This window comes from Amblyraja radiata, chromosome 29, assembly GCF_010909765.2.
Source record: "Amblyraja radiata isolate CabotCenter1 chromosome 29, sAmbRad1.1.pri, whole genome shotgun sequence".
Lineage (NCBI taxonomy): Eukaryota > Metazoa > Chordata > Chondrichthyes > Rajiformes > Rajidae > Amblyraja > Amblyraja radiata.
In genome coordinates this window covers 32,017,868-32,147,867 of record NC_045984.1, presented here as the reverse complement: position 1 = coordinate 32,147,867, position 130,000 = coordinate 32,017,868, and the positions used below count along the sequence as shown (strand labels likewise).

Genomic DNA, 130,000 nt, shown 5'->3' with positions numbered 1-130,000 from the left:
AGCAAAACCCACGCAGGTCACGGGGAGAACGTGCAAACTCCGTACAGACAGCACCCGTAGTCAACTTTTCAGCTTAACAACATCTGAAGATGGGTTTTGGCCCGTAACGTTGCCTATTTCCTTCACTCCATAGATGCTGCCGCACCCGCTGAGTTTCTCCAGCACTTTTTGTCTACACCCGTAGTCAGGATCGGCCCACTTCTCTATATTAAACTCCATCAACCATTGCTCGCCAATCCTGCCCAGCCGACCGCGCTGGCTACCTGCGTTGTTATGTGGCAGCTCAGGCATCTTTCTGTAGTGGGGTGGTCATGTAAATAGTTTGCCTTTTACCTTCTCCTCACCTGGGCTGGGCTATCAGAATGTCTACATGGTGTTATTCAATTAAAGAAATACAAGCTTAAGCTTTAGGTGGCGCAGCGGTAGAGTTGCTGCCTCGCAGCGTTTGCAGCACCCGAGACCCGGGTTCCATCCCGACTACGGGTGCTGTCTGTGCCCAGTTTGTACGTTCTCCCCGTGACCTGCCTGGGTTTTCTCCGGGTGCTCCAGTTTCTTCCCACACTCCATAGACGTACTGGTTGTACTCGCTAGAATTTAGAAGATTGAGGGGGGATCATAGAAACTTACAAAATTCTTAAGGGGTTGGACAGGCTAGATGCAGGAAGATTGTTCCCGATGTTGAGGAAGTCCAGAACGAGGGGCCACAGTTTAAGGATAAGGGGGAAATCTTTTAGGACCGAGATGAGAAAAACATTTTTCACACAGAGAGTGGCGAATCCCTGGAATTCTCTGCCATAGAAGGTAGTTGAGGCCAGTTCATTGGCTATATTTAAGAGGGAGTTAGATGTGGCCCTTGTGGCTAAGGGGATCAGGGGGTATGGAGAGAAGGCAGGTACAGGATACTGAGTTGGATGATCAGCCATGATCGTATTGAATGGCGGTGCAGGCTCGAAGGGCCGAATGGCCTACTCCTGCACCTATTTTCTATGTTTCTATGTTTGTAGCTGCCCATTCCTTCTCGCCAGAGGTGCTGCCTGTCCCGTTGAGTTACTCCAGCTTTTTGAGTCTGCTATCAAAATCGAGTGCGTTTGCCATTTGAATGAAGAAGGGTCCCTTGGTAGCAAAAGCAGGAAGGCAGATTACTATCTAAATGCTGTCAAGTTAGGAAAAGGGGAAGTACAATGGGATCTAGGGATCCTTGTTCATCAGTCAATAAAAGTAAGCATGCAGGTACAGCAGGCAGTGAAGAAAGCGAATGGCATGTTGGCCTTTATAACAAGAGCAGTTGAGTATAGGAGCAAAAATGTCATTCTGCAGTTGTACAGGGCCCTGGTGAGACCACACCTGGAGCATTGTGTGCAGTTTTGGTCCCCTAATTTGAGGAAGGACGTTCTTGCTATTAAGGGAGTGCAGCGTAGGTTTACAAGGTTAATTCCCGGGATGGCGGGACTGTCATATGCTGAGAGAATGGAGCGGCTGGGCTTGTACACTCTGGAGTTTAGAAGGATGAGAGGGTATCTCATTGAAACATGTAAGATTATTAACGGTTTGGACAGGCTAGAGGCAGGAAACATGTTGCCGATGTTGGGGGAGTCCAGAAACAGGGGCCACAGTTTAAGAATAAAGGGTAAGCCATTTAGAACAGAGACGAGGAAACACTTTTTCACCTAGAGAGTTGTGAGTCTGTGGAATTCTCTGCCTCAGAGGGCGGTGGAGGCCGGTTCTGTGGATACTTTCAAGAGAGAGCTAGATAGGGCTCTTAAAAATAGCGGAGTCAGGGGATATGGGGAGAAGACAGGAACGGGGTACTGATTGGGGATGATCAGCCATGATCACATTGAATGGCGGTGCTGGCTCGAAGGGCCGAATGGCCTACTCCTGCACCTATTTTCTATTGTCTATTGACCCGAAACGTCGCCCATTCCTTCTCTCCAGAGATGCTGCCTGCCCCGCTGAGTTACTCCAGCATTTTGTGTCTATCTTTGGTTTAAACCAGCATCTGCAGTTCCTCCCTACACATTAATAGGAGGGACTTCTGTAAGGATCTACACTCTCTTGTAAAAGTCACTTGAACATTACTGGAAGACACACAGAGGCATTCTCCTATTTTATATCTCAACAAATAATAGATTATCTGTCCATTTATTTGACAAAGTCATCAAGTGATACAGCGCGGAAACAGGCCCTTCGGCCCAACTTGTCCACACCGACCAACATGCTCCATCCACACCAGTCCCACCTGCCTGCGTTTGCCCCATATCCCTCTAAACCTGTCATATCCATGTACCTGCCCAAATGTCTTTTAAATATAATGAAAGTCACTGCCTCAACTACCTCTCTGGCAGCTCGTTCCTTACACCCACCACCCTTTGTGTGAAAACAGTTGCCCCTCAGGTTCTTATTAAAGCTCCACCCCTCCACCTTAAACCTATGTCCTATGATTCTCGATTCCCCTACTCTGGGCAAGAGACTCTGTGCATCTACCCAATTTAATCCTCTCACAATCTTCTATACCTCCAAAAGATCAGTCCTCATCCTCTTGCGCTCCCTAGCCTGCTCAACCCCTCCCTAAAGATTGAAAAGACTAGGCTTGTATTCACTGGAGTTTCGAAGGATGAAGGAGCATCTTATAGAAACATATAAAATTATAAAAGGACTGGACAAGCTAGATGCAGGAAAAATGTTCCCAATGTTGGGCGAGTCCAGAACCAGGGGCCACAGTCTTAGAATAAAGGGGGGGTCATTTAAGACTGAGGTGAGAAAAAAACTTTTTCACCCAGAGAGTTGTGCATTATGTGGAATTCCCTGCCACAGAGGGCAGTGGAGGTCAAGTCACTGGATGGATTTAAGAGAGAGTTAGATAGTGCTCTAGGGGCTAGTGGAGTCAAGGGATATGGGGAGAAGGCAGGCACGGGTTATTGATAGGGGATGATCAGCCATGATCATAATGAATGGCGGTGCTGGCTTGAAGGGCCGAATGGCCTCCTCCTGCACCTATTTTCTATGTTTCTATGTATAGCTCAGGCCCTCGAATCTTGGCAACATCCTTATAAATCTCCCCTGCACCCTCTCCAGCCTGATAGATATTAATTAGACCTTACTGTGCTGAAACTAGTTGGCAGGTGTGCCGGCACCTTGCTAAAATGAGACAGAACGCACCTGTCCCCATTGCAAAGTGTGTGGGAAGGAACTGCAGATGCAGGTTTATAATAAAGATGAATGAATGAATAAGTTTATTGGCCAAGTATATTCACATACAAGGAATTTGCCTTGGTGCTCCGCTAAAGTGCCTGATACTCAGCAAAGATAGACACAAAAAGCTGGAGCAACTCAACGGATCAGACAGCATCTCGGGAGAAAAGGAATAGGCGACGTCTTGGTTCGAGACCCTTCTTCAAACAGGGGTCTCGACCGAAAACGTCACCCATACCTTCTCCCCAGGGATGCTGCCTGACCCGCTGAGTTACTCCAGCATTTTGTGTCTATCCTTGCTAAGTATCAGGCACTTCTGTCAGAGCAAGGCCGCAGTATGAATTCAATAGACAGTAGACAATAGACAATAGGTGCAGGAGTAGGCCATTCGGCCCTGCGAGTCAGCACCGCCATTCAATGTGATCATGGCTGATCATCCCCAATCAGTACACCTGTTCCTGCCTTCTCCCCATATCCCCTGACTCCACTATCTTTAAGAGCCTCTCTCTTGAAAGTACCCAGTGAACCGGCCTCCACCGCCCTCTGAGGCAGAGAAATCCACAGAATTCCACAATCGGTGCCGTTTCTGAATGGCAAGTCATATTCCACACAAGCAGAGACGCAGTGTAGACACAGATCACACTCTATTCTTCCCTCCTCGAATGATGTCGGCTGTGTTAAAGCCAGCATTCCCCTTAAGTGTATAAAAGAGACATGATCATGTAAGTGGATAGTCACTTCCACAACACAATACCGCTGCAGGAGATCGCCTGCAGAGATGCTATCAGTTGCTGTGATGTTACAACAACCCCCATTTAGTTACTGAATGTTCTTAATACTGTCCAGCGCAGGTCCTGTGTTGCCTGAAGCATCTCAGATGACTGCATGGCCCAATTTACTGATGCATCTGCACAGTGTGAGCTGTGGGTAAGTGAATGCACTTTAGTCTGCCTGTGACTGAGTGGGAACTAACGGGAGATTTGCTTTTTTCCCCCTTGAACATGTTCTGAAAAACATGTCCTGTTTGAAATGTGTGCGATCCCCGCACACGAACATTATCCTACACACACGAAGGGCGAGTTACAATTATACCCAGGCAGTTAGCTGACAAAAACCTGGAGTGTGGGAGAAAACCGGGGCACCTGGAGAAAACCCACAGAGGTACGGGGAGAACGTACAAACTCCGTACAGACAGCACCCGTAGTCGGGATCGAACCTGGGCAACTATATTGCTGAGCCACTGTGCCTCTAAAATCTAAAATTTAAAGTAAGAACATTGTGAGTTTAAAGTTAACTTTAAATATTAACCCATTAATAGGGTTAATGGTAACTTCATACAGAGTGTCGTTAGACCACGAAACGTCAATTCCGTAAATCTTGTTCAAATGTCTCTTAAATGTTCTAATGGTACCAGCCTCAACAACCTCCTCCGGCAGCTCGTTCCATACACTCGCCACCCTTTGCATCAAAAAAGTTACCCCTCTGGTTCCTATTACATTTTTACCCCCCTCACCTAAACCCATGTTGTCCAGTTCTCGATTCCCCTAGTCTGGGCAATTTTCCCGATCTATTCTTCTCACGATCTCTATTGGATCACCCCCTCCCTCATCCTCCTGCGCTCCAAGGAATAAAATCCTAGCCTGCCCAAACTCTCCCTCTAGCTCAGGCCCTCAACATCATCGTGAATCCTCTCTGCACCCTTCCCACCCCGACAACACTTGGGGAGTTTGGACTTGTGATGGAAATCAATGATTGTGGGGAAAGAGAAACAGTTGATGGTTCAGCTCTGTGACTTTTCCCCTGAAGAGGTTTTTACTTCTGATTTGGAATGGTGTCGACACAAGTTCCATGCCAAGCAGTTTAGGCAATGTAATGGGGTTGATGGGGGGAAAATAGATCAGCCATGATTGAACTCGATGCCCAACTGATGGCCTAATTCTGCTGTTGGATGGAGTGAGTTCGACACTGCTGGAGGTTCCCTCTTTTGGATAAAAAATGGAATTAATGGACAAATTGACATACACATAGTCACACGGTCACCATCGTATGATACAGCGTGGAAACAGGCCCATCTTGCCCACATCAGCCAATATGTCCCACCTACACTAGTCCCACCTGCCTGCACTTGGTCCATATCCCTCCAAACCTGTCCTATCCATGTACCTGTCTAAATGTTTTCTTAAACATTAGGATAGTCCCAGCCTCAACTACCTCCTCCAGCAGCTCGTTCCATACACCCACCACCCTTTGTGTGAAAAATTCCAGTTAAATCTTTACCCCTTCACCTTGAACCTATGTCCTCTGGTCCTCGATTCCCCTACTCTGGGCAAGAGGTTCAGTGCTATCTATTCCTCTCAAAAAGCAGAATTAGGGCATTCGGCCCATCGAGTCCGCTCCACCATTCAATCATGGCTGATCTATTTTCCCCTCATTACATTGCCCAAACTGGAACTTGTACCTCCACTGCCCTTCGTCAGAAATAACCAGATCCACGTGCTTTACAGGTCCCCTCTTTTGGAATAAGAAGTAAAACTATAAGACAACATGTCAATATTTTTGTTGAAGGGGGGGGGGGGAGGGAAATTCTCTCCAATACCTGGCCTGAGCCAATATATATCCATCAATTACAAGACTAAGATGGATTTAGTGGATATTATGACCATGCTCCGTGTTACTTCTTGCCATGCACAAATTGATTGCTCTATATTGGCAGTAAAAGCTTTTAATATGTGGACGATTTCAAAATGAGACTCCATCAATGATTTACAGCTTGTGCAGTGTGTACAAGTTTAAGTGGCCCAGAGGTGCAGGTCTTCCTTGGTTTGTCACCAAACCATTCATTTACATTCCAATCGACAGAAGGAGACGTGCAAAAAAGTTCACTGAAGCAAAACCATGTCGGACGTCAAAGCACAAGCTCCTCCAGGGATAGTATTTCTCTTTGGTGTCTGGATTTTAGAGATACAGCGCGGTAACAGGCCCTTCGGCCCATCGAGTCCGCGCCTACTAGCCCTCACCCCTGTGCTGAAACATATAAGATTGTTAAGGGTTTGGATACACTAGAGGCAGGAAACATGTTCCTGATGAAGAAGGGTTTTGACCTGAAACGTTGCCTATTTCCTTCGCTCCATAGATGCTGCTGCACCCGCTGAGTTTCTCCAGCATTTTTGTCTACCTTCGATTTTCCAGCATCTGCAGTTCCTTCTTAACCAACATGTTCCTGATGTTGGGGAGTCCAGAACCAGGGGCCACAGTTTAAAAATAAGGAATAAGCCATTTAGAACGGAGACGAGGAAACACTTTTTCACACAGAGAGTTGTGAGTCTGTGGAATTTTCTCCCTCAGAGGGCGATGGAGGCAGGTTCTCTGGATGGTTTCAAGAGAGAGCTAGATAGGGCTCTTAAAAATAGTGGAGTCAGGGGATATAGGGAGAAGGCAGGAACAGGGTACTAATTGGGGATGATCAGCCATGATCACAGTGAATGGCGGTGCTGGCTCGAAGGGCCGAATGGCCTCCTCCAGCACCCATTGTCTATTGTCTATTGCACAAGCACTATCCTACACACACTGGGGATAATTTACCTTTTTTTTTTAACCGAAGCCAATTAACCTACAAACCTGTACGCCTTCGGAGTGTGGGAGGAAACCGGAGCTGCCTGGAGAAAACCCACGCAGGTCACGGGGAGAACGTACAAACTCTGTACAGACAGGATCCGTAGTCAGGACCAAACCCGGGTCTCTGGCACTGTGAGGCAGTAACACTACCCGCTGCACCACCGTGCCACCCTTAATCTGGTGGATAGCAATCCAAAGACGTGCAGGTTTGTAGGTTAATTGGCTTCGGTGAAAATTGTAAATTGGCCCTAGTGTGTGTAGGATGGCGGTAGTGAGCGGGGATCGCTGGTGGGCGCGGACTCGGTGGGCCGAAGGGCCTGTTTTCACGCTGTATGAATGTCATAGCCACCACATTGCTGAATAATACTCTGGGGATTGATCAGTACGGGTGTCAGGGGTTACGGGGAGAAGGCAGGAGAATGGGGTTAGGAGAGAGAGACAGATCAGCCATGATTGAATGGCGGAATAGACTTGATGGGCCGAATGGCCTAATTCTGCTCCTATCACTTATGACATTATGAGTTTCAAGGTATTGATTCAATTCAAAGATTTTGAAGATGGGAGTCTGGGTCCCAGTAAAAGTGAGCGTGCAACTATTGTGGAAATCCAAGTGGTTTTCCAACAGAGAGGAGAATTTCTACGTTCAGTATCCAGTCTAGGCAACGACTGACTCCCGTGCCAACCCCTTTGGTTCTTTATTTAGCCAGTTATTTAGAAAAAAAAACAGACAGCAAACACCAGCTTTTTAAATGACCCATATGACTTAAGAAAGAATTTTAAAATACATTATGCTAATTAGTTTCTAAAGTGGATGTATATCTGACCCTACACACACAAAGCGACAATTTACAGAAGCCAATTCACCTACAAACCTGCACTAGCACTATCCTACACACAATTGGGACAATTTTACAGCTTACCAAAGCCAATCTCTGGTACCAACAAACCTGCACGTCTTTGGGGTGTGGGAGAAAATCGGAGCGCCTGGAGAAAACCCACGCGATCACAGGGAGAACGTACAAACTCCGTAGAGACAGCACCCGTACTTAGGATCGAACCGGGGTCTCTGGCGCTGTGAGGCAGCAACTCTACCTGTGCTTGCTTAATTCCTCTTCAGTTTGACTCTTTGACACCGAGCGTGCACTTCCATCAATGTGCTTGCCCCCTCGTTCATTTCTCGATTCAATCCTCACGGTTTAATTTGTCGAAGTTTCTAGCTTTAATTGATCCATTTGCTTCAGGTCGGGAACGAGAGGAGCAAGGATGCACTGTAGCCATTCGGAGAGCAAGATGGATAGTGTGTTGTGTAAAGTTTCAGCGCTGGTCACTGAGGTTCATAGTTTACATTGGTGATTCCGTCTCTGGAAGCAAAGGGACAACTTTGTGGGACATTTAGTACTGAGGAGGTTGGCAGCAAGTATCAGAAGGTCATTAAGAAGATGAAGCAGAAAGGACAATGAATCAGAAAATGAAGTTTAACGCAGATAAATTGGAGGTAGCACCTTTTGGTAGGGAGTGCACAGAGGTTGCGTAGATTGATTAGTAGGACTGGATGGTACAATCCCTAAGGTTTTTCACTAGAATTGACATTCTTGGGGGTGACCACTGGGTGATTTTGCTACCAATCAGACACATCTTCAGTTGTGTACCTCAACTTCACTGGGTGTTTTGGCCTTTTATCACAAGACATCCTCAGTCGAGGCAGGCCCACCGCAGGGTGATCAGCCCTGGGTGTGTGTCCTATTGTTAGCCTCTAGATGGTCACGTGGTAGCCCAGACAGCATCTATTATCTTCTAGAGAAAAGATACTAGTCTAGGTGGGGTATAAATCGATGGGGAAATCAAAGTACAAGGGGACAAGTCATTACCAATTGTACCACAGCCCAGCAAGGTCACAGGCAAGTAAACCAAGCATGTAGGTGACGTTTCAAGTCGAGACCTTTCTTCAGACTGAAGAAGGGTCTTGACCCGAAACGTCACCCATCCCTTCTCTCCAGAGATGCTGCCTGTCCCGCTGAGTTACTCCAGCATTTTATGTCTATCTTCGATGTAAACCAGCATCTGCAGTTCCTCCCTACACATTTGGGTTTATTTCTAGAGGGTTAGAATTGGAAACCAGTATCTATCCGGGGCTTAGACCACACATAAGAGTTCTGCTTACAATTCTGGTTACTTTTGTTAAAAGGGAGAGGGAGCAGAACAGATTTACAAATCTGATACCAGTGATACATGGGCAAAGAGATAACAATGAATTGGCAGATTGCGTCTCTTTATTTTGAGGGAATGCTAAGAAGGTATGAGCTAATGGAGATCCTTAAATTTATGAGGATAGGGGGGGGGGTTTATAGAATTACGGAGTGATACAGTGTGGAAACAGGCTCTTCAGCCCAACTTGCCCACACCAACCAACATATCCCATCTACACTTGCTCCACCTGCCTGTGTTTGGCCCATATCCCTCTAAACCTGTCCTATCCATGTACCTGTCCTAATGTCTTAAACATTGCGATAGTCCCAGCCTCAACTACCTCCGCTGGCAGCTCGTTCCATACACCCACCACCCTTTGTGTAAAAACATTGCCCCTCAGGTTCCTATTTAATCGCCTCACCTTAAACCTATGTCCACTGGTTCTCCATTCCCCTACTCTAGGCAAGAGACTCTATGCGTCTACCCAATCTATTCCTCTCATGATTCTACACACTTCTATAAGACCAGCCCACACCCCTAATATAGGGATATTTAAGGATAGACCTGGCAGGCACATGGAAGTCAGGGGTACAACGGATTCAGCTGATTGACTTGGATGAAGACAGACTAGAGTGGAGTATAAGTGTTGGTGTAGGATGTTTAGGCTGCATGGCCAGTTTCTCAGTCACCTGTGAAATATGTAATCCTTGGAGCTAATATAATCACACATTCTCACTCCCTCATTTCAGTGAAGGTAGTCAAAAATGCTGGAGAAACTCAGCGGGTGAGGTAGCGTCTATGGAGCGAAGGAATAGGCGACGTTTCATGTCGAGACCTTTCTTCAGACTGATGTGGGGGTGGGGGGGGGGGGGGCGGGAAGGAGAAAGGAAGAGGCGGAGACAGTGGGCTGTGGGAGAGCTGGGAAGGGGAGGGGAAGGAGGGAGAAAGCAAGGACTACCTGAAATTGGAGAAGTCAATGTTCACCGCTGGGGTGGAAACTACCCAAGCGTAATATGAGATGCCACCTCATTTCATCGATTCAGTTTTAGAGATACATCGTGGAAACAGGCTCATCGGCCCACCAATACCACCACGACCAACCACCACCCACACACTAATTCTATCCTACACACACTAGGGACAGTTTCCAGGAGCCAATTAACCTACAAACCAGTGCGTCTTTGGAGTTTGGGAGGAAACCGGAGCACCCGGAGAGAACCCACATGGTCACAGGGAGAACGTGCAAACTCCATACAGACAGCACCCGTAGTCAGGATCGCACCCGGGTCTCTGGCGCTGTGAGGCAGCAACATCACCGTGCCACCCGCCTCAAACTTTGGTTCCCTGACCCACTTGGCAGATAATTGAGGAATGCTTTGATTTTAAAATTCTAAGCAGCCTTCTTTTCAAAGCGTTCTATGGCCTGATTCCCCTCAGTCTCCATAACCTTGTCCTGTCCGCAATCCCTCAAGAACTACGCATTCCTCTAAATCTGGCATCTTCTACAGAAGGGTCTCGACCCGAAACATCACCCATTCCTTCTCTCCAGAGATGCTGCCTGTCCCGCTGAGTTACTCCAGCATTTTGTGTCTCTCTTACACAGAACCAATTGAAATATGCTGACGTATGTGCCTCAAGTTGCCAAGGCCTTAGACTTTAGAATTTACTGCCTAATGTTCCATCTCTTACTGTCCCCTTTTCATTGGACTTTAGAGATACAGCGCGGAAACAGGCCCTTCGGCCCACCGAGTCCGCGCCGACCAGCGATCACCGCTACACGGGCACTAACGTACACACTAGCGACAATTTCACAGTTTACCAAAGCCAATTAACCTACAAAACTGGAGGTCTTTGGGTTGTGGGAGGAGATACCCATGCAGGCCACGGGGAGAGAACGTGCAAACTCCATACAGACAGCACCCGTAGTCAGGATCTAACGCGGGTCTCTACGCTGTGAGGCAGCAAATCTACCGCTGTGCCACTGTGCCACCCACACTTTGAGATATATGTCGAGATCTATTTGACCAAGCATTTGGTATTTGGATATTTGTCCTTAAATCCGGACTTTTCCTGAAAGAATAATCCGATGGTTGGATTATTCTGATGTGCGGGATATTCGACTGCAACATTTGTGGTAGCGGCGAGCGTGTGTTGGCGCTGAAAAACGACTGCGTGGGCAGCCACAGTGGTGCAGCGGTAGAGTTGCTGCCTGACAGCGCTTGCAGCACCGGAGACCCGGGTTCGATCCCGACCAAAGATCCTATAGCGAGCAAGATAGATCACTCGACGAAAAAGACATAGTACGGTCATGGGCAGATTCATGGGTAATTTTCGGCCCCATTTCCGTAACCGGCTTCCGTCTCCGCACCAAAGATCCCGTAGGATACTAGTGCGGAGATGGAAGCCGGTTACGGAAACATCCTCCTAAAAATAAAAGTTATTTGGTAAAAAATCTTTTCCTCATTTTCCTCATTTTAATTTATTAACACAAACTGTTCCCCCGCAACGTTGATTACACTGCGAGTCGGGTCGGGTCCGGTTACGGAAATGGATGAAAAAAAGGCCCACGTTCCGCTCCGTTGCGTACTACACGTCAGCCCATTGCATTTAGCAGGAGTGGTCTATCTTGCTCCGCTATAGGGTCTTTGATCCCAACCAAGGGTGATGTCTGTACGGAGTTTGCACGTTCTCCCTCTGATGATGAGGTGCGATGATGAAAATTGGATTGTCTCTGGTTGCAGGAGGAGTGCTTTCATTCTTGTCGTGTGGGAGTGAGGTGTATGATGAGGCCAGTGGGGGTGGGGGTGGGGTGTGTGTAGATTGTGCCTGAAGGGATGAGAGGATGGATAGTTGGTGAGCTGAGTAACTCTTTCTGTCCTCTACCACAGGTGTCCATGTGGGCAAGGTCCTCAATGGATATTTCGCTTCAGTTTCTACTGCAGAGTACATATCTAGCCGTTTCTTAAACGTTGGGATAGTTCCTGCCTCAACTACCTCCTCTGGCATGAGGAAGACATTTAGCATGCAGGCCTTGAACAAGAGAATCGTTTGAAAGTTATAATGCAATGATACAAGATGTTGATGAAGTCACACTTGGGGTGCACAGTTCAAATGTACTCACCCTGCTAATGGAAAGATGCAACTAAATATTAAAGGCTGCAGAGAAGATTATTGATGATGTTGCCAGGATTCGAGGGCTTGAGCGATAGGAAGAGACAGAGCAGGCTGGGACTTTATTCCTTGGAGTACAGGAATCTAATCTTATAGAGTAGTATAAATTTATGAAGGCGACATGGTGGATCCGCAGTGCCTTTTACCCAGATTAGGGGAATCAAAAATCAGAAGGCACAGTTTTAAGTAAGTGCATTTATTGGCCAAGTATTCACATACAAGGAATTTGCCTTGGTGCTCCTCCCACAAGTAACATGACATACAGTGACAGTTATGAATGACTCAGAAAACACTAAACATTAATAATAATAAAACATTAATGATAAAACACCATTGATCCAGCATGTGAACCAACAAAATACCAGATCAAAGGGAGGCTACAGATTTTTGGCTGTTGAGTAGAGCAACTACTCGTGGATAAAAACTGTTTTTATGTCTGGCTGTGGCAGCTTTGACAGTTCGGAGTCGCCTTCCAGAGGGGAGTGATTCAAAGAGTTTGTGGCCAGGGTGAGAGGGGTCAGAGACGATCTTGCCCGCTCGCTTCCTGGCCCTTGCAGTGTACAGCTCATCAATGGGAGGGAAGGTTGCACCTTTAAGGTGAGAGACGGAAAGATGTAAAAGGAACCAGAGGGGTAACATTGTCACACAGAGGCTGACGGGTGTATGGTACAAGATGGCAGGTCGGGCAATAACATTTAGGAGGCATCTGAACAGGGATATGGATGGAAAAGGCTGAGAGGGATATGGGCCAAATGTGGCCAATGGGACTGCCTTAGACAAGGCCAAAGGTAAGCCTGAAGAAGAGTCTCGATCTGAAACGCCACCCATTCCTTCTCTCCATAGATGCTGCCTGTCCCACTGAGTTACTCCAGCATTTTTGTGTACTTTTGATTTTCCAGCATCTGCAGTTCCCTTCTTAAACATCTGCATCAGAAGGGTCAGTTTCTCATCACACTTAGGCAAGGCAACTTGGTCAGCATGGATGAGTCGGGCCGAAGGGCCAGTGTCTGTGCTCTGTCACCACGGAGGTTGGGCATGTAACATAGGACAGAGTGGAAGCTCTACACAATGTCTTGCTGTGTAGACCAAGCCTTGGGTGGGGGGGTGACCGTTGCCCTGCAAGCCAATGGGGATCTTATTAGACACATAAAATTCTTAAGCAATTGGACAGGCTAGATGCAGGAGAAATGTTCCCCATGTTGGGGGGAGTCCAGAACCAGGGGTCACACAGTTTAAGAATAAGGGGTCGGCCATTTAGAACTGAGATGAGGAAACACATCTTCACCCGGAGAGTTGTGAATCTGTGGAATTCTCTGCCACAGAAGGCAGTGGAGGCCAATTCACTGGATGTTTTCAAGAGAGAGTTAGATGTGGCTCTTAGGGCCAACGGAATCAAGGGATATGGGGAGACGTGTTTAAGAAGGAACTGCAGATGCTGGAAAATCGAAGGTAGACTCTCGCTGGAGAAACTCAGCGGGTGAAGGCAGGAACGGGGTACTGATTGTAGATGATCAGCCATGATCTGAATGCTGATTGAAGGGCCTACACTTGCGCCTATGTTTCTAAATCCACGAGTTCTGTCTCCTCGTTCACCCATTGATCTTCAAGCACCATTTTAGCCCCAGTGGGCGCGAGATGTGTTATTGGGATGTTGTGGCCCACCTGATCCACAATGGCAATGGAGCATAGGAAGCCGCCACCCGTGTGTGGACCTGATCCCGGGCTGGTGGCGCTGGGAGACGGCGGCTACAGGGGACAGGGAGCTCCCGTCTCTCCTCTCTCACTAGCTGTCAGCACGGCCCCGTGTCGCAGTCCTCACCCCACGCCGGGCGGGGTGTGTGTGTGTGTGTCTGTGTGTGGGTGTGTGTGTGTCTGTGTGTGTGTGTCTGTGTGTGTGTCTGTGTGTGTGTGTGTGTGTGTGTGTGAGTGTGTGTGTGTGTGGGTGTGTGTGTGTGGGTGTTGGTGTGTGTGTGCCTGTGTGTGTGTGTCTGTGTGTGTGGGTGGTTGGGTGTGTGTGTGTGTGGGTGTGTGTGTGTGTGTGTGGGGGTTTGGGTGTGTGGGGTTGGGGGTGTGTGTGTGTGTGTGTGTGTGTGTGTGTGTGTGTGTGTGTGTGTGTGTGTGTGTGTGGGTGAGTGCGTGTCTATGTGTGCGTGTGAGTGTGTGAGTGTATGGGTGTGTATGTGTGGGTGTGAGTGTGTGTGTGTGTGTCTATGTGTGTGTGTGAGTGTGTGTCTATGTGTGTATGTGTGTGTGTGAGTGTGTGTGGGTGTGGGTGGGTGGGTGTGTGGGTGTGTGTGTGTGTGTGTGTGTGTGTGTGTGTGTGTGTGGTGTGTATGTGTGTGGGTGTGTATGTGTGAGTGTGTGTGTGTGTGTGGGTGTGTGGGTGTGTATGTGTGTGTGAGTGTGTGTGTGTGTGTCTATGTGTGTGTGTGAGTGTGTGTCTATGTGTGTGTGTATGTGTGTGTGTGTGAGTGTGTGTGTGTGTATGTGTGTGTGTGTGAGTGTGTGGGTGGTGGTGGGGGGGGGGAGGGGGGGTGGTCGAAGCAGCTTCGCGCTCCAGTGAACTCTACTTCCCCGGGGCAGCTCCGGTCTGCGGTTCTGTGCCAGCTGCTTGTCCCAGAGTTGTGAAGCTGTGATTTAATGAGATTGCGGGTTAAATCATGTAATCCTGACACCCAACGTTTCATTCTATTGATTTTATTTTTTGCTGCATCTGTTTGAAGCCTCTCTCCCTCTCTCTCCCTCTCTTCCCCTCTCTCTCTCTCCCTCTTCCTCTTTCTCCCTCTCTCCCTCTCCCCTCTCTTCCTCTTCCTCTCTTCCCCTCCCTCTCTCCCCCTCTTTCTCCCCCTTTCCCCCTCTCCCTCTCTCGCTTTCTCCCCATCCCCTCTGCCCTCTCCTCTCCTCTCCGCTCTCCGTCTCTCGCCGGGCTAGGGGGGGGGGGGGGTAATACCGTGGTGGGGTGGGACAGGGGGGGTTGAGGTGATCCGGGGCTAGTTGGCAAATTTCCCCCCGGTTAACACTTTATTTTGGGGGGGTCGGGTTAGTTTCCGAGGTAACGTCATGCGGGTTGTTTTGGTCTGGGCGGCCAATGAGACCGACAGTCTGGGCCGTGCGAGCCCGCGAGTGGCGCAGGTCCCGGGCGCGCTGCAGTGCGCTGCCGGCGGAGGCATGGAGCACAGCGCCCAGCGCCCACACTCACACTCACACTCACACTCACAACAGCAGCAGCAGCAGCAGCAGCAGACCCAGCCACACCAGCACCACCAGCACCACCAGCCGCCGCAGCCACATCAACACCAACACTGCAACTGCCAACACAGGGGGCAGCAGGTACCGCACCGACACTGCTGGCACGGCAGCCAGACTCAGAGCCAGCCCGGAGAGTACCAGGTAAGGAGAGTCCAGACAGGCAGGGGGTGGGGGGGAGAGACGGGGGGAGAAAGAGGGGAAAGAGGGGAGAGAGGGGGAGAGAGGGGGAGGGAGAGAGGGGGAGAGGCAGTCAAATATATTGTCAAAGACAAGAGACAGTGAGAGGAAGATGATCAGGGGGAGCGAGAGGGGGAGATGGTCGGACATTCTCATAGACAGGGAGAGGGGGAAATTGTACAGATGTATAATCAGGGACAGAGAGAGAGGGGGGAGATGGTCAGATATACTCAGGGGTGGAGGGGGAAAACAGAGAGGGGGGGAGAGGTAGTCAGAGAGAGGGAGAAGGGATCAGAGTCACAAATAGAATGGAAAGGAAAAACGCATGCTGCGAGTGAGAGGGGGGGGGGGGGGGATAGACACACAGACAGGGAGAATGGGGTGGGGGAACTGGGTCACACAAACGGACAGAGAACCAGAGGGAGATGACAGGCAGAAGAGAAACAACCCTATAGATGTAGAAACACAGAAGACAGTGTGGATGGAGAGAGAGAGGGAGGCGCGCACACACGCACACAGAGAGACACACAGAGAGACACACCACTCACAGACACACACACGCACAGACACACACAGGCGTTCCAACAGGCTCACACACACACACAGAGGAGGAGAGAAAGACACACAAACACACACAGTGTTCTGATCTGTATTTTCTAACCGGCCATCTGAGTACATGTTTAGCCCGGGAGCTGCGACTGTTCCGCACAGCCCCGCGGGTCGATGGTGGGGACCCCTGGTACCGGCTCTGTGCGGCGAGGCTGGGCCGTGTACACCGCTCCTCGCCCACCAACTATGTACAGCAGCAGAGGCGGCGCGGATAAATCGCATTGCTGTGTGTGTGTGTGTGTGTGTGTGCGTGTGTGTGTGTGTGTGTGTGTGTGTGTGTGTGTGTGTGTGTGTGTGTTTTTTTTACACAGCTCCTTATGCAGGAGGTGTGCAAGAAGGAACTGCAGGTGCTGGTTTGCACCGAAGACAGATACAAAATGCTGGAGTTACTCAGCGGGACGGGCAGCATCTCTGGAGACCCTTACGGGTCTCGACCTGAAACGTCACCCATTCCTTTTCTCCAGAGATGCTGCCCGTCCCGCTGAGTTACTCCAGCATGTTGTGTTTATCTTCGGTGTAAACCGGCACCTGCAGTTCCTTGCCTTTCCCACTTGTATAAGATTGTGGGCCATTTATTTCCCGCTGGTGGAGAGCGGCATACGTGTAGGGCAGATGTTGTCAGTGGTCGAGGCGCAGTGTCTTCACGAGTTTCCAAGATTACATTTAGCTCTTGGGGCTAACGGAATCCGGGGATATGGGGAGAAGGCAGGAACGGGGTACTGATGGTGGATGATCAGCCATGATCACATTGAATGGCGGTGCTGGCTCGAAGGGCCGAATGGCCTACTCCTGCACCTGTTTTTCTATGTTTCGATGTCTTGCACGGTTTGGACACACACAGCGGTCACCCAGCGCCGGGTGTGTGTGTGTGTGGGTGTGGGGGGTGGGGGGGGGGGGGGGGGGGGGGGGTTAACAGGAGAGGGAGGGAGGGGGGCTTCTATCTAACTGCTCCAAGCAAGCGTCAGACTGTGTGTCCGGTGCCCTCAAAACCCTCACCTCCACACCAAAAGCTTCATCATGTTTCGTGTTATCCACCAGAGAGCCACGGTTAAGGTCGGGTGCTTACAGCGACCGTTCTCTGTCCAACACAGCGGCGAGTCCAGTTTATGGTCGAGATTTGAACCTCACTTTTGTTCATATATATATATATATTATATCACATTCTGTATTCACATTTTTATCTCAAACGTGCCCCGGGGGACTGCAACTGAGCGCGTCAATAATGACTGTAGATTTGTTCCACGTTGGGCCTCGGTTCAATATACATAATGAAACATTTATCACCATTATAGACTAGAGGACAGGTCCCTGACCGCCTGTTTTATATACTGTACATACATACAGTCGCCCTGATACTATCTGCGTCAGAAGGTAGACACAAAATGCTGGAGAAACTCAGCGGGTGAGGCAGCATCTATGGAGCGAAGGAATAGGCGACATTTCGGGTCGAGACCTTTCTTCAGACTGATGTCGAGGTGGGGACGGGACAGAGATAGAATGTGGGAGAACTGGGAAGGGGAAGGACAGTTTGTCTGTGGAATTCTCTGCCTCTGGAGGCCGGTTCTCTGGATGCTTTCAAGAGAGAGCTAGATAGGGCTCTTAAAGATAGCGGAGTCAGGGGATATGGGGAGAAGGCAGGAACGGGGTACTGATTGGGGATGATCAGCCATGATCACATTGAATGGCGGTGCTGGCTCGAAGGGCCGAATGGCCTACTCCTGCACCTATTGTCTATTGTCCCACTGAGTGACTCCAGCATTTTTTGTCTATCTTGGTATAAACCAGCATCTGCAGTTCCTTCCTACATATTTTGTACTGGATCACAAGCCAATGCTTGTGTTGAGTACTTGAGAGTGGCTATTGGTCAAACCGAACTCGGCTTATACCCCATCTAGAGTCACAGCTTCATATTTTAGGCTCAACAATGCTGGAGTAACTCAGCAGGTCAGGCAGCATCTCTGGAGAAAAAGGAGTAGGTGACGTTTCTCTAACTTCAAGTAACCCTTGCATTCCCTCTCTCGCCGTCCCTCCCCAACCCGAGTCATTGGACTAGTTTCGCTGTCATCCTGCTGAGTTTCACCGTGGTATCACTTTTTACCCCCTTCACAATGGAGCATTGTGGGCTCCACTTTTTCTTGATCATCGTTGCTTTTTGCATATCTTTCATTCATTTGCTCTGTGTATCATTCTACATGTTATGAATGTTTAATTTTTTATGTGTCATTCCTAACCGTCACTGTATGTCATGTTGTCACTTGCGGGCGGAGCACCAAGGCAAATTCCTTGTATGTGAATACTTGGCCAATAAATTTATTCATTCATCTCTCGTTTCCCTCTCCCTGAACTCTCAGTCTGAAGAAGGGTCTTGACCCGAAACATCACCCATTCCTTTTCTCCAGAGATGACAATAGACAATAGACAATAGGTGCAGGAGTAGGCCATTTGGCCCTTCGAGCCAGCTGTGATCATGGCTGATCATCCCCAATCAGTACCCCATTCCTGCCTTCTCCCCATATCCCCTGACTCTGCTATTTCTAAGAGCCCTATCTTGCTCTCTCTTGAAAGCATCCAGAGAACCTGCCCCCACCGCCCTCTGAGGCAGAGAATTCCACAGACTCACCATTCTCTGTGAGAAAAGGTGTTCGTTCTAAATAGCTTACTCCTTATTCTTACTACTTGCACAGCTTCATATTATAGCCGCTGTTCGTTAGGAAGCCTAGATTAGCCTTGGAGAGATGTCCTAAATATTCACCAGAATGGGAATAAAAATGAACTGCAGGTGACGGTTCATACTAAAGATAGACACAAAATGCTGGAGTAACTCAGCGGGTCAGGCAGCATCTCTGGAGAGAAGGCATGTACAGGTAATGCTTCAGGTCTTCAGGCATGGATCCAGTTTGATAGACACAAAAAGAAAGCTTATGCAGGAAGATTGTTCCCGATGTTGGGGAAGTCCAGAACAAGGAGTCACAGTTTAAGGATAAGGGGGAAGTCTTTTAGGACCGAGATGAGAATTTTTTTTTTCTCACACAGAGAGTGGTGAATCTGTGGAACTCTCTGCCACAGAAGGTAGTTGAGGCCAGTTCATTGGCTATATTTAAGAGGGAGTTAGACATGGCCCTTGTGGCTAAAGGGACCAGGGGGTATGGAGAGAAGGCAGGTACAGGATACTGAGTTGGATGATCAGCCATGATCATATTGAATGGCGGTGCAGGCTCGAAGGGCCGAATGGCCTACTCCTGCACCTATTTTCTATGTTTCTATGTCTATGTTTCTAAAAAGCTGGAGCAACTCAGCGGGTCGAGACTGGCCTTGACCCGAAGTGGGACAGGCAGCATCTCTGGAGAGAAGGAATGGGTGACGTTTCAGGTCGAGACCCTTACGAGTCTCGACATGAAACGCCACCCTTTCCTTCTCTCCAGAGATGCTGCCTGTCCCGCTAAGTTGGATCAGGGGTATGGAGGGAAGGCAGGTATGGGATACTGAGTTGGATGATCAGCCATGATCATATTGAATGGCGGTGCAGGCTCGAAGGGCCGAATGGCCTCTACTCCTGCACCTATTTTCTATGTTTCTATGTTTCTATGTTAAAGAGCGATCCAGTAGAACGTTTTCAGATGATCAATAGAGTTGATTGAATGAAGAGAAAGAGAACAGTTGTTTCTGTCGAAGAGTTTGTCCAGAACAACGAGACACAACGTTAAATAAGCACCAGGACATACTTCCCCACAGTGGGCAGTGGAATTCTGGAAGCCTCTCCCCCACAATAAACTGTTGAGGTTTGATGTTAAATGAAACGTTGGACATGAGAAGAGCAGTTATTTTTTTTCTTGGGTAAGGATGTTATCGGATGGAGAACCAAATCACTGCCCGGTCCATCGCCGGCTCTGACCCTCCCCACCATCGAAGGGATCTACAGCAGTCGCTGCCTCAAAAAGGCAGCCAGCATCATCAGAGACCCACACCACCCTGGCCACGCTCTCATTTCACCCCTGCCATCGGGAAGAAGGTACAGGAGCCTGAAAACTGTAACGTCCAGGTTCAGGAACAGCTGCTTCCCCACAGCCATCGAAGGTTAAACACAACAACCTCCAAATAGAATGACATAGACTTGGGGACATCACATTTGACTTTGCAATATGCTATCCATTTATTTGTCCATATATAAAATATATACACACACACACACACACACACACACACACACACACACACACACACACACACACACACACACACACACACACACACATATGTATGTATGTATGTATGTATGTATGTATGTATGTATGTACATGTGTATGTATATGTGTATGTATATATGTGTGTATATATATATACTAAACTGTCTTTGGTTTATTATGGGTTTTGCAGAGTTCTATGTTTCCATATACTTTGTGCTGCTGCAAGTAAGAATTTCATTGTTCCGTTTCGTGACATATGACAATAAGACCCTCTTGACGTTTGACCATGCCAGTGGGATTAAGATGGAATGTATCCTTCATCTGATTGATTTGGCATTGATACAGAGGAACGAGAGATCTATCCTGTCTCCAAATGTATCCCCCCTCTTGCCCCTGATCAAGCACCAACTTTATTTTTTAATTAAAATGCAACCTTTCCTGCCGATTGTACATGAACAGATTAAGTAGCTGCATGGATAGAAGGCCTTTGTTGACCTTTCCAAAACCAATAACCAGTCAACTCAGCAATCCGCTGTCATCGGTGAGCCTATGGTGTGTTGCCCACCAAGGTTTGTCGCTTGGGAAGACGATGGAGGATCTGTTCCTCCCACATCCTTCAGCCCACAAACTCTTTATTGGAAGATAGACACAAAATGCTGGAGTAACTCAGCGGGACAGGCAGCATCTCTGGAGAGAAGGAATGGGTGACGTTTCGGGTCGAGACCATTCCTCATGTCACCCATCCCTTCTCTCCAGAGATGCTGCCTGTCACACTGAGTTACACCAGCATTTTGTGTCTATCTTCAGTGTAAACCAGCACCTGCAGTTCCTTCCTACTCATCCCTGGAAGAATTTCGGGAACTAAGGAGTAAACTGTAATGTAATGGAATGTAATGTTAAAATTGTACAAGGCATTGGTGAGGCCAATTCTGGTGTACAATTTTGGTCGCCCAATTATAGGAAGGATGTCAACAAAATAGAGAGAGTACAGAGGAGATTTACTAGAATGTTGCCTGGGTTTCAACAACTAAGTTACAGAGAAAGGTTGAACAAGTTAGGTCTTTATTCTTTGGAGTGCAGAAGGTTAAGGGGGGACTTGATAGAGGTCTTTAAAATGATGAGAGGGATAGACAGAGTTGACGTGGATAAGCTTTTCCCATTGAGAGTAGGGAATATTCAAACACGAGGACATGACTTCAGAATTAAGGGACAGAAGTTTAGGGGTAACATGAGGGGGAACTTCTTTACTCAGAGAGTGGTAGCTGTGTGGAATGATCTTCCAGTGGAAGTGGTGGAGGCAGGTTCGATTTTATCATTTAAAAATATATTGGATAGGTATATGGATGGGAAAGGAATGGAGGGTTATGGTCTGAGTGCAGGTAGATGGGACTAGGGGAAAATAAGTGTTCGGCACGGACTTGTAGGGCCGAGATGGCCTGTTTCCATGCTGTAATTGTTATATGGTTATATGGTTATATATAAAAGGAAATGAGAAGGGCAAAAAGGGGCCAGTAGATAGCTCTGGCGGGTAGCATTAAGGACAATCCCAAGAGATTTTATAAATACATAAGGGGGAAGGGTAACTAGGGAGAGAGTGGTACCTTTCGGGAATCAAAGCAGTCACCTCTGTATGGAGCCACAGGAGAAGGGCAAGGTCCTCAATGAGTATTTCTTCTCTGTATTTACTGAGAAAGACAGTAGGACAGAGGAACTTGGGACAGTCAGTGGAAGTGTCTTGAGAGCAGTCAGGGTTACCGTCAAAGTACTGAAGGTACTGTGGTGTTTGAAGGTAGACAAATCTCCTGGGCCTGATCAGATATATCCAAGGGCATTGCGGGAAACTAGAGAGGAAATTGCGGGAGCCCTGGTTGAAATTTACGAGTCGTCCTTAAATACAGGAGAGGTGCCGGGAGACTGGAGGGTGGCAAATATTGTACCTCTTTTGGGGAAACATAAAAACATAGAAAATAGGTGCAGGAGTAGGCCATTCAATATGATCATGGCTGATCATCCAAAATCAGTATCACAGTTCCTGCTTCCCATTTCCCTTGATCCCGTTAGCTCTAGAGCTGAATCTAACTCTCTCTTGAAAACATCCGGTGAATTAGCCTCCACTGCCTTCGGTGGCAGAGAATTCCACAGATTCACAACTCTCTGGGTGAAAAAGTTTTTCCTCATCTCAGTCCTTAATGGCCGACCCCTTAAAATGTGTCCCCCAACATCGGGAACATGTTTCCTGCATCTAGCCTGTCCGAACCCTTAATAATTTTATATGTTTCTATCAGATCCCCTCTCATCCTTCTAAATCCCAGTGAATACAAGCCCAGTCGACCCATTCTTTCATCATATGTCGGTCTCGCCATCTCGTGAATTAACCAGGTGAACCTACACTGTACTCCCTCAATAGCAAGAATGTCCTTCCTTAAAACAAAATAATTTATTTGCCCTTGGGTACAGGTGACAATAAAGTACCGTGAACCGTTGAACAATTACTTTAGGGTTATTATTATTGCCCCGTGTACCGAGGTACAGTGAAAAGCTTTGCTTTGCAAGTTATCTAATCAGTACAGATAATACTATATATAAATACAATCAGGTCAAACTCAGGTCCAAGAGATAGAACCAAGGGGCAGGTACAAGGTGCAGGATATATGTGTAGGAAAGAACAGCATATGCTGGTTTAAATCAAAGGTAGACATAAAATGCTGGAGTAACTCGGCGGGACAGGCAGCATCTCTGGAGAGAAGGAATGGGTGACATGTGGGGTCGAGACCCTTCTTCAGACTGAAGAGGAGTCTCATCCCGAAATGTCACCCATTCCTTCTCTCCAGAGATGCTGCCTGTCCCGCTGAGTTACTCCAACTTTTTGTGTCTATCGTGTGTGTGTGTGTGTGTGTGTGTGTGTGTGTGTGTGTGTGTGTGTGTGTGTGTGTGTGTGTGTGTGTGTGTGTGTGTGTGTGTGTGTGTGTGTGTGTGTGTGTGTGTGGTGCGTGTGTGTGTGTGTATGCGTGCGTGTGTGTGTGGTGTCTGCGTGTGTTGGTGTGTGTGCGTGTTTGTGTGTGCGAGTATGTGTGTGTGTGTATGCGTGTGTTGGTGTGTGTGTGTATGCGTGAGTGTGTGTGTGTGTGTGTGTGTGTGTGTGTGCGCGTGCGCACGCGCGTGTGTGTGTGTGCGCGCGCGTGTGTGTGTGTGTGCGCGCGTGTGCGTGCGTGTGTGTGCGTGTGTGTGTGTGTGTGCGTGTGCGTGCGTGTGTGTGTGTGTGTGTGTGTGTGTGTCGTGCCATAGAGGGAGTACAGAGAAGGCTCACCAGACTGATTCCTGGGATGGCAGGACTTTCATTTGAAGAAAGACTGGATAGACTCGGCTTTTACTCGCTAGAATTTAGAAGATTGAGGGGGGATCTTATAGAAACTTACAAAATTCTTAAGGGGTTGGACAGGCTAGATGCAGGAAGATTGTTTCCAATGTTGGGGAAGTCCAGAACAAGGGGTCACAGTTTAAGGATAAGGGGGAAATCTTTTAGGACCGAGATGAGAAAAACATTTTTCACACAGAGAGTGGTGAATCTGTGGAATTCTCTACCACAGAAGGTAGTTGAGGCCACAGTTCATTGGCTATATTTAAGAGGGAGTTAGATGTGGCCCTTGTGGCTAAAGGGATCAGGGGGGTATGGAGAGAAGGCAGGTACAGGATACTGCGTTGGATGATCAGCCATGATCATATTGAATGGTGGTGCAGGCTCGAAGGGCCGAATGGCCTCTACTTCTGCACCTATTTTCTATGTTTCTATGTTTACACACACATACAAACAAGAATTTATTTGGAGGTTGTAATAGTGTTTAATAGCCTGATGCTGTTGGGGAAAGTCTGCTCCTGAACCTGGACGTCCCAATTCTCACAGTCCATTGATAAAATTGATCCATCCAGCTGTTCCGATACCATTATCCTGCACATCATTCCTCATCCCATTATCCTATTGCAATGGATCCAGAACACATTTCGAATCTTGCAACCCAATTCCTGGTGTCAAATGTCTGCCAGTGATTAGGCTAGCATTTCTTTCAAAAGGGCTAGAATACAAAAACAGGGATGTAACACCGGGCCAGTACTCGGTGGAGTTCAGAAGGATGAGACGATAGGCAATAGGTGCAGGAGTAGGCCATTCGGCCCTTCGAGCCAGCACCGCCATTCAATGTGATCATGGCTGATCATCCCCAATCAGTACCCCATGAGCTGGGTTGGGGGGGGACCTCATTGAAACATCGAATAGTGAAAGACTTGGATAGAGTGGATGTGGAGAGGATGTTTCCACTAGTGGGAGAGTCTAGGATTAGAAAATGTTGGAGTAACTCAGCGGGTCAGGCAACATTTCTGGAGAAAATGGATGGGTTAGATTTCAGGTTGGGACTTTTCCCGTACCAACATATCACCTGTCCATTTTCTCCTGAGATGTTGGCTGACCCGCTGAGTTACTCCATGCTTTTGTGTCTACTTTGGCATAAAGCAGCATCTGCAGTTCCGTATTACCAGGCTTTAGACTTTGGAGATACAGTGCGGAAACAGGCCCTGTGGCCCACTGAGTCCGTGCCGACCAGCGATCACCCCCGTACACTAACACCATCCTACATAATGTTCACAACTCACCAAAACCAATCAACCTACAAACCTAGTACGTGTTTGGAGTGTGGGAGGAAACCGGAGCACCTGGAGAAAACCCACGTGGTCACAGGGAGAACCTGCAAACTCCGTACAGACAGCGCCCATGGTCAGGATCGAACCTGGGTCACTGGCGCTGTGAGGCAGCAACTCTACCGCTGCGCCACCGTGCCATTCCACCCTTACATATTAAAATATACACGGGTGGGACTGGTGCAGATGGGACATGCTCAGTGCGGGCAAGTTGGGCCGAAGGACCTGTTTCCACACTATATGACTCTGTGACCAGAAAGCTAGTACAGGATCGATGGGGTGAATGGCCTCCTTTACTGCATTGGTTTAGAAAACCATTGTTGCTAATCGTGCATCATTTTGAATAGATTGTGCTTTTGAATAGATTAGCCCAAAGACAGAGCTGTTGTGTAACTATAGTCTGCATGTATGCCCTTCAACCTAAACTGAAGTGTTCACCTCTGGACAATAATCTGTCCAGTAAGCACTGCCTGCCACTATTGCTGTCTGCCTGGGCAGATTCAGTGACTGTAGAAAGAGCTGCTCAACCTCCTACTGCAGTGCCATGGTGAAATCTGTTCATATCTACAGCCCAGTTGCAGCTTGTGTGTATGTCTGTGTGTGTGTGCGTGTGTGTGTGTGTGTGTGTGTGTGTGTGGTGTCTGCGTGTGTGAGTGTGTGTTGGTGTGTGTGTACGAGTATGTGTGTGTGTGTTGGTGTGTGTGTGTGTGCGTGCGCACGCGTGTGTGTGTGTGTGCGTGTGTGTGTGTGTGCGCGCCTGTGTGTGTGTGTGCATGTGTGTGCGTGTGTGTGTGCATGTGTGTGTGTGCGCGCTTATGTGTGTGTGTGTGTGTGTGTGTGTGTGCAAGCGAGGCACTTGCGACTGACGAGTGTGTGTGTATGTGGTCGTGTGTTGTGTGTATGCGTGTGCCTGTGTGTGTGTGTGTGTGTGTGTGGTATGTGTGTACGTGGGTGTGTTGTGTGTGTGTGTGTATGTGGGTGTGGGTGTGTGGTGTATGCGTGTGGTGTGTGTGTGTGTCTGTGTGATGGTGTGTGTGCTGTGTGTGTGTGTGTGTGTGTCCCTGTGTGTGCGAGTGTGTTGTGTGTGCTGTGGTGTGCGAGTGTTGTTGTGGTGTGTGTGTGTGCGAGTGTGTGTGTGTGTCTGTGTGTGCGAGTGTGTGTGTGTGTGTGTGTGTGTGTCTGTGTGTGCGAGTGTGTGTGTGTGTGTGTGTGTGTGTGCGAGTGTGTGTGTGTGTCTGTGTGTGCGAGTGTGTGTGTGTGTGTGTGTGTGTATTTGTGTGTGGCACTGCCGTGCTGATGTGATATACAGTAGCGTGAGCTGTAATGAGAAACCTTGTTCAATATTGGGAGAGATTTACCAATCAGCATTTGTAGTGAGCGCATGAGCGACTATCAATATCCACAGCATAATTCAATAAATCTGAATAATATAATTTGAGGTGTATAACATTGGCATTCGGAGCTGAGCGGCACGGTGGCACAGCGGTAGAGTTGCTGCCTCACAGCGCCAGTGACCGGGGTTCAATCCTGACCTTGAGTGCTGTCTGTACGGAGTTTGCACGTTCACCCTAGGACCGTGTGGGTTTTCTCTGGCGGCTCCGGTTTCCTCCCACAATCCAAAGATATGTTGGTTTGTAGGATAATTGGCTTCTGTAAATTGTCCCTAGTGTGTGTGGGATACTGCTAGTGTACAGGGAGCGCTGGTCGGTACGGACTTGGTGGGCCGAAGGGTCTGTTTCCTCTTAGTTTACATACAGAGCGGTAACAGGCCCTTTGGCCCACTGGGTCCGGGCCGACCAGCGATCCTTGCACACAATAGCACTATCCTACACACACTAGGGACAATGTTACATTGATACCAAGCTAATTAACCTACAAAATGTGTCGGAAGGAACTGCAGGTGCTGGTTTACATTGATGGCAATATGTCATAATGTAAGGCTTGGATAGGGAGTCAAAGGTTATGGTGAGAAAGCAGGAGAATGGCGTTGAGAGGGAGGGATAGACCAGCTATGATTGAATGGTGGAGTAAACTTGATGGGCCGAATGGCCTAATTATGCTCCCATGGCATTAACTATTTATCATGGGGAATAGAGTAATATTGGGTTTAAGAAGGAACTGCAGATGCTGGAAATCGAAGGTAGACAAAAGTGCTGGAGAAACTCAACGGGTGCAGCAGCATCTATGGAGTGAAGGAAACAGGCAACGTTTTGGGCCGAAACCCTTCTTCAGACTGATGAGTACTATTTGGGGGCAGGTCAGCCATTGAGTTGCTTGTGGGAGACAGTCTAGTGGGTGCAGATCTATCTTGGTTTAACACAGGGGTTCAGCGTTGATGGGGTACAGGTTTGTCATTGAGTGAACCTCCTGTTATTCGTAGAAGTGCTTTCTCATGGAATCCTAGAGTGATACAGTGTGGAAACAGGCCCTTCGGCCCAACTGGCCCACACCGGCCAACATGTCCCAGCTGCACTAGTCCCACCTGCCTGCGTTTGGTCTATATCCCTCCCAAACATGTCCTATCCAATGTACCTGTCTAACTGTTTCTTAAAGGTTGGAATAGTCCCAGCCTCAACTACCTCCACTGGCAGCTCGTTCCATACACCCACCACACTTTGGGTGAAAAAATTACCCCTCAGATTCCTATTAAATCTTTTCCCCTTCATCTTAAGCCTCTGGTCCGCTATTCCCCTATTCTGGGCAAGAGACTCTACCCGATTTACTCCTCTCGATTTTAGACACCTCCGTGAGATCAGCCCATCAAGGGGGCCTGTCCCACTTACGTGATTTTTTCGGCGACTTGCCGGCACCCGTCATAGTCGCGGCAGGTGGGGGGAAATCTCCAACATGTTGAAAATCCAGCGGCGACCAGAAAAAGGTACGACTCTTTGGGCGACTACTCACGACCGTACAGGCGTCACCCCGCGACATGTCGCCTGTACGGCCGTGAGTAGTCACCCAAAGAGCCGTACCTTTTTCTGGTCGCCGCTGGATTTTCAACGTGTTGGAAATTTTCGGCAACCTGCTGCCACTATGACGGGTGCCGGCAAGTCACCAAAAAAAATCACGTAAGTGGGACAGGCCCCCTTGATCATCCTGCTCTCCAAGGGATAGAGTCCCAGTCCCCGCCTGCTCAACCTCTCCCGATAGCTTCAGTACTATTTCTGTACACTGCATTTTCGGGAGAACAGATTCAGCGACTGTATCTCTGATCGTTTCTCACGATCCCACTGTGCACAGTGTGAAGTGTTCACACCCATCCCTCCACCGCACTGCCAGTGATGACACTCGGTGCAGTGCTTGCCATTTAAAACAAACCTTGCGCTGCGCCGAGCTGCAATAATGAGCCTTGTCAAATCGCGTGTCTTGGTATTAAACCTTTGCTGTGCTGAATCAGGAAATGAGCGTAAACACAAATAAGGTGAAGACTATGTTGGAATTTGTTTACAGCAGTTGCAGTCGCTGGCGTTACTAACGCACTTTACGTCTCAATATGTGTTTTCCCGTTAAAGATCTGTGATGAGTCAAACATGGACTCACAGTTGCTGTTCCTGCTACAAATATTATTATGATGAGTGAGCAGAATGCGACGCAGAGCAAATGTTGATTCCAGATGGATTTTTCTAACCCGGAGGATGACTGGTTATGCATAACCTACCCCGTCTATATTAATATATCCACTTCTCTCTGCAATTATAAACCACATCTATCGGTTCCCATTTACATGTGGTGCCGGCATAGAAAATAATGTAGCAAGATTATTATGTTCTGTCTAAATCCAATGTGTATTCAGAGTGAGGGCCAGTTACCGTGTAGCTGTAAGATTCAAGGTTAGGACTCATGTATAACTTGTTGTCTAATCAGGGTGGGAGTCACTGCTTGTTACTGTACACTCACTTTTTATTTATACACGCACACACACACATGCACACGCGCACATGCACACACACGCACACATGCACACACACGCGCACATGCACACGCACACGCACACACACACGCGCACACACGCACATGCACACACAGACACACACGCGCACATGCACACGCACACGCACACACTCGCGCACACAAACATCTACATGTATTAACACACACACACACACACGCGCACGCACATACACGCACACGCACACACACAAATTCTCACATCCAATTACTCAGAGGTATGTGCAGAGGTTAATTGATATAAACTATCACACGTACACACACATACACAAGCACGCACGTACAAACGCCCACATGTACACAAGCACACATGTACACACACACACACACACACACATGTGCATACGCACACACAGGCGCCTACGTAATCACGCATGCTCACACATGTCCACATGCACAGCTAACATGTGTGGGTACACACACACACACACACACACACACACACACACACACACACACACACACACACACACGGCACAGACAGCACCCATAGTCAGGATCGAACCTGGGTCTCCGATGCCTAACACTGCGCCACCATGCCACCGTGTTGAAGACTACAATCGGTAGATGGTGGAGCTGCAGGAAAATGAAAGGGTTCTGCCTCCAGGAAACGATGGTGAAACGATGAGTCATGAACCTGCCAGATGACAGCAGAGGGCAGAAGGGCCGAACAGCCCGTTGTTGTCCTGGGAGTAGAAGCCTCTGAGGTTTGGACCAGTTGACCTTGATGTCATTGCCCGGGAGATATGGATATTGATTTTGTCCACTCCACGCTCCACACTGAAACAACGGCGCGCGGTTTAATTAATGGCCTTTAGTTGCCCAGTACCGGTAAAAAGCAGGACCTGCAGTTGCTTTCTGCACATAAGATAAAATGCGTTCCTGATTTTGCCTGAAGTAGGGTCTCGACCCATTCCTTCTCTCCAGAGATGCTGCCTGTCCCGCTGAGTCACTTCAGCATTTTGTGTCTATCTTCGGTTTAAAACCAGCATCTGCAGTTCCTCCTTACACTGACAAAATGCCTGGTAGACAAAAATGCTGGAGAAGCTCAGCGGGTGAGGCAGCATCTATGGAGCGAAGGAATAGGCGACGTTTCGGGTCGAGACCAGGAAGTATCTATGGAGCAAAGGAATCGTTGACGTTTCGGGTCGAGACCCGTAAGCATCTATGGAGCGAAGGAATGCTGCCTCACCCGGAAGGGTCTCAACCCGAAACGTCACCGTTTCCTTCGCTCCATAGATGCTGCCTCCATATAACCATATAACCATATAACAATTACAGCACGGAAACAGGCCATCTCGGCCTTACAAGTCTGTGCCAAACAACTTTTTTCCCTTAGTCCCACCTGCCTGCACTCATACCATAACCCTCCATTCCCTTCTCATCCATATGCCTATCCAATTTATTTTTAAATGATACCAACGAACCTGCCTCCACCACTTCCACTGGAAGCTCATTCCACACCGCTACCGCTCTCTGAGTAAAGAAGTTCCCCCTCATGCCTCACCTGCTGAGTTTCTCCAGCATTTTTGTCTACCTTCGATTTTCCAGCATCTGCAGGCCCTTCTTAAACAGATAAAATGCCTTCCTGATTTTCCACTAACATGTTACCCTGTCATGTACAGATGCGTAGGTGCGAAGCAATTGGCCAGCTACCTGCCAGATTCCCGATGGGCTCTAAATGTACTCACTAAATCGAGGGCTTTGCCATTAAGAAGCCGCCAGACACTGGGGAGGTTAGAGTAGAGGATATGAAGGGTTGTAGTCCAAAGCGATGAAAGACAGCAGCCAACTCTATCATAATCGACCCCACTGCCCCCGCTCTTCCTCAATGGGCTGCTCTGACATTAATGTCTTTTGCATTAAATTTTAAATACACTTTTACGATTACCGTCAGCCGAAGACAAATGAAATAGCCACTTACCTCGCCTGCCCTCAGAGAGGCCCAGACGCCAGCCTGCCAATTGTGGTTTAATGCGTTGAGAATACGTTGGTATTGTGTTGGTCTCCTAATCTGAGGAAAGACATTCTTGCCATAGAGGGAGTGCAGAGAAGGTTCGCCAAACTGATTCCTGGGATGGCAGGACTTTCATATGAAGAATAGACTGGATAGACTCGGCTTGTACTCGCTAGAATTTAGAAGATTGAGGGGGGATCTTATAGAAACTTACAAAATTCTTAAGGGGGTGGACAGGCTAGATGCAGGAAGATTGTTCCCGATGTTGGGGAAGTCCAGAGCAAGTGGTCACAGTTTAAGGATAAGGGGGAAATCTTTTAGGACCGAGATGAGGAACCCTTTTTCACACAGAGAGTGGTGAATCTGTGGAATTCTCTGCCACAGAAGGTAGTTGAGGCCAGTTCATTGGCTATATTTAAGAGGGAGTTAGATGTGGCCCTTGTGGCTAAAGGGACCAGGGGGTATGGAGGGAAGGCAGGGATGGGATACTGAGTTGGGTGATCAGCCATGATCATATTGAATGGCGGTGCAGGCTCGAAGGGCCAAATATCCTACTCCTGCACCTATTTTCTATGTTTCTATGTTTCTAATGGCATAATTCTCCTCCAATGACCTTTCTTCAGACTCAAGAAACTAGCATAAACCAGGATCTGCAGTTGCTTTCTGCACATAAGATAAAATGCGTTCCTGATTTGCCTGAAGAAGGGTCTCGACCCGAAATATCACCCATTCCTTCTCTCCAGAGATGCTGCCTGTCCCGCTGAGTCACTCCAGGACTCCAGTTTATAAAACCAGCATCTGCAGTTCCTTCTTAAACAGATAAAATGCCTTCCTGATTTCCCACTAACATGTTACCCTGTCATGGTGAAATGTAGTTTTGCACAAATCACTAACTGTTAGGGTCCCATTCATTTCTCCCACTCCTCCCCCCACCGTTTTGTCTCCTCTCTGTCTCATGTCTTTGTCCACCCATCTGCCGATCAACCCACCCCTCCCCCTCCCTCTCCTGTATCCACCTATCACTTACCAAGTTTGTCCCACCCCCCACCTCCTTCCCAGTTTACTCTCCCCACTGCAATCATTCTGAAGAAGAGTCCCAACCTGAAACGTTGCCTATCCACGTTCTCCAGAGATGCTGCCTGACCTGCCGAGATGGAGGCATGGAGCGATACAGCGTGGAAACAGGCTATTCGGCCCAACTTCCCCACACCGACCCAACATGCCCCATCTACCCAGGTCCCACCTACCTGAGTTTGGCCCATATCCCTCCAAACCTGCCCTAGCCATGTACCTGTCCCAATAGTTTCTGAAACGCTGCAATCGTCCCTGCCTCAAGAGAGAGCTAGATGGGGCTCTTAAAAGATAGCGGAGACAGGCGGTGCTGGCTCGAATGGCCTACTCCTGCACCTATTGTCTATTGTCTATTGAAACGCGGTGCTGGCTCGAAGGGCCGAATGGCCTACTCCTGCACCTATTGTCTATTGTCTGCCTCAACTACCTCCGCCGGCAGCTCGTTCCCCAGAGATACTCCAGTACTTTGTGTCCTTTTTTGTAAACCAGCGCCTGCAGTTCCTTGTGGCTACGAGTCACTAACTGTTATGTTTTTGTTCCCAGACCACCGATCACATCGACCAAGTGTCCACTCCACACAAAATAAATACAGTGCGCGGGTGTTTGTGTAGACAGCGAGCGTGATCGCTGGTACAAATTGCAGTGGGATCGCTCATGACAAAGCAGCAGGCTAGTGTTTGACATTTTACCTCCATATTTTCCAGACTTCAGAGCCAACACTGTATAATTTTGGGTTTGATAGCCGTGGATTTCAATCCCCTGAACTATAATTAGCTGCAATGCTCCAAGCGTTTTTCAGATCTCCAATAATTATTTTTTGACATGCGGCAGAGGAGCTGAAACATCGTTGGTCGACACGTTGCAGACATCTGCGTTTGTGACGATCGCTTTGTGAGTTGTAATTAGCCACACAATGCACCATGTCAGTCTCGGCCACTGGAAACCTATTCCCTACCCATTTTAAACAGTGGGGCGCAGCTCCTGCATTCGATGCCCTGCTCCCCCTCTGGTTCATCCTTGCCAAGCTTCTCGGTAACAGGAGTTGCCTTTGCCGAAATCAATAGACAATAGACAATAGGTGCAGGAGTAGGCCATTCGGCCCTTTCAGCCATTCAATGTGATCATGGCTGATCATTCACAATCAGTACCCCGTTCCTGCCTTCTCCCCATATCCCCTGACTCCGCTATTTTTAAGAGCCCTATCTAGCTCTCTCCTGAAAGCATCCAGAGAACCTGCCTCCACCGCCCTCTGAGGCAGAGAATTCCACAGACTCACCACTCTCTGTGAGAAAAAGTGTTTCCTCGTCTCCGTTCTAAATGGCTTACTCCTTATTCCTAACTGTGGCCCTTGGTTCTGGACTCCCCCAACATCGGGAACATGTTTCCTGTCTCTAGCGTGTCCAAGCCCTTAACAATCTTATGTTTCATTGAGATATCCTCTCCTCCTTCTAAACTCCAGAGTGTACAAGCCCAGCCGCTCCATTCTCTCAGCATATGACAGTCCCGCCATCCCGGGAATTAACCTTGTAAACCTACGCTGCATTCCCTCAATAGCAAGAATGTCCTTCCTCAAATTAGGGGACCAAAACTGCACACAATACTCCAGTATATATGTCATAAGCGATTGGAGTAGAATTAGGCCATTCGGCCCATCAAGTCTACTCCACCATTCAATCGTGGCTGATCTATCTCTCCCTCCTAACCCCATTCACCTGCCTTCTCCCCATAACCCCTGACACCTGTACCAATCGAGAATCAATCTATCTCTGCCTTAAATATATCCACTAACTTGGCCTCCACTGCTGTCTGCGGCAATGAATTCCACAGATTCACCACCCTTTGACTATAAAGATATTCCTCCTCATCTCCTTCCTAAAAGAACGTCCTTTTATTCTGAGGCTGTGACCTCTAGTCCTAGACTCTCCCACTAGTGGAAACATCCTCTCCACATCCACTCTATCCAGGACTTTCACTATTCTGTGCATTCCTAAATCCAGAGATGCTGCCTGTCCCGCTGAGTTACTCCAGCATTTTGTGTCTGTCCCTCCCCCTCGTATTTCTAAACTCCAGCGGGTACAGGCCCGGTGCCGACACACGCTCATCATATGATGTCACCCATCTAGGAGCAAGTGATAGCGTTGGCCTCATCTATTGTCCCACACAAGAAGTTACTAATGTAAATGAGAAGCGCGGTGCCTTCTCATCTCATTCATCTGCCCAGCTTTACTTAGAGTCGCTGCCTCACAGCGCCAGAGGCCCCGGGTTCGATCCTGACCACGGGTGCTGTCTGTACGCAGTTTGTACACTCTCCCTGTGACCGCGTGGGTTTTCGCCGGGTGCTCCGGTTTCCTCCCGCACTCCAAAGACGTGCAGGTTTTGTAGGCTCGCAAACATGTGCGGAAACGCCAAATCTCTCGCAAGTCCCTTGAATCGTTGGCCGAATGTTGTCCAAAGATGGGCACAAAGTGCTGGAGTAACTCAGCGGGTCAGGCAGCGTCTCTGGAGAGAAGGAATGGGCGACAGACTGAGGGACAATTTACAATTTTACCAAAGCCAATTAACCTGCAAATCAGCACGTCTTTGAGAGTGGGAGGAAACCGGAGCTCCTGGAGAAAACCCACCCAGGTCACGAGGAGAAGGTACAAACTCCGTACAGACGACACACGTAGTCAGGATGGAACCCGGGACAATAGGTGCAGGAGTTGGCCATTCGGCCCTTCGAGCCAGCACCGCCATTCAATGTGATCATGGCTGATCATCCCCAATCAGTACCCCGTTCCTGCCTTCACCCCATATCCCCTGACTACGCTATTTTTAAGAGCCCTATCTGGCTCTCTATTGAAAGCATCCAGAGAACCAGCCTCCACCGCCCTCTGAGGCAGAGAATTCCACAGACTCAGTGAGAAAAAGTGTCGTCTCCGTTCTAAATGGCGTACCCCTTATTCTTAAATATGTTTCCTTGGGACACGAAGGTGTTTGTATTGGCAGCTGCCTGTTTGAGTTGATATTTCACACCTTGTTGCCGTGGTTCACAGTGCCTGTGGACCTCAACACAGCGGGGATACAAGTGCCATCTCTGTTGACATTTATCCCTGGTGGGTGGGGTGAGATTAGATAGCTCTTTCTCGACAGATACTGATCCAATGGACATCCACAGTGCCTCCTACATCACTGTCTATTGCCTGTGATCCAGAGATGTGAGCTTGTGCCCAGCAAAAGTTCAAGTTCAAGTTCAAGTGAGTTTATTGTCATGTGTCCCTGTATAGGACAATGAAATTCTTGCTTTGCTTCAGCACACAGAACATAGTAGACATTTACTACAAAACAGATCAGTGTGTCCATATACCATAATATAAATATATACACACATGAATAAATAAACTGATAAAGTGCAAATAACAGATAATGGGTTATTAATAATCAGGGTTTTATCCGAGCCAGGTTTAATAGCCTGATGACTGTGGGGAAGTAGCTATTCCTGAACCTGGTTATTGCAGTCTTCAGGCTCCTGTACCTTCTACCTGAATGTAGCAGGGAGATGAGTGTGTGGCCAGGATGGTGTGGGTCTTTGATGATACTGCCAGCCTTTTTGAAGCAGCGACTGCGATAAATCCCCTCGATGGAAGGAAGGTCAGAGCCGATGATGGACTGGGCTGTGTTATATAGGGACAATAGTGGGAGGCAACCACTCAATGGAGACACACAGAGATGTCAAGAATGTTTTAGACAATAGACTATAGACAATAGGTGCAGGAATAGGCCATTCGACCCTGCGAGCCAGCACCGCCTTGATGGGCCGAATGGCCTAATTCTGCTCCTGGAATGTATGACGTTATGTTGAGACTCAAACCTTTTTTTGCTTTGCTCTGTCCACAGGTGAACACTAGTGATCTCCAACGACTGCACCATGCTGGATCCAAGAACAGCTTCAGCGAGAGCAACCCTTTCACCGAGATAGCCATGACCAGCTGCAAGTATAACGGAGGGGTGGTCAGACCCCTGAGTAGCCTGGGCACCTCGCACAGAAACCTCCACGACCTGGACTCTGAGACCCAGCCCCTGCACACCAACTCCGGTCTGGAGGTGGTAGTCTCCAAACCCGACCAGAACCACGTGTCGAGCGACAGCTTGGTGAAAGAGGGCAGGGAATTGCCCAAGAAGTCCCCGAACATCGGGCACAAGCTCGGCCACCGACGAGCCCTGTTCGAGAAGAGGAAGAGGCTCAGCGATTACGCACTGATATTTGGGATGTTCGGGATTGTTGTCATGGTGACAGAGACGGAATTGTCCTGGGGAGTTTACACTAAGGTAAGCCTCCATTTCCTCCCCCCCCCCCGTATGTTCACAAGTGATAGGAGCAGAATTAGGCCATTCGGCCCATCAAGTATCTATAGTCAAGGGATATGGGGAGAAGGCAGGCACGGGTTATTGATAGTGGACGATCAGCCATGATCACAATGAATGGCGGTGCTGGCTCGAAGGGCCGAATGGCCTCCTCCTGCACCTATTTTCTATGTTTCTATGTTAAGTCTACTCCACCATTCAATCATGGCTGATCTATCTTTCTCTCTCTCAACCCAATGCTCCTGCCTTCAACCTCATAACCCCTGAAACACGTACTAATCAAGAACCTTATCTATCTCTAACTTAAAAGTATCCAGTGACGTGGCCTCCACAGCCTTCTGTGGCAAAGAATTCCACAGATTCACCACCCTCTGACTAAAGAAATTCCTCCTCATCTCCTTCCGAAAGGAACGTCCTTTTATTCTGATTCCTCTCAATGTCTGAAGAAGGGTCTCGACCATAGGGTGTTCGCTCCATAGATGCTGCTGCACCCACTGAGTTTCTCCAGCATTTTTGTCTACCTTCGATTGTCCAGCATCTGCAGTTCCTTCTTAAACCTCTCAATGACATGGTACCTAAAGGAGATGAGGAGGAATTTCCCAGTCTGAGGTTTCAGAGTACGCCAAATTGCTGAACAAAACAGGTCCCTTATGCACATAGTCCTAGGCATGTGTTAAAAACGCGGGGCCCTTGAACAGGCCTAAGTTTCCCTGTTAAATTAAGTTCAATATATATGGGGTAGGCCCAAAATGCTGGAGTAACTCAGCGGGACAGGCAGCATCTCTGGAGAGAAGGAATGGGTGACGTTTCGGGGCGAGACCTTTCTTCAGATCCAATGGGTGACGTTTCGGGGCGAGACCTTTCTTCAGACATCCTCTCTCCCTCAATATGTACGGGAATTGTTGGCAACCAAAGGAGAAATAACCACAAAACCACGTTTGTGAAAAACGCAACTTGTTGAGAAACGACCTTGAAGGATGGGAGTCAACAAGTCATTAATCGTCACATGTAATGTTGTTGATGTTTGATGTCGTTGGGGTTGGCAGGAACGTAGAATGTATCCCAGTCTTCAACATCTCTTCCTGATTCTCAAGAGGTTTGTTCACCCAGACTTGGAACCTTCCAAAGTGGAAGTTCAAAATCAACACGCCAGGTAAATAGACAATAGGTGCCCTTCGAGCCAGCACCGCCATTCAATGTGATCATGGCTGATCATCCCCAATCAGTACCCCATTCCTGCCTTCTCCCCATATCCCCTGACTCCACTATCTGTAAGAGCCATATCAAATAGTGAGAGTTCTGGATAGAGTGCATGTGGAGAGGATGTTTCCATTAGTGGGAGAGTCTAGGACCAGAGGGTACAGCTTCAGAATAAAAGGAATATCTTTAGAAAGATGAGGAGGAATTTCTTTAGTTAGAAGGTGGTGAATCAGTGGAATTCTTTGACACAGAAGGCTGTGGAGGCCAAGTCAGTGGATATTTTTAAGGGTGAGATAGATAAGGTTCTTGATTAGTACGGGTGTCAGGGGTTCCGGGGAGAAGGCAGGAGAATGGGGTTGAGAAAAAAAGATAGATCAGCCATGATTGAATGGCAGAGCAGACTTGATGGGCCGAATGGCCTATTTCTGCTCCTACGACATGAACTTTTGGCCAATAGCTGTCATGTTGACAATAGGTCCACGTATTTCTCATTTTGTGCTTAGATGCCAGACTTGGAGAAATTCTTGGTTATCAATTCTTAAACCATTAAACCCAACGAAGTCAAAGCTTCCTGGAGTGAACCGCCCAATCTCCCCTTCAGCTCAGGTTCTTTATTTATTTTTTGCCTGTTAGTCTGTTGGGAATACTAGCCAGGCAGTGGAGGAGGGAAGGGCAACAAGGAACTTGATACCGCAGTGATCAACTGCACCAGGGCGCAGATGCGATTGAAGGATCAAGAAGGTGATGGAAGAAAAGGAGAAATAGAGAGATAGTAGTCGTCACTTAGACACGCCAGAGGCAGGAAACATGTTCCCCATGTTGGGGGAGTCCAGAACCAGGGGCCACAGTTTAAGAATAAGGAGTAAGCCATTTAGAACGGAGACGAGGAAACACTTTTTCTCGCAGAGAGTTGTGAGTCTGTGGGATTCTCTGCCTCAGAGGGCGGTGGAGGCAGGTTCTCTGGATGCTTTCAAGAGAGAGCTAGATAGGGCTCTTAAAGATAGCGGAGTCAGGGGATTATGGGGAGAAGGCAGGAACGGGGTACTGATTGGGGATGATCAGCCATGATCACATTGAATGGCGGTGCTGGCTGGAAGGGCCGAATGGCCTCCTCCTGCACCCATTGTCTATTGTCAGAAAGAGAGGGTGTAGTGGAGTCAAACCAATTGAAGTGAGGGATGAACTGAGAGATACGAAAATCTGAAACGTTTGGAAAATCTCACGCAAGAGTTCATTCATCATAGGAATGGGATCGACCCATTAAAATATCTCCCTATGTGGCGTATGATCACGGTGGCGCAGCGGTAGAGTTGCTGCCTCACGGCGCCAGAGACCCGGGTTCCATCCTGACCACGTGTGCTGTCTGTACGGAGTTTGTACCTTCTCCCCGTGACTGGATGATTCCACTAGTGGGAGAGTTCAGGATTAGAGGGTACAGCCACAGAATAAAAGGAGGTACCTTCAGAAAGATGAGGAGGAATTCCTTTAGTCGGAGGGCGGTGAAACTGAGGAATTCAATGCCACAGCTGGCTGTAGAGGCCAAATCATTGGGTATTTTTTTTAAGGCTGAAATGGACAGATTCTTAACTAGAGCGGGTGACAGAGGCTATGGGGAGAAGGCAGGAGAATGGGGTTGAGAGGGGAAGATAGATCAGCCATGATTGAATGGCGGAGTGGACTCGATGGGCCGAATGGCCTAGTTATGCTCCTTTGACATATGAACATAAAATACATCTGGATAGGTACATGGATAGTAAAGGGATATGGGCCAAAACACGGGTTGATGGGGCTAGCGTGGATGGTCGGCGTGAGCAAGAAGGGCTGAAGGGCCTGTTTCCGTGCCGTACGACTCTATGTCAGCTATGGGCTAGTATTCCTACGACCAGATTAAGAGGCCTGCAGAGACTCGATGGTTCCCAGTACAGAGAGGATGTTGTACTGTCAGGAGTTGTAATCTTGAGGAGGAGGCAATAAACGGAGGCTTCCCCAGCCCATTTGGGGAAACCATTTCAGTGAAAGAGTGTTCCCCGAGGAGCCCTTGCCGATATTTACAACACAAATCACATCACTAAAATCGTACCGTTATTATTGTGTGGGGAGCTAGTGGGACTGTCTTGTCTAGAGATACGGTGCGGAAACAGGCCCTTCGGCCCACCGAGTCCGTGCCGACCAGCGATCCCCGCACACTAACACTATCCTACACACACTAGGGACAATTTACACTTATAGCAAGACAATTAACTTACAAACCTGTACGTCTTTGGAGTGTGGAAGGAAACCGGAGATCTCGAAGAAAACCCACGCAGGCCACGGGGAGGAGGGCGAAACTGCGTAATGACAGCACCCGTAGTCGGGATGGAACCCGGGTCTCCGGTGCTGCAAGCGCTGTAAGGCAGCAACTCTACCGCTGCGCCACAGTGAGCGCCCGTGTTCCTGTACTGCCTGCCCTGCTCCTTACATGAAACGGTTCAGAGAGTACTGTGTGGGGTGTTGGTTCATCTCATTGGGGGGGAAAGAACTACACGCTTATATGTTTTTACGATGCTAGATATGTTGCATCAATCTACTGCATCCAAACAAGAATAAGTTGCTGTTAACGGCCAACTTTGGTGATTCAGGTTGAAGCCAAATCTGAAGGGAGTCCGTTTTATTTTGTTCCACAGGTCAGCCATGGTTGAATGGCGGAGTAGACTCGATGGTCTGAATGGCCTAAGTCTGACTTATGAACTTATAAAATATGTTTGGACAGGTACATGGATAGGAAAGGTTTGGAGGGGTGTGGGCCAAATGCAGGCAGATGGGACCAGTGTAGATGGGGCTTCATGGCCCTGACGGGGTACTGATTGGGGACGATCAGCCAGGATCACATTGAATGGCGGTGCTGGCTCGAAGGGCCGAATGGCCTACTCCTGCACGTATTGTCTATTGTCTGCTGGTCGGCAAGTAGGTGAAGTTGAAGACCATTTGGCTCTCCAAGCCGGTCCATTTAACAATTATTTTCAACTCCATAGACATCCCTTTGTTCCAGCACGTCTAAACACTCACCACCCTCTGTGTAAGAGAGTTCAGCTACGTTGTTCAACCTCTCACCTTGAAGCCCTGTCCTTCAATGAACTTTAACATAAGAAGAGTAGGATGAAGAGCTTTGGTAAATAGTGAAAAGCAGTGGAGTGTCCAAGATAATTTAGACTTTAGAGATACAACTTAGAAAGTGGCCCTTCAGCCCACCAAGACCGTACTGAAGGACCACCCCAACTATGAATATCAGTCACTCAAATCACTTAACCGAGGACAGACAATAAACAGATACCTGTTCTGTTTAGTTTATTGTTGCGTGTACCGAGGTAACATAGAAACATAGACAATAGGTGCAGGAGTAGAGGCCATTCGGCCCTTCGAGCCTGCACCGCCATTCGACATGATCATGGGTGATCATCCAACTCAGTATCCCATCCCTGCCTTCTCTCCATACCCCCTGATCCCTTTAGCCACAAGGGCCACATCTAACTCCCTCTTAAATATAGCCAGTGAACTGTGGCCTCAACTACCTTTTGTAGCAGAGAATTCCACAGATTCACCACTGTGTAAAAAATGATTTTCTCATCTTGGTCCTAAAAGGCCTCCCTCTTATCCTTAAACTGTGACCCCTAGTTCTGGACTTCCCCAACATCGGGAATAATCTTCCTGCATCTAGCCTGTCCAACCCCTTAAGAATTTTGTAAGTTTCTATAAGATCCCCCCTCAATCTTCAGTGGTACAGAGGTACAGTGAAAAGCTTCTGTTGCGTGCTAACCAGTCAGCAGACAGACAGCACATGATTACAATCGATACATTTACACTGTACAGATACATGAAAAGGGGATAACGTTTAGTGCAAGGTGAAGCCAGCAACGTCCAATCATGGATAGTCCGATGGTCACCAAAGAGGTAGATAGGAGTTCAGGTAGACAAAAATGCTGGAGAAACTCAGCGGGTGAGGCAGCATCTATGGGGCGAAGGAAATAGGCAACATTTTGGGTCGAAACCCTTCTTCAGACTGAGGAAGGGTCTCGACCCGAAATATCACCCATTCCTTCTCTTCCAGAGATGCTGCCTGTCCCACCGAGTTACGCCGGCATTTTGTTTGAAAATAAGGGCTTGGGTTTGAGCAGCGATGTTCAGAAACACTTTGACAAACTCAACCCCGGGGAGATGTAGAACAAATGACCATTGATTCTGGGTCAATTGTTACATTTTAATCTGGATCTCAAAGATTTATTTTATCCCAAAGCTATTAAGACCTATGGGGAATGCGCAGACATATGAATATAGATTAGCAATTGGCCATGATCTTATTAAGCCATTTTTTATCACAGATAATGTATCATTGAAGAAGTGGATGCAAACTGGTTTGTAGGTTAATTGGCCTCTATAAACTGCCCCCAACGTGGGATAACATAGAACTAATGTAATGTTGGCCTTCATAACAAGAGGATGTCAGTATAGGAGTAAAGAGGTTCTTCTGCAGTTGTATGGGGCTCTGGTGAGACCATATATAGAGTATTGTGTACAGTTTTGGTCTCCTAATTTGAGGAAGGACATCCTTGTGATTGAGGCAGTGCAGCGTAGGTTCACGAGATTGATCCCTGGGATGGCGGGACTGTCATATGAGGAAAGATTTAAAAGACTAGGCTTGTATTCACTGGAGTTTAGAAGGATGAGGGGCGAATCTTATAGAACCATATAAAATTATAAAAGGACTGGACAAGCTAGATGCAGGAAAAATGTTCCCACTGTTGGGCGAGTCCAGAACCAGGGGCCACAGTCTTAAAATAAAGGGGGTGTCATTTAAGACTGAGGTGAGAAAAAACCTTTTCACCCAGAGAGTTGTGAATTTATGGAATTCCCTGCCACAGAGGGCAGTGGAGGCCAAGTCACTGGATGGATTTAAGAGAGAGTTAGATAGAGCTATGGGGCTAGTGGAGTCATGGGATATGGGGAGAAGGCAGGCACGGGTTAATGATAGGGGATGATCAGCCTTGACCACAATGAATGGCGGTGCTGGCTCGAAGGGCTGAATGGCCTCCTCCTGCACCTATTTTCTATGTTTCTATGTAACTAGTGTGAACGGCTGATTAATGATCAAAGTGGACTGAAGGGTCTGTCTCCATGCTGTGTCTTTAAATCAATCAATTAATCAATCAACAATATCTATTTAACTTGACCAGCAGTTCACTTAATTAATTCGAGTGTTATCAATATCAGTCTTTGGAGATGCAGCGTGGAAACAGGCCCTCCCTCTGGCCCATCAAAAAGGCCAGGGCTGGTACAAAAAAAAGGTTACATCTAGAATAGAGCTCCCCTGGGATGGACATGTTGATGCCTCCGAGTCCGCTCCGACCATCGATCACCCCACACACCAGCACTATCCTACACACTAGGGACAATTTACAATTGTACCAAAGCCAATTTACCTACAAACCTGCACGTCTTTGGAGTGTGGGAGGAAACCGGAGATCCCGGAGAAAACCCACGCAGGTCACGGGGAGAATGTACAAACTCCATACAGACAGCACCAGTAGTCAGGATCGAACCCGGGTCTCTGGCGCTGTGAGGCAGCAACTCTACCGCTGCGCCACCGCGCTGCCCAATAAGGCCAGGGCAGGTACAAAAATAATGGTTAAATCTAGAATAGAGCTCCCTTGGGATGGATATGTTTGTTCCTCAGTTTAATCCAGTGGTTTTCACAGTACAGACTATTAATAATGTAAAATGTTTCCTGTTTGGCTCTGGCCCTGCTGCCATGCTGAAGCAGTAATGTTATAGAGCGGCACTGGGTTGGATTGGTGCCGAGCTGAGGAAGCTGACAGGATTATCAACAACGTTAGATGGGCGGCACGGTGGCGCAGCGGTAGAGTTGCTGCCTCACAGCGCCAGGGACCCGGGTTCCATCCTGACTACAGGTGCTGTCTGTATGGAGTTTGCACGTTCTCCTCGTGACCTGTGTAAGTTTTCTCCGAGATCTACGGTTTCCTCCCACACCCCAAAGACGTGCAGGTTTGTAGGTTGATTGGCCTTGTATAAATGTAAACATTGGGCCGACTGTGTAGGATTGTCACAGAGTCTTAGTGATACATAGTGGAATCAGGTCCTTCGGCCCAACATGCCCCATCTATATTAGTCCCACCTGCCCACATTAGGTCCAACTCCCTCCAAACTTGTCCTATCCATGCACCTGTAGACTTGCCAGTGTACGGGAATTGCTTGTCAGTGCGGACTCGGTGTAACTCAGCAGGTCAGGCAGCATATCTGGAGAAAAAGGGTAGACGGTGCAGGAGTACGGCCATTCGGCCCTTCGAGCCAGCACCGCCATTCAATGTGATCATGGCTGATCATCCCCAATCGGTACCCCGTTCCTGCCTTCTCCCCATATCCCCTGACTCCGCTATCTTCAAGAGCCCTATCTAGCTCTCTCTTGAAAGCATCCAGAGAACCGGCCTCCACCGCCCTCTGAGGCAGAGAATTCCACAGATAGCATCATGGGTCGGGACGGAGGGAGATGGGGAAAGTACGGAGGGATTTGCGGGCCAAATGGCCAAACGAGTCTGAAATGGTTCCCAGGCGAGTCATCCGAAAGCTTCTGTGGCCAAGAAAGTGGAGAAGAATCAGTTGAAAAGCAGCAAATTTGATTAGTGCGGGTGTCAGGGGTTATGGGGAGAAGGCGGGAGAATGTGGTGGAGAGGGAAAGGTCGATCGGCCAGGATTGAATGGCGGAGTAGACTGGATGGGCCGAATGGCCTAATTCTGCTCCTAGACCTTATGAACTTATGATTCTGTACTGCACGTACAAACTCCGTACAGGTAAAAGCGTACATGTTTGTAGGTTGATTAGCGGTAAAATTGTAACTTGTCCCTGGTGTTGAGGATGGTGCTAGTGTGCGGGAGGATCGGAGGTCGGCATGGGCTCGGTGGGCCGAAGGGCCTGTTTCTCCGCTGTATCTCTGAAATCTAAAAATCTAAAGAGTGTTTGATGGGACAGTGTAAAGGGAACTTGAAATTGCTTTTCTTCTTATTCTTCACCTTCTCGGCGATCAGAAGCTTGAGGATGACTTGCCCCCGCACCATTCCTGCGGGTTCTGGGGTGGATGAAGTGGTCTTACACAGATGGGGCAGTGGCTACTTAGCACGTGGGTTGGCGAGTGAGAAGGCAGGTAGTTGATTAGTACGGGTGTCAGGGGTTATGGGGAGAAGGCAGGAGAATGGGGTTGAGAGGGAAAGATAGATCAGCCATGATTGAATGGCGGAGTAGACTTGGTGGGTTGGGTGGCCTAATTCTGCTCCTAGACCTTCTGAACTTGGGTGGGTTGTGTGGGACATTGTGCTCGCTTACACTAGATGATGGGTTCCCTCTGCTATTGTAGACGGATGCTCCTGCATTGTTAAAGTCAAGGAGTGCGATGAGTCTCATGCGAAGGTTACAGGATTTTTCAAGGGAGGCTTTGAGGACATCGTGAATTGTTATCTCCATCTTGTTAAAAATCGCTTGCTCTGAGGGATTGTGTTGTTGGCTCACCCAACGCACGCACTCCCTTGCTTGTCGCAACCCTCCTCCAGGATAAAGCTTCACAACACTTTTCTGGATGATAGACACCAAGTGCTGGAGTAACTCAGTGAGACAGGCAACATCTCTGGAGAAACAGGATGGGCGGCGTTTCGGGTCGAGACCCTTCTATCATGACGGTCCCGGGGAAATGTGAATTCTTGATCAGAGGTGATGGAGAGAAGGCAGGAGAATGGGGTTTGGAAGGAGAGATAGACCAGCCATGATTGAATTACGGAGCAGACTTGATGGGCCGAATGGCCTAATTCTGCTCCTATTCTGTGACGAATAAAATTGACTTTGACTTTGATCACTTATGACCTTATGACCATGTTTGAGCGGAAGTCTTATCTTGCATCTTCGGAGGTCACTGGACGTTGGTGTTGAGTTGTCGGGAATGTTCATCCATCGTGTCGGATACTGGCGGTGAGAGGAGGACCTCTCTTTCCTCGCATCCTCCTGCGTCAGTGTGTCCGGGTTGCAGTAACACAGATACTGCCGTCGCCACTGATGGCGTCAGCGTTTCACAGCAACTTGTGGTCCTCGCCGGAGAGACTTGTTCCGATGAGATCATCAAAGCATATCGCAGAGATGTTGGAAATGTGAAAGTGAAGACAGGACTGCTGCAAACACTGAACAGATCAGAGGGAGTCTGTGCCAGGGGTCAGGGAGAGGGAGAGAGAGAGAGAGAGAGAGAGATGGCACTCAGGCCTGCGATGCTTCATCACCACTGAAGCTGGAGATGAGCAGGTTTTGCTAAATGCAGTCACAGTTGGGGCTTAAGGGCCTGTCCCACTTGCGTGTCCTTGGCACGCAAGTTACATATAACATATAACATATAACAATTACAGCACGGAAACAGGCCATCTCGGCCCTACAAGTCCGTGCCGAACAATTATTTTCCCTTAGTCCCACCTGCCTGCACTCAGACCATAACCCTCCATTCCCTTCTCATCCATATACCTATCCAATTTATTTTTAAATGATACCAATGAACCTACCTCCACCACTTCCACTGGAAGCTCATTCCACACCGCTACCACTCTCTGAGTAAAGAAGTTCCCCCTCATGTTACCCCTAAACTTCTGTCCCTTAATTCTGAAGTCATGTCCTCTTGTTTGAATCTTCCCTATTCTCAAAGGGAAAAGCTTATCCACGTCAACTCTGTCTATCCCTCTCATCATTTTAAAGACCTCTATCAAGTCCCCCCTTAACCTTCTGTGCTCCAGAGAATAAAGACCTAACTTATTCAACCTATCTCTGTAACTTAGTTGTTGAAACCCAGGCAACATTCTAGTAAATCTCCTCTGTACTCTCTCTATTTTGTTGACATCCTTCCTATAATTGGGCGACCAAAATTGTACACCATACTCCAGATTTGGTCTCACCAATGCCTTGTACAATTTTAACATTACATCCCAGCTTCTATACTCAATGCTCTGATTTATAAAGGCTAGCATACCAAAAGCTTTCTTTACCACCCTATCTATATGAGATTCCACCTTCAAGGAACTATGCACGGTTATTCCCAAATCCCTCTGTTCAACTGTATTCTTCAATTCCCTACCATTTACCATGTACGTCCTATTTTGATTTGTCCTGCCAAGGTGTAGCACCTCACATTTATCAGCATTAAACTCCATCTGCCATCTTTCAGCCCATTCTTCCAAATGGCCTAAATCACTCTGTAGACTTTGGAAATCCTCTTCATTATCCACCTCGTGGTCGCGTTGAGGCGCACGGGCATCGTGTGGCCGCGCGGGGCCGATCCCACTGAGAAGCGCGGAGGGGTATGGAGTTGTGCGCGACATTGCGCGGGGCTCCGAAATTTTTGTGGCAAACTAAATCTTCGTGCGCCAATGGTCTGTCGCGGAACTGACGGCCAAAGTGGGACAGGCCCAAGACCCTGGTGTGACGCAACGTCTCACCTACAACAGCAGCAGATGCAGGCAAACGATCGCCAAGCTCGGCCTGGGGCTCACGGCCGTTGCGGTCCGGATCCGCCGCCACATCTACTCCCAGAGCGGGGCCAAGAAAATTGAAGATAGACACAAAATGTTTTGGGTCAAGACCCTTCTTTCAGACTGAAGAAGAGTCTCGACCCGAAACATCACCCGTTGCTTCTCTCCAGAGATGCTGTCGGTCCCGCTGAGTTACTCCAGCTGTGTGTCCATCTTCAAATGACGTCACGCGCTCCAGACGGCTGTGCGTACGCATGTAATCGCGCGCGACCTTCGCGGGACCGTCGCGCCTCAATGCGACCACGAGGTCGCGTAATTAGCGTGCCAAGGACACGCAAGTGGGACAGGGGCTTTAGGGAAAGGAGGATTCAAGGAAAGTTCTGTGAAATGGTGGAGACCTAACGAGAGTGAATAGTGACAAGGAATCAGATCAGATCAGAATAAATTTATTGGCCAAGTATGTATACATACAAGGAATTTGACTTGTGTAAGAAGGAACTGCAGATGCTGGAAAAATCGAAGGTGGACAAAAATGTTGGAGAAACTCAGCGGGTGAGGCAGCATCTATGGAGCGAAGGAATAGGTGACGTTTCGGGTCGAGACCCTTCCGGGTCTCGACCCGAAACGTCACCTATTCCTTCGCTCCATAGATGCTGCCTCACCCTTAAGGGTCTCGACCCGAAACGTCTCCTATTCCTTCGCTCCATAGATGCTGCTGGTCCCGCTGAGTTTCTCCACCATTTTTTGTCTACCTAGGAATTTGACTTGCTGCCTTGCTCACAGAAGTCCTCGTTTGTTGGGCGCAGAAGTGTCCACTTTGTTGTTACGAGGACATAGATTTGCAAGGAATATACACCTTGAACGGTGTGCGCGCGTACGTGATCCCGGTCGCGGGACGAGTGCTCCAGAGCGCTTTCCCCCCGGGTCCTCCCACGTCCCACGCATCTGCAGTTCTTTGTTAAACAAGTCAATTTCCTTGTATGTTTACATACGTGGCCAATAAATGTATTCTGATCTGATCTTGGACACTAAGGACAATTTTTACACTATACTGAGCCAATTAAACCTACAAACCTGCACGTCTTTGGAGTGTGGGAGGAAACTGAAAATCTCGGGAGAAAACCCACCCAGGTCACAACGTACAAACCCCGTACAGACAGCACCCATTTTTTTTTTTGCATGACTGTAAGGGAAAAATAATTTTGTTGTCACTTCATTGTAGACAATGACAATAAATTAAATTAAATTTAAAAATAAATAAATAAGTAAATTGAGTTAAGACCCATAACCATATAACAATGGTCATGGGCTTTAATTTTAATTATTTATCCATTTAATATTTAATTAAAATTTAATTAAAATTAAATTAAATTAAATTAAAACCCATAGTCGGGATCGAACCCTGGTCTCCGGCGCTGCAAGTGCTGTAAGGCAGCAACTCTACCGCTGCGGCAACGGTGGCGCCCTCTACTGAACGGCATCTCATCTTCTATCTGAACGCATTGTATGGCCTGTAGACAAAAATGCTGGAGAAACTCAGCGGGTGCAGCAGCATCTATGGAGCGAAGGAAATAGGCGACGTTTCGGGCCGAAACCCTTCTTCATTCTATGGCCTCCAAGATTCAACCTTGAATTCAACAATCTCAGATAATTGTTCTGCTTTCCCCCATTTGTGCCTCTTCCAGTCGGACTTGTGAATCTTTACCTGTGGCTCTGCCGCCCTCTGTCACCGTACACTGTTCAACCTCTCCTGCCTTCCACCCGGCTTCAACCCCTCCCTTCTGCTCCCTGCACGTCACAGCTGCTTCCCAACTCTAACCTCTTTCTCGTTCTGATGAAAGGGCCAATGTCCTGCCAGAGTACTTAAGGAAGTAGCTCCAGAAATAGTGGATGCATTAGTAATAATCTTTCAAAATTCTTTAGATTCTGGAGTAGTTCCTGAGGATTGGCGGGTAGCAAACGTAACCCCACTTTTTAAGAAGGGAGGGAGAGAGAAAACGGGGAATTACAGACCAGTTAGTCTAACATCGGTAGTGGGGAAACTGCTAGAGTCAGTTATTAAAGATGGGATAGCAGCACATTTGGAAAGTGGTGAAATCATTGGACAAAGTCAGCATGGATTTACAAAAGGTAAATCATGTCTGACGAATCTTATAGAATTTTTCGAGGATGTAACTAGTAGCGTGGATAGGGGAGAACCAGTGGATGTGGTGTATCTGGACTTCCAGAAGGCTTTCGACAAGGTCCCACATAAGAGATTAGTATACAAACTTAAAGCACATGGCATTGGGGGTTCAGTATTGATGTGGATAGAGAACTGGCTGGCAAACAGGAAGCAAAGAGTAGGAGTAAACGGGTCCTTTTCACAATGGCAGGCAGTGACTAGTGGGGTACCGCAAGGCTCAGTGCTGGGACCCCAGCTATTTACAATATATATTAATGATCTGGATGAGGGAATTGAAGGCAATATCTCCAAGTTTGCGGATGACACTAAGCTGGGGGGCAGTGTTAGCTGTGAGGAGGATGCTAGGAGACTGCAAGGTGACTTGGATAGGCTGGGTGAGTGGGCAAATGTTTGGCAGATGCAGTATAATGTGGATAAATGTGAGGTTATCCATTTTGGTGGCAAAAACAGGAAAGCAGACTATTATCTAAATGGTGGCCGACTAGGAAAAGGGGAGATGCAGCGAGACCTGGGTGTCATGGTACACCAGTCATTGAAAGTGGGCATGCAGGTGCAGCAGGCAGTGAAGAAAGCGAATGGTATGTTAGCTTTCATAGCAAAAGGATTTGAGTATAGGAGCAGGGAGGTTCTACTGCAGGGTCTTGGTGAGACCACACCTGGAGTATTGCGTACAGTTTTGGTCTCCAAATCTGAGAAAGGACATTATTGCCCTAGAGGGAGTGCTGAGAAGGTTCACCAGACTGATTCCTGGGATGTCAGGACCGTCTTATGAAGAAAGACTGGATAGACTTGGTTTATACTCTCTAGAATTTAGGAGGGGATCTTATAGAAACTTATAAAATTCTTAAGGGGTTGGACAGGCTAGATGCAGGAAGATTGCTCCCGATGTTGGGGAAGTCCAGGACAAGGGGTCACAGCTTAAGGATAAGGGGGAAATCCTTTAAAACCGAGATGAGAAGAACTTTTTTCACACAGAGAGTGGTGAATCTCTGGAACTCTCTGCCACAGAGGGTAGTCGAGGCCAGTTCATTGGCTATATTTAAGAGGGAGTTAGATGTGGCCCTTGTGGCTAAGGGGATCAGAGGGTATGGAGAGAAGGCAGGTACGGGATACTGAGTTGGATGATCAGCCATGATCATATTGAATGGCGGTGCAGGCTCGAAGGGCCGAATGGCCTACTCCTGCACCTAATTTCTATGTTTCTATGTTTCTATGTCCTGCAGCGTTAACTGTCCTTCTCTCTCTCCGCACACTCTTCCCAGCATTTTCACAAACTCTCTCCCGCTATGATGAGTGTTTGTCGGCTCCTGCACCCGCTGAGTTTCTCCGGCACTTTTGTCTACCTAGCTCAGGACACTTCCAGTTCCCAGCCCTGCGACGTGGACACTTCTGCTATGGGACATGTGCAAAAATAAAATGGCTCCTCTACTTGACTCCTCCAACACTTGTCTGCGCTCCAGAAGAGCTCAATTGATGTGCGATGTTGCTAAGACTGGGAAATCCCATACCAGGAAACTGTGCTAAGTGTGTCAGGCCTGATGCCGCAGTTAGCTGATCAGCTACAATTCTCACATTTGTGTCACAGGGATATTCCAGACACTATTTCTCACTCATTCATCTGCTCAGCTGAAAGAAGCCACGCTCCCTTTCTCTTGCCTTTGTTAAGCAATGGCTCATAGATGCCTCGGGGCCTGCTCGTCTTTCTAAAGGACAAATTCGCAGCTGCAGAACGCCCAAGCGAGCATTAAAACTGATGAATTACAGCAGCCATCAATCCCTGTGACACGGAGGCTAATTTCTGAGCCGCACCAACCATTAACTGCGGAGCTGAATGACCCGATAATGTGTTTTAAGATAAAATGGATAAAAATGCTGGAGAAACTCAGCAGGTGAGGCAGCATCTATGGAGCGAAGGAATAGGTGACGTTTCGGGTCGAGACCCTTCTTCAGACTGATGTGGGGGTGGAGGTGGGGGGGGGGGGAAGAAGAAAGGAAGGGGTGGGGACAGTGGGCTGTGGGAGAGCTGGGAAGATGAGGGGAAGGAGGGAGAAAGTAAGGACTTTCCCACTGCAAGTTGGAGGAGGAGCAGCACCTCATATTTCACTTGGGTAGCTTACACCCCAGATATAGATTAAGATAAAGGAAATATTGATATTTTCTGCCAAAAGGCATGCTCATTAAAAGATGCTCGGGTTGTTTGCGAGAGACTTTCGACTTTGGAGATGCAGCACAGAAACAGGCCCTTCTGCCCACCGAGTCCATGCCGAACAAGACTAGTTCTTTCCTACACACACTAGGGACAATTTACAACTATACCAAGCCAATTAATCTACAAACCTGTACGTCTTTGGAGTGTGGGAGGGAACCGGAGCACCCGGAGAAAACCCACGCAGGTCACGGGGAGAACGTGCAAACTCTGTACAGACAGCGCCCGTAGTCAGGGTCGAACCCGGGTCTCTGGCGCCGTGAGGCAGCAACTCTACCGCTGTGCCACCGTGCCACCCCTGCACGAGGGAGGGAGAGAGAAAGAGAGAGAGAGATAGATAGATAGAGAGAAAGACAGAGAGGCTTAGGAAGTTTGACATGTTCCCAACAACCACCTCCAACTTCTGCAGATGCACCGTAGAACGCATTTTATTGGGACGCATCATTCATGGTTTTGGTAACAGACTGCAAGAAATTGCAGAGTGATATAGACAATAGACAAAAGGTGCAGGAGTAGGCCATTCGGCCCTTCGAGCCAGCACCACAATTCAATGGCTGACCATCCCCAATCAGTACCCAGATCCTGCCTTCTCCCCATATCCCCTGACTCCTCTATCTGGATGTAGCCCAGACCATCACACAAACCAACCTCCCTTCCATTGAAGGTACACAAAAAAGCTGGAGAAACTCAGCGGGTGCAGCAGCATCTATGGAGCGAAGGAAATAGGCAACGTTTCAGGCCGAAACCCTTCTTCAGACTCCCTTCCATTGACTCCATCTACAACCCATGCTGCCTCGGCAAGGCCAGCAGCATCATCAAGGACTAGTCTCACCTCAGGTCACTCCCTCTTCTCCCCTCTCCCATCAGGCAAGAGGTACAGAAGTGTGAAAACGAACACACACCTCCAGATTTAGGGACAGTGTCTTCCCAGCTGTTATCAGGCAACTGAACCATCCTACCACCAACTAGAGAGCGGTCCTGACCTCCCATCTACCTCATTGGAGACCCTCGGACTATCTTTAATCGGGCTTTACCTTGCACTAAACGTTATTCCCTTTATCCTGTATCTGTACACTGTGGACGGCTCGATTGTAATCATGTGTTGTCTCTTGTTTGACTGGATAGCGCGCAACAAAAAGCTATTCAATGTATCTCAGTACAGGTGAAAATAATAAATGAAACTAGTTTAGTTTAGTTTAGAGATACAGCATGGAAACAGGCCCTTCGGCCCACCGAGTCCGGACCGACCAGCCATTGCCGCACATTAACACTATCCCACACACACTAGGGATAATTTACAATTTTACCGAAGCCAATTAACCTACAAACCTGTACGTCTTTGGACCGTGAGAGACAGAAGACACAAAGCCAACTGAGGAATGAATAAGCGGAACAGACTGAGCAGGGACAGGGGGAACGGTATGATGATCATAACATATGATGAGCGTTTGTCGGCACTCGCTGGAGTTTAGATGAATGAGGGAGGACCTCATTGAAACGTACAGAATAGTGAAAGGCCTGGATGTGGAGGGGATGTTTCCACTAGTAATGTTAAACTAGTAATGTTTCCACTGTAATGTTAAAATTGTACAAGGCATTGGTGAGACCAAATCTGGAGTATGGTATACAATTTTGGTCGCCCAATTATAGGAAGGATGTCAACAAAATAGAGAGAGTACAGAGGAGATTTACTAGAATGTTGCCTGGGTTTCAACAGCTAAGTTACAGAGATAGGTTGAATGTTAGGTCTTTATTCTCTGGAGCGCTGAAGGTTAAGGGGGGACTTGATAGAGGTCTTTAAAATGATGAGAGGGATAGACAGAGTTGATGTGATCAAGCTTTTCCCTTTGAGAATAGGGAAGATTCAAACAAGAGGACATGACTTCAGAATTAAGGGACAGAAGTTTAGGGGTAACATGAGGGGGAACTTCTTTACTCAGAGAGTGGTAGCGGTGTGGAATGAGCTTCCAGTGGAAGTGGTGGCGGCAGGTTCATTGGTATCATTTAAAAATAAATTGGATAGGCATATGGATGAGAAGGGAATGGAGGGTTATGGTATGAGTGCAGGCAGGTGGGACTAAGGGAAAAAAGTTGTTCGGCACGGACTTGTAGGGCCGAGATGGCCTGTTTCCGTGCTGTAATTGTTATATGGTTATATGGTTATATGATAGTGGGAGAGTCTAGGACCAGAGGTCACAGCCTCAGAATTAAAGGACGTTCTTTTAGGAAGGAGATGAGGAGGAATTTCTTTAGTTAGAGGGTGGTGAATCTGTGGGATTTTTTGCCACAGAAGACTGTGGAGGCCAAATTTTAATTTGTGGATATTTTAATTTTCTTGATTATTACGGGTATCAGGGGTTATGGGGAGAAGGCAGGAGAATGGGGTTCGGAGGAAGAGATGGAATGGCCGGGTAGACATGATGGGCCGAATGGTCTAAGTCTGCTCCTATCACTTATGATCTTATGAGAGTGACAGACAGATAAACGCAGGGATACAAACAGCAGCACATAATCAGAAGTTGAGACGGAGAGACAGACAGGCGGAGACAACACAGGGCCTAATTGGGAACCAAACACTTGTCTAGGGTGTAGAGTTTCCTTGTGGTTAGTTAATGGTTGGATGAGGTGTCAGGAGGACTGGTGCGGTGACATGGAGGGCCGTTATCAGACACCTAGTACATCCTGTACCTCTGACAAGGGAACAACAGAGGAGGGCTTTGTGTGAGGAGCTAAAGAATAGCTCGTCAGCCGGAACCTGCCTTACAGTCGCTTTACCTGAGTTGCTGCCTTACAGCGCCGGAGACCCGGGTTCGATCCCGACTACGGGTGCTGTCTGTACGGAGTTTGTACCTTCTCCCCGTGACCTGCGTGGGTTTTCTCCAGGATCTTCGGTTTCCTCCCACACTCCAGGTTTGTAGGTTAATTAGCTTTGGTAAAAATTGTAAAATTGGCCCTTGTGTGTGTGTAGGATAGTGTTAGTGTGCGCGGGGATCGCTGGTCGGCGTGGACTCGGGCTGAAGGGTCTGTTTCCGCACTGTATCTCTAAAGTCTAAAGATTGACGAGGTCGTGATTAATAAGGGTTTCAAAGGTTATGAGGAGAAGGCAGGAGAACACGGTTGACAGGGAAAGATAGATCAGCCATGATCGAATGGCGGAGTAGGGCCAAATGGCTTAATTCTGCTCCTATGTCTTATGAACATAGGAAGTATGATTAAGAGAAGGGATTCCTGATACTGGGGCTGAGAGAATGGATCAGCTGGGCTTGTACACTCTGGAGTTTAGAAGGATGAGAGGATATCTCATTGAAACGTACAAGATTGTTAAGGGTTTGGACATGCTAGACTCAATGGGCCGAATGGCCTAATTCTGCTCCTGTGACTTATGAACCTATGAGAGGAGGCACACTACACCAGAGCTGATGGCTGCGTCTGGTCGTATTCTTGTGCGCTACGCTCCAACGTGAAGATAAACAGCTTCGAGCCGTTTGTTACCTGAAGCAAGATGGCGGATATGGTGGAAGCTGATTCAATGGGTGCACTTGAAAGAGAATTGGATAAATACTTCAAAGGGATACTTGCACGGCTTCGAGGGAAAGCGTAGGGGGAGTTCGTTCGCTCGTGTGTCAGAAGACGTGTAGCTCGCCGTTGGCTTCCGTCGGCGTCCAACACGTTGGCGGAACTGGTCGCCCGCCGCGCGCGACAGAGTGCATCGTGTCGTCGCTTCTGGGGATCGCCACGAGGAGGAGGCTTCTGTCATGATCCCCTCAAGGGCCTGTCCCACTTACGCGATTTTTTCGGCGACTGCCGGTGATAGTCGCAGCAGGTGGCCGAAAATGTCCAACATGTTGAAAACCCAGCGGCGACCAGAAAAAGGTACGACTCTTTGGGCGACTACTCGTGACCGTACTGGCGTCACGTGTCGACATGGTCGCCTGTGTGGTCGTGAGTAGTCATTTAGCCATTTTGAACGGAGACGAGGAAAGACTTTTTCTCACAGAGAGTTGTGAGTCTGTGGAATTCTCTGCCTCAGAGGGTGGTGGAGGCAGGTTCTCTGGATACTTTCAACAGAGAGCTAGATAGGGCTCTTAAAGATAGCGGAGTCAGGTGATATGGGGAGAAGGCAGGAACGGGGTACTGATTGGAGATGATCAGCCATGATCACATTGAATGGCGGTGCTGGCTCGAAGGGCCGAATGGCCTACTCCTGCACCTATTGTCTATTGTCTATTGTCTATGGTCGCCCAAAGAGTTGTGCCCTTTTCTGGTCGCCATTCAACACGCTGAGGATTTTCGGAGACCTGCTGCGACTATCGCCGGCAGTCGCCGAAAAAAATCACGTAAGTGGGACAGGCCCCTTTAAGGGCGAGTGAGACCACACATGCGACCAACGCCATTGGTTTCCTGTCCATCTCCTGAGCTGGGAGACGCGAGGTGCTAGTCTGGTTGTTAATTTAGATATGCAGCATGGAAACAGGCCCTTCGGCCCACTGAGCCGGGGCTGCCCTGACTGTACATTGGTTCTATCCGACACACTAGGGACAATTTACAACAGCCAATTAACCTACAAAATCTTTGCACTGCGGGAGGAAACCGGAGAAAACCCATGCGGCCTTTTGCGTACAATGTGAACCAATAGACCTTGCAAGGAATAGATTGGATAAATGCACTGAGTCTCTTGCCCAGAGTTGGGGAATTGGGAACCAGAGGACATGTTGTCCTTCAGGTTCCTGTTAAATCTTTCCCCCCTCACCCTTTCCCCCCTCATCCTCTGCGTGTGGGCTATATGTATGTACTTAATCTATGAACCAATGTTGTATAACGTTAGTACCTCCACCAATGTAAAGCACTTTGTTCAAGTTCAAGTGAGTTTATTGTCATGTGGCCCTGATAGGACAATGAAATTCTTGCTTTGCTTCAGCACACAGAACATAGTAGGCATTGACTACAAAACAGATCAGTGTGTCCATATACCATCATGGCCAACGAGAGTTGTTTTTTAAATGTGCTATAGAAATAAAAGTGACTTGACTTGACATAAAACTACATCCTCTGGTTCTCGATTTCCCTACTCTGGGTAAACGACTCTGTGCACACATTCTATCTATTCCCTATAATGTTCAGTGATTACGGAGAGTCGGATTGTCAAGGAAGACTCTCTCTAACTTCTACAGGTGCACAGTCGAGAACATGCTGACCGGTTGCATCGTGGCTTGGTTCGGCAATTTGAGCGCCCTGGAGAGGAAAAGATTACAAAAAGTAGTAAACACTGCCCAGTCCATCATCGGCTCTGACCTTCCTTCCATCGAGGGGATTAATCGCAGTCGCTGCCTCAAAAAGGCTGGCATTATCATCAAAGACCCACACCATCCTGGCCACACACTCATCTCCCTGCTACCTTCAGGTAGAAGGTACAGGAGCCTGAAGACTGCAACAACCAGGTTCAGGAATAGCTACTTCCCCTCAGCCATCAGGCTATTAAACCTGGCTCGGACAAAACTCTGATTATTAGCAACCACTTTCTGTTATTTGCACTACCAGTTTATTTATTCATGTGTGTATATATTTATATCATGGTATATGGACACATTTATCTGTTTTGTAGTAAATGCCTACTATTTTCTGTGTGCTTAAGCAAAGCAAGAATTTCATTGTCCTATACAGGGACACATGACAATAAACTCACTTGAACTTGAACTTGATTCTATACAAGGAAACAGTAGGGTGAGAATATCTTCGTATCTTGTATTACAATCTCCCCCGACAGTCCGATCCCCCTGACCGAGTCTACTCATGGGATTTAGAAGGATGAGAGGATCTCGTAGAAACATATAAGATTCTTCAGGGATTGGACAGGCCAGATGCAGGAAAAAAAATTCCCGATGTTGGCGGGGGGGGGGGGGAGTCCAGAACCAGGGGTCACACAGTTTAAGAATAAGGGGTCGGCCATTTAGGACTGAGATGAGGACGGCAGTAGAGGCCAATTCACTGGATGTTTTCAAGAGAGAGTTATGGGCCTGTCCCACTTACGCAGCTTTTTCGGCGACTGCCGGCACCCGTCATAGGTCGTTGCCCGAAAATCCCCTATTCCTTCGCTCCATAGATGCTGCCTCACACGCTGAGTTTCTCCAGCATTTTTGTCTACCTAAGCATTTGTTCTGTTGTGTTTGAGCACATAGAAACTTAGAAACATAGAAACATAGACAATAGGTGCAGGAGTAGGCCATTCGGCCCTTCGAGCCTGCACCGCCATTCAATATGATCATGGCTGTTCATCCAACTCAGTATCCCATCCCTGCCTTCTCTCCATACCCCCTGATCCCTTTAGCCACAAGGGCCACATGTAACTCCCTCTTAAATATAGCCAATGAACTGGCCTCAACTACCATCTGTGGCAGAGAATTCAACAGTTTCACCACTCTCTGTGTAAAAAATGATTTTCTCATCTCGGTCCTAAAAGACTTCCCTCTTATCCTTAAACTGTGACCCCTAGTTCTGGACTTCCCCAACATCGGGAATAATCTTCCTGCATCTAGCCTGTCCAACCCCTTAATAATTTTGTAAGTTTCTATAAGATCCCCCCTCAATCTTCTAAATTCTAGCGAGTACAAGCCGAGTCTATCCAGTCTTTCTTCATTATTCAGTGGGAGACGAGAAGTGATCACTGCCCTGAGACATTTAACCAGGGGGGATAGGATGGAGTCAATGTCATCAGTCTGAAGAAGGGTTTCGGGCCCGAAACGTTGCCTATTTCCTTCGCTCCTTAGATGCTGCTGCACCCGCTGAGTTTCTCCAGCACTTTTGACTGCCCTGAGACAGTCGGTTAGCGTTGAAGAATCCATCCCAATAGATTCCTCGACGGCACCGTGCATCGTGGAATCCAGCGTCACTAACTGAAATAATGCCTGTGAAATATGACACAAAGTTGGGTGAAGGCCAACACAAACTGCCTGCTCCACTTTCACCCGAGATGTGGAATCCCCGGCAGAATCCCAACGGAAACAGGAGACGCAAACGTAAAAAACGCTGGGAGCGCTCAGTATTGTTAGGTAGCATCTGCGGAAAGAAAGGGAGTTGATGCTTCAGAGCGACATGGGCCAAACGCAGGCAAATGGGACCCTCTTAGATGGGGGAATCCACGATAGAAGGTAGACACAAATGCTGGAGAAACTCAGCGGGTGCGGCAGCACCTATGGAGCGAAGGAAATAGGCAACGTTTCGGGCCTGAAACCCTGAAGGAAATAGGCAACGTTTCGGGCTGAAACCCTGAAGGAAATAGGCAACGTTTCGGGCCGAAACCCTTCTTCAGACTGATGACATTGACTCCATCCTATCCCGTTGCCTGTTTCCTTCGCTCCATAGATGCTGCTGCACCCGCTGAGTTTCTCCAGCACTTTTGTCTACCTCCGATTTTCCAGCATCTGCAGTTCCTTCTTAAACAGTTTATCGTTAGAGTCAGATGTGATTGAGGCAGTGCAGCGGAACTCTTCTTTAGAGGAATCGACGAGTTGGTCTGAAGGACCTGGTTCCCTGCAAAATGGTTTTGTCACAACAGGGAAATAGTGTAAACAAGTTAGGTTTAAGGTGCAGAGGGGGGGGAGAAATTTAGTTTAGTTTAGCTGTGAGATACAGCGTGGAAACAGGCCCATCGGCCCACCGTGTCTGCGTCGACCAGCCATCACCCCGTACACTAGAACTATCTTACACACTAGGGACAATGAGCCATTTTCCCCCGAAGCCAATTAACCTACAAACCTAAGACAGACAGAATCATACTTGATTCGCTAAGTATGTTTTGCAACATACGAGGAATTTCACTGGCCAGGTCATTCATACAATTAAAAGTAATAGATCACTCAAAATCATACATTTTAACATCAACATCCACCACAGTGACTCCTCCACATTCCTCACTGTGATGGAAGGCGAAATAAAGTTCAAGTCTCTTCCCTTAGTTCTTCTTCGGTCGTGGGCCTCGAGCCCTCCGTTGACGGGACGATCTTGACTCCCATGGCCAGCGGCGGTCAGGCCCTCAGTGTCGAGGCGGTCAAGCTCCCGCATCGGGGGGGATGTCAGCTCCCCCGTGCTGGGCGATCGAACCTCGCGTCGGGGCTGGTCGAACCTTTCGCGACGTTGGAGCTCCCGACTCGGCCTCACCCGAGACTGCGAGCCCTTGATATTGATTCCGAGGTGGTCGCGGTGGGAGCGATCCCAAGCAAGGGATCCGCTCCGATGTTAAGTCCGCTCCCCGCGGTGGGGCTCACGACAGTCCGAGGCGGCTTCCAGCTCCGTCGATGGTAGGCCGCAGAGCCCGGAGAATGTGATCCGAAAATTGATAGCATCTCCGGGAAGGTAAGAACTTTCCCCCGATCCCCTCCCCCCACACAAAAAGATGGAGCAACTCAGCGGGTTACAGAGCATCTCTGGAGAAAAGGCATAGGAGACGTTTTGGGTCGAGACCCTTCTACAAACCTGTAGGTCGTTGGAGCGGGGGGAGGATACGGGAAAACCCAGAGAAAGCCCCCCACGGTCACAGGGAGAAACGTACAAACTCTGGACGGACAGCAGCCGTAGTCAGGATCGAACCCGGGTCTCTGGCGCGGTGAGGCAGCAACTCTACCGCTGAGCCGCTCTTCTTCATCTTTTAATGAAGCGGTCTCCTGGAATGTTAACTTTTTTCGGAAGTTGATAGGTCGCAGGAGCAGAATTAGGCCATTCAGCCCGTCGAGTCTACCCTGCCATTCAGTCGTGGCCGATCTATCTCTCCCCCTCAACCCCATTCTCCTGCCTTCTCCCCATAACCGCTGATACCTTTTTTTCTATCTTCTGCAGATGCTGCCTGACCTGCTGATTGTATCTTTAAGAAGGAACTGCAGATGCTGGAAAATCGAAGGTGGGCAAAAATGCTGGAGAAACTCAGCGGGTGAGGCAGCATCTATGGAGCGAAGGAAATAGGCGTCGCCTATTTCCTTCGCTCCATAGATGCTGCCTCACCCGCTGAGTTTCTCCAGCATTTTTGTCTACCTGGTGATTATATCGAGCATTTTCTCTTTTGATTTCAGATTTGGAGCAACTACTGACATTTCTATGTCCCTGTCAAGTGATGTCGTAGCATTCCTCTAGTCCTCAAAGTACTTCCTAAGACAACTGTGTGTAACTGTATCTGGGGCCCCATATCTGAGGAAGGATGTGCTGGCTCTGGAGAGGGTCCAGAGGAGGTTTACAAGAACGATCCCAGTGATGTGTGGGTTTACCTATGATGAACGCTGGGCCTGTACTCGCTGGAGTTTAGAAGAATGGGGGGCGGTGGGGGGGAACCTCATTGAATCTTACCAAATAGTGAAAGACTTGGATAGAGTGGATGTGGAGAGGATGTTTCCACTAGTGAGACCAAATCTGGAGTATGGTGTACAATTTTGGTCGCCCAATTATAGGAAGGATGTCAACAAAATAGAGAGAGTACAGAGGAGATTTACTAGAATGTTGCCTGGGTTTCAGCAACTAAGTTACAGAGATAGGTTGAATAAGTTAGGTCTTTATTCTCTCGAGCGCAGAAGGTTAAGGGGGGACTTGATAGAGGTCTTTAAAATGATGAGAGGGATAGACAGAGTTGACGTGATCAAGCTTTTCCCTTTGAGAATAGGGAAGATTCAAACAAGAGGACATGACTTCAGAATTAAGGGACAGAAGTTTAGGGGTAACATGAGGGGGAACTTCTTTACTCAGAGAGTGGTAGCGGTGTGGAATGAGCTTCCAGTGGAAGTGGTGGCGGCAGGTTCGTTGGTATCATTTAAAAATAAATTGGATAGGCATATGGATGAGAAGGGAATGGAGGGTTATGGTATGAGTGCAGGCAGGTGGGACTAAGGGAAAAAAGTTGTTCGGCACGGACTTGTAGGGCCGAGATGGCCTGTTTCCGTGCTGTAATTGTTATATGGTTGTTATATATGGTTAGTTGGAGAATCTAGGACCGGAGGTCAGAGCCACAGAATTAAAGGACGTTCCTTTAGGAAGATGAGAAAGGATTTATTTAGAGGTTGGTGAATGTGTGGAATTCTCTGCCACAGAAGGTAGTTGAGGCCAGTTCATTGGCTATATTTTAAGAGGGAGTTAGATGTGGCCCTGGTGGCTAAAGGGATCAGGGGGTATGGAGAGAAGGCAGGTACAGGATACTGAGTTGGATGATCAGCCATGATCACATTGAATGGCGGTGCAGGCTCGAAGGGCTGAATGGCCTACTCCTGCACCTATTTTCTATGTTTCTGTTCTTTGCTACAGTCGGTTGTGGAGGCCAAGTCAATTGATATTTTTAAAGAAGAGATGGATTAGTGTGGGTGTCAAGGTGTTATGTGGAGAAAGCAGGAGCATGGGGTTACGAGGGAGAGATAGATCAGCCATGACTGAATGGCGGAGTAGACTCGATGGGCCGAATGGCCTAATTCTGCTCCTGTCACTTATGACCTTATGACTTTACCTGGCTCAGAATCCATGCTGTTACAAGGGTTTGATTCCATCCAAGACCACAAGAAAATTGCGTTGAATTGTGGACGCAGCCCAGACCATCATACAAACCAACCTCCCTTCCACTGACTCCATCTACACCTCACGCTGCCTCGGCAAGGCCAGCAGCATCATCAAGGACCAGTCACACCCATCTCCCATCAGGCAAAAGGTACAGAAGTGTGAAAACGCACACCTCCAGATTCAGGGACAGTTTCTTCCCAGCTGTTATCAGGCAACTGAACCATCCTACCACAACCAGAGAGCGGTGCTGAACTACTATCCACCTCATTGGTGACCCTCGGACTATTCTTGTTTAAGAAGCAACTGCAGAAGCTGTAAAATGGAAAGTAGACAAGAATGCTGGAGAAACTCAGCGGGTGCGGCAGCATCTATGGAGCGAAGGAAATAGGCAACGTTTTGGGTCGAGACCCTTCTTCAGACTTCAACCCGAAATGTTGCCTATTCCTGTGCTCCATAGATGCTGCCTCACCCGCTGAGTTTCTCCAGCATTTTTGTCTACCTTCGATTGTCCAGCATCTGCAGTTCTTTCTTAAACATGATAAGGGAATATCCTTTAGTGTCACATCAAGTCCAGTAAAGTGTTCAAAAATAGTTTGAGGCTCTCCAATGAGGTAGATAGTAGTTCAGGACCGCTCTCTAGTTGGTGATAGGATGGTTCAGTTGCCTGATAACAGCTGGGAAGAAACTGTCCCTGAATCTGGAGGTGTGCGATCGTTTTCACACTTCTGTACCTCTTGCCCGATGGGAGAGGGGAGAAGAGGGAGTGACCAGGGGGTGAGACTGGTCCTTGATGATGCTGCTGGCCTTGCCGAGGCAGCGTGAGGTGTAGATGGAGTCGATGGAAGGGAGGTTGGTTTGTGTGATGGTCTGGGCTGCGTCCACAATTCTCTGCAATTTCCTGCGGTCTTGGGCGGAGCTGTTCCCAAACCGTGCTGTGAAATGCTTTCTACGGCTCATCTGTAGAGATGGCTGGAGTTTTTCCAGCCAGAGGTTGTGCACACAAAATGTGCAAAGGGTGTTATGAAGGAAGGGTGGCGCGGCTGGTGGAGCTGCCGCCTACCAGCGCCAGAGACCCAGGTTCAATCCTGACATCGGGTGCTGCCGGTGTGGAGTTTGCACGTTTGTTGTAGTAATGCAGTGAAAGCTACACCTTACTGAGATTAAATCGACATCAGCCTTTGATCACTGATATTTTGTGATATTGCCGTAGGTTTAGAGTCATAGTTATAGATGTCATAGAGTCTTACAGTGTGGGAACAGACCCTTCGGCCCAACTTGCCCATGTCGACCAACATGTCCCATCTACACTAGTCCCACTTGCCTGAGTTTTGCCCATAACCCTCTAAATCTATGCTATCCACGCACCTGTCTATATGTTTCTCAAAAGTTGTGATAGTCCCTGCATCAACTACCTCCTGTAAACAGCTCATTCCATAATTCTACTGCGTTGGTGTAAATAAACGTTGCCCCTCAGGTTCCTACTAGAACTTTACCCCTCACCTTAAACCCATGTCCTCTGGCTCTCGATTCCCCTACTCCGGGCCAAAGGCTCTCTGCGTCTACCCGATCTATTACCCTCATGATTCTGTACGCCTCTATAAGATCAACCCTCGTCCCCCTGCGTATCAGGGTGCCACGGTGGTGCAGCGGTAGAGTTGCTGCCTCACGGCGCCAGAGACCCGGGTTCGATCCTGACGACGGGTGCTGTCTGGACGGAGTTTGTACGTTCTCTCTGTGACCTTGTGGGTTTTCTCTGGGTGCTCCGGTTTCCTCCCACACTCCAAAGACATAGGTTAATTGGCTTAGTATCATCGAAAATTGTCCCTAGACTGTGTAGAACAGCGTTAGTATGTGGCGATCGCTGGTCGGCATGGACTTGGTGGGCCGAAGGGCCTGTTTCCTCAACGTATCTCCAAACTAAACCAAACGTACAAGTTTGTAGGTTAATTGGCTTCGGTAAATTTGTAAATTGTCCCTAGTGTTGGATAGTGTTAGTGTGCGGCGATCGCTGGTCGGCATGGACTCGGTGGGCCGAAGGGCCTGTTTCCGCGCTGTATCTCTAAAGTCTAAAAGGAAGTGTCAATCAAGTTTCAGGGAATAATGTCCCAAGCCTGCTCAACCTCTCCCTATAGCTCAAGCCCTGGAGACATAATCCAGCAGGTTCCAGACTGATAGAATCGCGCGTCTACCAACTAGACTGATTACAGTCGTACATCTAAACACTGCAGACTTGACCTCCCGGTTGCCAAACACTTCAACTCCCCCTCCCATTCCCAATCTGTCCTTTCTGTCCTGGGCCTCCTCCATTGTCAGAGTGAGGCCCAGCGCAAATTGTAGGAACAACACCTCATATTTCGCTTGGGCATCTTACACCCCAGCGGTATGAACATTGACTTCTCTAACTTCAAGTAACCCTTGCTTTCCCTCTCTCTCCATCCCTCCCCCTTCCCAGTTCTCCAACCAGTCTGACTGTCCCCCTAATTACATTTTATGTGTTTCCCCTTTGGATCGTTTTCACACCTTACACCTCCTTATCTCCGTATCTCCCTCTCCCCTGACTCCCAGTCTGAAGAAGGGTCTCAACCCGAAATGTCACCCATCCCTTCTCTCCAGAGATGCTGCCTGAGTTACTCCAGCATTTTGTCAGACTGCAGTCGATGTTCTGGGTTCACTCAGCTGTTTTATGGGAGTATGTCACAGCAGATCGAACAGCAGCAGCTGCTGCACAGTTCGTGAGTAGGATACAAATTCCTGACTCTCAAAGGTTTTGGCTGCGGGGAGCCCAAAGTGCCCGGGGATGAGTGTGCCGTAAGGCACCGCAGTTGTTCGTTAACACCGAAGATAGACACAAAATGCCGGAGTATGGAACTCAACTAATTTTGATCAGTACGGGTGTCAGAGGGTGTGGTGAGAAGAGATAGGTATATGGACGGGAAAGGAATGGAGGGTTATGGTCTGAGTGCAGGTAGATGGGACCAGGTGAGAATAAGTGTTAGGCACGGACTAGAAGGGCCGAGATGGCCTGTTTCCGTGCTGTAATTGTTATTTGGTTATCAGGCAGGAGAATGGGGTTGGGAGGGAGAGATAGATCAGCCATGATTGAATGGCGGAGTAGACTTGATGGGCCGAATGGCCTAATTCTGCTCCTATCCCTTATGACCTTATGAACTCAGCGGGACCGGCAGCATCTCTGGAGAGAAGGAACGGGTGACGTTTCGGTTCGAGCCCCTTCTTCAGACGTCTGATGGGTGCTAGTAATCTTTTGGCCCCTCACCCTCACTGCAGTCCCAAGCCCAAAGATTAATCTTTAAACTTAGATCTATTTATTATTGCAGCCCCCCCCACACCCCCACCCAATGTGTCACTGCAGAAAATGAACCTGAAATGGCGCCATATACCTGAACGATTCCTTTTTTCCCTCCTGTTTCTTCCCAGTCTGAAGAAGGGTCTCGACCCAAAACGTCACCCATTCCTTCTCTCCAGAGATGCTGCCTGTCCAGCTGAGTCACTCCAGCATTTTGTGTCTATCTTTGGTGTAAATCAGCACCAGCAGTTCCTCCCTACACTTTTTTTTTCTTTCCCCCCGCAGGTTATGGAGTCTTTTGCACAAACTGGGGGGGGGCACATTAGTTCCCTGTTTTTTCGGTGTCAATTTACAAATCGGAGACAGGTCCGCAACTGACAAACGCGCTGTGAATTCACGACTGACGCGAACTGTGATATTTTTGCAGCTTGAAGGAACTGCAGATGCTGGAAAATCGAAGGTGGACAAAAAATACTGGAGGAACTCGGCGGGTGAGACAGCGAAGGAAAAAGGCGACACCTTTAAGGGTGAGGCAGCGTCTATGGAGCGAAGGAATAGGTGACGTTTCGGGTCGAGACCCTTCCGGGTCTCGACCCGAAACGTCACCTATTCCTTCGCACCATAGACGCTGCCTCACCCTTAAGGGTCTCGGCCCGAAACGTTACCCATTCCTTCGCTCCATAGACGCTGCCTCACCCGCTGAGTTCCTCCAGCATTTTTTGTCCCCCTGTGATATTTTTAGTGTGTGTGTTCTCAGTCCGTTTTCCTTTTAACTGTTTTATCCGTGCTGTTGTATTTTTTCTCGGTCTCTATCTTCTACGTTGCTGTCTCCATGCCCCCTTGTTTTCTCATTTTTCTTCTTATTCCAAAGTGCTTGAAACTCTCCATTCTGCCGCCCAACAGTGTACTGAAGTGTGTGTCTGAGGTTAGTGTTCTGGCTGTTTTAACGTGTGCCCTATGCTTGGTACTGTTGTGTCTGAGTCTGAGACCTGCCACCATGGTCAACACACTGACTGCCCCCCACCACCTCCCCACCCCCCAGTGTGTCAGGTCGAGTGTGCCTTTCAAGTTAAGGGCCTGTCCCACTTACGCCAAATTTTTCCGGCACCCGTCAATAGTCGCAGCAGGTTGCCGAAAATTTTCAACGTGTTGAAAATCCAGCGGCGACCAGAAAAAGGTACGACTGCTCGCGACCATAAAGGCGTCACGGTCGACATGATCAAAGAGCCGTTCCTTTTTCCTGATTTTCAACACGTTGAACATATTCGGCAACCTGCTGCGACTATGACGGGTGCAGGCAAGTCGCAGAAAAAAATCACGTAAGTGGGACAGGCCGTTCAGCGTCTGAGGTTAGCGTCCCAGAGGGTCGGAGTTTCCCCACCGGTTTTTTTTTTGAGCCAGGGTTTATCGTTGTACCTTGCGAGCTGCCGCAAGTCCAAGGTTTACTCGAGTGTGTCTGTGTGTGTCTGAGACTCGCATCTGCCCCCGCCGTGTGCCAGTGATTAATACTTGCCCCGTTGAGTCAATTAAGTAATTGTCCTCCGATGTGTGGCTGAGATTTGCTCCTCTGACATTAATGTCCTGATTGTTCGCGACGCGAGTCTGGGGGTTAGATGCTGTCGGCTCCGGTTATTGTCTGCTCTGTGGTGGGTATGAGAGGCGTCGTGTTGCCGCTCCTGTGTGAGTGTGAGTGTGGCTGCCTAGCTTAGCCTAGCATAGCCTAGCATAGCCTAGCATAGCCTAGCTTAGCCTAGCATAGCCTAGCATAGCCTAGCATAGCCTAGTTTAGCCTAGCATAGCATAGCTTAGCCTAGCATAGCATAGTGGCAAGTGTCCTGACTGCACCAGCTTGTCATTGGGGTTATAGTGCTGTCCAAATAGCCTGTTTCTGTGCTGTAAATACTATGCATGTTAATGAAGATGAAGCTAAACATTGTTTAGAGACAAGAGAGATGTGTGGTGGGGGTGAGGGTATGGGAGGGGGGGGGTGAGGGGGGAGTGGGGATGGGAGGGGGGGGTGAGGTGGGGGGGGGGGGGGTGGGGGAAGGGGGGAGTGGGGGGGATTGGGGGGAGGGGGGACAGGATGGTGAAAGGATGGTTGTCCAAACATGGTTGCCTGCATTGGCCTAAAATTCTGACGAACCCAAGATGGATTTTGGGGTAAAACTCAACCACAAATGGCCACAGCCGTGACAATCTCTGTCACCTCAAGGCTGTGGAGGCCAAGTCAGTGGATATTTTGAAGGCAGAGATAGATAGATAGATTCTTGATCAGTACGGGTGTCGGGTTATGGGGAGAAGGCAGGAAAATGGGGTTAGGATGGAGAGATCGATCAGCCATGATTGAATGGCAGAGAAGACTTGATGGGCCGAATGGCCTAATTCTGCTCCTATCACATGAACTGATGAATCTCGCCTATGAGTGGAATGGAAACTCTCATTCCAGAGACATGTACAGATAACCCAGGCAGACTATGCAGTGCAGTATTAAAGGGCCACTGCACTGCTGGAGATATGGCCCCTGAACCATAGAGTTGTACAGCCTAGAAACAGGCCTTTCGGCCCATCGTGTCTATGCCGGCCTTCATGCCCTCATATTAATCCTACATGCCTCCATTAATTCCATATCCACCCATGTCTTACTCATTCAAGCACCAGTCCCCAATGCCTCCTCAATGTGATGTTCCTACCTCACCACCTCCTCTGGCAGCTCATTTCAAACAACAAATACATTTTGTGTCAAAAATTAAACCAAACTAAACTAAACCAGACCAGACCAAAAATATCCACTGACTTGGCCTCCACAGCCTTCATTGGCAAAGAATTCCACAGATCCACCACCCTCCAGCTTAAGAAAGACCACCTTGGCTCCTTTCTAAAGGTACGTCCTTTAATTCTGAGGCTGTGCCCTCTGGTCCTAGACTCTCCCACTAGTGGAAACATTCTCTCCACATCCACTCTATCCAGGCCTTTCACTATTCGGTAAGTTTCAATGAGGTCCCCCCCCCCCCATCAATTTTGTTGTCACCTGCAGATGTACTAATCATGGCACCTATACTCTCATACAAGCCACTTGTACATGCGAAGAGTGTCAGAGGACAGGGCATCGACCCCTATGGTAAAACACTGGTCACAGGCCTCCAATGTGAAAAGCAACCCTCCACTATCACCCTCTGCCTCCTACCACCAAGCCAGTTCTACATCCAGTCTGAAGAAGGGTCTCGACCCCGAAACGTCACCTAGTCCTTCGTTCCACAGATGCTGCCTCACCCGCTGAGTTCCTCCAGCATTTTTGTCTACCTTATATTTAGGGAAAGTGTGAATGGATGGCCCGGCACGGTGGTGCAGCGGGTAGAGCTGCTGCCGCACAGCGCCGGAGACCCGGGTTCAATCCTGACTGCAGGTGCTGTCTGTACGGAGTTTGCACGCTCTCCCCGTGACCTGCGTGGGTTTTCTCTGGGTGCTCCGGTTTCCGCCCACACTCCAAAGACACATGCGGGTGTGCAGGCTAATCGGCTTCAGTAAATTGTCCACATTGTGTGTTTAGGGTGGAACTAGTGTGTATTCCTTTAGCCAAAGCATAATCATCAACCAAGCCATCCTGAAAATCAATTCTGATTGATTTTGTTGATCGTGGGTCGGCACGGACTCGGTGGGCCGAAGGGCCTGTTTCCACTGTTTCTCTAAACTAAACCAAACTAAAATAAATTTAGTAACCCTGAGTTTAACAGATTGTTTGGTGGGGGTGGGGAAATATAGTAATTTAATAACCTTTGAATAGTCAGGGGAAGAGCGCAAACGCGATGCGAGAGAGAGAGAAATAGTGGAGTGGTGAGGTGGGACTTTGGTAGAGAGTGAATTAACAGGAGCAAGGTTTGGTGCAAAGATCCTATAGCGAGCAAGATAGACCACTCGACGATTCATGGGTAATTTTCGGCCCCATTTCCGTAACCGGCTTCCGTCTCCGCACCAAAGATCCCGTAGCGGAGCAAAGATACTAGTGCGGAGACGGAAGCCGGTTACGGAAACATCCTTGTAATAAATAAAAAGTTATTTGGTAAAAATCTTCTCCTCATTTTCAGAATTTTAATTTATTAACACAAACTGTTCCCCCGCAACGTTGATTACACTGCGAGTCGGGTCGGGTCCGGTTACGGAAATGGATGAAAAAAAGGCCCACGTTCCGCTATGTTGCGTACTACACGTCAGCCCCTTGCATGTAGCAGGAGTGGTCTAACTTGCTCCGCTATAGGGTCTTTGGTTTGGTGGGCAGGAGGGTAGGTGGGGTGCAGCGATGTTTAACTTTGGTGGGGCGCATTGCTCCTGAAGTTTTCTCTCTGTTTGAACTTCCTTGCTAGAGAGACAGTGGCTGAGATATTCCAGCAGTACCTGTGGAGTTGTGTGTTTGTGTCTAACCACCTCTCTCCGTTGCATTCCAGGCTTCTCTGTACTCCCTCGCACTCAAATGCCTTATCAGCCTCTCCACTGTAATATTACTGGGTCTCATTATTGTCTATCATGCTCGTGAGATTCAGGTAAGGCATCAACCTTCCTTTCCGAGTCTTCCCCCCCCACCCCTTGTCTTCTCCTCCTTCCCCATAACCGGCTCAGGTAGCGACTGATACAGTGAGGGGGCAGTGGTCACGGGGTCACAGACAAGAATCAACCCGCGTCTTGCCTCGCCTGCCCCCCCGCGTTCAACTCTCAACTCTGCCGCACGCTCTAAACCATTGGGTGTGTGTGGGGGCTTTTTTTGCAACCAATTTTTTTCCAGGGCTGTAGTATCCGACAAAGGTGACAATTTATTTCCCATTGCCCTTGAGAAGGTGTGACTGATCAGCCGTCTTGAACCACTGCGGTGGGCTTGAGATGAATCTGTTCCTACATTGACATTGCATCAAGGGTCTCGAAAGTCCTAGATGGCTTGATCGTAATCATGTATGAATCGTTCCGCTGACTGGATAGCACGCTATCAAAAAAAAGCTTTAATAGACAATAGATAATAGGTACAGGAGTAGGCCAGTCGGCCCTTCGAGCCAGCACCGCCATTCAATGTGATCATGGCTGATCATCCCCAATCAGTACCCCGTTCCTGCCTTCTCCCCATATCCCCTGATTCCTATCTAGCTCTCTCTTGAAAGCCCTATCTAGCTCTCTCTTGAAAGCATCCAGAGAACCGGCCTCCACCGCCCTCTGAGGCAGAGAATTCCACAGACTCACCACCCTCTGTGAGAAAAAGTGTTTCCTCGCCTCTGTTCTAAATGGCTTACCCCTTATTCTTAAACTGTGGCTTTTCATAAAAAAGAGCCATGATAACTTTTCACCTTACCTCGTGACATTAATAAACAGAACTAGACCAACCTAATCTTAAATTCAAGGATGCTTAGATGTATAGATTTAGAGATATAGCACAGAAGCAACGCCTTTGACCCACAGTGGTGTCAGGGTGATTGGTGGTAGGTGCGGACTCGATGGGCCGAAGGACCTGTTTCCATGCTGTATCTAAACTAAACTAAACTGAACATTTTACACTAGGACAATGCATGGCAGAGAGTGGAGGGTCATAAGGTCATAAGTGACAGGAGCGGAGTTAGGCCGTTCGGCCCATCGAGCCTACTCCGCTATTCAATTGTGGCTGATCTACCTCTTCCTCCTAACCCCATTCTCCTGCCTTCTCCCCATCACCCCTGACACCCGTACTAATCAAGAATCTATCTATCTCTGCCTAAAATATATCCACTGACTTGGCCTCCACAGCCGTCTGTGGCAAAGAATTCCACAGATTCACCACCCTCTGACTAAAGAAATTCCCCCTGATCTCCTTCCTAAAGGAACGTCCTTTAATTTTGAGGCTGTGACCTCTAATCCTATTCATAGAGGGCGATGAGTGGAGTGGAATGATGTGGGTCACGGCACAGATAATCAGAGTGTTAAACGACCTCCAGAGAGATCAGTGGGTACAAGGTGAGAGGATGGTCTAGGGAGCGATACAGTGTGGAAACAGGCCCTTCGGCCCAACTTGCCCACACTGCCCAACAATTCCCATCTACACTAATCCCACCTACCTACATTTGGTCCATATCCCTCCAAACCTGTCCTATCCATGTACCTGTTCAACTCTTACTTAAACATTGGAATAGTCCCAGCCTCGACTACCTCCTCTGGTAGCTCGTTCCATACACCCACCACCCTTTGTGTGTAAAAGTTACCCCTCAGATTCCTATTAAATCTCTTCCCCTTCACCTTAAACCTATGTCCTCTGGTCTCGATTCCCCTACTCTGGGCAAGAGACTCTGTGCATCTACCCGATCTATTCCCCTCATGATTTTATACACGAGTGACGCATCCTTGGTGGAGAATATTTATCTAATAGTCCTGCCCAAAGTAGCCGTTTCCTTCTGAATTTCAGTGGGGCCCCCATTATCAATTCTCAATCCTCTTCACCCCCCCCCAAAGAATATTTTTCTGTCTCCTCGCCTCAGCCAGCTTCAACCGATCCATAAAAACATCCTCTTTCAAGCCAAGGTAGACAAAAATGCTGGAGAAACTCAGCGGGTGCAGCAGCATCTATGGAGCGAAGGAAATAGGCAAAGTTTCGGGCCGAAACCCTGAAGGAAATAGGCAACGTTTCGGGCTGAAACCCTTCTTCAGACCCTCTTTCATGCCAAATTGGGCTGCACAGTGGCGCAGCGGAAGAGTTGCTGCCTCACAGCCCCAGAGACCCGGGTTCGGTCCCGAATACACATGCTGTCTGTACGGAGTTTGCACGTTCTCCCCGTGACGTGCGTGGGTTTTCTCGGAGATCTTCGTTTTCCTCCCGCACTCCAAAGACGTGCAGGTTTGAAGGTTAATTGGCTTGGTGTAAAATGTGTGTAAATTGTCCCTGGTGTGTGTTTGCAGGATAGTGTTAGTGTGCGAGGATCGCTGGTCGGCACGGACTCGGTGGGCCGAAGGGCCTGTTTCCGCGCTGTATGTCTGAACTATACCACACCGAGTGTTGATCCCAGCACTCAGTTGCGAGATGTGAAAGTTAACATCACTGAAATAATGCGTAAAACATGTTAATATATGCAGTGAAACATCTTGTTGAAGATTAATGTCTAAACATTCATGTTAATTGAAAAACATTCCCATTAAAATAATTCCCGGCCAATCTCCTTGACAGGTCTATCACTTGCATTTCCTGTTTCAGTGCTCACCGTGTTAAATATTTATCTCCCTGTATATTAGATGTCAGCTGTGTCTGAGAGGCTATCACTTTCACCATTAGCGCAGGAGGATGTTCCTGTCCCGAGAGCCGAGACCTTAATCCAAGATGATTCTCCTGGTATGATTTTCCACAAAATGCTGGAGTAACTCAGCGGGACGGGCAGCATCTCTGGAGAGGAGGAACGGGTGGCGTTTCGGGACTAGACCCTTCTTCAGACTGGTTAGGGATAAGTAAGGGAATCGAGAGGCAGAGACGGTGATGTGGAGAAATAAAGAATAATGAATGAAAGATGTACGATAAAGTATCGATGATAAATGAAAGTGAGTCCCACCGCAAATTGGATGAACAGCACCTCATATTTCACTTGAGTAGTTTACACCCCAGCGGTATGAACATTGACTTCTCCAATTTCAGGTAGTCCCTGCTTTCTCCCTCCTTCCCCTCCCCTTCCCAGCTCCCCCACAGCCCACCGTTTCCGTCTCTTCCTTTCTTCTTCCCGCCCCCCCCCCCCCCACCATCCCCTCATCAGTCTCGACCCGAAACGTCACCCATTCCTTCGCTCCGTAGATGCTGCCTCACCCGCTGAGTTTCTCCAGCATTTTTGTCTACCTTCGATTGTTCCAGCATCTGCAGTTCCTTCTTAAACATGGTAAAGGACATAAGCTGTTTGTAAGGTGAATGTGAGAAGCTAGTGCGACTTGGGTGGGGGAGGGATGGAGAGAGAGAGGGGCTACCTGAAGTCAGACAAAGCAATATTCATACCACTGGGCTGTAAGCTGCCCAGGCAAAATATCAGATGCTGTTCCCCACACCCAAGCCCCTCATCATCGTTACTTTATTTGCATATCTTTCATTCATGCTGCCTGTCCTGCTGAGTTACTCCGGCTTTTTGTGGGTGTATCTCTGGTTTAAACCAGCATCTGCAGTTCCTTCCCACACATGATTGTCCTGGAGCCAGGTTCAAATGACAGACCCTCAACAAGAGGGATCACCTGCTCAATTGTTTCACTGCTGTTGACAAGAGTTTACAGTTAACACATTAATTGCGGTGTTTCTAACGTTGCAACATCTGCGGGATCTACGCGCGGCGGCCTTGCCTTGTGCAACCATCCTCTCTCTTTCCCGCAACCCTATCCCGTCTTCCTCTCTCTCCATGCCCCCCCCCCCCCATCCTCCGACTAGTTTGACTGCCCTCCTGATTACATTTTACTTTGCGTGCCTCGTTGTCAGCTTCCCCTTAGCTGACAATTACCTATTCTATTCCTTAACTTTCATCCCCTTTGATCTCTTGTCTTCACACCTTACACTTCCACATCTCCCCTTTCCCCCTCCCCCGACTCTCAGTGTGAAGAAGGGTCTCGACCCGAAAAATACCACTACCACCCATTCCTTCTCCCCAGAGATGCTGCCTGTCCCGCTGAGTTACTCCAGCATTTGTTCAAGAAGGAACTGCAGATGCTGGAAAAATCGAAGGTAGACAAAAATGCTGGAGAAACTCAGCGGGTGCAGCAGCATCTATGGAGCGAAGGAAATAGGCAACGTTTCGGGCCGAAACCCTTCCGGGTTTCGTCCCGAAACGTTGCCTATTTCCTTCATGGGTTTCGTCCTGAAACGTTGCCTATTTCCTTCGCTCCATAGATGCTGCTGCACCCGCTGAGTTACTCCAGCATTTTGTGTCTGTCTTCCGTTTCCATTGGCCCAGTCCTTCAGAGAGGGAGTCTTCCCCCTTGCTTGGACTTGCAAGGTGAGGCAGTGGCACAAGGGCAGCACGGTGGTGCAGCAGGAGAGTTGTTGCCTCTCAGCGCCAGAGACCCGGGTTCGATCCTGACTACTGGTGCTGCCTGTACGGAGTTTGCACGTTCTCCCCGTGACCTGCGTGGGTTTTCTCCGGGTGCTCCGGCTTCCTCCCACATCCCGAGTGTGTGTAGGATAGCATTCACGTGCGGGGATCGCTGGTCGGTGTGGTCTCGGTGGGCCAAAGGGCCTGTTTCCACACTGTCTCCCTAAACTAAACCAAACGTTACCCATTCCATCACTCGTTCTGAAATCTCAGCGACGACTCTTGCAATTTCTGTTCTAGTTTCTCACAGAGTCCTCGGATATATCATTGGGGAAGCACGGTGGCACAGTGTAGAGTTGCTGCCTCTCAGCGCCAGAGACCTGGGTTCATTCCTGACGACAGATGCTGTCGGCGTGGAGTTTGCACGTTCTCCCTGTGACCGGGGGGGTTTTTTCTCGTGGCGCTCCGGTTACCTCCCACATCCCAAAGACGTGTGTGTGTGTGCTTGCAGGTTAAGTGGCCCTCTGTAAATTGCCCCCCTAGTGTGTAGGATAGAACAAGTGTGAACGGCTGATCGCTGGTCGGCACGGACTCGTTGGGCCGAAGGGTCTGTTTCCACGCTGTATCTCTAAACTAAACTGAACTAAATATTAAAACAAATGTTAGAAGCTCAGACCTAGTCTGTCTATTGGCGTGGAAACGTATGCGCGCCTGGACCAGTCGCACGGCAATAAATCAATTTGCTTTCACTTCTATTGTCAGAAACCCCTGACCCCAGATTAAAACTCACCGCCATTGTTCCCCGTCACAAGCAATGTTCTCAATTATTTAACTGCAGCCCAGTCACTGAATGGACGACAGTCTTGACTCCAACATTCCCTGACACGCTTTTACAAAGCTGAGAGATCTCATTGTTGTCTCTAGAATATCTTGCAGTATCATATATCCACACACACACACGCACACACACACATGCACACGCACACGCACACGCACACACGCCCACGCTCACGCGCACACACGCACACACGCACACACACACACACACACAAACATGCACTCACACACACACACACGCACACACACACACATGCACACACACATGCACACACACACACACACACACACACATACACACGTACACACACACGTACACACACACACACACACACACACACATAGATACACACACACACACACATGCAGACACACACACACACACACATGCACACCCATACACACACACACATACACACATATATATATACACACATACACATACACACACACACACACACACACACACACACACACACACACACACACACACACACACACACACACACACACACACACACACACACACACACACACACACACATCTCTGCCCCCACCACCCCAGTCTCTCAGGGCTGCTTGATGCAGCATCCATCCCGTGCTGGGCTGACTCTGCAGATAATGTGATGTCAGTCCAGAGAGATTTTGCTGCAGTGCTTCAGAAACACGTTACTCTTGCACTGAGGGCAGTGCGGAAACGTCGCCTTCCACTCTTGTCAATCAAAGTTGAAAACCTCATTTGAAAAACAGAAAGGAGATGGAGGAACAAATATTTAAAAGACTCCTTGCGTCTGAAGAAGGGTCTCGACCAGAAACGTCACCTATTCCTTCTCTCCAGAGATGCTGTCTTTCCCGCTGAGATACTCCAGCATTTTGTGTCTATCTTCGGTGTAAACCTTCTTACACTCTTTAAAAGACAAATTACAATTTGCAGTAGAAAACTAACCTGCAAACCCACACGTCTTTGGATAGTGGGAGGTTTGTGGGTTAATTGGCTTCTAGAAATGTAGTTTAATTTAGTGTAGTATAGAGATACAGCGCGGAAACAGGCCATTCGGCCCATCGAGTCAGAGCTGGCAAGCGATCACCCTGTACATTACCCCACACACCGTCTTCCTCTCTCTCCATGCCCCCCCCCCCCCCCATTCACCGAAGCCAATTAACCTACAAACTTGTACGTCTTTTGAATGTGGGAGGAAACCGGAACACCCGGAGAAAACCCACGCGGGTCACAGGGAGAACGTGCAAACTCCGTATGGACAGCGCCTGTAGTTCGGATCGAACGGGTGCAGTGGAGTGATTGCGAGTGGGGGGAGAGGGAGGGGGGGAAGAGGACCCCTTTATTGTCACGTGTACCGAGGTACAGTGAAAAGCTTTTGTTGCGTGCCAACCACCATTGCCCAAGTTTCCCTTTGATGCCTGAGGAAGGACATCATCCCATTTGACCCGACACATAGTCATAGAGTCACACAGTGTGGAAACAGGCCCTTCAGCCCATCTTGCCCACGCCAATAAAACCATGCCCCATCTACACTAGTCCCACCTGCCTGCGTTTGGCCCATATCCCTCTAAACCTTGTCCTATCCACGTACCTGACCAAATGTTTCTACAATGCTGTGATCATACCTGCCTTAACTACCTCCTCTGGCAGCTCGTTCCATAAACCTATCACCCATTGTGTAAAAAGAAAGTTGTATCTCAGGTTCCTGTTAAATCTTTTCCTGCTCACCTTAAACCTATGTCCTCTGCTTCTCGACTCCCCCACACTGGGTTAAAGACGGTGCATTTACCCATTTTATTCCTTTCATGATCTTGTACATCTCTACAAGATCACTAATAATAATAATAATAATAATAATATATTTTATTGTCATTGCACACAAGAGCAACGAGATTTGGTGCCATAACATAATAACTAATAATATTTAGATTTAGATATCCCCGACAACATGGTTTGTAAAAGAACAGTAAAATAGTCAAAACAGTTCAAACAGACTAAAGTGCAGATGTGTCTGTGTGACGTGACCATCCGAGGGAGACAGTCCGTGAGGGGATGGGGGGCACTCAGCAGGGCCGGTTCAGAGCCGCTATAGCTCTGGGAATGAAACTGTTCCTGAGTCTGGAGGTTTGGGGGTAGAAGGCCTCGTAACGTCTGCTCATCCTCCTGCGCTCCAAGGAAAAAGTCCTCGCCGGCTCAACCCCCTCCCAGTAGCTCAGGCCCACGAGTCCTGGCAACGACCTTGTAAATCTTCTGTGTGCCCTTTCCAGCTTAACGAATCTTACCCTACAACAGGGTGACTATGTGGCAGGAAATGTGGCCTCACCCAATGTCCTGTGCGATTGACCAGTGACATGACGTCCCAAGATAGAGTCTGAAGAAGGGGTTCGGCCCGAAACGTTGCCTATTTCCTTCAAGGGTTTCAGCCCGAAACGTTGCCTATTTCCTTCTCTCCTTAGATGCTGCTGCACCCGCTGAGTTTCTCCAGCATTTTTTGTCTACCTTTGATTTTCCACCATCTGCAGTTCCTTCTTAAACACTCTGACCTACCAACTTCTGTATGTAATATGTTTAAGAAGGAACTGCAGATGCTGGATAATCGAAGGTAGACAAAAGTGCTGGAGAAACTCAGCGGGTGCAGCAGCATCTATGGAGCGAAGGAAATAGGCGACGTTTCGGGCCGAAACCCTTCTTCAGACTGATAGTCCGAGGTTCGTGTAGGATAGCGTAAGTGTGCGGGGTGATCGCTGGTCGGCGCGACTCAGTGGATCGATGGGCCTGTTTTCCACGCTGTATCTCTAAACTAAGGTGAACTAATATCAGGTGCGTAGACAAAAATGCTGGAGAAACTCAGCGGGTGCAGCAGCATCTATGGAGCGAAGGAAATAGGCAACGTTTCGGGACGAAACCCTTCCGGGTTTCGTCCCGAAACGTTGCCTATTTCCCTCAAGGGTTTCGTCCCGAAACGTTGCCTATTTCCTTCGCTCCATAGATGCTGCTGCACCCGCTGAGTTTCTCCAGCATTTTTGTCTACCCTCACACTAGCTCTTTACACACTAGGGACAATTTACATTTTACAGAAGCCAATAAACCTACAAACCCGCACTCTCTTTGGGATGTGGGAGGAAACCAGAGCACCCGGAGAAAACCCACGCGGTCACAGGGAGAACGTACAAACTCCACACAGACAGCACCTGTAAGGCAGCAACTCTACCGCTGCACCACCATGCCGCCCTTTATTTTAATCTTTCTTTCTTTCTTTATTTCTTTATTTATTTATATTAGAAGTCATGTACAGTCGTATAAACCATGGCATATAACATAACACATTTCGTGTACAACTTCTTGTTTTAAATATAACAATAGAAAAATAATAGCTGCAAGAAAAGAAGAAAGAAGAAGAGATTAAGTAAGATAGTGATGTGTAGGCCCCAAAAGTTAACAATTGGTAGTTTGTGGATAGATAGAGAGAAAGAGCCCATAGAGATGTAGAAACAAAAGATAAGCCCAGAAATGAAACGTTGCCTATTTCCTTCAAGGGTTTCGTCCCGAAACGTTGCCTATTTCCTTCGCTCCATAGATGCTGCTGCACCGGCTGAGTTTCTCCAGCACTTTTGTCTACCTCCTGTATGTAATACTCTGACTGAGCAAGGCCTTCTTGACCACCCCATCTACCTGTGCCGCCACTTTCAAGGACGCCACTGAGGTCGACTCTCCTGACGGCAGGAGTAATACCCAGTCGAATGCCCCCATTGATTACAACTAGAATCACTGTTCACTCAAGATACAGATGAGTTTCGATTGCTACGCCGTGAATAACATCGGAGCAATCTACTTTCCATCCCTGCATCAGTCCACGCCTCCTCTGCTTAATGAACTAGTAACAGAATAACGATGTTACCATCAACTTAATGGGAAGTGGGCTCTGAGGTGCAGGAATGCATGCGCGGCTGCTCAGGCTAACTGCGTGATCATCGTCGCATCTGTGCCTCGCTCTTTGTTTCCAAAACTCAATCCACCTGACGTCAATGACACCAAATTTCGGCCGCAAAATTCAAGTCACATACTCTCCAAAACAGACATGAATTTCATCTCCTTGACTCGATTCCGTCCCCCCCCCCCCAATAGAAACATGGAAAAATGGGTGCAGGGGTAGGCCATTCGGCCCTTCGAGCCAGTACCACCAATCAAAATGATCATGGCTGATCATCCAAAATCAGTACCCCGTTCCTGCTTTTTCCACATATCCCTTGATTCCTTAATGTTATGTAACACAGACAGATCTTTATCCTAAAGGGCGGCATGGACAAGTATAATATGGTGCAACATAACTCTGGTAATTAACCGTTTCAGAACTGGGTGTGGGGTATGGAAACTTATGAAGTAGGTATCTCCCTTTTATTTCCTGTTCTGTTTCTTCTTTTCCCTTTTTTCTTCTTTTCTCTCTTTTTTTTGTTTGATTTTTAAAAAAATATTATTTATTTATTTTTTTTGCTTGTTTCTTTTCATTTCTGGGCTTATCTTTTCTTTCTACATCTCTATGGGCTCTTTCTCTCTATCTATCTATCTATCTATCTATCTATCTATCTATCTATCTATCTATCTATCTATCTATCTATCTATCTATTACCAATTGTTAACTTTTGGGGCCTACACATCACTATCTTCCTTAATCTCTTCTTCTTTCTTCTTTTCTTGCAGCTATTATTTTTCTATTGTTATATTTAAAACAAGAAGTTGTACACGAAATGTGTTATGTTATATACCATGGTTTATACGACTGTACATGACCTTCTAATATAAATAAATAAGGAAATAAAGAAAGAAAGAAAGATTAAAATAAAGGGCGGCATGGTGGTGCAGCGGTAGAGTTGCTGCCTTACAGGTGCTGTCTGTGTGGAGTTTGTACGTTCTCCCTGTGACCGCGTGGGTTTTCTCCGGGTGCTCTGGTTTCCTCCCACATCCCAAAGACGTGCGGGTTTGTAGGTTTATTGGCTTCTGTAAATTGTAAATTGTCCCTAGTGTGTAAAGAGCTAGTGTGAGGGTAGACAAAAATGCTGGAGAAACTCAGCGGGTGCAGCAGCATCTATGGAGCGAAGGAAATAGGCAACGTTTCGGGCCGAAACCCTTCCGGGTTTCGGCCCGAAACGTTGCCTATTTCCTTCTGGGTTTCGGCCCGAAACGTTGCCTATTTCCTTCGCTCCATAGATGCTGCCGCACCCGCTGAGTTTCTCCAGCATTTTTGTCTACCTTCGATTTTCCAGCATCTGCAGTTCCTTCTTGAACACTAGTGTGGGGGTGTTCGTTGGTCGGCCTGGATTTGGTGGGCCGAAGGGCCTGTTGCCCTGCTGTATCTCTAAAAAAACCCGAAACTATCTCGGTTTAGCAGCAAATTGTATTCTTTCCTTGAGGGTTCCAATCACACAAATACAATTATAAAGATGTCAGCTGATTTACATCGGGGAGACTAAGCGTAGGCTGGGCGATCGTTTCGCCGAACACCTCCGCTCAGTCCGCAATAACCTACCTGAACTCCCGGTGGCTCAGCACTTCAACTCCCCCTCCCATTCCCAATCCGACCTCTCTGTCCTGGGTCTCCTCCATTGCCAGAGTGAGCAACAGTGGAAATTGGAGGAACAGCACCTCATATTCCATCTGGGGACCTTGCGTCCGGATGGCATTAACATTGAATTCTCCCAATTTTGCTAGCCCTTGCTGTCTCCTCCCCTTCCTTAACCCTCTAGCTGTCTCCTCCCACCCTACCATCCGCCCGCCCTCAGGCTCCTCCTCCTCCTGCCCTTTTCCTTCCTTCTCCCCCCCCCCCACCCCCCATCAGTCTGAAGAAGGGTTTCGGCCCGAAACGTCGCCTATTTCCTTCGCTCCATAGATGCTGCTGCACCCGCTGAGTTTCCCCAGCAATTTTGTGTACCTACAATTATAAAGATGTAAGGATTGGGGGAGGGGGGGTGGGTGGGATTGGGTGGATTTTGTGCAAAATAAGTTATGAATAGTCATGGAAAGGGTGCTGTAAAGATGCAAGAGAAATGACTGGAGTGGTGAACTAAACTTGTCCCACTAGTACGATAAACGAAGGAAGAGATACAGCACAGAAACAGGCCCTTCAGCCCACCGAGTCCGCACCGACCAGCGATCCCCGCACACTAACACACACTACACACACTAGGGACAATTTTACATTCATACCAAGCCAATTAACCTGCAAACCTGTACGTCTTTGGAGTGTGGGAGGAAACCGAAGATCTCGGAGAAAACCCACGTGGTCACGGGGAGAACGTGCGAACTCCGCACAGACAGCACTCGGGGTCGGGATGGAACCCGGGTCTCCGGCGCTGCAAGCGCTGCAAGGCAGCAACTCTACCGCTGCGCCAGCGTGCTGCCGGGGAACCAGGAGCAGTGGCAACACTTGGTGGTGTCCACAGAAGGGGTGAGGAAGGGGTGAGCGAGGCTTCAACAACGGCCTTGCCTCAGAACAAGATGGTGTTTGAGATCTAACGATACACGGGGAAGAATCAGAGCAAAGGAGAAAATCTCCGTTGATTATTTTTGTCGTTTAACCGCTGTGGCTCTCCACTGTTCCATTTTGCAATTGAATTGAGATGTCCAAGATGATTAAAGGAGCTGGTGGAATTGATGTACAGATAACACATGCCCGCAGTAAGGTTAATCACAATCTTAAGCGATAGGAGCGGAATTAGGCCGTTCGGCCCATCGAGTCTACTCCGCCATTCAATCGTGGCCGATCTATCTCTCCCTCCTCCTAACCCCATTCTCCTGCCTTCTCCCCATAACCTCTGACACCCGTACTAATCAAGAATCTATCTATCCCTGCCTTAAATATATCCACTGACTTGGCCTCCACAGCCCTCTGTGGCAAAGAATTCCACAGATTCACCAGCCTCTGACTAAAGAAATTCCTCCTCATCTTCCTCAAGCTCGAGTGGTCTCGAGTGGTCTGTTGAGGAGCGGTCAGTTGGTTCAGCTTATTGTCACGTGTACCGAGGTACAGTGAAAAGATTTTTGTTGCGTGCTATCCAGTTAGCGGAAAGACAACACATGATTACAACCAAACCGTCCACAGTGTAGACATACAGGATAAAGGAAATATCATCTAGTGCAAAATAAAATCCGATTAAAGACAGTTCAAAGGATCTCCAATGAGGTAGATGGGAGGTCAGGACTGCTCCCTAGTTGGTGAGAGGACGGTTCAGTCACCTGATAACAGCCGGGAAGAAACTGTCCCTGAATCTGGAGGTGTGCGTTCATTTTCACACTTCTGTACCTCATGCCCGATGGGAGAGGGGAGAAGAGGGAGTGACCGGGGGCGACACTGGTCCTTGATGATGCTGCTGGCCTTGCCGAGGCAGCGTGAGGTGTAGATGGAGTCAATGGAAGGGAGGTTGGTTTGTGTGATGGTCTGGGCTGCGTCCACAATTCTCTGCAATTTGTTGGTGCCTTGGATGGAGCTGTTCCCAAACCGTGCTGTGATGCATCACCGATAAAAGGCTTTCTACCCACAGTGGGAAACTAAAGCACGAAATATCCACTGACGTGGCCTCCACAGCCTTCTGTGGCAAAGAATTCCACAGATTCACCACCCTCTGACTAAAGAAATTCCTCCTCATCTCCTTCCTAAAAGAACATCCTTTAATTCTGAGTCTGTGCCCTCTGGTCCTAGACTCTCCCACTAGTGGAAACATCCTCTCCACATCCACTCTATCCAGGCCTTTCATCATTCGGTACGTTTCAATGAGGTCGCCCCTCATTATTCTAAACTGTCGCGAGTACAGGCCCAGTGTCGCCAAACGCTCATCAAAGGTGCAGGAGTAGGCCATTCGGCCCTTCGAGCCAGCACCGCCATTCAATGTGATCATGGCTGATCATCCCCAATCAGTACCCCGTTCCTGCCTTCTCCCCATATCCCCTGACTCCGCTATCTTTAAGAGCCCTATCTAGCTCTCTCTGGAAAGCATCCAGAGAACCGGCCTCCACCGCCCTCTGAGGCAGAGAATTCCACAGACTCACCACTCTCTGTGAGAAAAAGTGTTTCCTCGTCTCCATTCTAAATGGCTTACCCCTTATTCTTAAACTGTGTGTGGCCCCTGGTTCTGGACTCTCCCAACACTGGGAACATGTTTCCTGCCTCCAGCGTGTCCAAGCCCTTAACAAGTTTCATGTTATGATGTTTGATGTTATAGGTTACGGTGAGTAGACTAATGGGGATAGTTGGTCGGCACGTCCACATGTTTGGGTTTTGGAAAGGTCTTTCCGTGCCAAGTTCATGATCAAACGGTGAACATCAATGTAGGACAATTGGTGGCAAGAACCAGTGGCCACACAACGGGGAACAGGGAGTTGCCGTGGAGATGAATGCCTAGCGCTAAATTCCACCCTCTGCTTCTTCTTTGCTCCCAGCTGTTCATGGTGGACAACGGAGCAGATGACTGGAGAATAGCCATGACCTACGAGAGGATATTCTTCATCTGTTTGGAGCTGCTGGTGTGTGCGATCCACCCCATCCCCGGACAGTACATCTTCACATGGACCGCCCGCCTGGCCTTCAGCTACACCACGTCAATGGCCAACGCAGACGTGGACATCATACTCTCCATCCCCATGTTCCTGCGCCTCTATCTCATTGCCCGGGTCATGTTGCTTCACAGTAAGCTCTTTACCGACGCCTCGTCCAGAAGCATCGGGGCGCTCAACAAGATCAACTTCAACACCCGCTTTGTTATGAAAACTCTGATGACCATTTGCCCGGGGACAGTGCTCCTGGTCTTCAGCATCTCCTCCTGGATTATAGCTGCCTGGACCGTACGCGTGTGTGAAAGGTGAGGCTCACCGTTAACTGTTGGAGTTTAGAGATACAGCGCGGAAACGGGTCCGTCAGCGGGTCCACCGACTAGCGATCACTCCGTACACTAACGCTCACACACATACACGCACTCGCACCACACACACCACACACACACACACACACATACACGCACTCGCACGCACTCGCACCACACACACCACACACCACACACCACACACACACACACACACACACACACACACACACCACACACACACACACACACACACACACACACACACACACACACACACACCACACACACACACGCAATTTACAGAAGCCAATTATAACCTACAAACCTGTACGCCTTTGGAGTGTGGGAGGAAACCAGAGCACCTGGAGAAAACCCATGCAGGTCACAGGGAGAACGGACAAAACTCCGTACAGACAGCGCCCGTAGTCAGGATCGAACCGGGGCCTCTGACGCTGTGAGGCAGCAACTCTATTGGGGATAGGTCCTCACATTGGGGATAGGTCCTTGAATGTTTTGCCTTAACACTGGGTGATGGATCTACAAATATGTGAAGGAAGGAACTGCAGATGCTGGTTTACACTGAAGATAGACGCAAAATGTAGGAGTAACTCAGCGGGTCAGGCAGCATCTCGGGAGAAAATGAAAAGGTGACGTTCCGGGTTGGGTCTGAAGAAAGGTCCCGACCCAAAGCGTCACCTGTCCATGTTCTCCAGAGATGCGGAATGACTTTAGTTTACAGATAAAGCATGGAAACAGGCCCTTCAGCCCATCGAGTCACCATCGACCATCGATCATCCATACACTAATACTATCCCACACACTAGGGACGATTTACAGAAGCCAAATAATCTACAAAGCTGCATCTCTTTATTGACACGTGTACTGAGGTACAGTGAAAAGCTTTTGTTACGTGCTAACCAGTCAGCTGAAAGACAAGACATGATTACAATCGAGCCATTCGCAGTGTACAGATACAGGATAAAGGGAATAACGTTTAGTGCAAGGGTAAGTCCAGTAAAATCCGATTAAAGATAGTCCGAGGGTCACCAATGAGGTAAATGGGAGGTCAGGACCGCTCTCTAGTTGGTGATAGGATGGTTCAGTTGTCTGATAACAGCTGGGAAGAAACTGCCCCTGAATCTGGAGGTGTGCGCTTTCATGCTTCTGTGCCTCGTACCTTTTGGGAAAGGGGAGAAGAGGGAGTGACTTTGGAGTGTGGGAGGAAACGGAGACCCGGAGAAAACCCACGCAGGTCACGGGGAGAACGTACAAACTCTGTACAGACAGCGCCCGTAGTCAGGATCGAACCTGGGTCTCTGGCGCTGTGAGGCAGAAACTCTACCGCTGCACCCCCTGTAAGAGGTGTTTGCAAGGTGGAGCTGAATTCACACGTTCACAAGTTATAGGAGTAGAATTAGGCCATTCGGCCCATCGATCTCTGCCTCCCAACCCCATTCTCCTGCCTTCTCCCCATAACCCTCGACACCCGCTCTAATCAAGAATCTATCTATCTCTGCCTTAATAATATCCACTGACTTGGCCTCCACAGCCTTCTGTAGCAATGAATTCCCAGATTCACCAGCCTCTGACTAAAGAAATTCCTCCTCACCTCTTTTCTAAAAGAACGCCCTTTAATCCTGAGGCTGTGACCTCTAGTCCTAGACTCTCCCACCAGTGGAAACATCCTCTCCACATCCACTCTATCTATGCCTTTTATTATTCTGTAAGTTTCAATGAGGTCCCCCCTCGACCTTCTAAACTCCAGCGAGTACAGGCCCAGTGCCGACAAACGCTCATCATAGGCTAACCTACTCATTCCTGGGATCATTCTTATAAACCTCCTCTGGATCCTCTCCAGAGCCAGCACATCCTTCCTCAGATATGGGGCCCAGATTTGCTCACAGTTCTCCAAATGCGGCCTGACCAGCACCTTATAGAGCCTCAGCATTACATCCCTGTTTTTGTATGCCAGTCCTCTTAATAGAAATCCTCGCATTGAATTTGCGTTCCTTACTACCAATTCGACTTGCAAAGTAACTTTTTTGGAGTCTTGCACCGACACTCCCAAGTCCCTTTGCACCTCCGATTTCTAGATTCTCTCTCCATTTGGAATAATCTACGCCTTTATTCTTATTCCCAAAATGTACACCTTTGCACTTTGCTACACGGGATTTATTTTCCTGGATTAGATCTCCAACACCGAGCTTGCAGGAGTCAGCTGCTCTACATCGGTGAGACCAAGTGTAGGCTTGGCGATCGCTTCGCCCAACTCCTCCGCTCAGCTCGCAATAACCAACCCGATCTCCCGGTGGCCCAGCACTTCGACTCCCCCTCCCATTCCGAATCAGACCTTTCTGTCCTGGGCCTCCTCCATGGCCTGAGTGAGTCCCACCGCAAATTAGAGGAGCAGCACCTCATATTTCGCTTGGGTAGTTTACACCCCAGCGGTATGAACATTGACTTCTCCAATTTCAGGTAGTCCCTGCTTTCTCCTCACCTTCCCCTCCCCTCCCCAGCTCTTCCACAGTCTCCGCCTCTTCCTTTCTTTCTTCCCCCCCCCCCCCACCCCCACATCAGTCTGAAGAAGGGTCTCGACCCGAAACGTCTCCTATTCCTTTGCTCCATAGATGATGCCTCACCCGCTGAGTTTCTCCAGCATTCTTGTCTACCTTCGATTAACAGAAGTCAGACTAATTTTGACATTCGATGCGTGTGTCCAAATCACTCAATATCCACCTGACAGTGCTCGGTCGGTCAAAAGTGATTTTATTAAGTTTCCTGTGCATCAATAAGTATGTTCAAAGAGTCAACTGCCTAGAAATGACATCAAAGACCTTGAAGCCTGAATCTGGGTTTAATTATCTGGAAAACAGGCAATTCCCTTTTCAAGAAGAATAACAAAAATATTCATTATCAAACCAAGCTCAGAAGAATAATGAGTAATAGTGATCATTAAAGCAGAGGGCACCTGGAGGTCAATCTGCCGTTAACAACCTCAGTTAGACTGGAATCCAATACTTGGAACCCTAATAGTTACAGCCTGACTTGTTCTTTCATTCAGTTTAGTTTAGTTTAGAGATATCGGCCCTTCGGCCCATCGAGTCCCTGCTGACCAGCGATCGCCCTGTACACTAGCGCTATCCGACGCGCTAGGAACAATTTTACCAAATCCAAGTAACCTATATACCTGAGATAGACACAAAATGCTGGAGTAACTCAGCGGGACAAGGAAGCATCTCTGGAGAGAAGGAATCTGAATCTGAATCTGAAGTCTGTAGAAGGGTCTCGACATGAAACGTCACCCATTCCTTCTCTCCAGAGTTGCTGCCTGTCCCACTGAGTTACTCCTGCACTTTGTGTCTGGAATGTAAACCAGCATCTGCAGTTCCTTCCTATGCAACCTATAAACCTGTACGTCCGTGGAGTGTGGAAGGAAACCTGAGCACCCGGGGTAAACCCACGCGGTCACGGGGAGAACGTACAAACTCCGTACAGACAGCACCCGTAGTCAGGATCGCAGAGTCTCTGGCACTGTGAGGCAGCAACTCTACCGCTGCGCCCCCTTCTGTTCTAGTCTGTAACCTATTCTGCAGTAATATGACTTTTAGAATGAATTCTGTACAACGGTGTTATACAGAATTAAACTTCATCAGTCTTGTCCAAAAAGTCAAAAAGGGCAGATTGATACAGTGTGAAAACAGGCCCTCAGCCCAAGATGCCCACACTGACCAACATGTCCCATCTATATGAGTCCCACCCGCCTGCGTTTGGCCCATATCCCTCAGCCTGCCCTATCCATGGACTTGTCCAAGTGTTTCTTAAACATTGCGATAGTACCTGCCTCACATATCTCTTCAGCAGTTTGATCCACAACCCTTTCTGTATAGAGGCTACCCTCGTGCCCAAGGACACAACGACAGTATGCACTCCAAGCGGGATTCGAACCAGCTACCTTCCGGTTGCCAGCCGAACACTTAGCCCATTGTGCCATCTGCCGTCCCAATGAATGGCGGTGTGGCTTGAAGGGCCGAATGGCCTCCTCCTGCAAGTGGTAAACGCCAAGGAGGATAGGAGTTATTACTGGGATGAGATTAGTAAACTCATGGAATAGGCAAGTAATTGAGAAACTAAACTCAAGTCAGAAATCTCATTCGGACAGGAGGAACCTCAACTACCTCCTCTGGCAGATAGAGCTCTAGGGGCTAGTGAGGTCAAAGGATATGGGGAGAAGGCAGGCACGGGTTATTGATAGGGGACGATCAGCCAGGATCACGATGAATGGCGGGCCGAATGGCCTCCTCCTGCACCTATTTTCTATGTTTCAATGTTTCTATGTAACTGAGAGGTCCCTTATTTTACTTGGATAGCCGGGCCAAGGGTGAATAATACACACCAAGGACATTAAGGCCGCATGCAGCCTAGCGATGAATAGCCCTAGTACACAGCGCACAAAAGCTGAATAGTACTGATAAGGAACAAAGGAATCTCTCATGAATAGTTGCGACAAAGGTTAACAAGGCCTTGAAAAAGCTAAACCAAGCACTTGCATTTAGTTTCAGTGAGAATTTTAGAGATACAGCGTGGAAACAGGTCCACAACGACCAGCGATCCCCGCACACTAACACTACCCTACACACACGAGGTTCAATATTCACATTTTACACCAAGCCAATCAGCCGACAAACCTGTATGACTTTGGAGTGTGGGAGGAAACCGAAGATCTCGGAGAAAACCCACGCAAGTCACGGGGAGAACGTGCAAACTCCGTACAGACAGCACCCGTACTCGGGATCTGGCGCTGTGAGGCAGTAGCTCTACCGCTGTGCCACCGTGCCGCCCCATTTACAGAGGAATGTAAAGGAAGGAAATGATACGAAACCTGGATTAAGTCTCAATTAGACCCTTGAGTGATACAGCGTGGAAACAGGCCCTTCGGACCAACTTGCCCACACCGACCAACAATGTCCCAGCTACACTAGTCCCACCTGCCTGCGCTTGGTCCATATCACTCCAAACCTGTCCTATCCATGTTACACAAAAATGCTGGAGAAACTCAGCGGGTGCAGCAGCATCTATGGGGCGAAGGAAATAGGCAACGTTTCGGGTCGAAACCCAAAGGAAATAGGCAACGTTTCGGGTCGAAACCCGAAGGCCTATTTCCTTCGCTCCATAGCTGCTGCTGCGCCCGCTGAGTTTCTCCAGCATTTTTGTGTACCTTCGATTTACCAGCATCTGCAGTTCCTTCTTAAACACCCTCCTACCCATGTTCCTGTCTAACTGTCTCTTAAACGTTGGGATAGTCCCAGCCTCAACTACCTCCTCTGGCAGCTCGTTCCATACATCCACCACCCTTTGTGCTAAATAGTCCGAGAATCTCCAATGAGGTACATGGTAGGTCCAGACCGCTCTCTAGTTGGTGAGAGGATGGTTCAGTTGCCTGATAACACAGTTGGGAAGAAGTTACACCTCAGATTCCTATTAAATCTTTCCCCCTTCTCCTTAAACCTTTGTCCTCTGGTTCGCGATTCCCCTGCTCTGGGCAAGGTGAAGAGCAGCATGAGAGGATTGGGTACGATATATTATATTAATAACAAGCACAGGAGTGGTGCAGAAAAGATTTAAAGCAATGATCCCAAAGCTGTGAGTGTTGGGATTTCAGGAATGTATCGGATGGGAGATTGTAACCTTCACGTGGTCCGCCCTGTTTCCACAAATGCAATCAACCCGGCGTGCACCATCAAATAAGATCAAATAGATGTGTTTGAGAAGGAACTGCAGATGCTGGAAAATCGAAGGTACACAAAAATGCTGGAGAAACTCAGCGGGTGCAGCAGCATCTATGGAGCGAAGGAAATAGGCAATGTTTCGGTTTCGGCCCGAAACGTTGCCTATTTCCTTCAAGGGTTTCGGCCCAAAACGTTGCCTATTTCCTTCAAGGGTTTCGGCCCGAAACGTTGCCTATTTCCTTCAAGGGTTTCGGCCCGAAACGTTGCCTATTTCCTTCGCTCCATAGATGCTGCTGCACCCGCTGAGTTTCTCCAGCATTTTTGTGTACCTAAGATCAAATAGAACAAGTTGTCCTACAACTTTAGGCTGTGCACGCCATACACAAGAAGAAGAAGGAATGCATCACTGTGATTTTATCCGTAGTTCAAAGGTATATCAGGGGATATGGGGAGAAGGCAGGAACGGGGTACTGATTGGGGATGATCAGCCATGATCACATGGCTCGAAGGGCCGAATGGCCTACACCTGCACCTATTGTCTATTTTATTGTCTTGTTTTGTTTAGTTTAGTTTATTATCACTTTACCTCGGCAAGGCCAGCAGCATCATCAAGGACCAGTCTCAACCCGGTCACTCCCTCTTCTCCCCTTTCCCATCGGGCAACAGGTACAGAAGTGTGAAAAAGCTCACCTCCAGATTCAGGGACAGTTTCTTCCCAGCTGTTATCAGACAACTGAACCGTCCTCTCACCAACTAGAGAGTGGTCCTGACCTCCCATCTATCTCATTGGACATTCTCGGACTATCTTTAATCAAAATGTACTGAACTTTATGTTGCATGAAACATTATTCCCTTTATATATCCTGTATCTGTACACTGTGGACGGCTCGATAGTAATCATGTATAGTCTTTCCGCTGACTGGATAGCGCGCAACAAAAAGCTTTACACTGTACCTTGGTACACGTGACACGCTTGTCGCTTAATTGGCTTCGGTAAAAATTGTAAATGTGTAGGATAGTGTTAGTGAATGGGGTGATCGCTGGTCGGCACGGACTCCGTGGGCCGAAGGGCCTGTTTCCGCGCTGTATCTCTATACTAAACTAAACTCAGTGCTTTGTTGCGTGGGTCAGCGATCCGTGACGCGTTGCTCTGAGGGTTGTTCAGTCTTAATGTACTTTACGCTGGGCATTTCTGCCTTGGTGTATTGGCCCAAGTCTAGTATAGTTGGTGTGGGCAAGTTGGGCTGAAGGGCCTGTTTACACACTGTATCACTCTCTGACACTAGTCTTGTTTAGTTTAGAGATACAGCGCAGAAACAGGCCCTTCGGCCCACACCGACCAGCGATCCCCGCACGCTAACACCATCCTACACACGCTAGGGACAATTTACACTTATACCAAGCAAATTAACCTGCAAACCTGCACGTCTTTGGAGTGTGGGAGGTAACCGAAGATCTCGGAGCGAACCCACGCAGGTCACGGGGAGAACGTACAAACTCCGTACAGACAGCACCCGTAGTCGGGATCGAACGCGGGTCTCCGGCGCTGCAAGCGCTGTAAGGCAGCAACTCTACCGCTGCGCCACCATGGCCACTCTAATCTATTTTTTAACAAAATTTAATTTTATCAATTATTGCAATAATATATTCAATACAAAACAAACCCAGCACCATAATACAAGATCACCCAATTATCTGAACTAATATTCTTATATACCATTCTCATATACTTATAACTAAATATATTATTACACAACTATATTACAATCCATGTCAAGGATGCATTGCACCCCCTGCGGAGCCCAGCGGTCTCGGAAACCCTCTCGGGCGCCCGTGGAATGTCTACTTATCTTTGGTGTGTGGTATTATAGGCTGTTCATGCATAGTTCTTGTTTGTTAAACTGATTGTGGGCTTTCCACTGAGTTTGAGTTGAGTTTATTGTCACGTGTACCGAGGTACAGTGAAAAGCTTTTGTTGCGTGCAAGCCAGTCGGCGGAAAGACAATACATGATTACAATCGAGCCGTCCACAGGGTACAGATACATGATGAAGGGAATAATGTTCAATAATGTTGCAATATAAAATCAAGTAAAGTCCAATCAAAGATAGACCGAGGGTCTCCAATGAGGTAGATGGGAGGTCAGGACTGCTCTCTAGTTGGTGGTAGGATAGAAACATAGAAAATAGGTGCAGGAGTAGGCCATTCGGCCCTTCGAGCCTGCACCGCCATTCAATGTGATCATGGCTGATCATCCAACTCAGTATCCTGTACCTGCCTTCTCTCCATAACCCCTGATCCCTTTAGCCACAAGGGCCACATCTAACTCCCTCTTAAATATAGCCAATGAACTGGCCTCAACTACCTTCTGTGGCAGAAAATTCCACAGATTCACCACCATCTGTGTGAAAAATGGTTCAGGATGGTTCAGTTGCCCGATAACAGTTGGGAAGAAACTGTCCCTGAATCTGGAGGTGTGCGTTTTCACACTTCTGTACCTCTGATGGGAGAGGGGAGAAGAGGGAGTGGCCGGGGTGAGACTTTGGACACCCTGTGTTGGGGAGAGGGTGGGGCTGAAGATGTCCTGGTTGTGTTGCTCCTTGGCCTGGCCAAGCTGGCCCATCCGCGAGTCACGGCGGCAGGCGGTGGAGGGCTCTGCCCGAGCCGGCTGCCCGCCCCTTTTCCGGGGTTACGTCCGTGGCCAGGTGGGGTTAGAGAGGGACTACACCCTGTCCACAGGCACCCTGGGGGAGTTCCGGGACTGCTGGGCTCCACGGAGGGTTGAAGTCATCCTGGACAAGGATTGTAACATAGTTGTATAATAATTTATTTAGGATATATGTTTGAATTGTATTATGGTGGTGGGTTCTGCTTTGTTTTATTGTAATGTAAATATTATTTTTTAATAATTGAATAAAATTTTTGATTAAAAAATATTTTATTGGTGTTTAAGAAGGAACTGCAGATGCTGGAAAATCGAAGGTAGACAAAAGTGCTGGAGAAACTCAGCGGGTGAGGCAGCATCTATGGAGCGAAGGAAATGGGTGACGTTTTGGGCCGATCAGCCTGAAGAAGGGTTTCGACCCGAAACGTTGCCTATTTCCTTCGCTCCATCGATGCTGCTGCACCCGCTGAGTTTCTCCAGCACTTTTGTCTACCAATAAATGATTGGTGTTCACGGATGATGCCGCTGGCCTGTCGTCTTGGGCACGAGATTGAACAGCATTCTAGCCCTGTTTGTAGGTTATTCACTTGGACCGACATCTCCGACACCTCCCTCCCCTTTCTTGATCTCGCCACCTCCGTCACGGGAGATAGACGATCGACTGAGGTCCATTATATTTAATGTTTTAGAAGGAACTGCAAATGCTGGAAAAATCGAAGGTAGACAAAAATGCTGGAGAAACTCAGCAGGTGAGGCAGCATCTATGGAGCGAAGGAATAGGCGACGTTTCGGGTCGAGACCCAAAAGGGTCTCGACTTGAAACGTCACCTATTCCTTCGCTCCATAGATGCTGCCTCACCCTTTAGGGTCTTGACCCGAAACATCACCTATTCCTTCGCTCCATAGATGCTGCTGCACCCGCTGAGTTTCTCCAGCATTTTTGTCTACCTTTTATACTTTCACTAAAACCCTCATCCAGTTTGCGTTGTTTTTAAATCTGCGTAAAAACGGTACCCTATATCGCTAGTATATTTCGCCACCTTACTCACCGTTCTCCTCTGCTCCAAGCGCACCAGGTCTTGTTCCGATCGGTGGAATATTACAAAAGTCATGAAGGTTTAAAACATCGTGAGGTCAGCAGCAGATTGATCTTCTCGGCTGCCATTATATTTAGAATCTCCGGAGACGCTGTCCGACCCGCTGAGTTACGCCGGATTTGTTTGCGTCCATGTTCGCACTCTAACCCTCCCTTCTCTTCTACTCCAAACAGGTACCATGACAAACAGGAGGTCACCAGCAACTTTTTGGGAGCAATGTGGCTCATTTCAATCACATTTTTGTCGATTGGATATGGAGACATGGTGCCCCACACATACTGCGGGAAGGGAGTCTGCCTTCTAACGGGCATTATGGTAAGAGTTTACGATGAAACGGCAGTGAATTGTTTCCGCACACTGGGTCATGAGCAACGGAAGGGAGGCGCTGCGATGGGCTTGGGTGGCAGCGGCGGACACGGCGCCAGAGTCCCGGGTTCGTTCCCGACCACGGGGGAGGGGGCTGCCCCGTACGGAGTTTGTACCCTTCTCCCCGTGACCTGCGTGGGTTTTCTCCGGGATCGCCAGTTTCCTCCCCACACTCCAGGTTTGCAGGTTAATTGGCTTGGTAATATCGTAAATGGTCCCTAGCGTGCGTAGGATGGCGTTAGTGTGCGGGGTGATGGCTGGTCGGCGCGGACTCGATGGGCCGAAGGGCCTGTTTCAGCGCTACATCTCTAAACTAAACCAAAAAGTACAACTGAGGAATATTGGAGGTGGAAGGACAATAAGATGTGGGCTGTGGGGAAGATGCTGGAGCAACGGCTTTGTTGGATGGGTGGGACCAGAGCTCATGGGAAGATGGCTGCGTGGGAATTGGGAATGATAGATTCATTGGGAATATGAGAACCATCTATTAGGTTTGATCTGTGAAAAATCTGGGGATAAAGGGACATTTGGAGTATTGTGAACAGTTTTGGGCCCCATATCTGAGGAAGGATGTGCCCGTACGGAGTTGGGGAGGGTCCTGAGGAGGTTTATTTCAAAGTTTCAAAGTAAACTTTATTGTCAATTCAAATAATGCAACAAGTAGTTACACAGAGGATTGAAATTGCGTTTCCCCATACTCCAAATGTGCAAGTAATATTTATAACACAGACAGACAATATACCAATAAAGATAGACAATGGACATATACATTATATTAAATATTCACAGTGTGCCAGAGTGTAGTAACATTTGGAGGTATGTTATTAAGGTGCAATAATAAAAGGTGCAATATAGAAAAGTGCAAATAGCATACTGCAGACATTGAGTTAAAGTTAATTTGACAGTCAGTTGGTCTTTGTTTGTGTAATGTTCATGGAATTTTCTTGAGTGTGTTTACGGGAATGATCCCTGGGATGAGTGGGTTAACATATGATGAGCGTTTGACGGCACTGGGCCTGTGCTTGCTGGAGTCTAGAAGCATGAAGGGGAACCTCATTGAAACTTACTCAATAGTGAAAGGCTGTGTGACTATGACTCACCCACAACTGGAAACACCCTCTCCACATCGACGCTATCGAGGCTTTTCATTATTCAGTCGATTTCCCCCCCCCCCCCCTATTAAACTCCAGCGAGTACAGGCCCAGGGCCTTCTAACCCTGCCAATGCAGTGAAAAAAGTCTGGTAAAGGGTTTCGGCCCGAAACGTTGCCTATTTCCTTCGCTCCATAGATGCTGCTGCACCCGCTGAGTTTCTCCAGCATTTTAATCTACCTAGGAACAAACATCTATTTGGAGATAGACACAGAATGCTGGAGTAACTCAGCGGGTCAGGCAGCATCTCTGGAGAACATGGACAGGTACAAAGTGCTGGAGTAACTCAGCGGGCCAGGCAGCATCTCTGGAGAACATGGACAGGTACAAAGTGCTGGAGTAACTCAGCGGGTCAGGCAGCATCCCAGGAGAGAAGGAATTGGTGACGTTTCGGGTCGAGACCCTTCTTCAGACTAGTCAGGGGAACGGGAAACGAGAGATTATAGACAGTGATATAGAGAGATATAGAACAGGATATGCAAAATAGTAGCAATGATAAAGGAAACAGACCATTGTCTGCTGTTTGCTAGGTGAGAACGAGAAGCTGGTGCGACTTGGGTGGGGAGGGATGGAGGGGCCGGGGTTACTTGAAGTTAGAGAAATCAATGTCACACCACTGGGTTGTAAGCTGCCCAAGTGAAATATGAGGTGGTGTTATGCCCCTGTCCCACTTACGAAACCTGAACGGAAACCTCTGGAGACTTTGCGCCCCACCCAAGGTTTCCGTGCAGTCGCTGGAGGTTGCCGGAGGTTGCCGGAGGTTGCAGGTGGTTGCCGGAGGTTGCAGGTGGTTGCCGGAGGTTGCAGGTAGTGGAAGCAGGTAGGGAGACTGACAAAAACCTCCGGGAGCCGCATAGGAAACCTTGGGTGGGGCGCAAAGTCTGCAGAGGTTTCCGTTCAGGTTTCCTAAGTGGGACAGGGGCATTACTCGAACGTGGGTGAGGGAGGGGGGAGGAGGGGTTGCAGTGTAGAGGGAGGGAGAGCGATGTCGTACCAACCAACACATAAACAACACAACCCATAAAGGCATTTAGTTTAGTATTCCACTTCTTAGTGTGCTTTCTTTTTCAAGAATACCCAGTCATCGTAAAGAACTGTAATATAGAACTAAATCTTTAAGCGTTTTCTATTTGTGGTTATATATCAAAAGAAGATGTAATCCCTTTTAAAGACAGCACGGCAGCGGTAGAGTTGCTGCCTCACAGCGCCAGAGACCCAGGTTCGATCCCGACTACGGGTGCTGTCTGTACGGAGTTTGCACGTTCTCCCCGTGACCTGCGTGGGCTTTCTCCAGGTGCTCCGGGTTTCCTCCCGCACTCCAATGACGTGCAGGTTTGTTGGTTAATTTGTTTAGTTTAGTTTAGAGATACAACACGGAAACAGTCCGTGCCGACCAGCGATCCCCGCACACAAACGCTGTCCTGCAATTGGCTTGGTATAATTGTAAATTGTCCTTAGTGTGTGTAGGATAGTGCGAGTGTAGGCGCGATCACTGGTCAGCACGGGCTCGGTGGGCCGAAGGGCCTGTGTCCACGCTGTATCTCCAAACTAAACTCAACTAAACCAGCATGATAATCTAGACAATTCCCTGCGTTGGGATATTGCTGGGGCTGCAGGATCATCTTGCATGGTCTCCGGTGCCGGTGAGATGGGACGTGGAGTCTGTCTGTGTTCTTGTATATTTGTGTATTGTGCTTTTGATTCTTTTGAAGGGAGCGGGCTGCACAGCACTGGTGGTGGCAGTAGTTGCACGCAAACTAGAACTCACCAAAGCAGAGAAGCACGTGCACAACTTCATGATGGACACACAGCTAACAAAGCGGGTGAGTACGCATAGACCCACGCACCAGCTCACACCCAGCTCACACCCAGCTCACACCCAGCTCACTCCCAGCTCACACCCAGCTCACGTCAGCTCACACCAGCTCACACCCAGCTCACACCCAGCTCACACCCAGCTCACACCCAGCTCACACCCAGCTCACACCCAGCTCACATCCATATCACACCCAGCTCACATCCAGCTCACACCCAGCTCACACACAGCTCACACACAGCTCACACCAGCTCACACCCAGCTCACACCCAGCTCACACCCAGCTCACACCCAGCTCACACCCAGCTCACACCCATATCACACCCAGCTCACATCCAGCTCACACCAGCTCACACCCAGCTCACACCCATATCACACCCAACTCACACTCAGCTCATACCCAGCTCACACTCAGCTCACACCCAGCTCACACCCGCTCACACCCAGCTCACACTCATCTCATACCCAGCTCACACCCATATCACATCCAGCTAACGCCCAGCTCACACCCATATCACACCAGCTCACGCCCAGCTCACACCCATATCACATCCAGCTAACACCCAGCTCACACTTATCTCACGCCCAGCTCACACCAGCTCACACTCATATCACACCCATATCACACTCATCTCACGCCATCTCACACCCAGCTCACACCACCTCACACCGAGCTCACACCCATATCAGACAAGCTCACACCCAGCTCACACCCAGCTTACACTCAGCTCATACCCAGCTCACACTCAGCTCACACCAGCTCACATTCATCTCACTCAGCTCACACCCAGCTCACTCTCAGCTCATGCCCAGCTCACGCCCAGCTCACACGAACTCACATAAATCTCACAACCATATCACACTCCATCTCACACCCATCTCACACCCATCTCACACCCATCTCATCCTAATCACACCTTCATAAGTCATTGGAATTGTACATACTCAGCCCTTGGATCCGTACACACACACATGCACAAACACACACACACATGCACAGGCATGCATACACACACACACACACGCACAAACATCCACACACATGCACAGGCATGCATACACACACACACAGACGCATAAACATCCACACACATGCACAGGCATGCATACACACACACACACACATGCACAAACATCCACACCCACATACATGCACCCACACACACACACGCCCTCACACACACACACTCTTACACACACAAAGATGTACTCACTCCCACACACGTTCATGTACACACACCACAACATGTACACACCCACACATGTACACACCCACACATGTACACACCCGCACATGTACACACCCACACATGTACACACACACACATGTACACACCCACACATGTACACACACACACACATGTACACACCCACACATGTACACACCCACACATGTACACACACACACACACATGTACACACCCACACATGTACACACACACACATGTACACACCCACACATGTACACACACCCACACATGTACACACACACAAATACATCTGATTGTAATCATACATTCATAGGGGGGGGTGGGGAGGGGGGCAAACATGATGCTGAACAAGGTCGCTGAGAGGAGAGGGACGCCGGTTCGCGGGAACGTCGAGCGCGGGGGCCGTCCGGACTTTGGTCTTTTGGAAACGGCGCCAAAAAAGCATGGCGGTGCCCGCACGCATGATAGATGGCAAAAAAGAATGTCACCGTGCAGTTCCATCGGAAGAGCTGGACAGGAGGAGGTGGTGACGTCGATATCATCTGTCGGTACTGACTATCTCGCTCTGCGCTGCTTCACTTGCAGGTAAAAAACACAGCTGCCAATGTTCTCAGGGAAACATGGCTGATTTACAAACACACCAAACTGGTGAAGAAGATCGATCACGCCAAAGTACGCAAACACCAGCGGAAGTTTCTACAAGCCATTCACCAGTGAGTAGCACCGCCCACTCTGCCCCACTTACGAGGATGTTGCCGGGACTAGAGGGTCTGAGCTACAGGGATACGTCGGGGGAAGGCTGGGTCTCTATTCCCTTGGAGGCAGGAGGATGAGGGGGTGATCTTATAGAGATGTATAAAATCATGAGAAGAATAGATCGGGTAGTGTCTCTTGCCCAGAGTAGGTGAATCGAGGCCCACAGGACATAGTCAAGTCAAGTCAAGTCGAGTCACATTTATTTATATAGCACATTTAAAAAAACAACTCTCGTTGGCCAAAGTGTTTTACATTTGTTATAAGAATAGTATAAACAAACAAACTACATACATATATACATAAAGCCCTCGTTCTGTGGACGTCAGGAAAGGCTTGGGAGTACAGATACGTTTTTAGTCTAGACTTAAAGGAGTGGATGGATGGGGCAGTTCTGGTGGGAAGAGGGATGCTGTTCCACAGTCTAGGAGCTGCAACCGCAAAGGCGCGGTCGGTCGCCCCTGAGCTTATGCCTAGACCACGGGATATTCAGCAGCCCCAAGTCGGCCGATCTGAGGGACCTGGAGGTGGAGTGGTGGGTGAGAAGACTTTTTATGTAGGAGGGGGCAAGCCCATTGAGGGCTTTGTAGACATGGAGGAGGGTCTTGAAATGTATACGGAACCGCACAGGGAGCCAGTGGAGAGAGGCCAGGATGTGGTCCCTTTTTCGGGTGCCCGTCAGGAGTCTCGCTGCGGCGTTTTGGACCAGTTGCAGGCGGGACAGTGAAGATTGGCTGATGCCAGTGTAAAGGGAGTTGCAGAAATCTAGGCAGGAGGAGATAAATGTGTGGATGATCTTTTCGAGGTCATCAAAGTGGAGGAATTGTTTTATTTTAGCTATCGTCCGAAGCTGAAAGAAGCTAGCTTTTACCACGGCATTGACTTGTTTGTCAAATTTCAGTGCTGAGTCAAATATCACGCCTAGGTTTTTGACGTGAGGTTTGAGTAGTGGGGTAAGGCTTCCAAGGCTGCCTGCTATCATTTTGATTTGATTTGATAGTGGAGGCCAATTCTCTTGATGCTTTCAAGAGAGAGCTAGGTAGGGCTCTTAAAGATAGCGGAGTCAGGGGATATGGGGATAAGGCAGGAACGGGGTACTGATTGGGGATGATCAGCCATGATCACATTGAATGGCGGTGCTGGCTCGAAGGGCCGAATGGCCTACTCCTGCACCTATTGTCTAACATTTTCACACAAAGGGTGGTGGGTGTATGGAACGAGCTGCCAGAGGAGGTAGTTGAGGCTGGGACTATCCCAACGTTTAAGAAACAATTGGACAGGTACATTGATAGGACAGGTTTGGAGTGATATGGACCAAACGCTGGCAGGTGGGACTAGTGTAGCTGGGACATACTTGCCGGTGGGAGTGCCGGAGTAACTCAGCGGGTCAGGCAGCATCTGTGGACAACATGGATAGGTGACGTTTCAGGTCGGGACTCTTCTTCAGACTGATTGCAGGAGCAGGAAGAAAGGAGGGCAGAAGAGCAGAGAGGCAGGACACAGGCCACAGGTGGACACAGGGCCAGGGGTGGACACAGGGCCAGGGGTGGGCTTGATAGGTGGATGGTTGGACAGAGATGAACATCCACAAAAGGATTTGTGAGTTGTGAATTGTGCAATTGGAGGTTTGTCATAGTCATAGAGTGATACAGTGAGGAAACAGGCCCTTCGGCCCAACTTGCCCATACCGGCCAACATGTCCCATCTACACTAGTCCCACCTGCCCATGTTTGGTCCATGTCCCTCCAAACCTGTCCTATCCATGTAGATGTCTAACTGTTTCTTAAACTCTGGGATAGTCCCCGCCTCAACTACCTCCTCCGGCAGCTCGTTCCATACACCCACCACCCTCTGTGTGAAAAAGTTACCCCTCAGATTCATTTTAAATCTTTTCCCACCACACCTTGAACCTATGTCCTCTGGTCCACAATTCCCCTACTCTGGGCAAGAGACTGTGTGCATCTACCCAATCTATTCCTCTCATAATTTTATGCACATGTTTAGTTTAGTTTATTTAGGAGATACAGTGGGGAAACAGGCCCTTCGGCCCACCGGGTCCGTGCCGACCAGCGATCCCCGCACACTAACGCTATCCTGCACACACTAGGGACAATTTGCAATTTGACCAAGCCAATTAAGCTACAAACCTACATATCTTTGGAGTGTGGGGGGAATCCGGAGCTCCCGGAGAAAACCCACGCAGGTCACGGGGAGAACGTGCAAACTCCGTACAGACAGCACCTGTAGTCAGGATCGAACCCGGGTCTCTGGCGCTGTGAGGCAGCAACTCTACCGCTGCACCTCCGTAGCGTCCCCTGATGACTGGTCATCTCCTCAACCACCCCCTTCCCGCCCGATTCCAGTTCAAGCCACCAGGAGATCCATGGTTGTGAAGACACCAGCAGGGAGTCATCACCTGCATGCTCGATATTCCTCTACCCTGATTCACTGGAATTCAGAAGGATGAGAGGGATTCTTATAGAGACATATAAAATTCTTAACGGATTGGACAGGCTAGATGCAGGAAAAATGTTCCCCATGTTGGGGAAGTCCAGAACCAGGGGTCACACAGTTTAAGAATAAGGGGTCGGCCATTTAGGACCGAGATGAGGAAACACATCTTCACCCAGAGAGTTGTGAATCTGTGGAATTCTCTGCCACAGAAGGCAGTGGAGGCCAATTCACTGGAGGTTTTCAAGAGAGAGTTAGATTTAGCTCTTAGGGCCAACGGAATCAAGGGATATGGGGAGAAAGCAGGAACGGGGTACTGATTGTGGATGATCAGCCATGATCATGTTGAATGGTGGTGCTGGCTCGAAGGGCCGAATGGCCTACTCCACCACCTATATTCTATGTTTCCATGTTTCTATGTGTCCTGTCTTATTAATCCTGTGATGTGATTTTTGTCATTTTGTTTCTTTTCTGTTTTTGCTAACTCAATGCAGAGGTCAGAAGTAAGTTGTGTTTCATTTCCTTACCTTACCGTGATTTCCTTTTGCACGTTGAATTGGGGTGCTGTGGTCACAAGCGTGTGCGTGTGCGTGTGCGTGTGTGTGTGTGTATGTTTGATGCAACACGTGTAGTTGCCATGTGAACGGGGTGCGCCTGGCCTCCCGGTCCCTGACCTGACCGGCTAGATCGCGGGGCCGAATCTGCCCTGCTTGCTCATCTTCAGCAGCTCTTCCCTCACCGATGTCCCTGAAGAAACCTGAAAAGACTCAACGTTAAAGGGGCCTGTCCCACTTACGCGATTTGTTCGGCGCCCGTCATAGTCGCAGCAGGTGGCCGAAAATTTTCAGCACGTTGAAAATCCAGCGGTGACCAGAAAAAGGTACGACTCTTTGGGCGACTACTCACGACATGTCGCCTGTATGGTCGTGAGTCGTCTCCCCAGTCGCCCAATGAGCCGTAGCGTCTCTCTGGTAGCCGCTGGATTTTCAAAATTATCGGTGACGTGCACCGGCAGTCGCCGAAAAAGTGGCGTGAGTGGGACAGACCCTTTGGTTTGACCTGGTTTCAAACTTTTGGGGAGAGTTTGGCAAGATGTTGGAGCTACGACCCTGAGTGGGAGTGAAGAGAGGGCATAAATACAGCATGGACCCAATGGGCCGAATGGCCTGTTTTAGTTCATTAAAGTGGCCCACCAGTCGACGTTGCCTATCTGAGATGAGCAGTCGTTCATAAGGTCACAGGTTCTAGGAGTAGAATTAGGCCATTCGGCCCATCAAGTCTACTCCGCCATTCAATCATGGCTGATCTATCTCTCCCTCCCAACCCCATTCTCCTGCCTTCTCCCCATAACCCCTGACACCCGCACTAATCAAGAATCTATATAAGCACTGACTTGGCCTCCGCAGCCTTCTGTGGCAAAGAATTCCACAGATTCACCACCCTCTGACTAAAGAAATTCCTCCTCGTCTCCATCCTAAAGGAACGTCCTTTAATGCTGAGGCTGTGCCCTCTAGTCCTAGACTCTCCCACTAGTGGAAACATCCTCTCCACATCCGCTCTATCCAGGCCTTTCACTATTCGGTGTTCCTCTATCCACGTTACACTAGATGTCTGCTTACAAGAAGCCGCTGGTGGTGGGAAGGGTGTCAATCTTAAACAAAGTGAGAGTCTACTGACTTGATATGATCCAACGGATCTACATCCCGACCAACACGACCCACCTCCACAACCTTCTCTCCTCAGTGATCTCAGAGTGGTGAGCCTCCAACTCTTGTTAACGTTGAGCATCAAGCATGGAAAGGGTTAATCCACCAATCGATCAGGCACAAGCTGTGCTATTAAGTCATGTCACGGATCGGTCCTTGGCTGGTTGCTTCAGTGCAAATCCTTCCCATCGGCCCCAGCATGGTGCAGTCGGAAATATTCGGCTTAAAATTAAAATTAAAATTAACGCCTTGTTTTTCCCCTCCCCCCCACACAGATTAAGAGGTGTTAAAATGGAGCAGAGAAAGGTGAATGACCAAGCAAACACACTGGTGGATCTGGCCAAGGTTGGTAAAACCATGTGCGCAGGAAGCAACTGCAGATGCTAGCTCACACCGAAGAGAGACACGTAATGCTGGGGTAACTCAGCGGGGCAGGCAGCATCACTGGAGAGAAGGAATGGGTGACATAGAAACATAGACAATATGTGCAGGAGTAGGCCATTCGACCGTTCGAGCCAGCACCGCCATTCAATAGACAATAGACAATAATAGGTGCAGGAGTAGGCCATTCAGCCCTTCGAGTCAGTACCGCCATTCAATGTGATCATGGCTGATCATCCCCAATCAGTACCCCGTTCGGGTAGGAACGGGGGACTGATTGTGGATGATCAACCATGATCACATTGAATGGCGGTGCTGGCTCGAAGGGCCGAATGGCCTACTCCTGCATCTATTGTCTATTGTCTATTGAAACATGAAATTAAAGTGAAGAATGGAAAGGATTGGGGATGTGCAAAGATTGGGGGGGTTGGGGGGGGGGGGGGGGGGGGGGGGGGGGGTGAGTCAGTCTACCCCACGACAGACAGGGGAGGAGTTGTACAGTTTGATAGCCACAGGGAAGAAGGATCTCCTGTGGCGTTCTGTGCTGCATCTTGGTGGAACCAGTCTGTTGCTGAAGGTGCTCCTCAGGTTGACCAGTGTGTCACGGAGGGGGTGTGAGCTGTATTGTCCGGGATGCTCCGCAGTGTTTGAGGAGCATCCTCCCCTCCAAGACCAACCTCCCATGAATCCAACTCCAACTCCGGCCCCTAGGACGGAGCCAGCCTTCCCAACGAGTTTGTTGGTCCGGTCCAAAGATCTGAATCTGCGGAATTATCTGCCACAGAAGGTAGTTGAGGCCAGTTCATTGGCTATAGTTAAGAGGGAGTTAGATGTGGCCCTTGTGGCTAAAGGGATTAGGGGGTATGGAGAGAAGGCAAGTACAGGATACTGAGTTGGATGATCAGCCATGATCATATTGAATGGCGGTGCAGGCTCGAAGGGCCGAATGGCCTACTCCTGCACCTATTTTCTATGTTTCTATGTTTCTATCCTACAGCGAGCAAGACAAAGACGTAGTACGGTCACGGGCAGATTCGTGGGTAATTTTCGGCCCCATTTCCGTAACCGGCTTCCGTCTCCGCACCAAAGATCCCGTAGCGGAGCAAAGATACTAGTGCGGAGAGGGAAGCCGGTTACGGAAACATCCTCGTAAAAATAAAAGTTCTATGGAAAAAATCTTCTCCTCATTTTCAGAATTTTTATTTATTATCACAAAGTGTTCCCCCGCAACGTTGATTACACTGCGGGTCGGGTCGGGTCGGGTTACAGAAATGGATGAAAAAAAGGCCCACGTTCCGCTCCGTTGGGTGCTACACGTCAGCCCATTGCATTTCTGAAGAAGGGTTTCGGGACGAAACGTTGCCCATTTCCTTCGCTCCATAGATGCTGCTGCTCCCGCTGAGTGTCTCCAGCATTTTTGTCTACCTGCCTATTGCATTCGGAAGTGTGATCTACCTTGCTCCGCTATAGGATCTTTGGTCCTGTCGGTGCCCGCGGTCCAGCAAGACACTCCTGGTCTCACTCTCTCTCTCCGTCCCCCCCTCCACAGATACAGAACGTGATGTACGACATCCTATCGGAGCTGCAGGAGAAGAACGAGGAGCTGGAGAAGCGGATCGTGGCACTGGAGGGCAAACTGGACTCACTGACGGCCAGCTTGCAGGCTCTTCCCGCCCTCATCACCCAGGCCGTGGGCAAGCAGCAGCGGGAATTCTTTGAGACTCACTCGCACAGGTTCAAGTCGGTGGCCTACAGCTCGGAGAGGTCGTGGACACCGACACGCCGACGGCGGTCCCCATCCACAGCGCCCCATACATCTTCCGACAGCAGCTAGAAGCTCCTGGAAGTGAATGATCTGATCTCAATTGGCCATTGTATGGCTTCCAATGTTAGCTTTTATCTATAAAGCCATCTCTATTTATAAGTTTGGTTTTAGGACACCAGAGTGATGCTGCGTATTACCGTTAATATTTAAAAGGGTAAAGCAGCCCCCAAGGCTTGTGCCAAGGGTTTTGGGCCAGAATATATATATATAGGTTGAAGCCATCTCCCTTAAGAGCCTTCGTTGACTCCCCCCTCCCCTTTCCCCCTTCCCATTCCCACCCACCAACACACACATACAGCCGTTATGTCCGACCAGCAATATAACCCATCAGCTCAGGGTCTACCCTTGCTGTTCATCCCAGTACCATTGCCCAGCCTAGCACGAGATTTTTACTTTAAGGACCCTCGACTGTGAATCATTGGGATTGAGGGGACAAGGGCTGTTCATAGCAAAAGGATTTGAGTCTAGGAGCAGGGAGGTTCTACTGCAGTTGTACAGGGTCTTGGTGAGACCACACCTGGAGTATGGCGTACAGTTTTGGTCTCCTAATCTGAGGAAGGACATTCTTGGGAGTGCAGAGAAGGTTCACCAGACCGATTCCTGGGATGGCAGGACTTTCATATGAAGAAAGACTGGATAGACCCGGCTTGTACACGCTAGAATTTAGAAGATTGAGGGGGGATCTTATAGAAACTTACAAAATTCTTAAGGGGTTGGACAGGCTAGATGCAGGAAGATTGTTCCCGATGTTGGGGAAGTCCAGAACAAGGGGTCACAGTTTAAGGGGAAGGGGGAAGGAAATCTTTTAGGACCGAGATGAGAAAAACATTTTTCACACAGAGAGTGGTGAATCTCTGGAACTCTCTGCCACAGAAGGTAGTTGAGGCCAGTTCATGGGCTATATTTAAGAGGGAGTTAGATGTGGCAGGTCACGTTGCAGTTGCATCAGACGTTGGTGAGGCCGCATTTGGGGCACTGTCCTCAGTTCTGGGCACCGTGTCAGCCGAAAGACGTGGTCAAGCTGGAAAGGGCGCAGAGCGTATTTACGAGGATGTTGCCAGGACTCGAAGGTCTGATCTCTAGGTAGAGGTTGAGTAGACCTGCGACTATTCCTTGGAACGCAGGAGGATGAGGGGTGATCTTATAGAGGTGTATAAAATCATAAGAGGAATCGTGTTTAGGAAGGAACTGCAGATGCTGGAAAATCGAAGGTAGACAAAAATGTCTACCATGAGAGGAGTAGATCGGGTAGATGCACAAAGTCTTTTGCCCAGAGTAGGTGAATCGAGGACCAGCGGACATAGGTTCAAGGTGAAGGGGAAAAGATTTAATAGGAATCTGAGGGGTAACTTTTTCACACAAAGGGTGGTGGGTGTATGGAACGAGCTGCCAGAGGAGGCTGGGACTATCCCAACGTTTAAGAAACAGTTAGACAGGTTTGGAGGGATATGGACTGAACACGGGCAGGTGGGATCAGTGTAGATGGGGCATGTTGGCTGGTGTGGGCATGCTAAATGACTCTGACTCTCAGATCCAAGGTTCCCCTCTGGAGTCTGTCCCATCTACTGGACTCCACGGACTTTGGGAAGTATTTGCTTTGGACTGGCAGTGGTTGGTTTGTGAGATCAGGGTTGCATCAGGACTGCTCTGCCAATTAAACTTTTTTGGGCCCAGTTGGCTGCTTCCACAGTGTTGAGATGGATCTAGTGGAGCTAAAGCAGTGATGCACACCTGCCCTCTACCTGCAGATTGAGTTCAGTAGGAGTTTAGCTGTTGGAGAGTCTACACTAATCTGTGTAGATTCTCAAAACCGTAGCCCTGTTGCCAAAGGCAAATTGGACGGAGAAGAGAGTTGGGGGAAGTCCAGAACAAGGGGTCACAGTTTGAGGATAAGGGGGAAGGGAAATCTTTTAGGACCGAGATGAGAAAAACATTTTTCACACAGAGAGTGGTGAATCTCTGGAATTCACTGCCACAGAAGGTAGTTGAGGCCAGTTCATTGACCATATTTAGGAGGGAGTTAGATGTGGCCCTTGTGACTAAGGGGATCAGGGGGTATGGAGAGAAGGCAGGTACGGGATACTGAGTTGGAGGATCAGCCATGATCATATTGAATGGCGGTGCAGGCTCAAAGGGCCAAATGGCCTACTCCTGCACCTATTTTCTATGTTTCTATGAGAGGAGCTGCCCCCCAGACCGGGCCCAAAGAGCCAACGCAGAGACAACATCATAGAAACATAGAAACATAGAAATTAGGTGCAGGAGTAGGCCATTCGGCCCTTCGAGCCTGCACCGCCATTCAATATGATCATGGCTGATCATCCAACTCAGTATCCCGTACCTGCCTTCTCTCCATACCCTCTGATCCCCTGTATCAACAATCTTCACGTGTACGGCCTTTGTAATGTGGTAAAATAGACAAAATCGCTTCCCCAGAGAATCAGAAAATAATCTTGACACAAGGTTTAGGTTGGTCGTTGGTCGTTGTCACTTGTACCGAGGTACAGTGAAAAGCTTTCATTTTGGAGATGTTCTGAACAAGTTGCGCAGCGGTAGAGTTGCTGCCTTGCAGTGTTCGCAGCGCCAGAGACCCGGGTTTGATCCCGACTACGGGTGCTGTCTGTACGGAGTTTGCACGTTCTCCCCGTGACCTGCGTGGGTTTTCGCGGAGACCTTTGGTTTTCCTCCCACACTCCAAAGACGTGCAGGTTTGTAGGTTAATTGGCTTGGTGTAAGTGTAAATTGTCCCTCGTGAGTGTGGGGCAGTGTTAGATCGCTGGTCGGTGCGGACTCGGTGGGCCGAGGGGCCTGTTTCCGCGCTGTATCTCTAAACTAAAGTGATCAGTCTGATCAAAGAAGGAGATTGTAAGCAGTAGATTTATGTCGAGGCTTTGGGAGTTTGAACTTGAGAGGCCCAGGTGTGGCCAGTGGAGAGGATGGTCCAGTGGCCAGTGTTGGAGGAGCATAGAGACCTCTAGAGGAGCATAGGGGCAGCACGGTGGCACAGTGGTAGAGTTGTTGCCACAGACCCGGGTTCGATCCTGACATAGGGGGTCCTGTCGGTACAAAATTTGCACGTTTTCCCCATGACCGCGTGGGTTTTCTCCGGGTGTTCCGGTTTCCTCCCACGCTCCAAAGACACACAGGTTTGTAGGTTAATTTGTCTTCGGTAAAAATTGTAAATTGTCCCCAGTGTGTGTGGGATAGTCCTTGTGCGCGGGGTGATGGGTGGTCGGAGCTGACACGCTGGTGGACTTGTTTATCTCTAACTTAAACTAGACTATACCTGGAGGGCTGATGGGACTGGAATGGGGTTATGAAGATAAGGAGGTTGTGGGTGCTTGGGTGGGGTTTGAAAACAAGGATGAGGATTTCGGACTGGTGGCGGTGTTGATCGAGTAGCTAGCACATGGGTGACGGACGATCTAGACTCAGGGCAAGAAGGAACTGCAGACACTGGTTTAAATCACAGAGTGCTGGAGTAACTCAGTGGGACAGGCAGCATCTCTGGAGAGAAGGAACGGGTGATGTTTCGGGTCTGAAGAAGGGTCTCTACCCGAAACGTCAGCCATTCCTTCTCTCCAGTGATGCTGCCTGTCCCGCTGAGTTACTCCAGCACTCTGTGTCTAAGAGTCAGTGCGAGTTGGACTACTTGGAGAGTTAGCAAGGGGTAAACTTAAAGGACAAAAGTTTAGGGGTAACATGAGGGGGAACTTCTTTACTCAGAGAGTGATAACTGTGTGGAATGAGCTTCCAGTGGAAGTGGTGGAGGCAGGTTCGATTTTATCATTTAAAAATAAATTGGATAGGTATATGGACGGGAAAGGAATGGAGGGTTATGGTCTGAGTGCAGGTAGATGGGACTAGGTGTGAGTAAGTGTTCGGCACGGACTAGAAGGGCCAAGATGGCCTGTTTCCGTGCTGTAATTGTTATATGGTTATATTATATGGAGAAATATCTTCTGTAATAGTGACACAGAAGGTGACTATCGATCACATCCATTGATTACAAAGCAGGGACCGATTGATTATTGGAAGTTGACCAATTTTCAACGAAGGATTTCACTCATGGTGGTCTTGGGGGAGGTGAGAGTGGACAATGACAAGGTCGGTTGGCACAGTTTGAAGACCACGTAACTCTTTGGTAAGTACCGGGTAACCATTTTTTCAACGCTGCCGGGCTTTGCCCCTTCGTTTGATCGGCTGCACTACGTCAGTAAGACCAAAGTTGAGTTGAGTTTATTGTCACGTGGACCGAGGGACAGTGGAAGCGTCGAGAAGCGAGGCAGGGTCATAGGAGCAAGAGCAAACTCTTACACAATTGAGTGATCTAGTGCCAGGAACGCAAGTTAATCGAGGCTTTGGTCTGGTCAGTGATCAGAATGGGTGACGGTTTTTTAAAGTCAAGGTGCACTAGCCTCTCCCAGGACCAACAGTAATCATGTCAACATCGGCCTATATTTACCCCCACCCCTCCACCCAACTCAAAGGAGGTTTTTGGAAGATGTTGCCCCCAAGAGGTCATGGAGGAAGCAAGGAGCATTGAAATCGAATGGTGAAAGGAGAATCATATTTTCAGAATGTTTTGACCATGGGACCAGGGGGGTTGGGGGACATTTGGTGGCATTTCTTGCAGCAAACTCCAAATATCAGTGGGAAAAGAAAGGAATGAGCAAGCAAGGATGTGTTTGGGACTCACCATATTTTTTGAAGTGGGCAATCCCTTCTCTATAGCAATGGCCATCACACGTTCCCCCATCCAAGTCCCACCATCGGTCAACTCCATGAAATGGCTGCCCAGCCTAGCCGCACAAAGCAAGGAGATGAATATTCTGCCAACTGTTTCCACACCTCTCTCTCTTCCCCCCTCCCCACCCCCTCTTCCCCTCTCTCCCTCTCCTACCCTTCCATCAACTCCTCCTCTTGCCCTCAATACGATCTCACCAACCCTCCCTGCCACTGGGACAATGACCCAACATGGCCTCTCTCCTCACCCTCCCTATCCCCTCCTTCCCCTTCTCACTCCATTGGTCCCATTCCCTTTCTTCCTCCTCCTCCTCCTCCTTCCCCCACCACCACCACCCACCCAACCTCCCCTAGGTGCCCCCTTCTCCTCTTCCCCAACCCCACCTCGTAAGTACTCTTACCCAGAGCAGCAGTCTCCATTGATACTGGCATGATGGTATTCCGGCCCGGCTGTCAATTAATCCGTCTGGGAATCCAATGAAAACTCAACTTGGCATGCAGTCGGGGTCAGGAATAAACCAAAAAAATAATTGCCTCCTACAGAATGTCGATGCCCAATAAAGTCCCAAATGTGTGACGAACTGGCTTGGTGTGTTTACTTTCCCGAAGAATGTGTGTGTGTTGGGAATTTTTTTAATTCAGTGATAGTGGCATAGAAACAAAGAAAATAGGTGCAGGAGTAGTCCATTCAGCCCTTCGAGGCATTATGATAAACACAGAAACATAGAAAATAGGTGCAGTAGGAGGCCATTCGGCCCTTCGAGCCAGCACTGCCATTCATTGTGATCATGGCTGATCGTCCCCTATCAATAACCCGTGCCTGCCTTCTCCCCATATCCCTTGACTCCACTAGCCCCTAGAGCTCTATCTAACTCTCTTAAATCCATCCAGTGACTTGGCCTCCACTGCCCTCTGTGGCAGAGAATTCCACAAATTCACAAATTCCATAAATTCACAAATTCACAAAATGATCGTGGCTGACCGTCCACAATCAGTACCCCGTTCCTGCTTTCTCCAAGGACGAGATACAGCGTGGAAACAGGCCCTTCGGCCCACCGAGTCCGCACCGACCAGCGATCCCCGCACACTGACTCTATCCTACACACACTAGGGACAATTTCCATTTATACCAAGCCAACTAGCCTACAAACCTGCACGTCTTTGGAGCGTGGGAGGAAACCGAAGATCTCGGAGACAACCCACGCAGGTCACGGGGAGATCGTACAAACTCCGTACAGACAAGCAGCCGTGGCCGGGATGGAACGCGGGGTCTCCGGCGCTGCAAGCGCTGTAAGGCAGCAACTCTACCGCTGCGCCACCGTGCCAACTTGATAAGGTTCAGTGTAAGGCAGAGAGCTGGAGACTGCTCCCAACAGCCTGCTTGTACACGGTGTCGCTGGGACAGGGGGACTTGCGTGATTAATGGGAGCCATCGAAAACCCATTTGCAACAGATGTTCGCTAAATTGTTCTGCTTTCCTCTCTTTAATTCTCAGCCTCTGCCCCTCAGGCAAGGCAGAGCTGCGGGAAAGGTTTGTTGAAGAATCATCCCTCACTCTGCCCCTGTGGAATTGTTCTCCCAGAGGCTCCGACCTCATCCATCTCAGTTTAGTTTCGAGATTCAGCGCGGAAACAGGCCCTTCGGCCCACCGAGTCTGTGCTGACCAGCATCGCCCCCTATACTAGCAATGTCCTGCACACACTTGGGGACAATTTACAATTTTACTGAAAGCCAATTATCCTGCAAGACCTGCACGTCTTTGTAGTGTGGGGGGAAACCGGAGCACCCGGAGAAAACCCACGAGGTCCACGGAGAGAACGTACAAACTCAATATGGAAAACATCCGTAGTCAGGATGGAACCCGGGTCTCTGGCGCTGTGAGGCAGCAACTCTACCGCTGCGCCACCGTGCTTCCACAGGATGGGGGGGGGGGGGGGGGGGGGGGGGGGTATGGTCTTGGGGGTGGTGAGGAGGGGTGGGGAAAACAATCAGAAATAGCCACACAAAACAAAGAAAATTTACGAGGATGTTGCCAGCACTCGAGGGTGTGAGCTACAGGGAGAGGTTGAGCAGGCTGGGACTCTATTCCTTGGAGCGCGGGAGGATGCGGGGTGATCTTATAGAGGTGTATAAAATCATGAGAGAAATAGATTGGGTGGATGCACAGAGTCTCTTGCCCAGAGTAGGGGAATCGAGGACCAAAGGTTTAAGGTAAAGGGGGAAAGATTTAATAGGAATCTGAGGGGTAACTTTTTCACACAGAGGGTGGTGGGTTTATGGAACAAGCTGCCAGAGGAGGTAGTTGAGGCTGGGACTATCCCAACGTTTAAGAAACAGTTAGACAGGTACATGGATAGGAACGGTTTGGAGGAATATGGGCAAAAGGCGGGCAGGTGGGACTAGTGTAGCTGGAACATGTTGGCCGGTGTGGGCAAGTTGGGCCGAAGGGCCTGTTTCCACGCTGTATCAGTGATCACTCTATGACTATGTCAAACCTCCAGCTACACAATTCACAAATCACAAATCCTTTTGTCTCTCACCTGGTGGATGTTCATCTCTCGCCTTTGTCCATCTGCCTATCAATCCCACCTGTGGCCTGTGTCCACCTGTGGCCCTGTGTCCACCTGTGGCCTGTGTCCACCTGTGGCCCTGTGTCCACCTGTGGCCCTGTGTCCACCTGTGGCCTGTGTTCACCTGTGGCCCTGTGTCCACACCTGGCCCTGTGTCCACCTGTGGCCCTGTGTCCACCTGTGGCCCTGTGTCCACCTGTGGCCCTGTGTCCACCTGTGGCCCTGTGTCCACCTGTGGCCTGTGTCCACCTGTGGCCTGTGTCCACCTGTGGCCCTGTGTCCACCTGTGGCCCTGTGTCCACCCCTGGCCCTGTGTCCACCCCTGGCCCTGTGTCCACCCCTGGCCCTGTGTCCACCCCTGGCCCTGTGTCCACCCCGTGGCCTGTGTCCACCCCGTGGCCCTGTGTCCACCTGTGGCCTGTGTCCACCTGTGGCCCTGTGTCCACCTGTGGCCTGTGTCCACCTGTGGCCTGTGTCCACCTGTGGCCTGTGTCCACCTGTGGGCCTGTGTCCACCTGTGGCCCTGTGTCCACCTGTGGCCTGTGTCCACCTGTGGCCCTGTGTCCACCTGTGGCCCTGTGTCCACCTGTGGCCTGTGTCCACCTGTGGCCCTGTGTCCACCTGTGGCCTGTGTCCACCTGTGGCCTGTGTCCACCTGTGGGCCTGTGTCCACCTGTGGCCCTGTGTCCACCGGTGACCCTGTGTCCACCCCTGACCCTGTGTCCACCCCTGGCCCTGTGTCCACCCCTGGCCCTGTGTCCACCTGTGGCCCTGTGTCCACCTGTGGCCCTGTGTCCACCGGTGACCCTGTGTCCACCCCTGACCCTGTGTCCACCCCTGGCCCTGTGTCCACCCCTGACCCTGTGTCCACCCCTGACCCTGTGTCCACCCCTGGCCCTGTGTCCACCTGTGGCCCTGTGTCCACCCCTGGCCCTGTGTCCACCTGTGGCCTGTGTCCACCTGTGGCCCTGTGTCCACCCCTGGCCCTGTGTCCACCTGTGGCCCTGTGTCCACCTGTGGCCCTGTGTCCACCGGTGACCCTGTGTCCACCCCTGACCCTGTGTCCACCCCTGGCCCTGTGTCCACCCCTGACCCTGTGTCCACCCCTGACCCTGTGTCCACCCCTGGCCCTGTGTCCACCTGTGGCCCTGTGTCCACCCCTGGCCCTGTGTCCACACCTGGCCCTGTGTCCACCTGTGGCCCTGTGTCCACCCGTGCCCTGTGTCCACCTGTGGCCCTGTGTCCACACCTGGCCCTGTGTCCACCTGTGGCCCTGTGTCCACCCCTGGCCCTGTGTCCACCCCTGGCCCTGTGTCCACCTGTGGCCTGTGTCCACCTGTGGCCTGTGTCCACTTGTGGCCTGTGTCCACGCTCTGTCCTGACCCTCTGCTCTTCTGCCCTCCTTTCTTCCCGCTCCTGCAATCAGTCTGAAGAAGAGTCCCGACCTGAAACGTCACCCATCCATGTTCTCCACAGATGCTGCCTGACCCGCTGAGTTACTCCAGCACTCTGTGTTTTTCACTCAGAAATAGTGTGTGGTTTAAACTGCTCATAAATACTTGTTCATAAGTCATAGGAGCAGAATTAGGCCATTCGGCCCATCAAGTCTACTCCGCCATCCAATCATGGCTGATCTATCTTTCCCTCTCAACCCCATTCTCCTGCCTTCTCCCCATAACCCCTGACACCCGTACTAATCACGAATCTATCAACCTCTGCCTTAATAACATCCAAAGGATTGGCCTCCACAGCTGTCTGTGGCAATGAATTCCACAGATTCACCACCCTCTGACTGAAGAAATTCCTCCACATCTCCATTCTAAAGTTATGTCCATTTATTCTGAGGCTGTGACCTCTGGTGTTAGATTGTGATCATGTACAGTTGTTTTTGACTGGATACCACTCAACAATAACTATACACCCTACCTTGGTACACGTGACAATAACAAACTAAACTAAACCAATGTAGAAACAAGGAACTGCAGATGCTGGTTGACCAAAAAAAAAGATACAAAGTGCTGGAGTAATTCCCCCCCATTACATGGATAGGTGACGTTTCGGGTCCCCAGTCTGAGGAAGGGTCCTGACTTGAAACCAGTCTGAGGATAAGGGGGAAATCTTATCTTTAGGACCAAGCTGAGAAAAAAAAAATTCACACAGAGAGTGGTGAATCTGTGGAACTCTCTGCCACAGAGGGTAGTTGAGGCCACAGTTCATTGGCTATATTTAAGAGGGAGTTAGATGTGGCACTTGTGGCTAAAGGTATGGGGGGGGGGGGGGGGGGGGGGGGGGGTATGGAGAGAAGGCAAGGATGGGATACTGAGTTGGATGATCAGCCATGATCATATTGAATGGTGGTGCAGGCTCGAAGGGCCGAATGGCCTCTACTCCTGCACCTATTGTCTACGTTTCTATGACCGGCTAACTGACAGGTAAAGTCAGCATCAATCAAATAACAAGTACTAAACACAATAAGTCTATGAAACATCACCAGTCCGTATTCACCGCGACTACTTTATGGTATCAGCTGTAAATCTTTCTCACATGCACCTTGTCATTTTTAGAATCGCAGTCTGTGATATTTTGTGATGGATTCTCTTTTGAGCCCCTGACACCAGGGTTTGTCCGCCCACGTAATCTATCACCGTAGTTTCACGACTCTTCGCTGCGCGTCTGGGTTATTTACAGTGCCATCTTAATCCAGTCGCAGTCAGCAAAACTCAGGTAAATATACTGGAGCTCATTATCCTTTTATCCAAGCCGTTTATAAAACATAATAAAGGGCTGAGGCCTCAAGGCATTTCCCCCAGGACCATTAATGTCACATCCCACCGAATCTCGCCAGCATCTGCCAGACAATTCCCCAGCTTATTTATTAGCATCACCACCTCCTGCTCCATCATGGTTGCAAGGTGACAAGGACCTTTATATAGGACGCTAGTTAATCTGGCGGAGTTGATCACAGGTGATGGAAAGTGAAATGAGATTTAACCCTGAATATCAAGTGGCGCAGCGGTAGCGTTGCTGCCTCACAGCGCCAGAGGCCACGGGTGCTGTCTGTACGGAGTTTGCACGTTCTCCCCGTGACCTGCGCGGGTTTTCTCCGGGTGCTCCGGTTTCCTCCCACACTCCAAAAGACGTACAGGTTTGTAGGTTAATTGGCTTTGGTTAAAATTATAAATTGTCCCCAGTGTGTGTGTAGGATGGTGTTAGTGGGCGGGGGATCGCTGGTCGGCACGGACCCAGTGGGCCGAAGGGCCTGTTTCTGTGCTGTATCTCTAAGCTAAACTAAACAAAAAAAAATGCAGTGGGTGAAGTGGGTCGAAAACTAATTTTAATGCAGAAATTAAATTGAAAACTGTTTCTTTGCCTATGAGTCTCCCGGTCTGTTCATAGATTCTAGGAGCAGAATAAGGCCATTCGGCCATGCAGCGGTAGAGTTGCTGCCTCACAGTGCCAGAGACCCGGGTTCGATCCTGACTATGGGTGCTGTCTGTACGGAGTTTGTACATTCTCCCCGTGACCTGCGTGGGTTTTCTCCGGGTGCTCCGGTTTCCTCCGACAATCCAAAGACGTGCGGCTTTATAGGTTAATTGGCTTTGATAAAATTTGTAAATTGTCCCTTGTGGGTAGTGTTAGTGTACGGGCATCGCTAGTTGGCGGGGACACGGTGGGCCGAAGGGCCTGTTTCCACGCTGTATCTCTAAACTAAACTGTCCACTCTGCCATTCAATCATGGCTGATCTATCTCTTCCTCCTAACCCCATTCTCCTGTCTTCTCCCCTTAACCCCTGACACCCGCACTGATCAAGAATTTGTCAACCTGCACCGTGAAAATATCCATTGGCTTGGCCTCCACAGCCCTCTGTGACATTGAATCCCACAGATTCACCACCCTCTGGCCAAAGTAATTCATTCTGTTGCCTCCAGTTCTCTGGGACAATGCTAACGCTGCAGTCACAACTTCATAAGTGATAGGTGAAACAGAATTAGGCCATTCGGCCCATCAAGTCTACTCCGCCATTCAATCATGGTTGATCTAGCTCTCCCTCCTAACCCCATTCTCCTGCCTTCTCCTCATGACCCCTGACACCCGTACTGAAGAGGGTGATGAGGCTCATCACCAAGGAACCCAGCCAGTAGAGTCCGACACTTCGGGAATTCCACCTGTGGGTATACCAAGAGTTTGGTCATTGAAGATAGACACAAAAAGCTGGAGTAACTCAGCGGGACAGGCAGCATCTATGGAGAGAAGGAATGGGTGACGTTTCGTCCCGAAACGTCACCCATTCCTTCACTCCAGAGATGCTGCCTGTCCCGCTGAGTTACTCCAGCTATCAAGACAACAACCGGCTCGAGATCTAACTTATCCTGTCGTTTATGTTTCATTCGCAAGAAGAAGAATCAGTGTCTATCTTCGGTTTATTATTTATTATTAATGTTTTATGTGTCATTCCTAACTGTCACTGTATGTCATGTCGCCACTTGCGGGCGGAGCACCAAGGCAAATTCCTTGTATGTGAATTACTTGGCCAAAAAACATATAAATTCATTCATTTAAACCAGCATCTGCATTTCCTTCTAAAACGAGAATCCATCCATCTCTGCCTGAAAGATACCCGTTGACTTTGGCCTCGACAGCTCGTCCGTGGCAGAGAATTCCACAGATTCACCACCCTCAGACTCAGTCTCCACACTCTGCACTCCGTCGCAATGATGGTACATTACTGGGTCGGCCAGGCTAATGTCTTTGACAGGCGCGATTTCTTACTTCATTATTTCTGCAGAATCCCCTGGGTAATAAGACTGGGTTTTTTATTTTTGCTGCTCTGTGCATTGTTGCGGTATTGGACTGAACTGTTCCATCCGTACGCATCGCTTCTCTTGGTGAAAATGTATTACTTTTGCCCTTGAATGCAAAGTCATGGAATACTCAGTGGAGCATCTTAAAATGTGTGGGAAGGAACTGCAGATAGAAACATAGAAACATAGAAAATAGGTGCAGGAGTAGGCCATTCGGCCCTTCGAGCCTGCACCGCCATTCAATATGATCATGGCTGATCATCCAACTCAGTATCCCATCCCTGCCTTCTCTCCATACCCCCTGATCCCTTTAGCCACAAGGGCCACATCTAACTCCTTCTTAAATATAGCCAATGAACTGGCCTCAACTACCTTCTGTGGCAGAGAATTCCACAGATTCACCACTCTCTGTATAAAAAATGTTTTTCTCATCTCGGTCCTAAAAGACTTCCCTCTTATCCTTAAACTGTGACCCCTTGTTCTGGACTTCCCCAACATCGGGAACAATCTTCCTGCATCTAGCCTGTCCAACCCCTTAAGAATTTTGTAAGTTTCTATAAGATCCCCCCTCAATCTTCTAAATTCTAGCGAGTACAAACCGAGTCTATCCAGTCTTTCTTCATATGAAAGTCCTGACATCCCAGGAATCAGTCTGGTGAACCTTCTCTGTACTCCCTCTACGGCAAGAATGTCTTTCCTCAGATTAGGAGACCAAAGCTGTACGCAATACTCCAGGTGTGGTCTCACCAAGACCCTGTACAACTGCAGTAGAAGCCTGCAGATGCTGGTTTACACCATAGATAGACACAAAACGCTGGAGTAACTCAGCGGGACATAGAGACATAGAAAAATAGGTGCAGGAGTAGGCCATTCGGCCCTTTGTGCCATTCAATATGATCATCAAATTTTATTTTTAAGAAAGAACTGCAGATGCCGTCACCTATTCCTTCACCCCACAGATGCTGCCTCACCCCCACAGTTTCTCCAGCATTTTAGTCCACCGTCAAATTTTATTTGATCATCATGGCTGATCATCCATAATCAGTACCCCGTTCCTGCTTTCTCCCCATATCCCTTGATTCCGTTAGCCCTAAGAGCTAAATCTAACTCTCACTCGAAAACATCCAGTGAATTGGCCTCCACTGCCTTCTGTGGCAGAGAATTCCACAGATTCACAACTCTCTGGGTGAAAACGTTTTTACCTCATCTCAGTCCAAAATAGCCGACCCCTTATTCTTAGACAATAGACAATAGGTGCAGGAGTATGCCATTCAGCCCTTCGAGCCAACACCGCCATTCAATGTGATCATGGCTGATCATCCCCAATCAGTAGCCCGTTCCTGCCTTCTCCCCATATCCCCTGAAACTGTGACCCCTGGTTCTCGACTCCCCCAACATCGGGAACATTTTTAGGAATGGGTGACGTTTCGGATGGAAACCCGAAGTGTTTGAAGAAGGGTCTTGTCCCAAATTGTCACCCATTGCTTCTCTCCAGAGATGCTGCCTGTCCCGCTGAGTTACTCCAGCATTTTGTGTGTGGTCTTCACAATGCCTGACATGCATGTAACTCCCACACACACACACTCGGGACAATTTATATTTACACCAAGCCAATTAACCTACAAACCTGCACGTCTTTGGAGAGTGGGAGGAAACTGAAGATCTCGGAGAAAACCCACGCAGGTCACGGGGAGAACGTACCAGACAGCGCCCGAAGTCAGGATCGAACCCGGGTCTCTGGCGCTAAAAGACAATAGCTCTAGCAATTTGCTCTTTGTGGGAGCTGTACTCCAGCGAGGACAGAGATTGTGGGATGTACATCCCAGTGTGACGGAGGGACAGTATGTACCACGGGACCCATCTATCTTTGTCTGTGTATCTTTCTTTTCCTTTTCTCTTTCTTCTCTTTTCTTTTTTTAATTTAATAAGGGGTAACCCATTTAGAACGGAGACGAGGAAACACTTTTTCTCACAGAGAGTGGTGAATCTGTGGAATTATCTGCCTCAGAGGGCGGTGGAGGCCGGTTCTCTGGACGCTTTCAAGAGAGAGCTAGATAGGGCTCTTAAAGATAGCGGAGTCAGGGGATATGGGGAGAAGGCAGGAACGGGGCACTGATTGGGGATGATCAGCCATGATCACATTGAATGGTGGTGCTGGCTCGAAGGGCCGAATGGCCGACTCCTGCACCTATTGTCTATTGTCTATTATTTTTTTTTTCTTTCTCTCTTTTTCATTCTCACCCACTTCCTCTCTCTCTCTCTCTCATCATTCTTTCTCTCTTTCTGCCCATCTTGCTCCATATCTTTCTCTCTGTCTTTCTCTTTTCCTCTCCATCTTCCTCCATTGTTGTTCTCTCTCTCTCTCCCCTCTCCCTCTCCCTCTCCCTCTCCCGCCCTCTCCCTCTCCTCTCCCTCTCCCTCTCCCTCTCCCTCTCCCTCTCCCTCTCCCCTCCCTCTCCCCTCCCTCTCCCCTCCCACTTCCGCTCTCCCTCTCCCGCCTCCTCCCTCTCCCCTCTCCCTCTCCCTCTCCCTCTCCCTCTCCCTCTCCCTCTGTCCGTCCGTCCGTCTGTCTGTTTCTCTCTCTTACCTTCTCTCCTTCCCTGCCTCTCCTTCTCTGTCTCTTCCCTCCCCCTCCCTCCCTCCCTCCCTTTCCCCTAGTTTATTTGTTTCAACCCATCGGACGTTATTTCTGGATTCAGAAATGACTGCTTTAATTTTATGGCCAATTTGCTAAAAGAGGATTGTGAAATAAGGCGTAACGTTGCGTTAATTGGCAGACTAACTCTGCCTGATGTTGCCGTGTGGCAGGAACCAGGGACTTGACATAACGTCACGATCGGGAGCCATCAGCTACTCATCACGTCAATGTGTTGACACCAAAGGGCATAAGGAATAGGAGCAGAATTAGGCCATTCGGCCCTTCAAGTCTACTCCACCATTCAATCATGGCTGATCTATCCCCCCCCTCCTCATCCCATTAGAGTCATAGAGTGACACAATGTGGAAACAGGCCCTTCGGCCCAACTTGCCCACACCGGCCAACATGTCCCAGCTACACTAGTCCCACCTGCCTATGCTTGGTTCATATCCCTCCAAACCTGTCCTATCCATTCTCCTGCTTTCTCCCCATAACCTCTGACACCCGTACTAATCAAGAATCTCCCTATTTGGCAAAGAAATCCACAGATTCACCACCCTCTGACTAAAGAAATTCCTCCTCATCTCTTTCCTAAAAGAACGTCCTTTAATTCTGAGGCTACGACCTCTGATCCTAGACTCTCCCACTAGTGGAAACATCCTCTCCACATCCACTCTATCCAGGTCTTTCACTATTCGGTAAGTTTCTTTCAATGAGATTCTTCTGAACTCCAGCGAGTACAGGCCCAGAGCCGTCAAACGCTCGACATATGTTAACCCACTCATTCCTGGGTGAAACAAAGGGTGAGAGGAATCGGACTACGGAGCAGTCATAAGGTCATTAGTGATAGGAGCAGAATGAGGCCATTCGGCCCATCAAGTTTCAAGATGTGTTCAAGAGAGAGTTAGATTTGGCTCTTAGGGTTAATGGAATCAAGGGATATGGGGAGAAAGCAGGAACCGGGTACTGATTTTGGATGATCAGCCATGATCATATTGAATGGCGGTGCTGGCACGAAGGGCCGAATGGCCTACTCCTGCACCTATTTGTGGAGGAAGGAATGGAAATGCTGGTTTAAACCGAAGAGAGACACAAAATGCTGGAGTAACTCAGCGGGACAGGCAGCATCTCTGGAGAGAAGGAATGGGTGACGTTTTGGGTCAGCAACTCTACCGCTGCGCCACCCAAGTCCTTTTAGTCTTCTGTCCTTACATCTTCTTCTCCTGCTTGGCATCAAGTGTGTGTTTGATTGCATCGTGTGTGTCTCGGGGATATCTCAATGCATTCGAGGTGCTACATAAATGGAATATCTTGTTATTGTTAATTGCTGGAGTTTGCAGAGTGCCCGTGACAGCTGGTAATTAGTTACATGCCGAGCGAGCTCTGATTCACTCTTCTACACTGTTACATTTTTATATATAATTAAAAGGGCTCAAGAGCAAAGGGGAACTAATTGCCCAAACGCCAGGGCTCATTGTTGTCATTGGATCGGGACAGCTGCTTGTGTCAGCACATCCTACTTTGAGATCACGAGCTCTCGGTTCAGTTTAGTTTATTGTCACGTGTGTCGAGGTAGAGTGAAACTCGGTCGGATGAAGGGCCTGTTTCCACGATGTACCCTTTAACTCGAAGCTAAACTTCCCCCTCCCCCCCCACATAAACCCTAGGTTACAACACAAGGCCATTTGGCATTAATACAACTGAAAGAATAAAAAGCCTGTCCCACCTGGCAATTTTTTCGGCGACTGCTGGCGTCATATCAGTGTCGCCGAAAGAATTTTGAACATTTCAAAATCCAGCGGCGACAAAAAAAATGGTGCGACACTTGAAAAAACACCGCGCGCCAATACGTTGTCACCCCGCGTCAAACCGCGTCACGCCGCGACGTATTCGTTGACCTGATACGTCCGTCAATGATGCCGGCAGTGACTGAAACAAATCGCCGAGTGCCACAGGCCCTTAATGGTGAGAGAATTAAATTGCAGGCAGGCACTGTTAGACACGGCCTGTCACAGGGCTCTACTCAGCGAATAAAGTGTTTGAGTATTTCACTGATGATTATGAGTGTATTAAACTGAGGCATGTACACTGTGTGAAAACCTGTGTTATAGAATACTACACACAGAGAGAGAGGGAGGATAGAGTGGATGTGGAGAGGATGTTTCCACTAGTGGGAGAGTCTAGGACCAGAGGGCACAGCCTCAGAATTAAAGAACGTACCCCTAGGAAAGAGATGAGGAGGAATTTCTTCAGTCAGAAGGTGGTGAATCTGTGGAATTCATTGCCACAGAAGGCTGTGGAGGCCGTCTTTCTGTACCTTTAGAGCAAAGATAGATGGGTTCTTGATTAGTAAGGGGGTCAAGGGTTACTGGGAGAAGGCAGGGGAAAGGTAGATCTGGAAGATAATCAATTTTTTGTTCCTTCGCTTTGCTGTTCCCTTCGTTTTGTGCAGGGATACAGATACGGTGCAGAAACAGGCCCTTCGGCCCACCGAGTCCGTGCCGACCAGCGATCCCCGCACACTAACACTATCCTACACACACAGCAAGCCAATTACCCTACAAACCTGTGTGTCTTTGGAGTGTGGGAGGAAACCGGAGCGCCCGGAGAAAAGCCACGTGGTCACGGGGAGAACGTGCAAACTCCGTACAGACAGCACCCGTAGTCGGGATCGAACCCGGGTCTCTGGCGCTGTGAGGCAGCAACTCTACCGCTGCGCCACCGTGCTGCCCCCTGCTTCCCTTCCTGCCCTGCTCATCTCTCTCCTTCACTTCTCCATCCACTTTGCCTTCCGTTTCAGTTTTAGTCCCCTAATTTGAGGAAGGACATTCTTGCTATTGAGGGAGTGCAGCGTAGGTTTACAAGGTTAATTCCCGGGATGGCGGGACGGTCATATGCTGAGAGAATGGAGTGGCTGGGCTTGTACACTCTGGAGTTTAGAAGGATGAGAGGGCATCTCATTGAAACATATAAGATTATTCAGGGTTTGGACAGAGGCAGGAAACGTGTTCCCGATGTTGGGGGAGTCCAGAACCAGGGGCCATAGTTTAAGAATAAGGGGTCGGCCATTTAGAATGGAGACGAGAAAACACTTTTTCTCACAGAGAGTGGTGAGTCTGTGGAATTATCTGCCTCAGAGGGCGGTGGAGGCCGGTTCTCTGGGTACTTTCAAGAGAGAGCTAGATAGGGCTCTTAAAGATAGCGGAGTCAGGGGATATGGGGAGAAGGCAGGAACGGGGTACTGATTGTGGATGATCAGCCATAATCACATTGACTGGCGGTGCTGGCTCGAAGGGCCGAATGGCCTACTCCTGCACCTATTGTCTATTGTCTATTGCCTATTGTCAAAGCGCCAGTGTAACTCAGCAGGTCAGGCAGCATCTCAGGAGAAAAAGGAAGGGTGACATTTCGGGTCGAGACCGTTCCATTTCTCTGCCTCTCACCTCCCCTTCCCTTCCCAACTCCTCACCTCTCAGCGCTCCTTGCTGCACCATTATCCCCAGAACTCTGCTTCTCTGCTGCTTCCAACCCATCTCCATATCTCATGAGCAATTTCCTTCTCTCTGGCTGACTATCCCATCTCTGAAGAAGGGTCTCGTCCCGAAACGCCACCCCATTCCTTCTCTCCAGAGATGCTGCCTGTCCCGCTGAGTTACTCCAGCATTTTGTGTCTGTCTTCAGTTTAAAACAAGCATCTGCAGTTCCTTCCCACACATCTCATCTCTCCAGTGTCTCTCTGCTATTGATTAGCCCTGTATCTCAGCTCTGGCCCTCTGGCCAGCAAGCTGCCACCCCCCAGCACCTTCACTCATTGCGCTGTTTCTCAAGGTGACTCTTTGAGTTTGTAGCAGAGATGCCATCTCTCCCTCCCATTCTCTCCATCAGCCACGGACCAGCCAACTATAGTTGGTGGACACTGCCCCCTGCTGATCGCTGCAGGGATTTAACGCCACAACATTAAACCCATGGGGCAAGTTAGAACTGCAGATGCTGGTATATATATATACACCGGAGTTAGACATAAAGTGCTGGAGCAATTCAGCCCGACAGGCAGCATCTCTGGAGAAAAGGATAGACGTTTCAGGGGGATCTTATAGAAACGTACAAAATTCTTAAGGGGTTAGAAACATAGAAACATAGAAACATAGAATTTAGGTGCAGGAGTAGGCCATTCGGCCCTTCGAGCCTGCACCGCCATTCAATTTGATCATGGCTGATCATCCAACTCAGTATCCCGTACCTGCCTTCTCTCCATACCCTCTGATCCCCTTAGCCACAAGGGCCACATCTAACTCCCTCTTAAATATAGCCAATGAACTGGCCTCGACTACCCTCTGTGGCAGAGAGTTCCAGAGATTCACCACTCTCTGTGTGAAAAAAGTTCTTCTCATCTCGGTTTTAAAGGATTTCCCCCTTATCCTTAAGCTGTGACCCCTTGTCCTGGACTTCCCCTGGACAGGCTAGATGCAGGAAGATTGTTCCCGATGTTGGGGAAGTCCAGAACAAGGGGTCACAGTTTAAGGATAAGGGGGAAATCTTTTAGGACAGAGATGAGAAAAAAAATTTTCACACAGAGAGTGGTGAATCTGTGGAATTCTCTGCCACAGAAGGTAGTTGAGGCCACAGTTCATTGCTATATTTAAGAGGGAGTTAGATGTGGCCCTTGTGGCTAAAGGGATCAGGGGGTATGGAGAGAAGGCAGGTACAGGATACTGAGTTGGATGATCAGCCATGATCATATTGAATGGCGGTGCAGGCTCGAAGGGCCGAATGGCCTACTCCTGCACCTATTTTCTATGTTTCTATGTTTCTATTCCTTCCATCCAGAGATGCTGTCTGTCCCGCTGAGTTACTCCAGCATCTTGTGTCTCTCTGGTTCTCTGGATGCTTTCAAGAGAGGGCTAGATAGGGTTCTTAGAAATAGCGGAGTCAGGGGATATGGGGAGAAGGCAGGAACGGGGTACTGATTGGGGATGATCAGCCATGATCATATTGAATGGCGGTGCAGGCTCGAAGGGCCGAATGGCCTACTCCTGCACCTAATTTCTATGTTTCTATGGAACTCTTCTTCAGATTAACAATGCTACGAGACAGAGAACTGCAGGTGTAAAAACAAAGAACTGCAGATGTTGGCAAGCAATAAAAAAGCGCTGGAGTAACTCAGTGGGACAGGCAGTATATCTGGAGAACATGAATCAGTGACATTTCGGATCAGGACCCTTCTCCTGACCCTGTGGGTTTTCTCCGGGTGCTCCGGTTTCCCCGCACATTCCAAAGACGTCCAGGCTTATAAGAAGGAACTGCAGATGCTGGTTTAAACCGAAGATAGACACAAAATGCTGGAGTAACTCAGCAGGACAGACAGCATCTCCGGAGAGAAGGAATGGGTGATGTTTCGACTGGTTAGAGATAAACCAGTCTGAAGAAGGGTCTCGACCCAAAACGTCACCCATTCCTTCTCTCTCAGAGATGCTGCCTGTCCCACTGAGTTACTCCAGCATTTTGTATCTATCCAGGTTTGTAGGTCTGTATCTAAGAAGTATCTAAAACGTAACTGTATCCAAAAATGAATTTCACTTTCCCTCGCTACATTTCTTTGGAGGAATTTCTTTCGTCAGAGGGTGGTGGATTTGTGGAATTCTTTGCCACAGTAGTGAGGCCAAGTCACAAGTTTAAGATGGGAAGACACAAAAACCTGGAGTAACTCAGCGGGACAGGCAGCATCTCTGGAGAGAAGGAATGGGTGGCGTTTCGGGTCGAGACCCTTCTTCAGACTGAATGTGGAGATTGATAGGTTCTTGATTAGTACGGGTGTCAAGGGTTATGGGGAGAAGGCAGGAGAATGGGGTTGAGAGGGAGAGATAGATCAGCCGTGATTGAATGGTGGAGTAGACTTGATGGGCCGAATGGCCTAATTCTGCTCCTATGACTTATGAACATGTATTTATGAGCAGTTTAAACCACACACTATCGCATGAACTTATGAACATGTGACAAAAGGGTGGCATGGTGGCGCAGCGGTAGAGTTGCTGCCGTACAGAGCTTGCAGCACCGGAGACCCGGGTTCGATCCCGACTACGGGTGCTGTCTGTACGGAGTTTGCACGTTCTCCCCGTGACCTGCGTGGGTTTTCTCCGAGATCTTCGGTTTCCTCCCACACTCCAAAGACGTACAGGTTTGTCGGTTCATTGGCTTGGTATAAATGGTACAAATTGTCCCTAGTGTGTGTGTAGGATAGTGTTAGTGTGCGGGGATCGCTGGTCGGCGCGGACTCGGTGGGCCGAAGGGCCTGATTCCACGCTGTATCTCTAAACTAAACTAATCTCAAGTACCACTGCACCATGGAGCGTGCAGGCAGCTGTCTCCGTGGATCATCAAAGAGATTTAAAGGATTGGACAGCGGTGAATCACCGTTAAATAAATGTGAGATGACGGGCTCCTAAAATCAATTTAAAAGTGATTCCCAGAGCATTGCCAATGTGTTAACGTGCAGTCTGTTCCAGCACAGGGAAACATATCAGGTAGTTGTTGAAGAAAGCCTGCATGTGGGTGATTCTAATTCTCCCTCCCACAGCTTGCAGTGGCAAGTCTGATGTATCAGCAAGTATTTTTCAATTTTCAATTAAAAAAAACTTTATTGGCATGATAAAAAACATTGTTATATTGCCAGAATCAAGTACACAGGACAAGATGTTAAGAAGTCCCTTGTGCCAATAGGTGGGGAGCATTTCACAACATTCGTTGATTGTTGAGAGTGGTAGACGCTCAACATCGGTGGGGGGGGGGGGGGGGGGGGGGGGGGGGGGGGGGATACGTATATCTTGGCCTGGGTAACCTTCAGGACAGTTGGGCACAGGACACATCATCAGTAGTGTAAAAGATGACATACATATTTAAAATGCATAAGTATAAATACAAGTATACAGTGCATGGATAGATATGTCCCTGTACATAAACTCTCAATAGGCCTATAGCCCTTTATTGATTGCTACATGTTCTTGCAGCTGTAAGCAGTACAACACAATAGCAAGTTTAGCAATTCAATATTAATTTCTTAGTGTCAGTTAATGTCAATTAGTGTGTGCGTACATATGTGCATATGTGCATGTTGGTCAGTGTGTGTGCCACCACTATTTGGTATCAAAAACTCCCCCCCCCCCCCCCCCCCCCCCACCCCCATTTAAGAGAGAGTTGGATAGAGCTCTAGGGGCTAGTGGAGTCAAGGGATATGGGGACAAGGCAGGCACGGGTTATTGATAGGGGACGATCAGCCATGATCACAATGAATGGCGGTGCTGGCTCGAAGGGCCGAATGGCCTCCTCCTGCACCTATTTTCTATGTTTTGTTTCAAGATACAGCGCGGAAACACGCCCTTCGGCCCACCGAATCCGTGCTGACCAGCGAACTCCACACACTAACACTTGGTGCCTTCCACCGCCAGAAACCCGGGTTCGATCCTGACTACGGGTGCTGCCTGTACGGAGTTTGTGCGTTCTCCCCGTGACCTGCGTAGGTTTTCTCCGGCTGCTCCGGTTTCCTTCCACACTCCAAAAACGTGCGGGTTTGTCGGTTAATTGTCTTCGATAAAGTTGTAAATCTTGCAGTCAACGTTATTCCCTTTATCCTGTATCTGTACCCTGTGGGCGGCTCGATTGTAATCATGTGTTGTCTTTCCGCTGACTGGTTAGCACGCAACAACAAGCGTTTCACTGTACCTCGGTACACGTGACAATAAACTGAACTACCTAACCAGTGTGTAGGATAGTGCTAGTGTACGGTGGTCGGTGTGGACTTGGTGGGCAGATAGACCAAGTGTGGACCCATGCTGTATCTCTAAAGTCTAAAGCCTTGGCATCATGTTCGGCACAGACATTGCGGACTGAAGGATCTGTTCCAATTATGTACTCTATGTTCTATAAATGCAACAGTATGAGGTTAATAACGAATTCATAAGCGATAGGGGCAGAATTAGACCATTCGGGCGGCCACGGTGGTGCAGCGGTAGAGTTTGCTGCCTTAAAGCGCTTGCAGCGCCGGAGACCCGCGTTCCATCCTGACTACGGGTGCTGTCTGTACGGAGTTTGCACGTTCTCCCCGTGACCCGCGTGGGTTTTCTCCGAGACGTTCGGTTTCCTCCCGCACTCCAGAGACGTGCAGGTTTGTAGGTTCATTGGCTTGGTAAATGTAAACATTGTCCCTGGTGTGTGTGGGATGGTGTGAATGTGCGGGGATCGCTGGTCGGCACGGACCCAGTGGGCCGAAGGGCCCGTTTCTGCTCTGTCTCTCTAATCTAAACTAAAAAAAGTCTACTCCGCCATTCAATCATGGCTGATCTATCTCTCCTAACCCCATTCTCCTGCCTTCTCCCCATAACCCCTGACACCTGTACTGATCAAGAATCTATCTATCTCTGCCTTAAATCTTCCAACTTCATGTTCCACTTGACCAGGAACCAGTCTCTCTCACCCCCTCTTTCTCTTGCCCAAATTATCTCTCCCTCTCTCTCCCCCTCCCCCCCTCTCTCTCTCCCTCCCCTCTCCTCTCTCCTCTCTCTCTCTGCCTGGTTAATATCTAACCCAGTACACTGGCGTCTGTACAACAGTGCGTCACACACCAGTGACAGAGTCTGGCCCGGCAGCCGCTTGCTGGACGAGCCCAGACCCGGGAGGACACAGAGTAATCCCGCGACCAGCCCAGTGTCCGGGCCACCGCGGGTTCGAGTCTACACCGGGCCCCAGTCTCCAGGGATTCGCGCCGGGCAGGTGGGTAACGAGTCCAGTAGGCGGTTGTCGCTGTGTTGGAGGCAGCAGGAACTGTTGACGCTGGTTTACACCGAAGACAGACGCACAAAACGCCGGAGTTAACTCTTGGAGAATGTTCCTTCTGTCCAGAGATGCTGCCTGTCCCGCTGAGTTACTCCAGCATTTTGTGTCTGTCTGACCAGGGCAATCCTTGCCTCGCCTCTATCTCTCTCAGTAACGGTTCTCAGTCCGTGTGTGGACTCGGTTCCGCCCAGTTCAGTGTAGGATGTGACTTGGGGAGGCGATGGTGTTGGATTAGTAAACTACAGCGAGCTTCCAATTGAGGGCGACTCTTCCTGGATCCTAGAAGCTTATTAAAGCACGGAGCCCATCTCAACTTCAACCCACCAAGGTCAAGCTGACCCCACCCCTAGAATTAACCTCCACCGCAGTCAATGTTGCCTGCTGAAATATTCTTAAAAGTAGTGAAGAAACAAGGAACTGGAGTCTGAAGAAGGGTTTCGGACCGAAACGTTGCCTATTTCCTTCGCTCCATAGATGCTGCTGCACCCGCTGAGTTTCCCCAGCAATTTTGTGTACCTTCGATATTCCAGCATCTGCAGTTCCCTTTTGAACACAAGGAACTGCAGATGCTGGTTTAGAACCAAAAAAAGGACACAGACTGACAGAGTGCTGGAGTAACTCGGCAGGTCAGGCAGCATCTCCGGAGAACATGGCTAGGGAGACCTTTGATGTCGGGAACCATCTTCAGACTGATTGTAGTTGAGGGTGGGGTGCTGACTAAAGCAGGACAGAGGAGCGGCAGGTAATAGATGGACACAGGTGGGGAGGGGGCTTATCATGGCATAAGTGATAGGAGCAGAATTAGGCCATTCGGCCCATCATCTTTCTCCGCCATTCAATCGTGGCTAATCTATCTCTCCCTCCTAACCCCATTCACCTGCCTTCTCCCCATAACCCCTGACACCCGCACTAATCAACAATCTGTCTATCTCTGCCTTAAATATATCCACTGACTTGGCCTCCACAGCCTTCACTGTGGCAATGAATCCCACGGATTCACCAGATAGTCAGATGGTTGGAATGAGAAGCAGAGTTTAAATCAGGTGTGAGACAAGAGGATTGAAGAGCAGACAAATTGTGAAGCCAGAAGAAGGAATGTAGAGGAGAGGGGGTGAGAAACAGGTGTGAGTCCGGTGGGGCACAGGGACGGGGGGAGCGATGCAAGAAAGGGGTGGAGTGGGGGAGAAAGGGAAGTGGGAGGGGGGTTGTTAGAGGTTACCTAAAATTGGAGAATCTGATGT

General features: G+C 48.9%; 2 protein-coding genes across 3 annotated transcripts in view; both read left to right on the top strand.

Annotated features, from left to right (window-relative positions):
- Positions 1-15,431: 15,431 nt before the first annotated feature.
- kcnn1 (potassium calcium-activated channel subfamily N member 1) lies at positions 15,432-105,640 on the top strand. The gene is made up of 10 exons (XM_033047209.1): positions 15,432-15,555; positions 35,926-36,357; positions 69,789-69,884; positions 83,608-84,026; positions 93,690-93,831; positions 96,746-96,856; positions 98,646-98,773; positions 101,759-101,767; positions 103,246-103,315; positions 104,901-105,640. Exons 2-10 carry the CDS (start codon positions 36,010-36,012, stop codon positions 105,183-105,185), a joined length of 1,608 nt encoding a protein of 535 aa, XP_032903100.1. The 5' UTR covers positions 15,432-15,555; positions 35,926-36,009; the 3' UTR covers positions 105,186-105,640.
- A 22,924-nt stretch (positions 105,641-128,564) lies between these two features.
- ocel1 (occludin/ELL domain containing 1) overlaps positions 128,565-130,000 on the top strand; it is a 21,240-nt gene continuing 19,804 nt past the window's right edge. The window contains exon 1 of one of the 2 annotated variants that reach the window (XM_033047194.1): positions 128,565-128,696. The gene's annotated coding sequence lies outside the window, so the exon portion shown is untranslated. Of the gene's footprint in view, positions 128,698-130,000 lie in introns of both variants that reach the window. The other variant, XM_033047193.1, reaches the window with a different exon arrangement.

Excerpts from the sequence above, each read along its gene's own strand:
- kcnn1 (XM_033047209.1), top strand. The coding sequence starts at position 36,010 with ATGACCAGCTGCAAGTATAACGGAGGGGTGGTCAGACCCCTGAGTAGC. Across the intron at positions 69,885-83,607 it reads ATCATGCTCGTGAGATTCAG|CTGTTCATGGTGGACAACGG; the intron begins GTAAGGCATCAA and ends CTTTGCTCCCAG. Across the intron at positions 93,832-96,745 it reads GCCTTCTAACGGGCATTATG|GGAGCGGGCTGCACAGCACT; the intron begins GTAAGAGTTTAC and ends ATTCTTTTGAAG.